This window comes from Anomaloglossus baeobatrachus, chromosome 1 (genome assembly GCF_048569485.1).
Source record: "Anomaloglossus baeobatrachus isolate aAnoBae1 chromosome 1, aAnoBae1.hap1, whole genome shotgun sequence".
NCBI classification, from domain to species: domain Eukaryota; kingdom Metazoa; phylum Chordata; class Amphibia; order Anura; family Aromobatidae; genus Anomaloglossus; species Anomaloglossus baeobatrachus.
The window spans coordinates 53,199,358-53,319,078 of NC_134353.1; the positions used below are offsets into that span (position 1 = coordinate 53,199,358).

Genomic DNA, 119,721 nt, shown 5'->3' on the forward strand with positions numbered 1-119,721 from the left:
TCTATGTCAATAAAGGACCAGGCTAGGCAAGGCTTAGAGGCCATGCGACCTGTTGATCCACCCCGAATAATGCTCATAGGCAGAGTGGTGGCTGAGGATGCAGTTGTAGACGTGCTACCAGTGCTCCGACTCTGTCCAGGAAGGCGCAAGGTAACTTCGTCGTCGGTTGCATCCTCCTCCACCGCCTCTGTTGACCTCCTCGAGTGCCTGACTGGGGGTTGACAGTAGGTGGGATCTAGAACTTCATCATCAATTGTGTTTGCACTCCCCTCCCCCTCAGACCGAGCCTCTTCTTGCCCTGACCGAATATTTAAGTTGTCATCCCAATCGGGTATCTGCGTCTCATCTTCATCAGTATGTTCCTCATTGTCTATAACCACAGGTGTTACAGTTTGTGACAAAGGGTCAACATTATGCTCAGAAACTTGGTCCTCACGGCCTGAATCAGAGTCACAAAGGTTCTGGGCATCACTGCAGACCATTTCCTGGTCTGTACTCACTGTAGCTTGGGAGCAGACCTCTGATTCCCAGGCTATAGTGTGACTGAACAGCTCTGCAGACTCAGCCATCTCAGTTCCACCATACTTGGCAGGGCTGATGGAGACTTCAGAGCTGGGAGAAAGCAAGTTTGATTGGGATGACAACTCAGAGGACTGGTGTTTTTTGGATGCGGTACTTGAAGTGGCTGAGAGGGCACTTGTTGGACCACTTGAGATCCATTCAAGCATTTTTCTTTTTTGGCCATCATCTACCTTTGTTCCTGTTGTTCGTGTCCGTAAAAAAGGGAGCACATCGGATTGTCCACGGTAAGTAGTAGACATCTTACTTTTGCTGGTAGATGGTCTATCTTCAGCAGATGATAATGGAGCTTTGCCACCTTCCCCACGGACAAACCCTTTTTTTCCTTTTCCACCACGCCTCTTCCCCTTTCCACCAGCATCTGTCATTTTGCCACTCATGTTGATTGCGACAAGATTGTGCACTGAAAATGTGGTAGTAAAAATTGAGAGGTGGTGTAGATTGCAGCGGTGGTCTAGCTTTATTAACAGCAGAATAATAAAGAATAATTATCCCTAACAATGCAACTACGGCCCTTAAACTGGCAGCATAAAGTGCTAGCATAATGGCTTAGTTATAATGAGTTGGAGTGTGCAATGCAGGCAGAGGTGCTGCAAATGTCTTTGCACTAGTGTGACTATAGCAAAGTCCAATAGCCACGTTTAGGATGCCACTAGGTACACTGAGTGTTTGCTAGTATAATGGCTTAGTTATAATGAGTTGGAGTGTGCAATGCAGGCAGACGTGCTGCAAATGTCTTTGCACTAGTGGGACTATAGCAAAGTCCAATAGCCACGTTTAGGATGCCACTAGGTACACTGAGTGTTTGCTAGTATAATGGCTTAGTTATAATGAGTTGGAGTGTGCAATGCAGGCAGAGGTGCTGCAAATGTCTTTGCACTAGTGGGACTATAGCAAAGTCCAATAGCCACGTTTAGGATGCCACTAGGTACACTGAGTGTTTGCTAGTATAATGGCTTAGTTATAATGAGTTGGAGTGTGCAGAGGACAGGAGGGTACAGTGCCAGGATTGTGGGGCTCTGGGTAGAGGAATGGAAGCCTGCCTTTCTATTCCCTCCTAATGGGGAAATGCAGCGACGAAATCCATGACCTTAGCTACACAGACGCTGTCTCTGTTTTCAGGACCTGTCACCTATGGCTCTGACCCTGCCGGTACGAGCCCTTAAAAGGACTGATAGATAGTGCTATCCCTATGCTGTCCAGCGTATCCAATATCGGCGATAGGACTCAGGACGGAGCTGCCCCAGTGATGTCTGACACCAAGGACGCAGAAGAGATAATGGCGTGCTGGAGGAAAATGTCCGGTTTTATAATGCAGGGACATGTGACATGGACATCCTATCACACATGCCGTTGCTTCTCTGGCTAAAAGTCCAATTAGCTGTGTGTGTGTCTGGGATTGGCTGACATGCTGGCCCGCCCCACAAGACGCGCGCGCTTAGGGAAGGAAGACAAGGAAAAAAAAAAAAATGGCGATCGCCATTATACAAACAGCAGTGATCTGAAGGTGCTGTTCACGCACACTATACACTGAAATGTCATAATAGTGTGAGTCACAGAGTGACTTACACTATTACAGCGGAAAGCCAGCTAGGAATTTGCTGGTTTTTTGCTGCTAGAACCGTTCTCGAATGTTTCTAGAACTATCGAGCTTTTGCAAAAAGCTCGAGTTCTAGTTCGATCTAGAACAGGCCCCAAAATCACTCGAGCCTAGAACTGGAGAACCACGAACCACGAACCGCGCTCAACTCTAGTTGTTATGCGCTGTGCTCGGCTTTTTTGGCAGCACTGTAAAGAATTAATGAAGCGGCGGTCAAGTATCTGACCTGCCACACCACTATTAGGGGAAGAAAGGTTATCCGTCTGGATAACGATTCCTTGTTATGTGGATGATCTTGAAATTATGCCTTCAAGAATTTTCTTCCTTTTCAAAAACAATTTTTCCCACCAAGTATTGTGCCATTAAGTTTTACACCGTGCTACATTCTATATAATACTATTACTATTTTTATTGTTACGGCATCCTCTGAATATAAAGCCATAATCCATGCATCACCTGGACACCCAAGCCCCGGTACAAAGGAGAAACTATTAATAGAACCAGCCCTAAGTGGAAATTGCAGAAGCCAAATTCTTACTTTATCTGCAGCTCAGCTCCACTCAAGTCCAGACCCCGAAACACAAATGTAATGTCTAAAAATATCTGACAATAGGCGTCTGTGCTTTTTGTAATCCAGAAACAGAAAACCTCTCTGGTGACAGGTGGTGAGAAGCCATTGCTGCATACTGTAATCATGAGATACCACGAGGAGTAGAAAACCAAACGCCAACAATATGCAGCAGGATCCAGGGCGCCTCCACAGACTACTATGTGTACAGACTCTGAAGAAGCGTCAAGTTGGCTAAGTCTCCAAAACAAAAAGCTGAACAAAATGTGACCATATATAAATTGAAATCTGGGGGCAGTAGGTTGAGCTGACACAGGAGTGTGTGTGTGTGCTTGCTACAAAATTCAAATGGCGCTCCTTCTCTTCCGAGCCCTGTTGTGCGCCCAAACAGTAGTTTTCCACCACATATGGAGGCAGGGCCGTATTTACCATTAGGCACCCGTGGTCCCATGCCTAGGCCGGCAGGATGCAGGGGGCGGCACCTTCTAGCAGTAAAAAAAAAAATAATTTTTTTTTACACATTCATTAAATCCGCTGCATTTTTGGAGGGGGTAGGGGGGAGAGGTGCACCTTTATTTATTTGTATCAGCGTCAATTAAGACGCGAATGCAGACAAACTGCGGCGGCCGGGCACAGAGAGCTGATTGACCCCGAAACTTCCGGCGCCTGCACTTCCGGGGTCACAGGCGCGCCAATCAGCTCCTTCCTCTGTGCTGCGTCTAATGCTGTGTGGATTTCACATGCAGAGCTCACAGCAGGACGCCGCAGAGGACGCCGCGATGGAAGCCGGTGTCAGAGGAGGATACTCACGTGAGCCAGGAAGATGACGGCGGGCCCTGGAGCAGGTAAGTGCTCGCAGAGCTGAAGATTCATAAGGAGCGTGGGGGTGTCTCTAATGCTGACTGATCTGCGTATGGGGTGGGAGGAGAGAGGCTGATACTGGGGGAGACTTGGGGGAAGAGAAGCTGATACTGGGGGAGGCTGGGAGGAGAGAGTATGATGCTGGGGGAGGCTGGGAGGGGGGAGGCTGATGTTGCGGAAGGCTGGGATGGGGGGAGGCTGACGCTGGGGGAGGCTGGGAGGAGGGAGGCTGATGCTGAGGGAGGCTGATGCTGGGGGAGGCTGGGAGGAGAGAGGCTGATGCTGGGGGAGGCTGGGAGGAAAGAGGCTGATGCTGGGGGAGGCTGATGCTGTGGGAGGCTGGGAGGAGGGAGGCTGATGCTGAGGGAGGCTGATGCTGGGGGGAGGCTGGGAGGAGAGAGGCTGATGCTGAGGGAGGCTGATGCTGGGAGGAGAGAGGGGGAGGCTGGGAGGAGAGAGGCTGATGCTGGGGGAGGCTGATGCTGGGAGAGTTTGGGAGGAGAGAGGCTGATGCTGGGGGAGGCTGGAAGGAGAGAGGCTGGTGCTGGGGGAGGCTGATGCTGGGGGAGGCTGGGAGGAGGGAGGCTGATGCTGGGGGAGGCTGGGAGGAGGGAGGCTGATGCTGAGGGAGGCTGGGAGGGGGGAGGCTGGGAGGAGAGAGGCTGATGCTGGGGGAGGCTGGGAGGAGGGAGGCTGATGCTGAGGGAGGCTGATGCTGGGGGAGGCTGGGAGGAGAGAGGCTGATGCTGGGAGAGGCTGGGAGGAGAGAGGCTGATGCTGCGGGAGGCTCGGAGGAGAGAGGCTGATGCTGAGGGAGGCTGATGCTGGGGGAGGCTGGAAGGAGAGAGGCTGATGCTGGGGGCGGCTAGGAGGGGGGAGGCTGATGCTGGGGGAGGCTGGGAGGAGGGAGGCTGATGCTGAGGGAGGCTGATGCTGGGGGAGGCTGGGAGGAGAGAGGCTGATGCTGGGGGAGGCTGGTGCTGGGGGAGGCTGATGCTGGGGGAGGCTGGGAGGAGGGAGGCTGATGCTGGGGGAGGCTGGGAGGAGGGAGGCTGATGCTGAGGGAGTCTGGGAGGGGGGAGGCTGGGAGGAGAGAGGCTGATGCTGGGGGAGGCTGGGAGGAAAGAGGCTGATGCTGAGGGAGGCTGATGCTGGGAGAGGCTGATGCTTCGGGAGGCTCGGAGGAGAGAGGCTGATGCTGAGGGAGGCTGATGCTGGGGGAGGCTGGGAGGAGAGAGGCTGATACTGGGGGAGGCTGGGAGGAAAGACGCTGATGCTGAGGGAGGCTGATGCTGGGAGAGGCTGATGCTTCGGGAGGCTCGGAGGAGAGAGGCTGATGCTGAGGGAGGCTGATGCTGGGGGAGACTGGGAGGGGAGAGGCTGATGCTGGGGGAGGCTAGGAGGGGGGAGGCTGATGCTGGGGGAGGCTGATGCTGGGGGAGGCTGGGAAGAGGGAGGCTGATGCTGAGGGAGGCTGATGCTGGGGGAGGCTGGGAGGAGGGAGGTTGATGCTGAGGGAGGCTGATGCTGGGGGAGGCTGGGAGGAGAGAGGCTGATGCTGAGCGAGGGGGAGGCTGGGAGGAGAGAGGGGGTGGCTGGGAGGAGAGAGGCTGATACTGGGGGAGGCTGATGCTGGGAGAGTTTGGGAGGAGAGAGGCTGATGCTGGGGGAGGCTGGGAGGAGAGAGGCTGGAGCTGGGGGAGGCTGATGCTGGGGGAGGCTGGGAGGAGGGAGGCTGATGCTGGGGGAGGCTGATGCTGGGAGAGTTTGGGAGGAGAGAGGCTGATGCTGGGGGAGGCTGGAAGGAGAGAGGCTGGTGCTGGGGGAGGCTGATGCTGGGGGAGGCTGGGAGGAGGGAGGCTGATGCTGGGGGAGGCTGGGTGGAGGGAGGCTGATGCTGAGGGAGGCTGGGAGGAGAGAGGCTGATGCTGGGGGAGGCTGGGAGGAGGGAGGCTGATGCTGAGGGAGGCTGATGCTGGGGGAGGCTGGGAGGAGAGAGGCTGATGCTGGGAGAGGCTGGGAGGAGAGAGGCTGATGCTGCGGGAGGCTCGGAGGAGAGAGGCTGATGCTGAGGGAGGCTGATGCTGGGGGAGGCTGGAAGGAGAGAGGCTGATGCTGGGGGCGGCTAGGAGGGGGGAGGCTGATGCTGGGGGAGGCTGGGAGGAGGGAGGCTGATGCTGAGGGAGGCTGATGCTGGGGGAGGCTGGGAGGAGAGAGGCTGATGCTGGGGGAGGCTGGTGCTGGGGGAGGCTGATGCTGGGGGAGGCTGGGAGGAGGGAGGCTGATGCTGGGGGAGGCTGGGAGGAGGGAGGCTGATGCTGAGGGAGTCTGGGAGGGGGGAGGCTGGGAGGAGAGAGGCTGATGCTGGGGGAGGCTGGGAGGAAAGAGGCTGATGCTGAAGGAGGCTGATGCTGGGAGAGGCTGATGCTTCGGGAGGCTCGGAGGAGAGAGGCTGATGCTGAGGGAGGCTGATGCTGGGGGAGGCTGGGAGGAGAGAGGCTGATACTGGGGGAGGCTGGGAGGAAAGACGCTGATGCTGAGGGAGGCTGATGCTGGGAGAGGCTGATGCTTCGGGAGGCTCGGAGGAGAGAGGCTGATGCTGAGGGAGGCTGATGATGGGGGAGACTGGGAGGGGAGAGGCTGATGCTGGGGGAGGCTAGGAGGGGGGAGGCTGATGCTGGGGGAGGCTGATGCTGGGGGAGGCTGGGAAGAGGGAGGCTGATGCTGAGGGAGGCTGATGCTGGGGGAGGCTGGGAGGAGAGAGGCTGATGCTGGGGGAGGCTGATGCTGGGAAAGGCTGATGCTGGGGGAGGCTGGGAGGAGGGAGGTTGATGCTGAGGGAGGCTGATGCTGGGGGAGGCTGGGAGGAGAGAGGCTGATGCTGAGCGAGGGGGAGGCTGGGAGGAGAGAGGGGGTGGCTGGGAGGAGAGAGGCTGATACTGGGGGAGGCTGATGCTGGGAGAGTTTGGGAGGAGAGAGGCTGATGCTGTGGGAGGCTGGGAGGAGAGAGGCTGGTGCTGGGGGAGGCTGATGCTGGGGGAGGCTGGGAGGAGGGAGGCTGATGCTGGGGGAGGCTGGGAGGAGGGAGGCTGATGCTGAGGGAGGCTGGGAGGGGGGAGGCTGGGAGGAGAGAGGCTGATGCTGGGGGAGGCTGGGAGGAGGGAGGCTGATGCTGAGGGAGGCTGATGCTGGGGGAGGCTGGGAGGAGAGAGGCTGATGCTGAGAGAGGCTGATGCTGCGGGAGGCTCGGAGGAGAGAGGCTGATGCTGAAGGAGGCTGATGCTGGGGGGGCTGGGGGGAGAGAGGCTGATGCTGGGGGAGAGGCTGCTGGTGAAGGCGGGGGAGAGCGGCTGCTGCTGGGGGAATGGGAGAGAGGGGCCAATCCTAGAGACAGAGGACAAGGGTTGAGGGATAGTGCAATGACAAAATCGATGGCGGGGGAGTGTAAGGACTCAGAATGAGAGGGGGGCAGCATTGGGAGCTCATTATGGAGAAGGGGCAGCATGTGTGGGCTCAGTATGGAGTGGAGCAATGTAGGGGAGTCAATATCAAGAGTGGGGTAGTGTGTGTGTGTGTGTGTGTGTGTGTGTGTGTGGGAGGGGTGTCTCAGCATAAGCGTTAGTGTGGTGGTCTTAGTATGATGAATGGGGCAGCATGGAGGTGTCATTATGAAAAAGAGGAAGGCAGCATTAGGAGCTCATGGAGAGGGGCAGCATGCATGGGACATTGTGGGGAGGGGGCAGCATGTATGGGACATTGTGAGGAGGGGGCAGCATGCATGGGACACTGTGAGGAGGGGGCAGCATGCATGGGACATTGTGAGGAGGGGGCAGCATGCATGGGACACTGTGAGGAGGGGGCAGCATGCATGTGACACTGTGAGGAGGGGGCAGCATGCATGGGAAACTGTGAGGAGGGGGCAGCATGCATGGGACATTGTGAGGAGGGAACAGCATGCATGGGAAACTGTGAGGAGGGAGCAGCATGCATGGGACATTGTGAGGAGGGGGCAGCACGCATGGGACATTGTGAGGAGGGGGCAGCATGCATGGGACATTGTGAGGAGGGGGCAGCATGCATGGGACATTGGGAGGAGGGGCAACATGCATGGGACATTGTGAGGGGGGACAGCATGCATGGGACATTGTGAGGAGGGAGCAGCATGCATGGGACACTGTGAGGAGTGGGCAGCATGCATGGGACATTGTGAGGAGGGGGCAGCATGCATGGGACATTGTGAAAAGGGAGCAGCATCCATGGGACACTGTGAGGAGGGGGCAGCATGCATGGGCCATTGTGAGGAGGGGGCAGCATGCATGGGACATTGGGAGGAGGGGCAACATGCATGGGACATTGTGAGGGGGGACAGCATGCATGGGACATTGTGAGGAGGGAGCAGCATGCATGGGACACTGTGAGGAGGGGGCAGCATGCATGGGACATTGTGAGGAGGGGGCAGCATGCATGGGACATTGTGAGAAGGGAGCAGCATCCATGGGACACTGTGAGGAGGGGGCAGCATGCATGGGACACTGTGAGGAGGGGGCAGCATGCATGGGACATTGGGAGGAGGGGGCAGAATGCATGGGACATTGTGAGGAGGGGGCAGCATGCATGGGACATTGTGAGGAGGGGGCAGCATGCATGGGACACTGTGAGGAGGGGGCAGCATGCATGGGACATTGTGAGGAGGGGGCAGCATGCATGGGAGATTGGGAGGAGGGGGCAGCATGGATGGGACATTGGGAGGAGGGGGCAGCATGCATGGGACATTGTGAGGAGGGGCAGCATGCATGGGACATTGTGAGGAGGGGCAGCATGCATGGGACATTGTGAGGAGGGGGCAGCATGATGTGAGGTCAATGTGCATATCATATTTCATAATTGAGGAAGGTGTGGTGGGTATAATTTATAAGGGAGGGCAGTGTGTAGTTTATTAGGGGCAGTGTGACAGTCACAGTATATAAGTGGGGACGGTGTGGTGGGAATATTTTATACTCATGCTATGTTTTGATGTGCCCGTGGTGATCCCCATTGGGGGGGGGTTAGTGCCCTTCGTTTCTCATTGATACTTTTTCAAGTGTTTTACAGAGTAGATCTGCCTGAGGCTTCTGCCACACTCACGTGAAATTCACGCACGTGCCGAGAGACACGTATTTTCCCTGCGTGTTGCGTGCAGGTAAGTACGTGTCTCTGGTACGTGCGGGACACGTGTGTTCTACGTGTGCTATCCGCGATAGCACACGTAGAACCGGTAATTATTATACTCACCTGGTCCTTCCTGATGTCCGCGCTGCTGTCCATGGTGCTGATCCTCGGTCTCCAGCCCTCACGTCTCCCCGCTGCTGCTGCTGCCAGGCAGTGAAGTGAATATTCAATGAGAATAATGAGCGGCGGTCGGCAGCAAGAGGCAGCAGCGGCAGAGACAGGAGGGCTGGAGAAGGTGAGTTAATGTTTTTTTATTTTTCACTGACATGTGTGGTTTCTCCGGTGCGTGTCACACGGGACCGCATCCACACTACACCCGTGTGGTGCGGGTGCGGGCCGTGTGACACCCGTGCTGCGGGAGAAAACACTGACATGTCAGCGCTTTCAAAAAAGCACACACGTACAAACGCACACGGACACACGTTCCGTGTGGTTTTACATGTGTGTGCCTGCTACAATAGGGTAGCATTGGTTAAAGTGTCTCCGTGCCGCCGGTAAGTGTAAAAAATGACAAACACGTGCCGGCAGCACGGATGTGTGGCGCTAGCCTCAAACAGATGTCGTGTGCGAAAACTCAGTGTTACGTTGTCACTAAGGGGCGCGACCACTTAAAGTGCCTAGGGCAGCACGAAGGCAAAATACAGCCCTGTATGGAGTATCCCTGTACTCAGGAGAATTTGCATAACTAATTTTATGGTCCATTTTCTAATGTTACCCTTGTGAAAATAAAAAAATTGGGGGTTAAATTAAAATATTTGTGTAAAAGTATGTTTTTTGATTTTGACGATTCAACGTTCTAAAATTCTGTGAAGCCTCCGGGGGTTCAAGTTGCTCCCCAAACATCTAGATGAATTCCTTAAAGGGTGTAGTTTCTAAAATGGGGTCACTTGTGGGGGGCTTTGCACTATTTAGGCACATCAACAGCTCTTTCCACTCAACATGTTGTCCACTATCAATTTTAGTCAATTTTCTCTTCTAAAGCCTGCTTTACACGCTGCAATTTCTCGTGCAATCGCACCCGCCCCTATCGTTTGTGCGGCACGGGCAATTTCTTGCCCATGTCGCACAAAGTCGTAACCCCCCCGTCACACATACTTACCTTCCAAATGACATCACTGTGGGCGGCGAACATCCACTTCCTGAAGTGTGGAGGGACGTTCGAGCGACGTCACACAGCAGCCGGACAATAGAAGCGGAGGGGCGGAGATAAGCGAGACATAACATCCCGCCCACCTCCTTCCTTCCGCATTGCCGGCGTGACGCAGGTAAGCTGCAGTTCATCGTTCCCGTGGTGCCACACGGAGCGATGTGTGCTGCCTCGGGAACAATAAACAACCGGCGTGGAGAAGGACGTTCGATTTTTAGAAAATGAGCGACGTGTCAAAGATTAACGATAAGGTGAGTATTTTTGCACGATCACACTTGCTCATAGCTGTCACACGCTACAATATGTCAAACGATGCCGGATGTGCGTCACTACTGACGTGACCCCTACGACATATCGTGACCCCTCCGTGCCGTGCACCCAAACAGTAGTTTTACGACCCATATTGAGTATCCCTGTATTTAGGAGAAATTGCACAACACATTTTTCTTCTATTAAGATTTAAAATTTGGGGCTATTGCAATTTTATTGTTGGAAAAAGAAAAATGTTCAAATTTTTCTTCCACATTTTTTCCTGTTAAACACCCAAAGGATTAATTATTGTTGAATGTGATTTTGTGCCATGTGAGGGGTGCAGTTTTTAGAATGGGGTCACTTTTGGGTATTTTCTGTCACTTCAAATGTGATGTGGTCCCTAACAAAAAAAGGTTTTGTAAATTTTGTTGGAAAAATGAGAAATTGCTGATAAACTTTTAATATCCTAACAAAAAAAGATATGTTTCAAAATATGGTGTTTATGTAAAGTAGACATTTGGGAAATGTTATTCATAAATGATTTTATGTGACAAAACACTCTGGTTTAAGGGCATAAAAATTCAAGGTTCAAATATTGCAAAATTAGGATACAATTTCTATATTTTCATAAACGCATTCATATCCACTAAAATGTACTACTGACATGAAATACAATATGTCACAAAAAAAATCCATGGGATCAGTTGAAGAGTTCCAGATTTATTACATTATAAAGTGACGCTGGTCAGAACTGTAAAATTTGGCGTGGTCACATGGATAGAAACAGCTGATGGGTGAAGGGGTTAATGCACTTTTTGTCGGTGGTGTGGTAACAGAAAGATTATTAGTTAGTGTTTCCAATTTTTATATTCCTTTAGAACATTTACCTTATGGGTTGAACTTTTTTTATTTTCATATATTGAGTTTTTATGGACATTGCATTTTATTATTATTTGTTTATTTTTAATTTGAAAATCAGGGTAATTCTAATTTTTATGGGGTTTTTTTTTACATTACATTTGATTTTTTTAGTCTCTTCAATGGACTTACAGCAGTGATCATTTGTTTGCTGGCTTTATATAGTACAATCATGTACTATTGCAATATATAGGACATGTCAGGGTCTCCTATGACGCCCAGCCGGTATCATGGGATGGGGAGGGGTAATTGACAAGCACCTTGAATGAAGCAATCAGTGATGAACAGCGGCATTTAAAGGGTTAAAAGCAGCGATCAGCACCCAGCTGATTTAGAGGCAGATGCTGGCTGTGTAACGCGGCTGACACTTGCCCTGTGTGCCGCATGCTCAGCGCTGTATGTATATATTGGTTATATCTGGATCTGCCGGCGCATTACAGCTAATCATTGGAGATGCTGGATATCAGACCCCCACCAATATGAGTATTGGTTGCAGTGGACAACCCCTTTAATTTTGTTTGAGGTGCAGTGGTCCTATAGGTGGCAGTCTGCGGTGGTGAAGCCTGTGCTTGAGGCGGGGGCCTAGATGGAAAAAAAAATGTACGTCTTTATCGGACAGCCGGACTTGTATCTGTAGCGCCCCTGAAGCAATGAGGGAGCTACAAGGTTCTGCATCCTCACCAGGATGCAGGGCCTACCCCCTAGGGCCCCAGAAAACCAGTGCCGGTGCCAGATGAGGAGTCTGTTGCCCCCCCCCCCCGAGCGATGTGCCACTACCGACTTACCATCGATGTAGTAAACAGGGACACTCTGCTTGTGTGAGTCCAACGGATTCGCAGAGCCCTGGGATTGAGGTTGGTTCCCAGATGCAACCCTATGTGCCAGCAGAGATCGTTGCAGAGGAACCCGCTCCCACTTCAGCATCCACTTCAGCACCAGTCCCCCAGGTGCCATCAGGAGGCAGTGCAGGTGCACGGGACCAGTGCATGCAGACTCTAAGTGCTGATCCCAGGAGGCCAAGTGAACCAGATGGCCCAACCCAGCACCCTGGTAGCCATGACCTGATATGCAACCCGTTATACTGTTTATTGTTTGTTGTTTGAACATTGGACTGTTCCAGATTGACAAAGTTGCCAGTTTAATGTGTTAATATAAAAATGGACTTGCAGCAGCCAACACAAACTTGTGTCCTTGTAAAACGTTGCACCAGTTGTGCCCCACCAGGGTACACCCATCCAGTGGACATTGCTGTAAGCACCACCACCAGGAGAGGTCGGTGCAGGAAAGGTCCGGGACAGAGATGGTCCGGACCTGGTCACTAATGAAACCGGTGACCTGCCTCCTTAGAAGGGTTCTGGGACCAGGATCTTTGGGTGATGGGTGCAGGGAGGGATACCCAGGTTTGAAATGTTTAAAGTGATGAACCTCCCCTGCGTGGGAAGACTTGTTATGCATTAATGTTTACCTGTTAAAAATAAAAAAAAATGTGCAACCAGTTTTATTTTGCAGCCCGAGGATGTGCTGGAATTAACCAAGGGGGAATGTACCGCCCCTGAACCCTTCAGGGTGCTACAAGGTTCTGCATCCCCACAAGAAAGCAGGGTCTACTCCCTTAGGAACCCAGAACCCCAGTGCCGGTACCACCAAGAACCCAGGTAATCCCAGTTTTTCCCCAACAATCCCTCATACAATGGTACCCAGCTAAGGAGGGACCAATGGATGGCCGCCTAGAGGTGGAGCCAATCCAGTCCACTAGTTGACCAGGTGGGAGGGGCGGACTGAGGAGAATCAGAAAACAGGAAGACAGTAATCAGAACTGCAGAGACTGTGAAGTGTAGTCAGTCAGTCTAGTGTCACACAGCAGGAGTGAGGAGGTGAAAGTGAAGCAACGACCTGACTCGGGTTAACGGTGACCTGGTACCTGGGAGAAGTGGTTGCTGGTGGACTACGGTGGAGTACTACTGGAACTACGCACCGACAGGGTACAGGACCTTAGGACAGGAAAGAGCTTCAAGCCGACCTGTTAACACCTGCACAGTAAAGGGGACCATGAAAGACCTTGCTGACCCTAAAGAATCTGAAGACTCAGTAGCAAAGGGAGAACCGGGGACAGGACCAGAGACTCCATCCCCACAGGGTTCACGCTACCGTCAGGCAGACAGAAGTGGACAAACCACAGAATGGGGACCCCCAGTGTTTTATACCACGGGAACCCACTTACCAGAGTACAAGTGCAGGGGAAGAAGGTACTAGAGAACCAAACTGGCACTGGGACGATGGGGACCTGGAGGCGAAACCAGCCGGCCTCGGGCAACCAGTCAACATCTACCAGCAGTGAGTAAACCAGTCGCACTGAATACCCGTGTGGACTACGTTCTTCCGATGCCCGTCATTACACCTACCCTCTAGAGCCCGGCCCTGCTTGCGGAGGGTCTAACATCCAGGCTGCCATTAACACCAGCCCCAGTAGTGGACATTGTGCAGCGGCGGCTCTATCCACCTAGCCGCAACACCGCAATTGGCGTCACGTGTGAACACTAATCTAATCCCCTGTAAATATACCCCCTTTACAAAAAGGGCCCAGGTCACGGAACCGGGCAACGGCCACAACCGTGACATTCCCAATATATATATACTGCCCGGGACCGAGTACTCCATATCCCTGGGCGCGACATATCTATCATCTGCTCTCTGCTCTGGCTAATGAGGAGCAAGCCATTGAATCCTGCTGTTTAACTTTGTGCAGTCTGTACAGAATGCTGCTTATCACACCTCATTCATTAGAACTGATTTATAGTAAAACAGTCTTGGTTGTCCATAACAACTAATCTCAGTTTAGCTTTCATTTTACCAGAGTAACCAATCAGAGCTCAGTTTTCACTTTACCAGATTAACCAATGAGAACTTATCTTTCATATTACTGTAGCAACCAGATCTGAGCTTTATTTTAAACAGAGCAACCAATCAGACCTAATATTTTTTAGTAGAGCCACCAATCAGAGCTCAGCTTTCATTTCACCAAATCAACCAATAAGATTTCAGCTTTCATGTTATCGTAACAACCAGAGCTCAACTTTCTTTTAACTAGAGCAACTGTGTCGCCCTGGGCAAGCCAGGGGTCACAGGTCACAACACCACCACACCCCACACTCCAGGTAGGCACATCACAGCTAACCAGAAATCCTTGTTGCCTTCCTCCAGAGGCTGATGATTCACACCAGGGGGTGGGCCAGGCGGTTGGCTCCGCCCACCAAGGAGATCACAGTTCTGGAGGCGGGAGAAACCAGGCAGTCAGCTCAGGGACGAGCTTGAGTAAACAACAGAGTAGCCCGGGTAGGGCAAGAGTAAACAAGTAGTGAAAGTAGAGAAGTGAAAAGGAGGAAAGCAAGTGAGGTGACAAGAAGGAAGGAAAGCCTGAAGGGTCCAGCTTTGTGTAGGGCCAGAACAGCAAGGTCAGCGACGGCGGTGACTGTCTGGAGGGGGACCGTTTGGAAGTTCCTGGAAGGACCCCGTTGGCTGTGTGCCCGGTGGTCTGGAGCGGTGTTCCGAAGGACAGTCAGCACCAGGGCAGGGGCCTCTCGGACCCCGGCAAGGCTAGGAGTCGCCAAATTTTCCGAATCCGTCAGTGAAGGGGACGTAGATCCCCCAGCAACCAAGTCCCGATTGAAGGCAACAGCCCAACCTGAAGCAGAGAGACACCGCCACCGCCAAGGCACCAGTTTCTCAGGGCCAGCGCCTGCGGGCAAAGTGTAGAGCTCCTCCGGCCCATATTGTAGTCGGGGAGCGGGTAACCGGAGGGAATCTACCGCTACCATCAGTCAAACATAGGTGCAAGGAAGAGGGACATCACCGTCACCAACCGGGAGTGCAGGTGCAGCCGTCTGTGGGACCATCCTACCAGCCGTTTGGTTTACCGTACAAACTGTGTCCGTGTCTCAGGCTGAGTGAGTACCACAGTGCCGCAAGGCACAGCGCTGCCCCCGCGTCCCTGCGCCCACAAGGCCCCGCACCTCCTTCTCCACCCCCGGGCCCCGGGATCACCAACCCCTACCCACGGAGGGGCAACACAACACCTGGCTGCTCCGCATCACCATCCCCGGGACCCCCGAATTGAGCAGCGGTGGTGAAATCACCACAACCGTGGGTGGCGTCACGAACTATAACAATCCCCCACACCCAACCACAAATCCCCTTTCACTCACGGGCGAGGAGTGTCGCTCGAGAAACCCTGGGATCCGGCCCACAGCTCGAGCCACCACTGAGCAGCTGCCGGACCCGAGCAGAAGAGGGTGAGCGCGGTGTGCTGACACCCTCCTCCCCGCCCGCGACAACTTGGCGTCACGAACAGGATCTTACCGCTCTGCCGTCTGGTAGAGGTGCGCCTTGTTACCGCCGGAGGTATCCGGCAGGAAAATTTCAGAAGCCGCCATCTTTGGCGCGAAAAGTTCCCGCTCGAGCGTCTTCTCGAGCAGTAGAGGCGCGAAGGCCAAAACCCCGCCCCGAGAGAGGAGGGGCCGGAAAGAGCTAAGGGGGACGCGATGGCGGCTGGCCGCATGTAGTCGCGGCTATAAAAGCAGGGACGCCAGGACCCTGCAAATATACCGTTCCTGGAAGAAAGAGAGAAAGTCACCATGTGGATGCCGTCCCGAAACACCGTGGCCCCCGCGCCGGGAACCGCAGCGTGGGTGGAAATCCGGACCGCGCAGCTCCACCTAAGGCTGCAGGTCAAGATGCAGCTCCTCTTGGAGGAGTGGGAGACCGACATGGCGGACGTTATAGCCACCGTGCGGAGACGCGAGGAGGAAGCGGAGGAAGGGAGGGTGAGTGACCCACGCCCCTATGTCCCGGAGGGACCGGTCGCTGCGGCTGAGGGACCCGGTCCAAGCCCTCTCCCCCCGTTGCCTCCCTCGCCACCCGTCTCGGGGGCCGTGACCCCGCCACTAGGCCCGCTACCACCGCAACCGGTAGCGATACCCAGCCCGTCCGCCCCAGCGGACCGACCTGTAGCCGGAGCCCGTAGCAAACCGGAGGTGTTGCCATGGAAGGCCCCGAAGATTGTGCCAGAGACAGTCCCCGAGCAGTTTCCTGAGCCGGAGCCGATGCCCCGCTCCGAGCCGAAGGCCCAGCTGCGGAAAGCCCCTGTGCCCATCCCCCACACCTCGGCTGAGGTGGCGCCGGGTTGTTGCTGCAAGGCAGCGCCCAAGGCCATGACACCGCGGGGTACGCCGCCCACCTTCCTGACAGTGGGTAACGTACTGGATGTCCCGCGGGGCCCGACCCGTGCGCCGGTGCTGGCAGCAGCGCCATACTGGGATAGGGAGCCGACAAAGCTGGGCCTGGAGATCGCGGAGAGGGAAAGAAGGAAAGCCGAGCTGGTGGCCCGAGCCATTCGGGAGAAGGAAAATCTTCGGCAGGCGACCTTCCGTGTCCGGGGCCCGTTGTATGAAGGGCAGGTGAGGCGGTTTGATGTCCGCCGGGGCTACGGATTCATATACGAACCGGGCCTGGAGGCCGAGGTGTTTGTGGCCCGGCGGGACGTGAATGCCCATCTGCCCGAGGAGCATCCTGGCCGTAACCTTATACCGGGAGACATGGTGCGGTATACCCGGCACTGCGGAGAGAGGGGGTGGTTTGCCCTGGATGTAAAGCTCAGGGGCAGCAACGAGAGCAGGGTGAGCTCTGCACCCCCTCCCTCGGATGACGCAGCAGAAGGACCGGAGTAGGGCAGCGGATGCCCGTTGCACCGTCCCCGTTGGGACCACCACTGAGTTGTTGTTTGTTTAAAAGTTTTGGAAAGAATGATAAGGAAAATGAAAATTAACCGAAGTTTATCTGATTGTCTGCTGTGATTTGCAACCGGCTGGAGCCGGCACCGTTGTCCCCGTGGGGACCGTTTAAAAATGCATGGGAACTATCCATGGACAAGCCCGTGAACTTTGCAGGGCAACCACAAATGTTAGTGGCTTGTAAATATGTTGGGTACCGTTACCGTTTCCGCAGTGCCGCCTCCGGAGAGGCAGGTTGGAGGGAGGGCCCTGAGCAGAGCAGGCCAGGGCCCAGCCACCAAAGGAACCGGTGGCTACCCTCTGGAGGGAAGGACAGATCCCGCTCGGGTACCGTGTGCTGGACTGTGGGTCAAGGGGTGCTGCCTGGGTTTTAGGGGCAGCATCAGGGCCAGGTTACTTGGGTGGGAGAGAGCGGAAACCGTGACCGTATACCGTTGCAACGTTAACAGTAAATGTGCCTCCCGTCTTGGGAAGAAGTTATTAAAAATGTTATTCATGTTTGCTTAACCTTGTTACCCCTTTTTCAGAAAAATAAAACCGGTGTAGGACGGCAGCCCGCGGACGGTCTGCATTTTGCTAAGGGGGAATGTGTCGCCCTGGGCAAGCCAGGGGTCACAGGTCACAACACCACCACACCCCACACTCCAGGTAGGCACATCACAGCTAACCAGAAATCCTTGTTGCCTTCCTCCAGAGGCTGATGATTCACACCAGGGGGTGGGCCAGGCGGTTGGCTCCGCCCACCAAGGAGATCACAGTTCTGGAGGCGGGAGAAACCAGGCAGTCAGCTCAGGGACGAGCTTGAGTAAACAACAGAGTAGCCCGGGTAGGGCAAGAGTAAACTAGTAGTGAAAGTAGAGAAGTGAAAAGGAGGAAAGCAAGTGAGGTGACAAGAAGGAAGGAAAGCCTGAAGGGTCCAGCTTTGTGTAGGGCCAGAACAGCAAGGTCAGCGACGGCGGTGACTGTCTGGAGGGGGACCGTTTGGAAGTTCCTGGAAGGACCCCGTTGGCTGTGTGCCCGGTGGTCTGGAGCGGTGTTCCGAAGGACAGTCAGCACCAGGGCAGGGGCCTCTCGGACCCCGGCAAGGCTAGGAGTCGCCAAATTTGCCGAATCCGTCAGTGAAGGGGACGTAGATCCCCCAGCAACCAAGTCCCGATTGAAGGCAACAGCCCAACCTGAAGCAGAGAGACACCGCCACCGCCAAGGCACCAGTTTCTCAGGGCCAGCGCCTGCGGGCAAAGTGTAGAGCTCCTCCGGCCCAGATTGTAGTCGGGGAGCGGGTAACCGGAGGGAATCCACCGCTACCATCAGTCAAACATAGGTGCAAGGAAGAGGGACATCACCGTCACCTACCGGGAGTGCAGGTGCAGCCGTCTGTGGGACCGTCCTACCAGCCGTTTGGTTTACCGTACAAACTGTGTCCGTGTCTCAGGCTGAGTGAGTACCACAGTGCCGCAAGGCACAGCGCTGCCCCCGCGTCCCTGCGCCCACAAGGCCCCGCACCTCCTTCTCCACCCCCGGGCCCCGGGATCACCAACCCCTACCCACGGAGGGGCAACACAACACCTGGCTGCTCCGCATCACCATCCCCGGGACCCCCGAATTGAGCAGCGGTGGTGAAATCACCACAACCGTGGGTGGCGTCACGAACTATAACAATCCCCCACACCCAACCACAAATCCCCTTTCACTCACGGGCGAGGAGTGTCGCTCGAGAAACCCTGGGATCCGGCCCACAGCTCGAGCCACCACTGAGCAGCTGCCGGACCCGAGCAGAAGAGGGTGAGCGCGGTGTGCTGACACCCTCCTCCCCGCCCGCGACACAACCAATCAGAGTTAATCTTTTTAGCAGAACATCCAATCAGAGATCAGCTTTGTTTTTAACAGAACCACCAATCAGAGCTCAGCTTTCATTTTGCCAGAGTAACCAATCAGAACTCAACTTTCATATTACCATAGCGACCAGAGCTCAGCTTTCTTTTAAACAGAGAAACCAATCAGAGCTAAACGTTTTAGCAGAGCATCCAATCACAGATCAGCTTTCATTTTACCAGAGCTACCAATCAGGACTCAACTTTCATTTTACCAGAGTAACCAGTCAGAACTCAACTTTCATATTACCATAGCAACCATAGCTCAGTTTTCTTTTAAACAGAGCAACCAATTAGAGCTAATCTTTTAGTGGAGCATCCAGTCAGAGATCAGCTTTCATTTTACCCGCCCACCAATCAGAATTCAACTTTCATATTACCAGAGCAACCAGAGCTCAGCTTTCTTTTAAATGAACCTGTTAGAAGAAATTTCGCAATAAACCTAAAAGATCCCCCCTCTGCAGCTCCTGGGCTGCATTCTAGAAAGGTCCCTGTTGCTATTCTGCCCCCTTTGAGACCTAAATAAACACTTTATAAAGTCTTACCTTTTTGTATGCAAATGTTTTTTTATGGTCACGGGGGCGGGCTGTCTGGCGTCCGTTATTCGCACCCCTGCCGCTGTACGCCGTCCCCCATTGCTAATTTCCATACATGAGGATGCCGCCCAGTGCTCCCGAGATCTCGCGCATGCGCAGTGGCACTATCGTGGGACAGCACTGTGCAAACCGTGAACGCTGGTGAGGTGATTGCGCAGGCGCGAGATTATGGGCAGCGCTGTGATTGTCATCAGCAGCATCATCTAAGTACCCGCCCATAATCTCGTGCCCGCGCTTTTCCCTATGCCTCCACCGTTATGCGTTTTTACGCCGCTTCTCGATCCCCATAAATAATCTGATCGCTGTGTTGTGCCCATCTTTACAATTACAAAGACACCAAATATGTCCATGTGATTTACTGAATTGTGATGTTTATCATTTTTTAAAAAAGCGCATTAAAAATGACATCATTGTAATTTTTTTAATACTTCTTAGTAATTCTATAGGAAAAAATCTCTCTTTAGTGATGGGCGAACCCAGCAGATATTCGGGATCACGGGTCCAATCGGATTTAAAAAAAAAGCCCACAATAATATCCCCACAGCCCTCTATACAGTATAGAAAAAAACAAAAAAGCCAGCTCAACTCAAAAATGGCATGTATTATAAGATGTGCACTGCCCTAAAAATTCCAAACTGTACTATTTTAAAACTGGAGATTTTTGGCAAAAAATTGCAATTTCTTGAGCTACCCCACCACATCTTGGCAAATCTCTTTGGGGCAGTCCTACTCTAAAATATTTTTATTTAAAATGTGCCATACAGCCTCACATATGAAAAAGTATGTAGCTCCCAGTATAATATCCCCCACAGCCCCCAGTATAATGTCCCCCACACCCCTCTATACAGTATGGTCAACACAGTCCCCAGTATAATGTACCCCTCAGCCCTCTATACAGTATGGTCACCACAGCCCCAGTATACTGTACCCCTCAACCCTCTATACGGTATGGTCAACACAGTCCCCAGTATAATGTACCCCTCAACCCTCTATACGGTATGGTCACCACAGTTCCCAGTATAATGTCCTTCTATCCACAGTCCTCTATACAGTATGGTCCCCACAGCCCTCAGGATAATGTCCCTCCACAGCCCTCTATACAGTATGGTCCCCACAGCCCTCAGTGTGATTGTGGTATATGGGGGGAGGTGCATCATGTTGTGCAGATTCCTATTTTAAGCTTGGTTCACTGTCCATTATTTGTACTGCTTGTGTGTACATTGTATTGTCTGTAGGTAATCACCCCCTGTAGCGCAAGGTTATAGCTTCTTGAAGCGCTTCTATCCATAGGTGTGGGGGGAGGTGGGCCTGGAATACACCTACTGCCTGGAAGAGGCAGTCTGTTTTTTGAGAACTAGAAGAAAGAAGGACGAAGATTGAACCTCTGGGCTGAAGGTGCGGCTCCTCATAATACAGACCTGGACATTTATCCATTACTGGACTATATTCGTGTTTTCTTTAGTATGTTTACCCTCCATATGGTGGATTATGTTGTGGACCATTTGATTTGTTGGAATAAATGCTCTTTGGATTGTACAGCCATATCTCCCTCTGTTGATTGTGACGTGGGAGAAGGACCCCGTCACATCCCTCCACAGTCCTCTATACAGTATGGTCCCCACAGCCCTCAGTATAATGTCCCTCCACAGCCCTCTATACAGTATAGTCCCCACAGCTCCCAGTATAATGTCCCTCCACAGCCCTGTATACAGTATGGTCACCACAGCTCTCAGAATAATGTCCCCCACAGCCCCCAGTATAATGTCCCCCACAGCTCCAAGTATAACATCCCCCACAGCTCTCTATACAGTATGGTCACCACAGCCCCAGTATAATGTCCCCCACAGCCCTCTATACTTTTCGGTCACCACAGCTCCCAGTATAATGTCCTCCACAGCCCTCTATACAGTATGGTCCCCACAGCCCTCAGTGTGATTGTGGTATATGGGGGGAGGTGCATCATGTTGTGCAGATTCCTATTTTAAGCTTGGCTCACTGTCCATTATTTGTACTGCTTGTGTGTACATTGTATTGTCTGTAGGTAATCACCCCCTGTAGCGCAAAGTTATAGCTTCTTGAAGCGCTTCTATCCCTAGGTGTGGGGGGAGGTGGGCCTGGAATACACCTACTGCCTGGAAGAAGCAGTCTGTTTTTTGAGAACTAGAAGAAATAAGGACGAAGATTGAACCTCTGGGCTGAAGGTGCGGCTCCTCATACAGACCTGGACATTTATCCATTACTGGACTATATTCGTGTTTTCTTTAGTATGTTTACCCTCCATATGGTGGATTATGTTGTGGACCATTTGATTTGTTGGAATAAATGCTCTTTGGATTGTACAGCCATATCTCCCTCTGTTGATTGTGACATGGGAGAAGGACCCCGTCGCATCCCTCCGCAGTCCTCTATACAGTATGGTCCCCACAGCACTCAGTATAATGTCCCTCCACAGCCCTCTATACAGTATAGTCCCCACAGCTCCCAGTATAATGTCCCCCCATAGCCCTCTATACAGTATGGTCACCACAGCTCTCAGAATAATGTCCCCCACAGCCCCCAGTATAATGTCCTCCACAGCTCCCAGTATAACATCCCCCACAGCCCTCTATACAGTATGGTCACCACAGCCCCAGTATAATGTCCCCCATAGTCCTCTATACAGTATGGTCACCACAGCCCCAATATAATGTCCCCCACAGTCCTCTATACAGTATGGTCACCACAGCCCCAGTATAATGGTGCCCACAGCCCTCTATACAGTATGGTCACCACAGCTCACAGTATAATGTCCCCCACAGCCCTCTATACTTTTCGGTCACTGCAGCTCCCAGTATAATGTCCCCCATAGTCCTCTATACAGTATGGTCACCACAGCCCCAGTATAATGGTGCCCACAGCCCTCTATACAGTATGGTCACCACAGCCCCAGTATAATGTCCCCCACAGCCCTCTATACAGTATGGTCACCACAGCCCCAGTATAATTGTGCCCACAGCCCTCTATACAGTATGGTCACCACAGCCCCAGTATAATGTCCCCCACAGCCCTCTATACAGTATGGTCACCACAGCTCCCAGTATAATGTCCTCCACAGCCCTCTATACAGTATGGTCACCACAGCTCCCAGTATAATGTCCCCCACAGCCCTCTATACAGTATGGTCACCACAGCTCCCAGTATAATGTCCTCCACAGCCCTCTATACAGTATGGTCACCACAGCTCCCAGTATAATGTCCCCACAGCCCTCTATACAGTATGGTCACCACAGCCCCAGTATAATGTCCCCCACAGCCCTCTATACAGTATGGTCACCACAGCTCCCAGTATAATGTCCCCCACAGCCCTCTATACAGTATGGTCACCACAGCTCCCAGTATAATGTCCCCCACAGCCCTCTATACAGTATGGTCACCACAGCTCCCAGTATAATGTCCCCCACAGCCCTCTATACCAGGGGTCTCAAACACGCGGCCCGCGGGCCGCATGCGGCCCCTGAGGCTGTTTGTTGCGGCCCGCAGACCCCGTGACAAATCGCGGCTCTATGCTGAGGGTCGGCGCCGGCAGGAACTTTACTGCATTTGAATCCATCTGCGGTGCCGCGCAAGGAGCTGTCAGTTCTATCCCAGTTGCTGCTGCTGTCTGCCAATCAGATGCAAGGAGGTGACGTCATACAGCGACGTCACTTCCTTGCATCTGATTGGCAGGCAGCAGCCATTGGTCCAGACACAGCTCCTCTGCGCTGCACCGCAAATGGATTCAAATACAGTGAAGTTCCTGCCGGCGCCGACCCTCAGCACAGAGCCGCGATCATCACGGGCCGCGACAAGCAGGTAAGGTACGTGCTCAAGTTCAGGACCCGCTGCGTGCTGGACACAGCGCGTCCTGATCGGCGGGGCCGCAAGTCTACTCCTTAGGAGATCGCAGCTGCCCGTGCCTGCGATCAGGGGTTCGGGCCGCTGCGGTCTCCTCGCTGTGCTCTGCCTAGGGAGGACGCTTCAGACGCCGCAGCATAAATTCACATGCTGCGGCCTCTGGAAGCTACACCGCAGTTCCGTTTTCACTGCGGGCCGTACACGCACAGTGGGCATGGGATTTTTAGAAATCCCATGCCCACTGTGCTTTTACCATACATAGCAGGGTTTTGGACGCAGCTGAAGCATGCTGCATCCAAAACTCTGCAAGTACTGATCTTGGGCACACAGGGAACGGAGGAAAGGTGAGGAGATTTTTTTTTTTGTTTGCGTATTACTAAAGGATGGGCAGAATACTACAGGGATGGCCACAATACTACAAGGGTGGGCAGAATACTACAGGGATGGCCACAATACTACAAGGGTGGTCAGAATACTACAGGGATGGCCACAATACTACAGGGATGGGCAGAATACTACAGGGATGGGCAGAATACTACAGGGATGGGCAGAATACTACAGGGATGGGCAAAATACTACAGGGATGGCCACAATACTACAAGGGTGGGCAGAATACTACAGGGATGGCCACAATACTACAAGGGTGGGCAGAATACTACAGGGATGGCCACAATACTACAAGGGTGGGCAGAATACTACAGGGATGGCCACAATACTACAGGGATGGCCACAATACTACAAGGGTGGGCAGAATACTACAGGGATGGCCACAATACTACAAGGGTGGGCAGAATATTACAGGGATGGCCACAATACTACAAGGGTGGGCAGAATATTACAGGGATGGCCACAATACTACAAGGGTGGGCAGAATACTACAGGGATGGCCACAATACTACAAGGATGGGCAGAATATTACAGGGATGGCCACAATACTACAACGGTGGGCACAATACTACAGGGATGGCCACAATACTACAGGGATGGCCACAATACTACAGGGATGGGCAGAATACTACAAGGATGGCCACAATACTACAGGGATGGCCACAATACTACAAGGATGGGCAGAATATTACAGGGATGGCCACAATACTACAAGGGTGGGCAGAATACTACAGGGATGGCCACAATACTACAGGGATGGCCACAATACTACAGGGATGGGCAGAATACTACAGGGATGGGCAGAATACTACAGGGATGGGCAAAATACTACAGGGATGGGCAGAATACTACAGGGATGGCCAGAATACTACAGGGATGGCCACAATACTACAGGGATGGGCTGAATACTACAGGGATGGGCTGAATACTACAGGGATGGGCACAATACTACGGGAATTGGCAGAATACTACAGAGCACAATACTACAAGGATGAGCACAATACTACAAGGATTGGAACAATATTACTGGGCACAATACTACAGGGCACAAGGATGGGCACTATACTACTGGGCAGAATACCACAAGGATGAGCACCTTACTACAGGGCACACGGATGGGCACATTACTACAAGATTTTGACTAAGATTACTATATGATGCTGCTAATTGTAAAACAATTACAAGAAGGTGATAAAATGTAAAAAAAAATAAAAATCCTAAAGCATGACTTTTTTTATTTACATTAAAAATGCTTTTCTGTATATAAACTTAACAAAAAAAGTGCACATTTGTTATAATAAACAAGCGAAAAATGTTTACAAAAGTGATCCAAGATGTATAGAAAAAAAAACATGGATTCATTAAAAATGTTCACTTTGTCCTGCAAATAATGCGGCCCCCCTCATTTTTTTTTTTCTATATGCGGCCCATACACCCAGCTGAGTTTGAGACCCCTGCTCTATACAGTATGGTCACCACAGCTCACAGTATAATGTCCCCACAGCCCTCTATACTTTTCGGTCACCACAGCTCCCAGTATAATGTCCTCCACAGTCCTCTATACAGTATGGTCACCACAGCTCCCAGTATAATGTCCCCCACAGCCCTCTATACAGTATGGTCACCACAGCTCCCAGTATAATGTCCCCACAGCCCTCTATACAGTATGGTCACCACAGCTCCCAGTATAATGTCCCCCACAGCCCTCTATACAGTATGGTCACTACAGCCCCAGTATAATGTCCCCACAGCCCTCTATACAGTATGGTCACCACAGCTCCCAGTATAATGTCCCCACAGCCCTCTATACAGTATGGTCACTACAGCTCCCAGTATAATGTCCCCACAGCCCTCTATACAGTATGGTCACCACAGCTCCCAGTATAATGTCCCCCACAGCCCTCTATACAGTATGGTCACCACAGCTCCCAGTATAATGTCCCCACAGCCCTCTATACAGTATGGTCACTACAGCCCCAGTATAATGTCCCCACAGCCCTCTATACAGTATGGTCACCACAGCTCCCAGTATAATGTCCCCACAGCCCTCTATACAGTATGGTCACTACAGCCCCAGTATAATGTCCCCACAGCCCTCTATACAGTATGGTCACCACAGCCCCAGTATAATGTCCCCACAGCCCTCTATACAGTATGGTCACCACAGCTCCCAGTATAATGTCCTCCACAGCCCTCTATACAGTATGGTCACCACAGCTCCCAGTATAATGTCCCCACAGCCCTCTATACAGTATGGTCACCACAGCCCCAGTATAATGTCCCCACAGCCCTCTATACAGTATGGTCACCACAGCCCCAGTATAATGTCCCCCACAGCCCTCTATACAGTATGGTCACCACAGCCCCAGTATAATGTCCCCCACAGCCCTCTATACAGTATGGTCACCACAGCCCCAGTATAATGTCCCCCATAGTCCTCTACACAGTATGGTCACTACAGCCCCAGTATAATGTCCCCCACAGCCCTCAATACAGTATGGTCACCACAGCCCCAGTATAATGTCCCCACAGCCCTCTATACAGTATGGTCACCACAGCCCCAGTATAATGTCCCCACAGCCCTCTATACAGTATGGTCACCACAGCCCCAGTATAATGTCCCCCACAGCCCTCAATACAGTATGGTCACCACAGCCCCAGTATAATGTCCTCCACAGCCCTCTATACAGTATGGTCACCACAGCCCCAGTATAATGCCCCCACAGCCCTCTATACAGTATGGTCACCACAGCCCCAGTATAATGCCCCCACAGCCCTCTATACAGTATGGTCACCACAGCCCCAGTATAATGTCCCCACAGCCCTCTATACAGTATGGTCACCACAGCCCCAGTATAATGCCCCCACAGCCCTCTATACAGTATGGTCACCACAGCCCCAGTATAATGTCCCCACAGCCCTCTATACAGTATGGTCACCACAGCCCCAGTATAATGTCCCCACAGCCCTCTATACAGTATGGTCACCACAGCTCCCAGTATAATGTCCCCACAGCCCTCTGCACAGTATGGTCACCACAGCTCCCAGTATAATGTCCCCCACAGCCCTCTATACAGTATGGTCACCACAGCCCCAGTATAATGTCCCCCACAGCCCTCTATACAGTATGGTCACCACAGCCCCAGTATAATGTCCCCTCAGCCCTCTATACAGTATGGTCACCACAGCCCCAGTATAATGTCCCCACAGCCCTCTATACAGTATGGTCACCACAGCCCCAGTATAATGTCCCCCATAGTCCTCTACACAGTATGGTCACCACAGCCCCAGTATAATGTCCCCCACAGCCCTCTATACAGTATCGTCACCACAGCCCCAGTATAATGTCCCCCACAGCCCTCTATACAGTATGGTCCCCACAGCCCCAGTATAATGTCCCCCACAGCCCTCTATACAGTATTGTCACCACAGCTCCCAGTATAATGTCCCCACAGCCCTCTATACAGTATGGTCACCACAGCCCCAGTATAATGTCCCCCATAGTCCTCTACACAGTATGGTCACCACAGCCCCAGTATAATGTCCCCCACAGCCCTCTATACAGTATGGTCCCCACAGCCCCAGTATAATGTCCCCACAGCCCTCTATACAGTATGGTCCCCACAGCCCCAGTATAATGTCCCCACAGCCCTCTATACAGTATGGCCACCACAGCCCCAGTATAATGTCCCCACAGCCCTCTATACAGTATGGCCACCACAGCCCCAGTATAATGTCCCCACAGCCCTCTATACAGTATGGCCACCACAGCCCCAGTATAATGTCCCCACAGCCCTCTATACAGTATGGCCACCACAGCCCCAGTATAATGTCCCCACAGCCCTCTATACGGTATGGTCACCACAGCCCCAGTATAATGTCCCCACAGCCCTCTATACAGTATGGTCACCGCAGCTCCCAGTATAATATCCCCCATAGTCCTCTATACAGTATGGTCACCACAGCCCCAGTATAATGTCCCCACAGCCCTCTATACAGTATGGCCACCACAGCCCCAGTATAATGTCCCCACAGCCCTCTATACAGTATGGCCACCACAGCCCCAGTATAATGTCCCCACAGCCCTCTATACAGTATGGTCACCACAGCCCCAGTATAATGTCCCCACAGCCCTCTATACAGTATGGTCACCACAGCCCCAGTATAATGTCCTCCACAGCCCTCTATACAGTATGGTCACCACAGCCCCAGTATAATGTCCCCACAGCCCCAGTATAATGTCCCCACAGCCCTCTATACAGTATGGTCACCACAGCCCCAGTATAATGTCCCCACAGCCCTCTATACAGTATGGTCACCACAGCCCCAGTATAATGTCCCCACAGCCCTCTATACAGTATGGTCACCACAGCCCCAGTATAATGTCCCCACAGCCCCAGTATAATGTCCCCACAGCCCTCTATACAGTATGGTCACCACAGCCCCAGTATAATGTCCCCACAGCCCTCTATACAGTTTGGTCACCACAGCCCCAGTATAATGTCCCCACAGCCCTCTATACAGTATGGCCACCACAGCCCCAGTATAATGTCCCCCACAGCCCTCTATAGAGTATGGTCACCACAGCCCCAGTATAATGTCCCCCACAGCCCTCTATAGAGTATGGCCACCACAGCCCCAGTATAATGTCCCCACAGCCCTCTATACAGTATGGTCACCACAGTCCCAGTATAATGTCCCCACAGCCCTCTATACAGTATGGCCACCACAGCCCCAGTATAATGTCCCCACAGCCCTCTATACAGTATGGCCACCACAGCCCCAGTATAATGTCCCCACAGCCCTCTATACAGTATGGCCACCACAGCCCCAGTATAATGTCCCCCACAGCCCTCTATAGAGTATTGTTGTGGCTTCAGCAAATAAAACTGAGCCCACCTGAACACATATTTAATATAGATCCACTTAGAATCCAAAAGAGCCGTCTCTTGTTGGTGAACGGAGCCATGGGATCACATTTTCACTCATTTCTCACATTATTTTAGTTAGATAATAAAAATGGCGTCATTCAAAGCTACAACTCGTCCCTCGAAAAAAAGTCCATATGACTATGTAGATAGAAAAATAAAAAAATAAAAGTTATGGTTCTTGATAAAAAAAAAAAAAGGAAAATAAAGAGGAAAAAAACGGAGCTGTAGAGGCCCCGCGCTGATTTGGGCACTAAGGGCAACAAATGTTTTCAGGCAGAAGTGAATTATGAAGTTTGCCAGTAAACAACATGGCCGCCGGCAACGTGTGACGTCCCGTCACGTGTCGCGTTCACTTCCGGTCACAGCTCGAAAGGGCTGCTGGGAAGTCCCCAGATAAGTGCCCGTGCGTGCGACTGCCTGCGTCATGCGTGACGTAGGTGCCCACACCCCGGTGCGGTCAGTCCCTGGGAGGGTGGGGGAGGCGGGAGCGCGCAGAGTGCCTGTAACATGGCGACGGAGGGTGCGATCATCCCGCAGCTAGTGGAGAGTATAACACAGAGCAGCAGCCCCTCTAGCGTGCCCATGGCGGGGGGGGACATTAGTAGTAGTGCCCACACCACCATCCCCTGCCAGACAGGTGAGTGTGAGTGACCCCGGCAGGGACAGGCCCCGGACACCGGGGAGGGTGGCGGGATGCAGGCCTCTGCCCTGACTGGTCTCCTCTGTGCTGGGCCGAGGCCTCCTGGGACGGGGAGTCCTGTCATGGCCGAGAGGCGGCTTCTCATAGGGGCTGATTAAAGGGAATGTCTGGGACGTTACAGAGACAGCAGGAAGCCAAAGAAACTGAGAAATCAGGAACTAAGGAGATCAGGTCACTGGTAATAATGACTGCAAGATGCCTCGTCTGGTAATATATACATCTGTACCCCGCGGTCACGTGACGCTCGCTACCGGTCATGTGACGCTGCTATGGCGGACACATCTGTAACGCCCAGATGTCTTCTGTTGACGTCACTGCGGCTTTACCTGGCGGCAAAAGGGCTTAAAGGGGTGGGCTGGGAGCCAGAGTTTATAAATCACTTTGAAGGGGTCATCCGGTGAAAAAACAGCTGTAACCTACTGATCGATGGGGTAAGACCCCCTTGAACCTGCGCCGATCAGTGGAGTCTGATCCCCTTAGACCCTCACTGATCGATGGGGTAAGACCCCCTTAGACCCTCACTGATCGATGGGGTAAGACCCCCTTAGACCCTCACTGATCGATGGGGTAAGACCCCCTTAGACCCTCACTGATCGATGGGGTAAGACCCCCTTAGACCCTCACTGATCGATGGGATAAGACCCCCTTAGACCCTCACTGATCGATGGGGTAAGACCCCCTTAGACCCTCACTGATCGATGGGGTAAGACCCCCTTAGACCCTCACTGAATGATGGGGTAAGACCCCCTTAGACCCTCACTGATCGATGGGGTAAGACCCCCTTAGACCCTCACTGATCGATGGGGTAAGACCCCCTTAGACCCTCACTGATCGATGGGGTAAGACCCCCTTAGACCCTCACTGATCGATGGGGTAAGACCCCCTTAGACCCTCACTGATCGATGGGGTAAGACCCTCTTTGGGCCCTTGATGATCGGGATCTGAGCCCCTTGGACCGGCGCCAATCGGTGGGGTCTGAGCCCCTTGGACCGGCGCTGATCGGTGGGGTCTGAGCCCCTTGGACCGGCGCTGATCGGTGGGGTCTGAGCCCCTTGGACCGGCGCCGATCGGTGGGGTCTGAGCCCCTTGGACCGGCGCCGATCGGTGGGGTCTGAGCCCCTTGGACCGGCGCCGATCGGTGGGGTCTGAGCCCCTTGGACCGGCGCCGATCGGTGGGGTCTGAGCCCCTTGGACCGGCGCCGATCGGTGGGGTCTGAGCCCCTTGGACCGGCGCCGATCGGTGGGGTCTGAGCCCCTTGGACCGGCGCCGATCGGTGGGGTCTGAGCCCCTTGGACCGGCGCTGATCGGTGGGGTCTGAGCCCCTTGGACCGGCGCCGATCGGTGGGGTCTGAGATCTGTGCTGATCAGTGGTGTTTGACCCACTGGGACCTGCTGATTGGTGGGGTCTGAATTCCCCAGACCCACCCTCCGGGACCCATGCTGATCAGTGGGTTTGACCCCTTGGAATGGCACGTTAGACACCCGACCACCGCGCCGTTCGTTCTCTATGGGTTTGCCGGAAAATGCTAAAGTCCAGAGGTCAGCAGCCCACACAGAATGGATGGAGTGGTGGTTGGTCATGTGAACTTCTGCTGATCGGTCGCAGCGGTTGGGCCTCCTCCGATCAGCAGGTCATACTTTATCCTGTGGACAGGTGACGAATTTTTCTCACTGTACAACCCCTTTTTAGAACCTAATTTTTTGCTAATATCCTCACAGGTCGTGTGATGCCCCCTCCTGGTGCCCAATCATATCTGGTACATGGAGCACATAAATCTACACACCTTCCTCCAGTGTATGTGTTTAAATAAGTGGTATCGCTTGCGGAGTCTGACGCCATGGGTTGAAGTCCCGGCCATGGCAGAATCATAGTGTGCAGCACATGACCGGCTCTGACCTATAATATAAGGGAGTAGAGAGCGCCTGTGCACTGTATTCGGCAGACATTGGTTAATAAACAATGGGGACAGATTGTTCTGTTATTGGCAGCACAGCCCCGATCACATGGGCTGATGCGCTGCCAATAACTATGTTTTGGGGGGTTTTATTCCAGATTATGAATCATTCTACAACTGAGGATGTTGCACCTTTGTGGTGTGATCAGTGGCAACCTTACTCCAGCAGATCATCATTAAAGGGAATCTGTCACCACCGTGACCTTTTTAAACTGTTAATATGGGCAGACAGGTGATAGATGCCTTGTTGTGGGAAAAATCCTCATCACTTTATGTAAATGAGGTCTTCCAGGCTATGGGGCGGATGCTGCCTGGAAAATGACTCCGCCTCCAGAGCTTATATATTAAATAAAAGGGCGTTACCGGTGTGGGACCGGTAAGGCTGCTTTCACACATCCGGCTTGAGCTCTGCGGCTCAATCTGGCTGTGCAAGCTATGCAACGGATGCGGTGAACACACCGCATCCTTTGCATACGTTTTTCCTTTGCGGCCAGTCCGGTTTTTGCCGCTTGCGGCATGCTACTGAGCATGCGCAGTGGCAAAAACCGCATGCGGCGGCCGGATGCGGTTATTGCCGCATCCGGCCTCCATAGGCATGCATTGAAAAATGCGCCGCATCGGCCGAATGCGGCGCGATGCGGGTTTTTTTGCCGCACGAAAAAACGTGCCAGGCAACGTTCCATCCGGCCGCCGCATCGGCTAAATCTGCCGCATGCGGCAAAACCGGACGGAACGCAAGGCCATGCGGCACTAATTAAAGTCTATGCAGGAAAATCGCAACCGGCAGCAAAAAAAACCGGTTGCGATTTTCCTGCAAAATGCCGGAGTGTGCCGCATTGCAAAAACCGGAGGTGTGAAAGCAGCCTAACTGATGCAGAACAGGAGAAATTAAATTTGTCTTTCAAACGCTGAGCTCTGCTGTTTTGCAACAATATTGCAACACTGTGCCTGTGAGATGAGGCTGAAGCTGAGAGGCACCTGCAGAAATGTCCACTTGCGATTTTCATGTGAGTGTGATCCGATAAAAAATCAGATTGTACTCACACCAATGATGATCTATGGTTCAGTGTCCTTCTGCTATTTTTTTTTTTGTTATCTCGAATCGTGCTCTCGGTGCAATTGCAGCATGCTGCGTTTTGCACGGAGTCTCCGCTCGTGCACCCCCAACATCGCACTGCACTCGCATGTTATGAGACAGCAGTGCGGTGCATGCAGAGACAGGCAGCAAAGGAGATGGGGAGAAAGTGTTCCCTCCCTCTTCTCCGCTCCTGTGATGCAATCTCAAGATCACATCACAGTCACATGACCCTCGGCTGACACCGCAGCAGAGGGTCATTAGCATATCGCTTCCGATGCTCTCGCATCAGAAGAGGTATGCAAGTGGACATGAGCCCATATATTCACATACAGCTCTGTAGTGAGAGCGACCATCACACTGGTAACCCTCGTGTTATTTAAAATAAGCTCTGGAGGCGGAGTTATCTTCTGGGAAGCATCAGCCCCATAAAGTGATAAAAGATGATATTTCAACAACAAGGCATCTGATATGAGATATAAAGGGATGACATTTTTCAGCATTCTGTTATCTGTATGCCCGTATTAACAGTATAAAGAGGTCAAAAATGGTGACCGATTCCCTTTAAAGGGAACCTGTCGCCAGATTTGGTGATTATAAGCTGCGGCCACCACCAGCGGGCTCTTATATACAGTATGTTAGATTGCTGTATACAAGAGCCCAGGCCGCTGTGTAGAACGTAAAAATCACTTTATAATACTCACCTAAACGGTTTGTGCGGTGCAGACTGGTCGGATGGGCGTCTCCCTTTTCCGGCTGCGGCGCCTCCTTCTTCGGCCATCTTTGACCTCCTTCTTCTGAAGCCTGGGTGCATGACGCGTCCTATGTCATACACTCGCGCTGGCATTCAGGTCCTGAGCAGGGCAGATCAAAGTATTGTAGTGCGCTTGCGCAGGACCTCAATGCTGGCGGTCATTTTTATGTTCTACACAGCGGCCTGGGCTCTTATATACAGGATGTTAGAATGCTGTATATAAGAACCCACTGGGGGTGGCCGCAGCTTATAGGCCCCAAATCTGGTCACCGGTTCCCTTTAACAAGAGTCTCTGTGAGGGCTGATGTAAAGGGTGACTGTCAGATCCATGAAGATGTGTGTGTGGTGGTAATATAACGGATTAATCCTAATATCAGGCATTAAAGGGTGATACCCACTAGAGCAAGTTCTCCCCTCTATGGGATAAGGGCTAACTGCTGATCGCTGGGGGGCTGACAACTGGGACCCTCTGAGATCGGAGGTTGTGGGACAGGATTGGGGTGCGCAGCCTCCACTTCATTCACTGCCTATGGACCTGCCGTGCACTGAACTCTGCAGTCCCCAAGATGAGGACAGGATGAGCATCCGCACAGTTTTCGGGATCACTGAGGGTCCCAGCGGTCGGACCTTCAGCAATGTTATATAACAGTTAGGGGATAAGCCCCCCCCTTCACACACTTGAGGCATTTGCAAACCACAACATTTTGAAGAACAAAACAGAATTTTTTTTGTGCAATTTTTCTATGGCCAAGCATTTTGGTAGTTTTTTTTGTTTTTGTTTTTGTTTTAGCCCTTTGATTTAGCAGTGCCCTGTTTGTAGTGGACTCCACTTCAAGGAAGTGACATATTCCTGTAGTAGTAATACGCCGGTTTCACAGCAGCCGGCCCGGCCATCGCAGTCCGCACTCGAGCCGGTGGCCCGGCCATCGCAGTCCGCACTCGAGCCGGTGGCCCGGCCATCGCAGTCCGCACTCGAGCCGGTAATGCCGGGTGTGTGACATTGGCCTTAAAGTGATGACAAATACATAAAAAAGAAAATTACTGCTCGGATGAAATCCGGAAAGCTGTGGAGTATTCTCTCTTGTACTGATTTCCAGGTAAAGATTCTCTCCTCCGGTCACATCTAAGGGTATGTGCGCACGTTGCTTTTTACCTGCTTTTTTGCTGCTTTTTCTTCTGCGCTGTTTAATGCCAAAATGGATGTGTTCTTCTATTCAAGCAAAGTCTATGGGAATTTGGGTTTCTTGTTCACACTATGTTGTTCAAAATGCTGCCTTTTTGTGGCAGAACTTTGGTCAAAAACTCAGCTTTGCAGTGCAAAACCCAAATGGCAAAAACAATTGACATGTTGCTTCTTTGAAAAGCAGAGTTTTTGACCAAAGTTCTGCCCCAAAAAGGCAGAATTTTGAACAACATAGTGTGAACAAGAAACCCAAATTCCCATAGACTTTGCTTGAATAGAAGAACACATCCATTTTGGCATTAAACAGCGCAGAAGAAAAAGCAGCAAAAAAGCAGGTAAAAAGCAACGTGCGCACATACCCTAAAGGTGAATATTCAGCGGACGCTGTGGTTTCTGTTCTCCGTAGTCAGTCCATTGCATTGGGGGTTTTCAGGTGCCCCATTGATGTTGGGCCATAAAATCGCAGATCCCCCTAGTGTTCAACTAGACCTAATTTTAATCAGTATGTTTTCTGATGTTTTTTTTCTTTTTTAGAGGTTTTCCATTTTCAGAAAACACCAAGCTGTAGTTTTTCTCCTCCCCAGAGACTCCCGGCACCCCCGCTGATCATCTGTTCTCGGTGTTGACCAGAACTGATCAGTTATCAGCCCTGTCTACTGTATAATGGCCGGGTACTGCACATCCACTATCTATTGATTCAAGTAAAGGGCGAAGGTGCAGTTCCCGGCCATTATCCAGTAGACAGAGCTGTCCCAGCTCCATAACGGATCAGTTCCGGCCAACACCGAGAACAGCTGATCATCGGTGCCTGGTGCCGCACCCCCACCGATCAGACATTGATGACCTATGCTAAGATAGTGGACAACCTCTTAAGTGTCAGACTTCATGAGCCAATTGCCCTTTAGGAAGCCAGGAGGCTGGGGTGCAGTGCACTCCTGAAAAACCCAAAATTAAACACCTATAAAGGGGATCTGTCACCTAATCTGAGAGCAGCATAACATGGGGCAAAGATCCTGATTCCAGCGATGTCACCTACTGGACTGCTTAGTGTAGATGGAATAAAATCACTGTTTAATTAGCAGTAGATTATCATTACAGGACTACTTGGCGTGCTGCCGGTAGTCCAGCACATTAATGATCTCTATAACTTCTAGATCTGCAGCAGAGAAAACATTGATTTTATTAAAATGACAGCAAAGAGCTCAGTAAGTGGCACATCGCTGCAATCGGGGTCTCTGTCTCTACATACCATTTTATATAGCAGTTTGCCTCCACTTCAGATTTGTGATGTGGCCCAAAGCCAATAACAGAGCTTCCAAAATGCACTGGAGAGTTAGAAAAACTGGTGCAAACGAGGGAGTGTCATAGTCAGACGCCATCATACAGAAGCCGGCTGCGCTTATCCTTTACCCCAGTAATGATACATCTCCCCTTTTGTGACCCAATCGGTACAAGATGAGGTATGCCACAACCTATTTAGATTTCTCCTGTGCCTTATTACTCTGACACATAGAAATGCTCCATAGATAAATGGGGTGCTTAGTCACCCCTGGGCTTTGTATATGGGGGGGGGGGGATTTCACAGCAGTTCCCTAAGGCCTCATGCGCACGCTGCGTTTTTTGCCCCATTTTCTTTTGTGACACAACACTGCATGCATTTGATTCCCCAGCAAAGTCTGAGATTTCAGTTTTGCTGTGCACATGTTGCTTATTTTTTTTCTTCCACAAAACTGCAGCATGTCAATTCTTTTTGCGTTTATTCCCTGCATTTTTCACTAATGATGGGAGGATTCATAGAAACCCAGGGTCAGAATCCAGCGCAAAGTGGTAGGAGCAAGCGCTTCATACTTACCGAGTCACTGACGCTGCTGTATGATCCCGCAGCCGCTCATTAGCCTTCATTCATATGCACTGATTCCCCCTCCCACCAGCGTCTGTGATTGGTTGCAGTCAGAGGCGCCCCCATACTGAGACAGCGCTTCCAGTCACAGACACCAGTTTGTATCGTGCAGTAAAATAAATTTAAAAAATAATTGTTGTAGAGTCCTCCCAATTTTGATACCCAGCCAAGATAAAGCAGACAGCTGGGGAATGGTATTCCCAGGCTGGAGAGACCCATAGTTATTGGGCCCTCCAGCCTAATAATGGCAGCCTGCAGACGCCCAGAATTGCTGTATCCAACAGATGCGACAATCCAAGCACTTTACCAGGCTTTTCCTCATGGCCCTGCTGTGGTGGCAATCAGGGTAATAAGGGATTAATGTCTGCTGACAGCTGCCAATAAGCCCTAGATTAGTAATGGGAGGCATCTGAGACCCCCCCCTGCCCCCCCCATTACTAATGTGTAAGTGAAAAGAAATAAACACAAACACCCAAACAATCCTTTATTTGAAATAAAATACAAAAAAAGCACCCACTTTCACCACTTTATTAACCCCAAAAAACACACCTGCAAGTTCGACGTAATCCACACGAGGTTCCACAACGATTCTAGCTCTGCTGTATCTAAAGTCACAGCACGCGATCATGGAACATGTCACAGGCTGCTATTTTTTAGGCTGCGGTGGCCCAATAAGCATAGGTCTCTCCATCCTGAGAATACCAGTCCCCAGCTGTCGGGCTTTAGCTTGGCTGGCTATCAAAATTGTGGGGGACCGCACACTTATTTATTTATTTTTGCTGCATGCGGTTCTTATTTTGATACACAGATAAGATAAGCGCACGGCTGGGGGCTGCAACCCTACGCCAATTTTTTTTTTTTATGTATTTATTTTTCCTGTATGATATAGACCAGCAGACCGCATCTGTGATTGGAAGCAGTGAGATATGCGGTCACTCAGGGTGGGGGCGCGTCTGACTGTAACCAATCACAGATGCCGGTGGGCTGGGAAAGCAGTGCCTATGCAATGAAGGTAATGAGCGGCCCTGGAAGTGAATGAGAGGCCGCGGTAGCAGTTACAGGCTCGCTGGTGACTCTAAGTAAAGCGCACTCGGTTTATTAAATTTTTCTTTATTTTTACTTATCAGAGCGTCTAGCCCGGCACTCGGGTACCTTTGAACCCGCGGGGGTCGGACTTACCAGTCCGGATCTGCCCATCACTTTTTCACCTATTGAATAATAAAAAAAAAAAATGCATTGTCAAAAACACATGGTAAACGCGCGTGTTTTTGGGTGCGTTTTGTGATCACAGGCCACGTTTTTTCTGACCACAGGGTGCAGTTTTGTGGTGAACGTAGCCTTGTTGTCTCACTTTCCCTATTCGTATGTCTCCGAAGTGTGGGCTAATACCAGAGAACCAAGAGAAAACCCACACAAACATGGGGAGAACATAGAAGCTCCTTGTAGATATTGTTAGGATTTGAACCCCAGACCCCAGCTCTGCAAGGCATCACTGCTAACCACTGAGCCACCAAGCTCCATGATTACAATCTAATTTCAGTACAAGCATCAGTTCCCCATAAACTTTCCAACAAATCTCAGGCAGCTAATTTTAAAGAGACTCTGTCATCAGGTTTTTGCTATTAAATTTTGAGAGCAGCATACTGTATGGACAGAGAGGCTGATTCCAGCTAGCTCTGCAGTTTGTAGTTTAAGTACAATCAGTGTTTTATGAGTAGTAGATTATCACTGCAGGACTAGGTGTTTTGTATCAGGCAGGCCATCTAATCTGTGTAACCCCACGCCCGAGCACTGATTGGCTGCTTGCAGATGATGTGTACAGTGGTGTAGGTGGGGTTATACACAGCTGACCATTCTGAGAACTGTGAAGAGATATATTTATCTCTGGAAAGGGACACCAGGCTCCTCCTGGAATAGTAATTAGATACTTTGTCATCAGAATTTGAACATTACATTACGTAACTAGTGATGAGTGGGCACTACCATGCTCGGGTGTTCGGTACTCGTAACTAGTGATGAGCGGGCGCTACCATGCTCGGGTGTTCGGTACTCGTAACTAGTGATGAGCGGGCACTACCATGCTCAACTGCTCTGTACTCGTAACTAGTGATGAGCGGGCACTACCATGCTCGGGTGCTCAGGACTCGTAACTAGTGATGAGTGAGCACTACCATGCTCGGGTGCTCAGTACTCGTATCTAGTGATGAGCGGGCGCTACCATGCTCGGGTGTTCGGTACTCGTAACTAGTGATGAGTGGGCACTACCATGCTCAACTGCTCTGTACTCGTAACTAGTGATGAGCGGGTACTACCATGCTCGGGTGCTCAGGACTCGTAACTAGTGATGAGTGAGCACTACCATGCTCGGGTGCTCAGGACTCATAACTAGTGACGAGCGGGCACTACCATGCTCGGGTGCTCAGTACCCGTAACTAGTGATGAGCGGACACTGCTATGCTCGGGTGCTCAGTACTGGTAACTAGTGATGAGCGGGCACTACCATGCTCGGGTGCTCAGGACTCGTAACTAGCGACGAGCGGGCACTACCATGCTCGGGTGCTCAGGACTCATAACTAGTGACGAGCGGGCACTACCATGCTCGGGTGCTCTGTACTCATAACTAGTGACGAGCGGGCACTACCATGCTCGGGTGCTCAGTACCCGTAACTAGTGATGAGTGAGCACTACCATGCTCGGGTGCTCTGTACTCGTATCTAGTGATGAGCGGACACTGCTATGCTCGGGTGCTCAGTACTCGTAACTAGTGATGAGTGGGCACTACCATGCTCGGGTGCTCAGTACTCGTAACTAGTGACGAGCGGGCACTACCATGCTCGGGTGCTCAGTACTCGTAACTAGTGACGAGCGGGCACTACCATGCTCGGGTGCTCAGTACTCGTAACTAGTGACGAGCGGGCACTACCATGCTCGGGTGCTCAGTACTCGTAACTAGTGATGAGCGGGCACTACCGTGCTCGGGTGCTCAGTACTTGTAACTAAAGTAATAAAGATTCCTATATTTCCTTTTAACCAGCTGAGTGTATACAGCAGATCTTCTTTGTGGGCTTTTGCTTTTCTTCCCTTGAAGATGGCCAACCATGATACGGCTGTATACACAGAAGTTTGGTGGTATACGCCCAGTCGGTTAAAGGAGAAATGGGCACATTTTTAGATCAGAGGGGCACAGAAGAATAGCGGTTTCAGAATGGGTGGAGCAGCGGCAGTTGGGGGAGGAGCTCAGTTTAAATTTAAAAATCCGGTGAAAGGTTCTTTTTAAAATCGAACTGCCGGATCTTTTTCTGCCTTGACATTTGACAGCGGAAAGTCAGGACATCCCATACACTGATGGTTCTACCGACATACAGTACGTATAATGTGGATATATGAGCAATGGATAACAGCGTGTGCAAACTGCCAAGAGATTCCTGATAAGGGCAACCACGGAGATTTCAGGTCCCTCTTGGCTTCCCTGTCGGCCCATTAGCTGAGGCAATTAGCAGTTACTTAATATGTCAGTGTTGATTCACCAGGAGACAACCGCAGACTACGACTTCAGCCGTCTCCTCCCCATGACGCATCCTGCTGGACCAAAATATGAGTGGAAGGGTGAGGGTCACTCCGGAGTATAGGTTGGATCAGGGCCAGATGTCCACATCTGCATTCCCAGTCCGCCATATTCTGGGGATTCCCGTATATTAATAAATGGTCCAGGTGGGAATGGGAATAGTGTGCCGTCTCTGTATAATACCTGTTCCACACCCCTCGTGTTCCTCTGAGAGATCTTCCACATGTAAGTAGGTTGATAATATAGAGATGACGTCACTGGAAATAGAAGTAAGTAAATGGGATGTTTCCGGATCTCCATTGCCTGTAAGGTAGAGCTATTTATAAGACGGTGGGAGATGTCCTCGCGGCACCACACGCCCGAAATGAGACCGGAGGTCAGGAATAGGATTTTACGGCTGGATTAAGACGACTCTGATAGAGAAATGCTGGTGCCGGATGTGACACTATGGTAGAGTTGCGGGTGGTGACATCTTGACGTCGTGGTTTGGCACATTGGCATTGAGTGTTGTCCTTTGGTGCGTGACGTCACTATGTGGTCGTCTCGCTCCAGCCTAAACCCCTACATTCTTGAAGATCTCATCCATTGACCTCAGAGAGTCTTCAGCCCACGTTTGCTCCGTCCTCAGTCATATATGATGTGATTAGGGAGCCCTTTGGATCCATGATTTGGGTCTGGGGAGCCCCCTCCGTCACATCGATATATGGTGTAATAAACCATTCCCTCCACTTTGACCTCTTTTTATTTTCTGGTATTTGTGATGTTTGATATCCATTGGTGTCTTACATAGGACGTGTCACAGCCCCGTGCCCCACATCGGACACGTCAGCTCATACGGAAGCGGTCTCAGCCTGACCTCTAATAAAAAGATAGATATTTGGTGTTTTTTTAAGATGTCTGATATTTTTGCCTTTTTTTCTGATGATGATGCAGACATTGGTCATGTTGCGTATCAAGACCCGTTTGTTAGAAGCATACATCATGGTGGTCTGCGTATCACATGGTATGAGAATGTGAATTCCCCTAAAGGGTCCATTCTTGATGTCTTAACAAAGCTCGGGGTCACTTGAATTGGAAAGCTTTTTTTGTTCCAGGTTCAGAGCTGAAAATTGATCAAATCCCAATTTGCCCCCATATAGCAATGGGGATTGTCTTGTGGGTTATACAATGCAAAATATAACCCTTTAAAGAGAATCGGTCAGCAGGTTTTTGTCACCTAATCTGAGAGTAGCATACTCTGATTCCAGTGATGTGTAACTTACTGGGCTGCTTAGTGTAGTTTTGATAAAATCACTGTTTAATCAGCAGTAGATTATCATTACAGGACTACTTAGCGTGCTGCAGGTAGTCCAGCATATTCATCAGCTCTGTATCATTGCTAAGTCTGCAGCATAGAAAACAGTGATTTTTATCAAAATGACAGTAAACAGATCAGTAAGTGACACACCACTGGAATCAGGGTCACTGTCTACATTATGCTGCTCTCAAATTAGGTGGCAAAAACCTGCTGACAGATTCTTTTCAAAGGGAATCTGTCAGCAGGTTTTTACAATGTCATCTGACAAGAGCATGATGTAGAGGGAGAGACCTTGATTCCAGCAATGCGTCACTTAGTGCAACATTTGTAAGAGAATCACAGTTTTCTCTGTTGCAGAGCTCAGAATGCTGAGCTGTGTATAACTCCGTCCACATCACTGATTGGCAGCTATCAGTGTAAACTCTATGTTGACAGAAAGCTGCTAATCATCAGTGTTGGTTGCGGGGCTGAACCAGGAGGTATGAGACACCTAGTCCTGTACTGATAATCTCCTGCTGAGAAAACACTGATCATATTGAAATGGCAAAATACAGCACATTGCTAGAATCAGAAAACACTGATCATATTGAAATGGCAAAATACAGCACATTGCTAGAATCAGGTTCTCAGCACCTACATCATGGAGCTCTCAGATTACATAGCAAAAACCTGCTGGCAGATTCCCTGTAAAGAGGATTTGTCAGTCGGTTCTTGCTACTTCATCTGAGAGCAGCTTGATGTAGGAAAAGAGACTCTGATTCCGGTGCTTGGTGCAGCTATTGTGACTCTATCTGTTCTTAGGCGTAACATGTAGCAGAGTTGAGAAAGCTAACCACAACCAAACCAGGTTCTCTGCATACAAGGTCTATTACCAGTGAGCTGCTTATCAGAGGAGGCAGTGTAGTCAGACAACTGATCACTAGTTCCAGCAATGATAGTCACCTGGTGATAAAACCTTCATTGTAAGTAAACAGCTCACAGCCTAATAAGTGACACATCCCTGGAATCTGTTTTTTAACCCCTACGTCATTCTGTCCTCAGATTACATAGCTAAAACCTGCAGACAAATTCAATTTACAAGAGTTTCTCCACTACTTTGATATTGACAACCTATCGTTTGGATAAGTCACCAGTATCATAATGTGGGCCCGATCAATCAGCTGCTGTCGTCGACAGCCGCAGTTAGATGTACATTGTGTATGGAGCAGAAACAGCATTGCTTTGGACACGCCTGGGTACCGCAGCTTGGCTCCTATTCACTTGAGTAGAAACTTATCCGCAGTACCCAGCAGTGGCTACTAAACGGTGAACGGAGCCGTGCTTTTTAGGCACATGGTTCACATCCCACTGTGGTGCTGAGGTTCAGACTCTACAGTCCCTGACAAGTTCTGTCGCTTATCCATGTTATGTAACTAAAAGCTTATAACCTGACTTTAAATTCATCCATTGGTTTTATAAATTACTCTTTTTGAAAGCTGAAACCCTCCCAAATTTGGTTTAGGTTATGAAAATAAAGTTGCTGTAAAGCTGAAATATTGATCATTTAATGAACACAGAAAGGTCAGATTTTGGCAAGACAAAAGTTTTGTCACCCACAGAAAGTAATGTGAAATTCAAGCAAGTAATTAACTTCTAATGCAAAGATATGCTGCATAACATTGGTGAATGAAGTTGTGGTGCTATTAGAGCCATATTTAATATTTTGTGTGACTTCCATGAGCTTGAAGGACTGCATCCATGCGGTTTAACAATGATTCATACAATTTATTGATGAAGTCATCAGGAATAGCAGAGAATGCATCTTACATGCCTCCCAGAGTTCATATAGACTCTTTGGTTTTGTCATCCAAGCTTCCTCTTTCATCCTACCCCAAACATGCTCAATGATGTTCATGTCTGGTGACTGGGCTGGCCAGTCCTTGATCTTCTTTGCCAGGAGGAACTTTGTTGTAGAGATGGATGTATGAGATGGAGCAGAATCCTGCTGCAGAATTTGATCCCTTTAAGGCTATGTGCGCACGTTGCGTATTAGCATGCAGTTACGCTGCGATCTGCACCGCAGAGTAACTGCATGCGTCCTGTGTCCCCAGCATAATCTATGAAGATTATGCAGGAGACGTGCGCACGTGGCGTATTAGAGCGCAGCGCTTCGGCTGCTGCCCGAAACGCGCGTTCTAAGAAGTGATGTCACTTATTCCGTGCGCTCTGCATGCATCCCCCGCTCTGTCTATGGGAGGGGCTGCACTCAGAGCTCATGAAATCGGCTTTTTTTTTCCATTACGGACTCTTTCTGCAGCGATATGAAGCGCACGTGTGCTGTTCAAATCGCTGCAGAAATTTCTGCAGGGACAGAATGCAACGTGCGCACATAGCCTTACAGCCTTACACCACTGCTCAAAATTACTGTTATTGTGAACAGTTAATCAGGTTGAAAATGAAATGATCTCTAAAAGGCATACAGTTAAAGATGACACATTTCCTTTAAATTTTAGGTAAGAACAAAAAAAAAAATTAAGCTTTAACATTTTAAAAACTACAAAAATGAAAATGGACCAATGCAAAAATTTGAACACCCTTGGAGATTTGTGTGCTCAGATAACTTTGACTATCATTTCAGACCTTAATTAGCCTGTTAGGTTTGTGGCTTGTTCATTATCATAGTTAGGAAAGGGCAGGTGATGCAAATTTCACAGCTTTATAAAAACCCAGCTTCCTCTAACCTTGTGCAAATAAAACAGCCATGGGTTTTTCAAAGCAGCTGCCTAGCACTCTGAAAATCAAAATGGTGAAGGCCCACAAAGCAGAAGAAAGCTAGAAGAAAATAGCAAAGCGTTTTCAAGTTTGCCCTTTCCTCAGTTCGAACAGTAATTCAGAAATGGCACTTACAGAAACAATGGAGGTCAGGATAAGCTCTGGAAAACCAAGCAAAATTTCTGTGAGGGCTGCCCGTAGGATTGCTAGAGAGGCAAATCAGAACCTTCACTTCACTGCAAAGGTCCTTCAGGAAGATTTAGCCGACTCTGGAGTTGTGGTACATTGTTCTACAGAAAAATGGCCTTCATGGAAGAGTCATCTGAAGAAAACCTCTCCTGCGTCCTAACCATAAAATTTAGCATCAGAAGTATGCAAAATAACATCTAAAAAAGACATGTATTTTGAAAACAAGTCGTGTTAACTGTTGAGGTTAAAATAGAACTCCTTGGCCACAATGATCAAACCAAATGTTTGGGGAAAAAAGGAGACAGAATGTCATGATAAGAACATCTCGCCAACCATTAAGCATGGCGGTGGATTAATCATGCTTTGGGTTGTGTTCTATCCAATGGCACTGGGAACTTTTCACGGGTAGAGGGAAGAATGGATTCAATTAAAGTTTAACAAATTCTTCAAGCAAACATAACACCATCTGTAAAAAAGCTGAAGTTGAAAAGAGGATGACTTCTACAAACGGATAAGGATCCTAAACACAATTCAAAATCCACATTAGCCTATGTCAAAAGGTACAAGCTGAAGGTTTTACAATGGCCCTCACAGTCCCCTGATCTGAACATCATTGAAAATCTGTGGCTAGACCGCAAAAGAGCAGTGCATGCAAGAGGACCCAGGAATCTTACAGAACAAGAAGACTTTTCCAATGAAGAAAGTATGACAATCCCTCAAACAAGGATTGAAAGACTGTTGGCTGGCTACAAGAAACATTTACAAGCTTTGATACTTGCCAAAGGGGGTGCTGCAGGGTACTAACCATGCAGGGTACCCAATATTTTGCATTGGACAACTTTATTTTTTGTTGTGAATTTAAAAATGTAAAAGATATATATATATATATATATATAGATATATATATATATATATAGATATATATATATATATATCTATATATATATATATATATATATATCTATATATATATATATATATCTATATATATATTTTGTCTAAAATGCAGAGGATATGTGTTATCCTTAACTTTATGGCTTTTACAGATAATTTCATCTTCAACTTGCTTAGTTGTTCAAAATATCAGTAAACTTGACCAGGGGTGCTCAAACTTTTGCATGCCACTGTATGATTGGGAATGTAAGAGGTAGCTAATACTTCTTGATATTTTAGGCTATTGATATTGCCTTCTACCTTGCAAATGTTTCGCACCCCCCATACTGAATGTAACCCCAGACCATGATCTTTCCACCACCAAACTTAACTGTTTCTGGGTGTATTTTGGATCCATACGGGCTCCAGTAGGTCTCCTGCAGTATTTGCGGCGGCTGTGGTGTAATTCAACTGAAGATTCATCAGTGAAGTCCACCTTCTGCCACTTTTCCAGCGTCCATCTGTTTAGCAGGCTGTGGGACCTGGCAAATGCCACACGTTTTTTTAATTACCTTTTGTTTAGTGCTGGCTTCTGGGCACTGATTCAACCATGGAGGCCATTTCGAGACAGAATCCTACAAACTGCTCTAGTTGACACAGGGACTTGAGGTGACCAGGCCTGTTGGAGCTCTGCTGCAGTGGAAGAGGGGCTGGCTTTGGATTTTCTAACCGACAAACGTTCCTCCTGAGCAGTTGTCTTGCGGGATCTGCCGGACCTGGGCTTGTCAAAAACATCTCCAGTCTCTTCAAATCTTTTTTTAATTCTTTGTACTTTACGCTGAGACACATTAGAGGTGCAGCCACCTCTGCAGTAGATCTGGTCTTCAGCCTCTTGATAATCAAGGCTTTGGTCGCAGGGTGGACTTTTGGCATGTTGTCAGAGGTCAAGTTGCAAGTTCAAGTGAAGGTCTGGGGTGCTGGGTTTCTTTTTATGCACATCCACTAATTAACCGATCATTTAGTGAGCACAGGTGAGGATGTAAACTAGGATTGGGTGCATTATATGACAAGGCGACAAAACTTTCGTCTTTCCAAAATCTGACCTTTCTGTGTTCATTAAAAGATCAATATTTCAGCTTTGCAGCAACTTTATTTTCATAACATAAACCAAATTTGGGAGGGTTTCAGCTTTCAAAAGAGTAATTTATAAAACCAATGGATGAATTTAAAGTCAGGTTATAAGCTTTTATTTACATAACAAGGATAAGCGACAGAACTTCTGTCAGGGACTGTGCTGAACTGATCTTGATGACCTATCCTAACTATATCCTAGGTATCTGATGCAAAAGGTTCCCATGCACAGTGTCTGGCCAGAGAATGTTTCCATACTCCTGATGCCACCACCGTGTATACACATTGCCTGTGCAAGAGCGTTCCCCAGAAGCCCATCTTCCAACAAATATGCACTAGTATGTGATTACGTTAATGCACAATGCTCTAGTACAGTTAATATACCCAGTAAAGGTGTCATTATAGCTTAAAGAGATGGGGTCTGACGGCTCATTTAGGAGACAGCCCTCCTGACCCTATGATATGCACACTTTCTGGCGAGTATACACGTGTTTCTAATAGAAAGGGGAATAAGTCCCTGCCAGACTCCTCTGGCAGCAGCTCATCTCCCATTAGAACAAAGTGATTGGATATTAATACAATCCCAAAACAGATAGTCCGGCATTTTTTCTTTCTAATACAGGATATACTGGGACCAAACCGGTGTCCGTGTTGCTCATATTTCAAGACATACAAGTTCAGATAAACACAAATTCACGCAAATTCCAAAAAAGTAGCACTCACCAACAATTAAGTAATTTTTTTGGAGATGCTCAAATTAAAACAATGCGGCACATCAGTCGTTTACTGACTGACCGTCAGAGCGGGCGGGAGGCAGAATGCAACGTTTTTTGTCGCTGCAAAAAAACGGACCCGTCTTGATTCCGACATCATCCGTTAGGAGGCATATAATGTATGTGTATGGTGCAGGATTCCGTCCCGTTCTACTGAACATGCCCAGTATGTCCAAATGTAGCTTTGAAATCATCTGACTTAATTCCTGGTCTCTCTCTCTGTCTCTCTTTTTCTCGCCCCGAAACAGTCGCTCTCTCTCGTCCTCGAACTGTCTCTCTCATATCCTGGAACACACTCTCTCTCTCGTCCCGAAACTTTCTCTCTCTCTCGTCCCAAAACTGTCTCTCTCTTGTCCTGAAACTGTCTCTCTCTATTGTCCTGAAACTCTCTTGTCCTGAAACTCTCTCGTCCCGAAACTGTCTCTCTCTCTCTCTCGTCCCGAAACTGTCTCTCTCTCTCGTCCCGAAACTCTCTCTCTCTCTTGTCCCGAAACTGTCTCTCTTGTCCCGAAGCTGTCTCTCTCTCTCGTCCCGAAACTGTCTCTCTCTCTCTCGTCCCGAAACTGTCTCTCTCTCTCTCGTCCCGAAACTGTCTCTCTCTCTCGTCCCGAAACTGTCTCTCTCTTGTCCCGAAACTGTCTCTCTCTCTTGTCCCGAAACTGTCTCTCTCTCTCGTCCCGAAACTGTCTCTCTCTCTCGTCCCGAAACTGTCTCTCTCTCTCGTCCCAAAACTGTCTCTCTCTTGTCCTGAAACTGTCTCTCTCTATTGTCCTGAAACTCTCTTGTCCTGAAACTCTCTCGTCCCGAAACTGTCTCTCTCTCTCTCTCGTCCCGAAACTGTCTCTCTCTCTCGTCCCGAAACTCTCTCTCTCTCTTGTCCCGAAACTGTCTCTCTTGTCCCGAAGCTGTCTCTCTCTCTCGTCCCGAAACTGTCTCTCTCTCTCTCGTCCCGAAACTGTCTCTCTCTCTCGTCCCGAAACTGTCTCTCTCTCTCGTCCCGAAACTGTCTCTCTCTTGTCCCGAAACTGTCTCTCTCTCTTGTCCCGAAACTGTCTCTCTCTCTTGTCCCGAAACTGTCTCTCTCTCTCGTCCCGAAACTGTCTCTCTCTCTCGTCCTGAAACTGTCTCTCTCTCTCGTCCCGAAACTGTCTCTCTCTCTCTCGTCCCGAAACTGTCTCTCTCTCTCGTCCCGAAACTGTCTCTCTCTCGTCCCGAAACTGTCTCTCTCTCTCGTCCCGAAACTGTCTCTCTCTCTCGTCCCGAAACTGTCTCTCTCTCTCGTCCCGAAACTGTCTCTCTCTCTCGTCCCGAAACTGTCTCTCTCTCTCTCGTCCCGAAACTGTCTCTCTCTCTCTCGTCCCGAAACTGTCTCTCTCTCTCTCGTCCCGAAACTGTCTCTCTCTCTCTCGTCCCGAAACTGTCTCTCTCTCTCTCGTCCCGAAACTGTCTCTCTCTCTCTCTCGTCCCGAAACTGTCTCTCTCTCTCTCGTCCCGAAACTGTCTCTCTCTCTCTCGTCCCGAAACTGTCTCTCTCTCTCGTCCCGAAACTGTCTCTCTCTCTCTCGTCCCGAAACTGTCTCTCTCTCTCTCGTCCCGAAACTGTCTCTCTTGTCCCGAAACTGTCTCTCTCTCTCTCTCGTCCCGAAACTGTCTCTCTCTCTCGTCCCGAAACTGTCTCTCTCTCTCGTCCCGAAACTGTCTCTCTCTCTCGTCCCGAAACTGTCTCTCTCTCTCGTCCCGAAACTGTCTCTCTCTCTCGTCCCGAAACTGTCTCTCTCTCTTGTCCCGAAACTGTCTCTCTCTCTCGTCCCGAAACTGTCTCTCTCTCTCGTCCCGAAACTGTCTCTCTCTCTCGTCCCGAAACTGTCTCTCTCTCTCGTCCCGAAACTGTCTCTCTCTCTCGTCCCGAAACTGTCTCTCTCTCTCGTCCCGAAACTGTCTCTCTCTCTCGTCCCGAAACTGTCTCTCTCTCTCGTCCCGAAACTGTCTCTCTCGTCCCGAAACTGTCTCTCTCTCTCTCGTCCCGAAACTGTCTCTCTCTCTCGTCCCGAAACTGTCTCTCTCTCTCTCGTCCCGAAACTGTCTCTCTCTCTCTCGTCCCGAAACTGTCTCTCTCTCGTCCCGAAACTGTCTCTCTCTCGTCCCGAAACTGTCTCTCTCTCGTCCCGAAACTGTCTCTCTCTCGTCCCGAAACTGTCTCTCTCTCTCGTCCCGAAACTGTCTCTCTCTCTCGTCCCGAAACTGTCTCTCTCTCGTCCCGAAACTGTCTCTCTCTCTCGTCCCGAAACTGTCTCTCTCTCTCGTCCCGAAACTGTCTCTCTCTCGTCCCGAAACTGTCTCTCTCTCTCGTCCCGAAACTGTCTCTCTCTCTCGTCCCGAAACTGTCTCTCTCTCTCGTCCCGAAACTGTCTCTCTCTCTCGTCCCGAAACTGTCTCTCTCTCTCGTCCCGAAACTGTCTCTCTCTCTCGTCCCGAAACTGTCTCTCTCTCTCGTCCCGAAACTGTCTCTCTCTCTCGTCCCGAAACTGTCTCTCTCTCTCTCTCGTCCCGAAACTGTCTCTCTCTCTCTCTCGTCCCGAAACTGTCTCTCTCTCTCTCGTCCCGAAACTGTCTCTCTCTCTCTCGTCCCGAAACTGTCTCTCTCTCTCTCTCTCGTCCCGAAACTGTCTCTCTCTCTATCGTCCCGAAACTGTCTCTCTCTCGTCCCGAAACTCTCTCTCTCTCGTCCCGAAACTGTCTCTCTCTCTCTCGTCCCGAAACTGTCTCTCTCTCTCTCGTCCCGAAACTGTCTCTCTCTCTCTCGTCCCGAAACTGTCTCTCTCTCTCTCTCGTCCCGAAACTGTCTCTCTCTCGTCCCGAAACTGTCTCTCTCTCTCTCTCGTCCCGAAACTGTCTCTCTCTCGTCCCGAAACTCTCTCTCGTCCCGAAACTGTCTCTCTCTCTCGTCCCGAAACTGTCTCTCTCTCTCTCTCGTCCCGAAACTGTCTCTCTCTCTCTCGTCCCGAAACTGTCTCTCTCGTCCCGAAACTGTCTCTCTCTCTCTCTCTCGTCCCGAAACTGTCTCTCTCTCTCGTCCCGAAACTCTCTCTCTCTCTCGTCCCGAAACTGTCTCTCTCTCTCTCGTCCCGAAACTGTCTCTCTCTCTCTCGTCCCGAAACTGTCTCTCTCTCTCTCGTCCCGAAACTGTCTCTCTCTCTCTCGTCCCGAAACTGTCTCTCTCTCTCTCGTCCCGAAACTGTCTCTCTCTCTCTCGTCCCGAAACTGTCTCTCTCTCTCTCGTCCCGAAACTGTCTCTCTCTCTCTCGTCCCGAAACTGTCTCTCTCTCTCGTCCCGAAACTGTCTCTCTCTCTCGTCCCGAAACTGTCTCTCTCTCTCGTCCCGAAACTGTCTCTCTCTCTCGTCCCGAAACTGTCTCTCTCTCTCGTCCCGAAACTGTCTCTCTCTCGTCCCGAAACTGTCTCTCTCTCTCTCTCGTCCCGAAACTGTCTCTCTCTCTCTCTCGTCCCGAAACTGTCTCTCTCTCTCTCGTCCCGAAACTGTCTCTCTCTCTCTCGTCCCGAAACTGTCTCTCTCTCTCTCTCTCGTCCCGAAACTGTCTCTCTCTCTATCGTCCCGAAACTGTCTCTCTCTCGTCCCGAAACTCTCTCTCTCTCGTCCCGAAACTGTCTCTCTCTCTCTCGTCCCGAAACTGTCTCTCTCTCTCTCGTCCCGAAACTGTCTCTCTCTCTCTCGTCCCGAAACTGTCTCTCTCTCTCTCTCGTCCCGAAACTGTCTCTCTCTCTCTCGTCCCGAAACTGTCTCTCTCTCTCTCGTCCCGAAACTGTCTCTCTCTCTCTCGTCCCGAAACTGTCTCTCTCTCTCTCGTCCCGAAACTGTCTCTCTCTCTCTCGTCCCGAAACTGTCTCTCTCTCTCTCGTCCCGAAACTGTCTCTCTCTCTCTCGTCCCGAAACTGTCTCTCTCTCTCTCGTCCCGAAACTGTCTCTCTCTCTCTCTCGTCCCGAAACTGTCTCTCTCTCTCTCTCGTCCCGAAACTGTCTCTCTCTCTCTCTCGTCCCGAAACTGTCTCTCTCTCTCGTCCCGAAACTGTCTCTCTCTCTCTCTCGTCCCGAAACTGTCTCTCTCTCTCTCGTCCCGAAACTGTCTCTCTCTCTCGTCCCGAAACTGTCTCTCTCTCTCTCTCTCGTCCCGAAACTGTCTCTCTCTCTCTCTCTCTCGTCCCGAAACTGTCTCTCTCTCTCTCGTCCCGAAACTGTCTCTCTCTCTCGTCCCGAAACTGTCTCTCTCTCTCTCTCTCTCGTCCCGAAACTGTCTCTCTCTCGTCCCGAAACTGTCTCTCTCTCTCGTCCCGAAACTGTCTCTCTCTCGTCCCGAAACTGTCTCTCTCTCTTGTCCCGAAACTGTCTCTCTCTCTCTCTTGTCCCGAAACTGTCTCTCTCTCTCTCTTGTCCCGAAACTGTCTCTCTCTCTCTCTCGTCCCGAAACTGTCTCTCTCTCTCGTCCCGAAACTGTCTCTCTCTCTCGTCCCGCAACTGTCTCTCTCTCTCGTCCCGAAACTGTCTCTCTCTCGTCCCGAAACTGTCTCTCTCTCTCTCTCGTCCCGAAACTGTCTCTCTCTCTCTCTCGTCCCGAAACTGTCTCTCTCTCTCTCTTGTCCCGAAACTGTCTCTCTCTCTCGTCCCGAAACTGTCTCTCTCTCTCGTCCCGAAACTGTCTCTCTCTCTCGTCCCGAAACTGTCTCTCTCTCTCGTCCCGAAACTGTCTCTCTCTCTCGTCCCGAAACTGTCTCTCTCTCTCGTCCCGAAACTGTCTCTCTCTCTCGTCCCGAAACTGTCTCTCTCTCGTCCCGAAACTGTCTCTCTCTCTCTCTCGTCCCGAAACTGTCTCTCTCTCTCGTCCCGAAACTGTCTCTCTCTCTCGTCCCGAAACTGTCTCTCTCTCTCGTCCCGAAACTGTCTCTCTCGTCCCGAAACTGTCTCTCTCTCTCGTCCCGAAACTGTCTCTCTCTCGTCCCGAAACTGTCTCTCTCTCTCTCTCGTCCCGAAACTGTCTCTCTCTCGTCCCGAAACTGTCTCTCTCGTCCCGAAACTGTCTCTCTCTCTCGTCCCGAAACTGTCTCTCTCTCTCTCTCGTCCCGAAACTGTCTCTCTCTCTCTCGTCCCGAAACTGTCTCTCTCGTCCCGAAACTGTCTCTCTCTCTCTCTCTCGTCCCGAAACTGTCTCTCTCTCTCGTCCCGAAACTCTCTCTCTCTCTCGTCCCGAAACTGTCTCTCTCTCTCTCGTCCCGAAACTGTCTCTCTCTCTCTCGTCCCGAAACTGTCTCTCTCTCTCTCGTCCCGAAACTGTCTCTCTCTCTCTCGTCCCGAAACTGTCTCTCTCTCTCTCGTCCCGAAACTGTCTCTCTCTCTCTCGTCCCGAAACTGTCTCTCTCTCTCTCGTCCCGAAACTGTCTCTCTCTCTCTCTCGTCCCGAAACTGTCTCTCTCTCTCTCGTCCCGAAACTGTCTCTCTCTCTCGTCCCGAAACTGTCTCTCTCTCTCTCTCGTCCCGAAACTGTCTCTTTCTCTCTCGTCCCGAAACTGTCTCTCTCTCGTCCCGAAACTGTCTCTTTCTCTCTCGTCCCGAAACTGTCTCTCTCTCTCTCGTCCCGAAACTGTCTCTCTCTCTCTCGTCCCGAAACTGTCTCTCTCTCTCTCGTCCCGAAACGGTCTCTCTCTCTCTCGTCCCGAAACGGTCTCTCTCTCTCTCGTCCCGAAACGGTCTCTCTCTCTCTCGTCCCGAAACGGTCTCTCTCTCTCTCGTCCCGAAACGGTCTCTCTCTCTCTCTCGTCCCGAAACGGTCTCTCTCTCTCTCTCGTCCCGAAACTGTCTCTCTCTCTCTCGTCCCGAAACTGTCTCTCTCTCTCTCGTCCCGAAACTGTCTCTCTCTCTCTCGTCCCGAAACTGTCTCTCTCTCTCTCGTCCCGAAACTGTCTCTCTCTCTCTCGTCCCGAAACTGTCTCTCTCTCTCTCGTCCCGAAACTGTCTCTCTCTCTCGTCCCGAAACTGTCTCTCTCTCTCTCTCGTCCCGAAACTGTCTCTCTCTCTCTCTCGTCCCGAAACTGTCTCTCTCTCTCTCTCTCGTCCCGAAACTGTCTCTCTCTCTCTCTCTCGTCCCGAAACTGTCTCTCTCTCTCTCTCGTCCCGAAACTGTCTCTCTCTCTCTCGTCCCGAAACTGTCTCTCTCTCTCTCGTCCCGAAACTGTCTCTCTCTCTCTCGTCCCGAAACTGTCTCTCTCTCTCTCTCTCGTCCCGAAACTGTCTCTCTCTCTCTCTCTCGTCCCGAAACTGTCTCTCTCTCTCTCGTCCCGAAACTGTCTCTCTCTCTCTCTCTCGTCCCGAAACTGTCTCTCTCTCTCTCTCGTCCCGAAACTGTCTCTCTCTCTCTCGTCCCGAAACTGTCTCTCTCTCTCTCGTCCCGAAACTGTCTCTCTCTCTCTCGTCCCGAAACTGTCTCTCTCTCTCTCTCTCGTCCCGAAACTGTCTCTCTCTCTCTCTCTCGTCCCGAAACTGTCTCTCTCTCTCTCTCTCGTCCCGAAACTGTCTCTCTCTCTCTCTCTCGTCCCGAAACTGTCTCTCTCTCTCTCTCTCTCGTCCCGAAACTCTCTCTCTCTCTCTCTCGTCCCGAAACTGTCTCTCTCTCTCTCTCGTCCCGAAACTGTCTCTCTCTCTCTCTCTCGTCCCGAAACTCTCTCTCTCTCTCGTCCCGAAACTGTCTCTCTCTCTCTCTCGTCCCGAAACTGTCTCTCTCTCTCTCTCGTCCCGAAACTGTCTCTCTCTCTCTCTCGTCCCGAAACTGTCTCTCTCTCGTCCCGAAACTGTCTTTCTCTCTCTATCGAACTGTTCGACTGCTGTTTTTATACTAAAATCATTTCACCAATGGAATCCGCTTTTTCATGACAATCCATTCCATTTCCTGTCACCCGTTGTACAACGCATCACTGCCATGCGTCAAGCAACGCAGGTGACTGATGCTAAACAACGGCAGTGTGAACATAGCCTAAGCCAAACTGAATATAATCCAAGGCCCCTTACTTTATCACAAAAACTGGGAAAACTTTATTGACTCGAGTATAAGCCTAGGATTATAAGATGCACCCCAAATTTAGAGAAGGAAAATTAAAATTATTTTTAATAGACTGTCTTATAATCCTAGTATTTGATAATAGCTCATCGGGGTGGTGATGGTGGTAGAGCTGCTCAGGAGACGCCAGCGGTTGACACCATAGACTTCAGGAAAACGGTTGCCGAAGCAGCGCATGCGCAGATTGAGATCTCGGAAAGCTGTCTATCATGTCAGCCGCCGGCGGGCTCAATGGAGAGCACAGCCCAGCAAGTTTAACGGGGCCCGATGCCTGCCGAGCCACAGTATTGCAGACCTTGCGTTTGTGACCCCACCGCACCGACCCGGTAAGTTTTACCCCTCAAAAAAGAAAAAAAGTGTGTCTTATAATGCAGAAGTGGGACCCTCACTCAAGTATAAGCCTAGGCGGGCTTTTTCAGCATAAAACAATGTTCTGAAAAAGTCAGCTTATACACGAATAAATACAGTACATAAGAAAGAATTATGCCAACCTCTCCACTGATAAGGATTCATCAAGACCCCATTATCAAAAAAAAATGTGGGTATTATTGGTGGGATCTGCTTCTACTATACAGTTATGTCATATGCATATCCAGTGGAGATGCCATACATTTCCATAGGATTGCCCTTTAAGGCAGTGGAGAACATTGTGACTTACCACTTAACGATCCTTTTATTACCACCCTCTGTTAATTGTATCTGTACCCCCAAGCTATTTACATGGGTATGTAGCTCTTTCACAAGTCCAGTAATTCCTTTATATGGCCAGTCTGCTCCTCCGTCACTGAGAAATCAGCGTTAGAATTGATGGATCTGAAGCCTCAGTCACTGCAGCTCTATTCCTCACCTACGATCACCTCATCCTGCTTGACTCATGGCCCCTTTTCCTGAAGTCATATAACAGGTTGTCAATCACGCAGGAGGAGGCGTCACTGGGTGGAGACTAGAGCTGGAGTGACGGAGACTTCAGCTCTACCATAGCTCTTCAGCCTCATTTACATATCAAGTCAAACGCTGATTTCTCAGTGATTGAGGAACGGATTGTCCATGTTCCCAGCCCACTGGACCTCATCAGAACTGTCTAATAGAAAAACTTCTTTATGAGGTCAATATCAAATTCCCCAATTTTATCGGACCCCGGTACGTATTGCGTGGCCACTGGAGGCCTCCTGCCTGCTAACATTTGTGGTTCCTGTTTGGAATAGACCACTGTGGCACGATATCGTATTTGCGTCATGCCACGACTAGTCTGGCTAATCTAAAGAGCTGTAAATATCGGTGGGTAAGGGGCGCTGACTTGGTCTCTGGACCAGGACCCTTCTTATTAATTCACTCAACTTGCAAATGACTAATTAAAAATTATCAGGATGTTGCAGAATTTTCGCGCAATGGTACTCCAGTACTTAGGGGAGTACAAGGTGTCTAATTCTTTTATGTGATATTTTAAAGATAGTCGAAAGGACTAGAGTTGAGCAAAAAGTTATTCAGGACACAGGTCCATTGGCCTCGTCCGTAGTCCAGTGGCTATGTCGGAGCCTCTTCTGATTAGTAGGCCTCGTATGTCGTCATGAGTGTGGTCCTTTGTGCTACCAGTTTTTATCTCATGGTGCGATCTGTCAAATAGCCTGTGTATGTTGCTGTTCTTGCTTAGATGCACCGTATTTCGGGGGGAGCATAGTCTGGGATATATGGCACTGGTCACGTTTTTTGTAGACTGCAATTCTACACGCATTGGGTAAGAGAGAAGATGTCTCTAAAAGATCGGAGAGTTGCCCGTGCATGGCTCTTTTGATGTGGCGGACCACCGTGTCATGTAATGCACAGGTCTCAGATGACTATTTCATAAAGACTGGAGGACAGCCCATGCATGGCTCGTGTGGCGGGTTACCATGTCATGTAACGCACATGTCTCAGATGACTGGTTCTAAAAGACCGGAGAGTTGCCCGTGCATGGCTCTTGTGATGTGACAGGCCACCATGTGATGTAACGCACAAGTCTCAGAAAACTGGTTCTAAAAGACCAGAGAATTGCCCGTGCATGGCTCGTGTGGCGGGTTACCATGCCATGTAACGCACAGGTCTCATATAACTGGTTCAAAAGACCAGAGGATTGCTCGGGCATGGCTCTTATAACGTGGTGGGCAACCATGTCATGTAACGCACAGGTCTCAGCTGACTGGTTCTAAAAGACCGGAGGATTGCCCCATGCATGGCTCTTATAACGTGGTGGGCCACCATGCCATGTAACTGTCACAGGTGACAGAAAGTCATGTGGTTTCTGGCAATAGAAGGTCACAGCGTTTGGCTGCTCAAAATGCTCCCTGACTTTCTATTGTTCCTGCTGTCAGTATTCATTGCTTTCCTGCTGGGTTTTAATCTCTTCCCCTTTAGGACCCAATGGAACTCTCCTTCCATCCAGCTGCTGATTATCAGTGTTACCCTTGTGCTTAAATGCTCCCATCTTCCCTGGACTGGTGCTTGTGATATTATTCAGTTCATTCAAGCTCTGGTTGCAAGCAGGCGGCTTGTACTCCTCTGTGGTATTGTTGTTGAAACTCTGCTGAACTTCTACCGGAGTCATCTGTAGAGAAGTAGATCATGCATTTTCCCCCGGTGTTTCCTCCTTGTGTCTTCTCTAGTGATTAGTGGGGTTGATGAAGAGCTCAGCCTATCCGTTCCCCATTTAGGGCCCAGCACTAGGGATATCTAGGGTTAGGTATCCAGCTTGGAGCGTAGGTGCGTAGGGTGGTGAGGGATCGAAGGGACCAGTAGTAGGTTTGGTCAGGGGTCACCATCTGCCTAGACACAGGGTTTCTCTTCCCTTTCACCGTTTGGTTGGTACTTCCCCGTACCTAGTGTGACAGTAATGCACAGGTCTCAGATGACTGGTTCTAAAATGCCGGAGGATTGCCCATACTCTTGTGTTGTAGCAGGCTACCGTGCCATGTAACGCATAGTTCTCAGATGACTATCAGACATTATGTGCACGTAGTTGTAGCGCAGCTCATCTCCAGGCTCGTGCCGGCATGAAATACAATCTCTTCACAGTCTATCGTACCTGGGGAACCGGGAACCTCTCGTGGGAGCAGACTGCAAACATAAAAAGGCTACAGCAGCTGTGTACAGATGGCACCTGAGACTGCGGATAACCCCCGCCTGCCTCGTACATCGTGCAGAGCTGTAATCTGTGTGTCTCTATGGAGGACACACAATAAAACCTTCATTGCTGCCTTATTTTAGAAAATAATTAAAATTAAAAAAAAAAAAGTTCCTCTTCCAACACTCGTATGACATCTTTTTTGAAACCCTAAACCGCGCTGTTCCTCTGATATTCCTCCTGAAATTGTAAAGATGAACTGACAACTGGGCGTTGCCTTTGTCAAGAGGGAGTGTCCCTACGCAGTCCAACAACGTGAGTACTGATTGGTCAGAAAATGCAAGGCATTCACCCCTACACACCAAGGGAAATAATGACACTTAATTGTCAGCTTTATACTTTACCAAGCGTTCTTACAATTTTGTCCCAGTACTGTTAGATACTTGGCAATATTTCTATACCAGACATTTCGTCCGTTCATTCATTTTTAGTCTCCCTGATTTGGAGTCTGTAGCCTGATCCACATTTCAGATTTTTCTCTTGTGGGAGCGTCTCTCCCAGTAATACAGGCTGGAAGTGATCTCTGTGTGTATCCAGGGTGCTGATGTCTTTACAGCACAGCTTCTATCCTGCTCGTATTTCCTATGCATGTGTTTTCCTCCATTTCTACAGCTGTATACTTTCCCTCTCCAGACTGTAGAAATCGGAGTACTGCCCCATTCCTGCTGCGATTTCTAAAGCCATGTGCACACTGAGCTTTTTTGAGGCTGACAAAATTGAGTGTGGAAACTGCTTCATACACTCCTTTTTTTTTTTTTGTTTTTTTTTTTTTGTTTTGTTTTGTTCCAATACACACATAGGAAATAAACATGTGTATAACAAAGTGTAATAGCAATAATTTTCTGGGATAAATATCATATTTTTCGGGTTATAAGACGCACTTTTACTTCCAAAACTTTGAGTGGATAATGATGGATGGGTCTTATAATCCGAATGTAGCTTACTGGGGGATGGTGCAGAATGGTCACCAGGAGGCAGGGGCGATGCTGCGGGGGTGCTGTGCTGGTGCTCGCTGCGGGCGGTGAGGCAGGGGCCATCCTGAAAAGGACCAAATCTTAAGAACTTCCCCCACACAGCTTGCATGACTTCATTGTTTTCCTTCCGCTTTGGATTGGCTCCTTCGTGGGGAGGTGGGACAGGGCCAAGACTATTCCAAAACTCGAAATTGATCAAATCTGGCGGTATTTAATACACCAATCCCTGACTAGGTAGAAATTTTGGCGCAGCTCCCCGATGTGCATTCCACTTACTAGAGGCACCAGATTCATTAAGTGACGTGTTCCTCTTAATAAATCCAGCGCAGTGTATGCCAGTTTGGATCATTCGGTTCCTTTAGCTCCTATTTTCAGTTGTCCCTGAGCTGGTGGGTGGAGACTGTCTGCTATGATGTCTCCCATACACAGCACACACAGAGACGTGAGGGATTCCTGCTCTCCTGTCTATATGAAGCACACGATCAGAAGCCGCATGGAGGATCCTATAAAGCAATGCTGAGGTGGCCCCTTTACCTCCTATTTTTAGTTGTGGGTGGAGAATATCTGCTATGATGTCTCCCATACACAGCACACACAAAGACATGAGGGATTCCTGCTCTCCTGTCTATAAAAAGCACATTATCAGAAGCCGCATGGAGGATCCTATAAAGCAATGCTGAGGCGGCCCCTTTAACTCCTATTTTCAGTCGTCTCTGAGCTGGTGGGTGGAGAATATCTGCTATGATGTCTCCCATAGACAGCACACACAGAAATGTGAGGGATTCCTGCTCTCCTGTCTATATGAAGCACACGATCAGAAGCCGCATGGAGGATCCTATAAAGCGCAATACTGAGGTGGCCCCTTTAACTCCTATTTTCAGTCGTCTTTGAGCTGGTGGGTGGAGACTCTATGATGCCTCCCATAGACAGCGCACACAGAAATGTGAGGGATTCCTGCTCTCCTGTCTATATGAAGCACATGATCAGAAGCCACATGGAGGATCCTATAACGCAATGCTGAGGTGGCCCCTTTAACTCCTATTTTCAGTCGTCTCTGAGCTGGTGGGTGGAGAATATCTGCTATGATGTCTCCCATACACAGCACACACAAAGACGTGAGGGGTTCCCGCTCTCGTGTCTATATGAAACACATGATCAGAAGCCGAAGGGAGGATCTTATAAAGCAATACTGAGGTGGCCCCTTTACCTCCTATTTTCAGTCGTCTCTGAGCTGGTGGGTGGAGAATATCTGCTATGATGTCTCCCATACACAGCACACACAAAGACGTGAGGGGTTCCCGCTCTTGTGTCTATATGAAACACATGATCAGAAGCCGAAGGGAGGATCTTATAAAGCAATACTGAGGTGGCCCCTTTACCCCTATTTTTAGTAGTCTCCACCCACCAGCTCAGAGACAATCTGCTATGATGTCTCCCATACACAGCACACACAAAGACGTGAGGGATTCCTGCTCTCCTGTCTATATGAAGCAGCATGGAGGACACTAAACAGCAGTACTGAGGTGTAAAGCTGAGATATAACCCTTACTAGAAAGATGCAGCACTGTCTGAGTCTCTGCTTTTGACCCTCGCTACAGCCACAGCTCCATAGTCTTATATGACCAACATGTAACCTGCTCCCTCAGTAGGATAAGATCAATCTGATCTCTCAAGGATTTTAGCTGGGTTTTAGAGAGTACGAGGAGTTCAGAGCGGAGGAAAAGAAGTGGCTCATAAGTGGAGAAAGAAGTGGACTTCTCTGAGACATATCGCGGTTTAGTGACAGTGATAATTTGAGGCCTTGATCACACAATGCAGCTTCTTTGTGCAGACATAAATTCCAAAGCGGCATAAATATTGTCCAAGCTTATGTTTTTTGTCTTGGTTTTCAGGGTGCAGCGCATTGTGGGAACTCACATTACCTGTATGGAAATCTGCATAGACGTGATACATACATGAGTGGGTGGGGGAATATTGTTATTTTGTGATTTTTACGATACTTTGGTAATTTACTAATATATTTTTTTTATTCTTTTTCACAGAAATAGAACTGGATGAAAAAACTAAAAAGGAGCTCTTCACAGACACCTTCTGCCGGGTGTGTGGGGCGGTCTTACAGTTTGAAGCCCACAGGAACGCACATTACGTGGTACGGCCGCTATATCTGATGCTTCTGCAGATAAATGGCTTTCTGGGTGGTTTTTCATTCTATAACAATAAATCAAGCTCGCCACATTGGTATCAGCTCTATATTATAATGCATACCGAACAGTCGGCACAGCTGGCTTCCCCACCCCCTTCTCACAATAGTCACAGCAGTCCTCCACCCTGCTTACCCTCTAGTCACAGCAGTCCTCCACCCTGCTTACCCTCTAGTCACAGCAGTCCTCCACCCTGCTTACCCTCTAGTCACAGCAGTCCTCCACCCTACTTTCCTTGTATGCACAGCAGTCCTCCCTCCACAGACTTTACCAGTAGCCACAGCAGTTTTCCAGCCCACTTTCTCTGTAGTCACAGCAGTCCTCCACCCCACTTTCCCTGTAGTCACAGCAGTCTTCTATCCCACTTTACGAGTAATCTCAGCAGTCCTCGATCCTACTTTATTAGTAGCCACAGCAGTCCTCCATCCCGTTTTACCAGTAGTCACAGCAGTCCTCCACCCCACTTTTCCAGTAGTCACAGCAGTCCTCCACCCTACTTTACCAATAGTCACAGCAGTCCTCCACCCTACTTTACCAGTAGTCACAGCAGTCCTCCACCCCAGTTTACCAGTAGTCACAGCAGTCCTCCACTCTAGTTTACCAGTAGTCACCGCAGTCCTCCACCCTAGTTTACCAGTAGTCACAGCAGTCCTCCACCCTAGTTTACCAGTAGTCACAGCAGTCCTCCACCCTAGTTTACCAGTAGTCACAGCAGTCCTCCACCCTAGTTTACCAGTAGTCACAGCAGTCCTCCACCCTAGTTTACCAGTAGTCACAGCAGTCCTCCACCCTAGTTTACCAGTAGTCACAGCAGTCCTCCACCCCAGTTTACCAGTAGTCACAGCAGTCCTCCACCCCAGTTTACCAGTAGTCACAGCAGTCCTCCACCCTAGTTTACCAGTAGTCACAGCAGTCCTCCACCCTAGTTTACCAGTAGTCACAGCAGTCCTCCACCCTAGTTTACCAGTAGTCACAGCAGTCCTCCACCCTAGTTTACCAGTAGTCACAGCAGTCCTCCACCCCAGTTTACCAGTAGTCACAGCAGTCCTCCACCCCAGTTTACCAGTAGTCACAGCAGTCCTCCACCCCACTTTGCGCCCTTTATGAAAATCTAGTACTTTTTAGTCAAAGAGGTGTGATTTTTTTAAATTCTTTCCTGATTGATATCTTCTTGAGGATCACGCCCTCTTGGCTATCAATACTAGGTTTACATACAGCGCATAAAAAAGGAAGGGGGAGGCCATATTGGAGGAACGTAGAGGAACAGTAAAAAGTAAGAACAATGCCAGATTCACGCAAACATTGAGCAGAGCTCAGCAGCACAGCCCCGCTCACTGCATAGTCCCTGCTCCTGGGGACTTCAACTCACCCCCTATTCACTTCACTAGGAACTGAGCTTCACCACTGACTGATGAGGGGGCAGGTGTTGGACCCCCACCTATCTGATATAAGTATATAGCAAGTCTGGAAAACCCCTTTAACATGGGACTGAAATCTCATTTATTCCCTTCTGGATGTGCATAATATGATGCCTTCCCTCCTCTGCAGGGTAAAAGGCACGCTCAAAAAGTGCGCCTGTATTTCCTGAAACAGGAGCTGGACGAACTGACCTATAAGAAGAAACACAAAGTGGATCATGTGGAGTTTCATGTGAGTTTTTTTTTCTTTCAGGCCTTTTGATAACTTAGAGAATTCACTTTTTGTATACACATTTATATGTATAAATACATGTGTGGTCAATATAAAGGACTGGCACATGACTTATTTCTTCCAAAGACAGTACTAAGGACCAGGGGGCACTCACTGCGAGTGGAAGAAAAGCGATTCTGACAGCTAAATAGGAAAGGGTTCTTTACAGTTAGAGCAGTCACACTGTGGAATGCCCTACCACAAGAGGTAGTAATGGCAGATACTATAACAGCTTTTATATCAGGGCTGGATGATTTCCTCACTACACACAACATTGTTGTTTATAAGTGACTTAGGGACAAAATATATAATTGGTGGAGGAAGGGGGAACTAGATGGACCTGGACGGGGTGAGAAAAACCAGCAGGAGCCGTGACTGGAGTCCTCTGAATTAAAGCTCAGGTCCTGGTCTGCGGCGTGACCCGTGGCTGGAGTCATCTGAATGTAATGCAGGTGCTTCAGAGTCCTCAATATTCGTGAGCTGCAAAGCAATGCAGGAGCTTTTCTTCATGGTAGAACTCCCCTACTAATCATATGTGCTAGATTATGTGCTCTTTAAATAGACAAGATGATCATTTACTCACCCCTGCCCCTAACTGTGGCATGAATTTGTTCATGCAAACAATGAGAGTCCCTGCAGTTAGACTGCAACCTATCTACGAGGATAAGTGATAAATATGAGAATCTAGTGAATTCTATATCCAGTGCACAGCGGCCATGTTTGTTTTTATCATTGGTACCTTGGTCATGTTTTCTCCTTTTGTGTGTATATTTATATAATAGTATATAGTATACCGGTAGTTATTTAGTGTATATATATATATATATATATATATATATATATATATAAAATATAAATATACTAAATAATGCATATTTTTATATAATTTATTCTATAAAATATAAATATACTAAATAATGTATATATAGATATATATATATATATATATATATATATATATATATATATATTATAATATTATTTAGTATATTTATATTTTATATAATAAATATATATATATATATATATATATATATATATATATATATATATATATATATATATATATATACTATATATATATATATACTATATTTTTTTTTTTACAGCAGAACTGTCACCAGTTTCCACAATTCAACTGCATCTAATATTAAATAGATCATTCACACTTGATGAAGCTGGTGTACTTGCAGTAAAAAATTTAGGTCAGAACTGCTGTATTCAGAGCTGCATTCATAAAATGCTATTTGGAATTGTCAGGCAGAAAGACCTTTTAAAATGTATCCACCAGCCTCATCAGGACTAAAGGGTGCTTTACACGCTGCGACATTGTTAGCGATCTCGTTAGCGACGTGACACGCCAGATCGCACAAATCGTATCTGCGATCTGGTGTGTCACATCGCTAACGAGATCGCTAGCAATGTCGCAGCGTGTAAAGCACCCTTAAGAGATCGGTATAATAACGTATGGAGCTTGTAGAACGGGATCCGGTGACCTATCCGCCGGAATGATAGTAACGGCACTGTTATGATCCTGTTATGTCCTTTTAGGTGGAAAAAGACTCCTCTCAGGACAAGAACAAGTTCTGCAGCCTGTGCAACATGGTGTTCAGCTCTCCAGTCGTTGCCCAGTCGCATTACATAGGGAAGATTCATGCCAAGAAGCTGAAGCAGGTGAACGGGGAATCCAATGAATTGTGTACGGGCTCCGAGGAGAACGCCCTGGCAGAAACAGGTGAGGAGATGAAGGCGGCACGGTCATCTGCCAAGGAAAAATCTCCCAGGGGGGACAAGCATGTGACCGCAAGATGTACAGCCGCACTGCGGACAGTGAGTGGCCTAACCTCTGTGAGACTGGCCCTTTATTACCGTACAGGACCCATTGCTTGTGTGTGTGTGTGTATATATATGTGTGTGTGTGTGTATATGTGTGTGTGTGTATATATGTATGTGTGTATATATATATATATATATATATATATATATATATATATATATATATAACATACCGTATTTTCCGGATTATAAGACGTACTTTTTTACCCCCAGAACTGAGAGTAAAATGGGGGTGCGTCTTTTATTCTGGATATGGCTTACCGGGGTGGCGGTGGTGGCGCAGGGTCGGCGATATTGAGGGCACAAAGAAGGGTATGTGACCGCAGTGAAGCAGGTCAGGAGGGTCAGTGGACGGAGGGTCGGCGATACTGTGGGCTCATGGGGTGTCGCGGCGGGCACCATTGATCTGCCTGCAAGCTGCTTTGAATCGTCGGCGGTTGACGCAATGGACTTTAAGAAAATGGTCGCGGAGGCCAATCTGCGTGTGCGTCGTCTCCACAGCCATTTTCTTGAATGCCATCGCGTCAACTGCCGGCAATTCAGTGGAGCCCGCAGCGCGCCGGTAGATCAATGGCGCCTGCCGCAACGAGCCCACAGTATCACCGACCCTTCGTTCCCTGAGTCTGCAGCATCGCTGACCCTGCCTCCTGTGACCCTCCTGAGCTGCTCTACCACCGCCGTGCCCCCCTGGCGAGCTAATATAAGACACACTAGGATTATAAGACGGACAGTCATTTTACAAATAAAAATTATTTTTCCCTATTTTCCTCCTCCAAATTTGGGGTGCGCCTTATAATCCAGTGCATTTTATAAAACGAAAAATGCTGTAAAAACAATCTTTCATGTTTCTGGCAACAGCTGCACCGATCAGAGCCAACTTTTGATGTAGTTTTCCGGTTTTATGTAGGCAAGGGTTAACCATTAACAAATTCATGACCATTGTTCAGATCTATTAATGTTTACACCCGGAAACATAAAATCGGCGCAGACTTCACGCAGCCGGGAATTTACTACAATATAGTCCAGTCTAAGATATCTCTTATGAACTAAACAGCCTCTACTTCATTTTTCCTGTACTAATAAATTGTAGCAGGATAAAGTAGATTTGAGAAAAATAATTTACAAGACCCCCAGTCCAGTGGCCATGTTGGTAATCCATGGCCGCCGGACCAGAGCCTTCTACTAATTGCCAGCATCTCAGGCCCTACTATAATTATTTGGCCATCGTAACACCTACTTGATCAGAAAAGGCAGCAGGGATGCCATTGCTTTGGATGTGGTGAACAGGGTCTACCGACGTGGGCGCCGGGGCAGGACCTACCGACGTGGGCGCCGGGGCAGGGCCTACCGACGGGGGCGCCGGGGCAGGGCCTACCGACGTGGGCGCCGGGGCAGGGCCTACCGACGTGGGCGCCGGGTCAGGGCCTTCCGACGTGGGCGCCGGGTCAGGGCCTTCCGACGTGGGCGCCAGGGCAGGGCCTACCGACGTGGGCGCCGGGTCAGGGCCTACCGACGTGGGCGCCGGGTCAGGGCCTACCGACGCGGAAACTGGAGGGCATTCTCAAGGCCACAGTTTGGACCCACCGATAAGACGATTATATCTGGAGGTTGTCCAATAGTATAAAAAAATGGAATCGGAAAGAAAGTGGAAAACTTAAATCCCACTTCACTTCAGTTCTTATTCTCGTAGGGGAAGACCTGCCACTGACCCCAATGGCTGCTTAGTCCACAAATTAGACCCAGACAGAAGCTTAAAGGGAATTTTTTTGTTGGGGAGTGTGATAACTTTGTGATGTGGGTATTTTTATGTTAGAAGTAATCCCGGATACAATGCTGGTGCAGTCCTGGTTGTGGGGGTCTTGTGTGTGCGGCTGTGGTGCCATATGTTGTCTCAGCTGTTGCTCTTTCCCGTTTGCAGCTGTCGACGAGTCCAATCCCTCATTGTCTCCTGCGGGAGAGAAATTTAACCAGCAGGACGCGAGCGCAGATCCTTCCTGCGGGGACAACGCCATTGACCTGAGTGACCCGAACAAGTACTGCAAGCTGTGTTGTGCCTCCTTCAACAAGCCGCTGGTGGCCCAACAGCACTACAACGGCAAAAAGCATGCCCGCAACGAATCACGCCAGAGGATGATGGAAGAGATGGGCGAGACTGGGGTCCCTATGGACTCTGGGGGTAAGAACAAATGACGCACGGGTAGTGCACCACAACTGAGTCGTCTTACTCTATACAGAGAATGACCCAAACACCGAGCCACGGGGGACGGAGACGCAGGTGGTTTTGGGTCATCCAGTCGTCTGTGGTGGAAATAAAGCATCACATGCTGTGAAATGGGAGGTCTGTAAGACGCCAGACCCTCTTAGAGAGCCAGACAATACTGATACTGTGTTATATATAGTGCGGCACCCCTTTGTTCTGCACGAGGTGTTACACATAGTTACATAGGATGAAAAAAGCCCCCGGTCCATCTAGTTCCCCCTTCCTCCACCAGTTCTACATTTGGTCACTAAATCATTTATAACCTACAATGTTGTGTGTAGTGAGGAAATCATCCAGCCCTGATATAAAAGCTGTTATAGTATCTGCCATTACTACCTCTTGTGGTCGGCATTCCACAGTCTGACTGCTCTAACTGTAAAGATCTCTTTCCTGTTTAGGTGCCAAAATATCTCTGTTCTACACGAGCGGTTACACCTTGTATCCGATTAAGCTGGAGTCTTACTTTGTATCTGTCCCATGGCTCCAAATATCCACTTGAGGGTTTTTAAGGGGGATAACGGGAAATTAGATATAAATAAAGCCTACCATTACTTGGACACAATACCATTATACTGTAGGATGCTGTGCAATGCTGAATACCCCCATGATGGATGATCGGTGTGCGAGCGGTTGTTCATCAGTATGTTGCATCTCTGCATGTTCACACGTTGCTTTTTTTGCTGCTTTTTTTTTTTTTCTGCAGCAAAATCTGCTTTTTTGGCAGTAAAAAAAAAAATTTGCTTCCAGAACATGCAAAAAAAAAACCCAACATGTGAACAAAGTTTTATCCTGGAGTCTGTCTGCATGCTGCCATACATTGGTATAACGCTAAATTGTGGATAACTGGAAATATTACCTCCTGTAGAGTTAAGAAATGCCAACATGTTTCTTAAGGAACTGAAATCCTTTGCTCTTTCTCACCGACAGGCGAAGGAATATTTGTGTGTCCGATCTGCAGCATTACCCTCACCTCCATAGAGATGTACCAGTCCCACATGCAAGGAAACAAGCACCAAATCAAGTAGGTAGTAGCCTCCAGGCGTCACCTCCTGATAAGACTCCATGGATAAGATTTATATATTTTTTTTTGTCCTTTTTTTCCATGTCTCTATACTATGCAGCTCACCTTCTCCCCTTCCTGCGCAGTCACCCCTGCACAGATGACAGAGCATGCCTGGAACCTTCCCCATAGAAGTCAATTAGTTATTTTCAGACTTTGTGACACAATCAGATTAGAAAAACTAATGTGTTCTGTTGTTTGGTTTTATTATCTAAGTGATGGGATAATATAATATTTATATTAATATTTATTCATTTATATAGCACTATTAATTCCACAGCGCTTTACATACAATGGTAACTGTCACAGGGTCCTTTTCCTATATCACACAATCAACAGAGCGAGATGGCTGTACAATCCAAAGAGCATTTATTCCATGCAATACAGAATGTCCATCAAATAATCCACAAAACAGAGGGTAAAATTAATCCAGTAACACAAATATAGTCCGGTAAGCGATAAATAAATGTCCAGGTCTCCCTGAGAAGCCGCAGCTTCCCTCAGAGGTTCAATCTTCTTCCTTCTCTCTTCAAGTTCCCAACAGACTGACTCTTCCCCCCCAGGTAAGCAGAGAAGTTAGGTGAATTCCACGCCCCCTCCCCCGACTTAGGAACAAAAGCCTGGCAGGGGAGGGATTAAACCTGCAAAGAGAACAATGTACACACAAGGAACACAGAATGGACAGTGAACCACGCCCAAACATTAACCTACACAAAATGGTACACAATCCACTATATTCCACCATCACAGTAACACTGTCCCCATTGGGGCTCGCAATCTAGAGTCCCTATCTGTATGTTTTTGGAGTGTGGGAGGAAACCAGAGAACCCGGAGGAAACCCACCCAAACACTGGGAGAACATATAAACTCCTTGCAGATGTTGTCCTCAGTGGGATTCGAACCCAGGACCCCAGCGCTGCAAGACTGCAGTGCTAACCACTGAGCCACCGTGCCGTGGTGTGGAGGTCTCCTTAGCTACAGTTTGTTTGTTTAAACGTAATAAGAATATCTGTGTATATAAACAAAATATAGATGTAGTTGCATAATAATCTGTCTGTCTATGTAGCCATCGCATAGACCCATAATATAATTCTAAGCTGTATAGTCATGAAGGCGTTAACCAAAGATAATGAAGCCAGAATGTGAAGCTGCAAAGTCTTATCAGTAATGTTTACACAGAATTGTGAGGTAAATCCGGAGATATGACGATAAATCATGATATTCAAGTATGTCAGGAAGCCCTCTCCTGGTGTCACCCCCCTTTCCTTCACACAACTGGTTTAGCAACAAACTCCATGGCCATGTCCTGTGATATGGAAATGAGGTGGTGTGGGAACAATGGACACAGGATGACTCCCTGCCGTCACCCTGTAACAAGAGCTGTATCTCATTAGCAAGGCTATGGAAATAGCCAGACAGAACGACTCCAGTAAAAAATGGTTCATATCTCGCAAGCCATATTTCCGATAAATATGGCAACCATAAAAATGGTGTCTCCGCATGTGGACGATGCCGGCACCCCCTTTTTATGGGAGCAGGACATTGGGAAATGCCCCAGGCGTGATATCAGCCAATGGGGAACTGGCAGACAGGTCATGAGTCCCCTCGTTCTGTAGCTAAATTCATAACTGTCACAATGAGAGCATTGGCGTCCGCCTACGACGCTCCCAGGCAAAGTTATGGCCAATATCCCCTTTGCTGGATAATTCTGATCCATGCAGGGGGAGTGGCAGTGCTTCCCTGTGAGGTCACTAAGGTAGGAGGGGACCTGGATTTGGCCAGGTTGATAACCCTACTTCGGCCATTTTCCAGGGTTCTTCTGCTCGGGGGCCTGGTTGGGAAAGACCTGTGAGGGAGTTCCTGGAAACCTGGTCTACAGCGCCCCCCTGTGGCCAGACGCAACAAGGTAACTGCTGGAACTGTGTATGCCTGTTTGTAACCCATGCTTTGATTGTAACTGTACTCTGACATATGTATATTCTGTAGATTCCCTATTGTATATATTGTAGTTCTAGTGTGCTTTAGGCTGATTAAATTATATAATTAATCTTGGGCTGTTCTGTTATCTCGATCTTGAATCCCACGTCTGTGTGTTCGGCTAATAGTTACCGTAAATCGGTTGGTGGCAGCGAATTGTGCCAAGGATTATTGTGGGGAGGCCAGTGAGATTCGGGGAGATTTTATATATTCCGCCCGCGGAGGTCGGGGGAATATATACCTTACTCTCACCGGGGACCCTTCAATAATCGGCATAAGTAGTATAGCGGCCTCCTTGCTTAGTGTCGGGCAATTCCATAATTGGCCTGACTATAAGAGGGGCGCTAGAGAGCGCGTCACGTGCTCTGTCTGTCGGTCGGGAGGTATAAAGGAGGGGTGACCCCCACTTGTTACCCCCCGATTGTGACGTACTGGTAGCCAGCGCGGGGGATTTCTGAGTGACCCCCCCGGTGGGTTGTGACATATTGGTGGCATAGCGGTGGGATCGAGATAATAGTGTGTGTGAGTGTGAGACCCATACTCCCAGACACTAAAGACTGCCTGCAGCAGCTGTGGCTGCTGGGGTCTTCAGACTAGCTCAACACTAGAGTGTCAGAGTGCAGATACTGTAAGGTGTGTGGAGGCATCAGGTGTCAGTTCTGTGTCAGTGACCAAAAGTCTGCAAGAATGGCTGATGGCACCAGGAGCAGAGCTATGCAACTGGCCAATGCTAAGGCAGGAGCCGAAGAGAGGGAGGACGGTGCTGTGGACAGCAATGAGGAGGTTGCCCACGAGTCCTCCAGGAGCTCGACGCCAGAAAACCGTTCTGCCGAGGACATTGCGCAACCTGGCACTGCTGGACAAGATGAGGAGGAGCTCACCCAAGGTTCCTCAACGAGCCAGATGCCAGCCCTCCGCTCTGAAAGGGACAGTGAATCGCCTAGCTCCGCAGCGTGCCGCAGATCACCACGTGCCATTCCACCGAGCCTGGGAGGCTCGGATAGCCTTCTTCAAATGGCTATGGCCCTTCTCCAGGCTGGAGACCAGAAGGGCTACAAGGAACTCCTGGCAGAGCGCAGGGCAGAGCGGCACGCAGAGCGTGAGGCTGCGGAGCGAGAGCGGCAGGCAGCGCGTGAAGAGCGAGAGCGAGAGCGACAGGCAGACCGTGACTACCAGCTGCAGCTAGCTCAGCTCCGGCCCTCATCAGCCACATGTGACCTTCAAAACACCAAACTTCCAAAGGTCCGTGTTGAGGACTTCCCAGTGCTGGAGAAGGATGGAGACTTGGACTCTTTCCTGACTGCTTTTGAACGGACTTGCTTGCAGCACCATCTGAACAAGGACCAGTGGGCCAAATACCTGACCCCCCGTTTAAGGGGTAAGGCCCTGGATGTCCTTGGGGACTTGCCTGCTGAGGCAGATCAGGGCTACGACACCATCAAGCGGGCCCTGATCCAACAGTACAACCTCACTCCAGAGTCCTACCGCAAGAAGTTCCGGAGCCTACAGAAGGGACCAAAGGACTCCTGGGCTGACCACCGGCGGGCACTTGCACGAGCTGCCGACCACTGGACCCAAGGCCTGCAGCTTTCCACCGGACCGGAGATCCTGGACTTGTTCATCACGGAGCAACTCTTGTGGAACTGCCCTGAGGATCTCCGCCAGTTCATCCGAGACCAGAAGCCAAAGGGGTCCACGGCTACAGCTGCCCTTGCCGATGACTACACCAACAACCGGGCCCCTGAGGCCAGGAGAGCGGCCACCAGCAGCACCTGGAGAGGGGGTAAGATGAATTCTGCGACTGCCCCACCTGCCCCTAGACTGCAGGGGGTGTCCCCCTCAACTCCCCTCTCCAGGCCCGAGGCGGAACCAAGACGGTGCCACCAGTGCAACCTACCTGGACACTTCAAGGCCATGTGCCCTCAGCGTCCCAAGGCCCCGGCTCCGTCCCCGTCCCAAGGGCCGCCCAAGGTGTATTGTGTGGGTGGGGGTGGTGGTAGGTCCCTGGACAGCTTCCAACCTGTCACCGTCGGCCGGTCTGTGACCATAGGACTGCGAGACAGCGCCTCGGAGGTGACTCTGGTGCGGCCTGAGATGGTGTCCCCCCAAGACTTGATCCCTGGAAAAACCCTCGCTGTCTCCGGGATTGGAGGCACTGACCCGGCGCTGCCTGTTGCTGACATTTATGTGGACTGGGGCGCAGGGCGAGGGGTGAGGGAGGTGGGGGTAACTGATCGGATCCCTGCAAACGTGCTACTTGGGACAGATTTGGGGCAGATAACCTCCCAGTTTGGGCCCCCCCCAAGGGCTGAACCTTCAGCCCGTACTGACATGACTCCTAACAATGTTAATGTGTTATCTATGAATGATGTAAGGGAGGAGGGAGTTAACTCTGATATTTCTGCTTGCATAGACACCATAGACACACACTCAGCTGCAGCTGTGACAGGGGAGGGGGTCAGAGAAAGGTGTGACAATGCCTCTACAAGTAATCAGCCTGTGAGCTGGGATCTGTTGCCCTCTGCAGGGATAAGCAGAGAGCAGGGTGCTCAAGGGGGAGGACCAGTGTGTGGGGTGGGGGCTACCACAGCAAATGTGGGGTCCCCAGAGATTTCACAGCGGGGTTCTGTTGCTGCAGGAGGGGAACAGGCAGGTGAGATTGGGGCCGGTCCAGGAGCGGAAGTGCTCCCAGGTAAGATCTCGGTGCATGGTTCCCCCACAACCGGGGTGTCAGGAAGCCAGGTAGGTCTGCCTGAACCGGCGACTTGGTCAGGAACGGAGGAGGAGCAGGCACGACCCACGGTCGCAGCGGCTGTGGCCGCTGTCACCCGCAGTGGGAGTGCTGGGAGCCAAGGGGCCTCCCGGAGGTCCGATAGCTCTTCCCCTTCTGACCAAGTGGCAGCCGAGTCAGGTGGAGGCCAGGACACAGGTCCCGGGGTACTGACTGAAGATGTGACAGTCTCGTCGATTCTGGCCACATCTAGTCAGGGGTTTCAGGCAGCGTTAGAAGCTGACGACAGCCTGAAAGCTCTTAAGGAGCAGGCGGCACAGCCTCCCTCGGACTCGGACCCGGAGCGAGTGGTCTGGGACCAAGGACGGCTGTACCGGGCCACGGTCCAGCAGGGTTCACCGGAGGCGTGGCCCAGGGACCGACAGTTGGTGGTACCCTATCCGTTCCGGACGGAGTTGTTGCGGATCGCACATGAGATTCCGATGGCCGGACACCTAGGGATCGCTAAGACCAAGGCCAGGTTAAACCAGCATTTCTACTGGCCAAAAATGGGGGCCGATGTGGCTGCCTACTGCCGTTCGTGTGAAACCTGTCAGAGAGTGGGGAAGGCGGGGCCACACCCCAAAGCCCCACTAGTATCTCTGCCAATCATCGATGAGCCTTTCAGGAGGGTGGCTGTGGATCTGGTCGGCCCGCTGGCCATCCCCAGCAGCTCCGGGAAACGCTTCATACTGACGGTAGTGGACTATGCCACCCGGTACCCAGAAGCAGTGGCCTTGTCGTCCATTCGGGCTGACAAGGTGGCCACCGCATTGCTGGAGATTTTCTCCCGAGTGGGTTTTCCCCAGGAAATGCTCACTGACCGGGGGACCCAATTCATGTCCCAGCTGATGGAGGCCCTCTGTAAGCAGGTCCAGGTGCGACATCTGGTGGCCAGCCCGTACCATCCACAGACTAATGGCCTGTGCGAGCGGTTTAATGGCACCTTAAAGCAGATGCTTAAGATGTTGGTCGACTCCCATGGGCGTGACTGGGAGCGGTATCTCCCACACCTGTTATTTGCTTACCGGGAGGTTCCACAGGCCTCAACAGGATTCTCACCGTTTGAGCTCCTGTACGGGCGACGTGTGCGGGGCCCCCTGGCTCTGGTGAAAGAGGCTTGGGAAGGGGATTTGGCCACCCCTGGAGTGTCGGTTATCGAGTATGTCATGCGCTTCCGGGACAAAATGCAGGCCTTGACGCAACTGGTACACGACAATATGGCTCAAGCCCAGGCCGATCAGAAGCGTTGGTACGACCAGAACGCTTGTGAGAGGACCTACCAAGTGGGTCAAAAGGTGTGGGTACTGGTCCCCGTACCACAGGACAAGCTTCAGGCAGCCTGGGAAGGCCCATACCTCGTGTACCAGCAGCTCAACCCTGTAACGTACCTGGTCACCCTGGACCCTGCCCGTGGAAGGCGGAAGCCCTTCCATGTGAACATGATGAAGGCACATCATGAGCGGGAGGCATGTGCGCTCCCCGTGTGCAACCTGCCCGAGGAGGGAGAAGCGGAAACCCTCTTGGATATGCTAGCCCAGGTTAGGGCAGGCGGATCCATTGAGGATGTGGAGGTTGGCCACCAGCTCTTGGAAGACCAACGGTCCCAGCTGTGGGCCACCCTCCTCCCCTTCCGGGGGTTGTTTACCAACCAGCCCGGAAGGACTGACTTGGCTGTCCATCACGTGGACACTGGGGATCATCCCCCGATCCGGCGTTCAGCATATCGGGTCTCCCTGGAGGTGCAGCAACACATGCGCCAGGAGATTGACGAGATGCTGAAGCTGGGGGTGATCCAGGCATCCAACAGCGCTTGGGCCTCGCCTGTAGTCCTCGTCCCTAAGAAGGACCGAACCACTCGGTTCTGCGTGGACTACAGGGGGCTCAATGCGGTCACGGTCGCCGATGCGTACCCAATGCCACGCATCGATGACCTGCTCGATCAGTTGGCCGGGGCTCAGTACCTGACCATCATGGATCTGAGCCGGGGATATTGGCAGATCCCCCTGACTCGCAAGGCCAGGGAACGCTCTGCCTTTATTACCCCATTTGGACTGTACGAGTCCACGGTGATGCCATTCGGGATGAGGAATGCCCCTGCCACTTTCCAGCGGATGGTCAACACCCTGCTCAAGGGACTTGAAGGGTACGCGGCCGCGTACCTGGATGACATTGCCGTCTTCAGTCCCACCTGGGAGGACCACCTAGAGCATCTAGCACAGGTGCTCAGGCGGATCCACCGGGCAGGTTTGACCATCAAGCCGGGAAAGTGTCAGCTGGCCATGAGCGAGGTCCAGTACCTCGGTCACCGGGTAGGTGGGAGAACACTGAAGCCCGAGCCTGAGAAAGTGGAGGCCATCGCATCCTGGCCCACCCCCAGGACCAAGAAGCAGGTGATGTCCTTCTTGGGGACCGCCGGGTACTATAGGAGGTTTGTTCCACGCTATAGTAGCCTGGCAAAGCCCTTGACGGACCTCACCAAGAAGAAGCTGCCCTCTGCAGTCGATTGGACAATGGACTGCGAGACAGCCTTCCGGGCCCTAAAGGACGCCCTGTCCAGCCCGCCCGTGCTACAGGCAGCCGACTTCACGCGGCCGTTTGTAGTACAGACCGACGCCAGTGACTTCGGCCTCGGTGCGGTGCTCAGCCAGGTGGACTCTGCGAGCCAAGAGCACCCAGTCTTGTACCTGAGCAGGAAGCTGTTACCAAGGGAAGTTGCCTATTCCACGATGGAGAAGGAGTGCCTGGCCATAGTGTGGGCCCTGCAGCGTCTGCAACCCTATCTATACGGGCGCCACTTCATCGTGGAGACGGACCACAATCCCCTCAGCTGGTTGCACACCGTCTCTGGGACGAATGGGCGATTGTTGCGATGGAGCCTTGCGCTCCAGCAATACAACTTCACCATTCGCCACAAAAGGGGCCGTGACCACGGTAACGCAGACGGGCTGTCCCGACAAGGAGAGGTCGCGGACGGGCGCACGGGGGAACACCGGAGTGTGCTGCCCCCTAGCGCCCTCAAAAGGGGGGAGGTGTGAGGTAAATCCGGAGATATGACGATAAATCATGATATTCAAGTATGTCAGGAAGCCCTCTCCTGGTGTCACCCCCCTTTCCTTCACACAACTGGTTTAGCAACAAACTCCATGGCCATGTCCTGTGATATGGAAATGAGGTGGTGTGGGAACAATGGACACAGGATGACTCCCTGCCGTCACCCTGTCACAAGAGCTGTATCTCATTAGCAAGGCTATGGAAATAGCCAGACAGAACGACTCCAGTAAAAAATGGTTCATATCTCGCAAGCCATATTTCCGATAAATATGGCAACCATAAAAATGGTGTCTCCGCATGTGGACGATGCCGGCACCCCCTTTTTATGGGAGCAGGACATTGGGAAATGCCCCAGGCGTGATATCAGCCAATGGGGAACTGGCAGACAGGTCATGAGTCCCCTCGTTCTGTAGCTAAATTCATAACTGTCACAATGAGAGCATTGGCGTCCGCCTACGACGCTCCCAGGCAAAGTTATGGCCAATATCCCCTTTGCTGGATAATTCTGATCCATGCAGGGGGAGTGGCAGTGCTTCCCTGTGAGGTCACTAAGGTAGGAGGGGACCTGGATTTGGCCAGGTTGATAACCCTACTTCGGCCATTTTCCAGGGTTCTTCTGCTCGGGGGCCTGGTTGGGAAAGACCTGTGAGGGAGTTCCTGGAAACCTGGTCTACAGCGCCCCCCTGTGGCCAGACGCAACAAGATAACTGCTGGAACTGTGTATGCCTGTTTGTAACCCATGCTTTGATTGTAACTGTACTCTGACATATGTATATTCTGTAGATTCCCTATTGTATATATTGTAGTTCTAGTGTGCTTTAGGCTGATTAAATTATATAATTAATCTTGGGCTGTTCTGTTATCTCGATCTTGAATCCCACGTCTGTGTGTTCGGCTAATAGTTACCGTAAATCGGTTGGTGGCAGCGAATTGTGCCAAGGATTATTGTGGGGAGGCCAGTGAGATTCGGGGAGATTTTATATATTCCGCCCGCGGAGGTCGGGGGAATATATACCTTACTCTCACCGGGGACCCTTCAATAATCGGCATAAGTAGTATAGCGGCCTCCTTGCTTAGTGTCGGGCAATTCCATAATTGGCCTGACTATAAGAGGGGCGCTAGAGAGCGCGTCACGTGCTCTGTCTGTCGGTCGGGAGGTATAAAGGAGGGGTGACCCCCACTTGTTACCCCCCGATTGTGACGTACTGGTAGCCAGCGCGGGGGATTTCTGAGTGACCCCCCCGGTGGGTTGTGACAAGAATGTTTTAAGGAACAAAGATATGTTGGGAGAAAATAGGGAGTGAAATACTCCTTACTCCCTTGTTCTAGCTTCAAGGTTAGATATGTAAACTGTATAATTGGGTTTTTTTTTATACACGAGCTCAGTGGATGACGCTGGCTGAAAGAGAGAACATGTCTGTGTTCATTGTCTTATACATTGATATATCGGCACTGATATACAGCTAATACGGCACCATCTCTTGATATCCCGAACGAAGACTCCATTAGCAGTCTTCACTCAAATTCCTCCCTTGACAGTGGGATAGGTGATAAAGATATGACAATCCTTGAGACCCCCACCGATTTCCAGAATAGGGGTCTCTTGTGCCTCATTTGAACAGAGGGATGGTCCCGCTACTGATTTCTTCCACTCAGCAATGTACACCACTATTTCTATCAGTCCCATAGACATCGATTGGAAACGAGTATGCACATCCGGGCCGCTCTATACAATTTCTGACCGCCGCGAGAAAGAAAAACAGGTGCTCGGAGGTCACTGAGGGTCCCATTGATGGGGAATTTGTTGCTCATCATTTTAATAAAAGCTAACGACTTGAACCAAATCTTTTTACAGAGAGTAAGTGGCACAGCAATTCATTCACATTGGTGCCGATCCGTCAAGACACGTCTTGAAAGAGTAAATGAGGCGCCAAGTTCATTAAGAGGCGCTCACCATCTGACTGGTGTGCGCCTCCAGAGTAGCATTTTTGGGTAAATCATGCTGACACTTGTCATCAATCACCGTCATGGTCACACCCTGTCCCACCGCGGCCCCCCCCCCCAGCTCCACGGTGCTGATCCAAAGTGCTGTGAGAACTGCAAAAGTAGGCACATTTTGCAACTTTTTCAAAGCTTTTAGACCATCAGCTATGATTATCTGGCCCCAATAGCTTTTCAACATGGTCATCAACGATTATAGCTGGAGAGTTGGGCCTGCGGGCTCCATTTGGCTCCCAAGGTTGTCTCCCCGGCTGCAGACCTCTCACATTGTGCGTGCTCCATAGCAGACCACTAGGGGGAGTAGGAAACCTGACGAAGACTTCATACTATACACAGGGGGATTAGTGAGTTCCTCTGCTTCTTGTATAAAGGGTAACAGCAGTGATTATCAGCACACGGGGTTCAGGCCCAGACAGTCACTGCTCGGAGCCATGTACATATGAAGCCGGCCTCCTGCTTGGTGTCTGATCGTGACATTGTCCGGTGTAGAGACCAGCGCTGTATACATGGCCGGCCATCATTATAGCTCAATTGAGGAATAATCTTTCCAAAAACAGATTTTGATTTATCTTTATATTAACCCTCTAAGGCGGCTGTAGAAAAAAAAACCATGTCTGTAGAGATCATTCTGATTTAATAAAGGGGACTCTGTTTAGGATCCTCATCTATAGGCCATAGGGAAAAGTGGTTACAAAAAGTGTATCTGGTGGCCAGCCTAAGGCAGACCTGTGCAATAATCATTGCAATAATCATGCTGCCTAGGGCGCACCTGTGCAATAATCATGCTGCCTAGGGCGCACCTGTGCAATAATCATGCTGCCTAGGGCGCACCTGTGCAATAATCATGCTGCCTAGGGCGCACCTGTGCAATAATCATGCTGGCCAGCCTATGGCGCACCTGTGCAATAATCATGATGCCTAGGGCGCACCTGTGCAATAATCATGCTGCCTAGAGCGCACCTGTACAATAATCATGCTGCCTAGGGCGCACCTGTGCAATAATCATGCTTCCTAACGCGCACCTGTGCAATAATCATGTTGGCCAGCCTAAGGCACACCTGTGCAATAATCATGCTGTCTAATCAGCATCTTGATAAACCTGTGAGGTGGATGGATTATCTCAGAGAAGAAGCGCTCACTATCACAGATGTAGACAAATTTGTGAATATTAGATAATGATCATCAAACCATCATTAAATGAAGCAGGGGACAGCTGTGTATGAGGCTTTAAACTAGGTGAGGAACTTCCAAACTTTGCTACCAGTGTGAGGTTGGGGATGACCTTTTTATGTTACTGGTCAAACACCATGGTGAGACCGAGCACAGAATACAAGACACAAGGTAGTTATACTCCATCAGCCAGGTCTCTCCCAGAAAAAGATTACAAAGCACACTGGGGTTTCATAAATGCTGATCAAGAGTTTTTGAAGAAGCGCCAAGATTTGGGCAACGATGAGGATCATAAACACAGTGGTCGGCGAAGGAAACTAAGCACAACAAATAAAAGACACATCATGGTTACTTCCCTTCAAAATCGGAAGATGTCCAGCAGTGCCAGCACCTCAGAACTGTGAGCAACAAGTGGGACCCAGCTACACCCATCTACTATTCGGAGAAGTCTGACCAGAAGTGATAGTCATTGAAGAACTGCGGCCAAAACCTAGACCTTCTACATTGAAACTAGCCAATGTGTCCCGCCTAGACGTGAAAATAGAGGAACCAGGGTGAAGTACTATGACAGTAATTCTGGACTGATAAGTTAAAATGTGAAATATCTGTATGTAACAGAACACAGCTTGTTCTTGGGAGGCTGGGGAGTGGTACAATAATGAGGGTCTGCAGGAACAGTGAAGAATAGTGGAGGGTCCTGCAAGTTTGAGGCTACTGTTGTGAATGTCATCTGAGGAGGTGATAGTTTGGAGCTCCCTTTGGTGGTCAGGACTGGGGGTAAAGCTGACTGTGACTCAACAGTTGTAGGAGTTAACCCTTTAGTGACGGAGCTAATTTTCACCTTAATGACCAGACCAAATTTTGCAATTCTGACCAGTGTCACTTCATGAGGTTATAACTCTAGAACGCTTCAACGGATCCCGGTGATTCTGAGGTTGTTTTTTTCATGTTAGTACCAAATTTAGGACAATATTTTTTGCGTTTATTTATGAAAAAAATTGAATATTGGCAAAAATTTAGAAAATTTAGCAATTTTCAACTTTTGAATTTCTTTTTCGCTCCTAATTGGGAGACCCAGACAATTGGGTGTATAGCTATTGCCTCCGGAGGCCACACAAAGTATTACACTTAAAAGTGTAAGGCCCCTCCCCTTCTGGCTATACACCCCCAGTGGGATCACTGGCTCACCAGTTTTGTGCTTTGTGCGAAGGAGGCAACACATCCACGCATAGCTCCACTGTTTAGTCAGCAGCAGCTGCTGACTATGTCGGATGGAAGAAAAGAGGGCCCATACAGGGCTCCCAGCATGCTCCCTTCTCACCCCACTTCATGTCGGAGGTGTTTGTTAAGGTTGAGGTACCCATTGCGGGTACGGAGGCTGGAGCCCACATGCTGCTTCCTTCCCCATCCCTTTTTACAGGGCTCTGGGTGAAGTGGGATTCTATCGGTCTCCAGGCACTGAGACCGTGCTCCATCCACAGCCCCTGGTATCTGCTGGACATGGAGCGGAGTATCTTCAGGGACATGGCCCTGCTACATGGAGGTACTCTGTGTCCCTGTGGGAACCGCGCAGACACACGGCAGCACTGCTGGGTGTGTTAGTGCGCCAGGGACAGCGGCGCTGTCCGCACTAGTGCCATCGCACACCACAGCGTTGCTGGGTGTGTTAGTGTATTGGGTGACTACTGCGCTAACCGCCGCTGCCATTTTTATTTAAGGCGCCGCTGGAATTTGTGGTGCGCCGGGGACTTCCGCGCCGGCCAGCACTGATATGCCGGCCGCGCTTATTAACTCGAGTCCCCGGCTTCTGGGCCTAGTCTCCCTTCGTTACCGCCCACAGGCCTGACAGTCAGGGTAGGGGCGTGACGCTGCATAGCACAGCAGCGCTGAGAGCTGGAGTATGTTTTGCATACTCCACCCCTCTCACTGTGTGCACTGTGAAACCGGATTCCCGCACTTTCTCAGGCACGCCCACGGCTTCCTTCTCTACAAGGACGCCGGCAGCCATTAGTGTCAGTTTCTGTACGATACAGAGACAAGTGTGGAAGACCCTGGCATTCTGATAGTCACACAATCGCTGCAACAGGCGTTAAGCAGCACCTGTGGTGCTAACCCCACTAGTGCAGAAGTGCACTTATAGATATGCTTGTACTATATACATTGCACTGTTTGGTCGCACGTTGTATATACCCTCCTGGATTGTGCGGAGGAGTTATCAGCATATTCTCTGTGTAAAACAAAGGTGCAGAACCACATGTTTTTCTATGCAGCCGGTACAGCATGTACGGCTATACGGCCGGCAGGTTACATAGACCCCCATTATATCCAACTCAGCCGGAGTCTCTGCTAATGGCCAGAGGATGAGGACGGTGTCTGCAGTATTTACTGACAGATTTTCTGAGACTATGGCTATGATACTAGAAGCCTAGCAGTCCGGACATGTCTCTCACAACATGGGCACTGTTGAATCATTGATCCATGGCCCCCCTCAGTGTGAACAACTAACAGCTCCGGGAATGTCACACGCATCCCAGAGTCACGGCTCTGCACAGACGTCAGTCCCAGACAGCCTAAGCGGGCTCACTATGAGCGGCCCTCGGTTTCATCAGGGTCCTAGCAGAAGGACTCTCTGTGTAATGAGGCGGAAGTAGCGGCTCAGGATTCTGATCCTGAGCCCGCTCTCAATCTGGATACACCTAATGGTGACGCCATAGTGAATAATCTTATAGCGTCCATCAATAGAATGTTGGTTATTTCTCACCCAGCTCCTCCAGTGGAGGAGTCAGCTTCACGTATTTTTCTGGACCACTCTGCCTTCAGAGAGGCAGTCCAGGAACACCACACTTATCCAGATATGCGCTTCTCCAAACGGCTTAGGATACACGTTATCCCTGCCCCCTGACGTGGTCAAGGACTGGACCCAGTGTCCCAAGCGGCATCCTCCAATCTCCAGGCTTGTAGCTAGATCCATAGTTGCAGTGGGAGATGGAGCTGCACTTAAAGATGCCACTGACAGACAGATGGATCTCTGGTCTAAATCCATCTATGAGACTGTCGGCGCACCGTTGTCTCCAGCATTCTCACCCTTGGGGCACTCCAAGCTATTTCAGCTTGTCTTACACAGATTGACACGGTTACACGTACATCTGTGCCGCAGGTGGCATCCTTAACCTCTCAAATGTCTGCATTTGTTTCTTACGCGATTCAGGTTGCCCTAGACTCTGCGAACCGTACGGCAGTAGCCTCCGCTGCTCCGTGTTTTTAAGCAGAGCCTGGTCTGCTCGTTAAGTGAATGGAAGGCAGATTCTGCTTCCAAAAAAGGTTGCTTAACCAGTTGCCTTTTTCTGCTGACCGACTGTTTGGTGAGCGTTTGGATGTAACCATTAAACAGTCCAGGGGTAAGGATTCATCCTTTCCTCAGCCCGGACACAACAAACCCCAACAGAGCAGGAGGCAGTCGTGGTTTCGGTCTTTTCGAGGCTCGGGCAGGTTCCATTTTTCCTCGTCCAATGTGGACTCAAAAGGATCAGAGGAGCTCAGATTCTTGGCGGGCTCAGTCACGCCCAAAAAAGAGACAGTCTGAAAACCCGCTTCCAAGGCGGCTTCCTCATGACTTGCGGCCTCCTCTCTCCGCATCCTCGGTCGGTAGCAGGCTCACCCGCCTTGGCGATATTTAGCTGCCATAGGTCAATGACCGTTGGGTGTGAGACATTCTGTCTCACGGGTACAGGATAGAGCTCACTTCTCGTCCTCCAACTCGATTCTTCAGAACTTCTCCACCTCCCGGCCGAGCCGCTGCTCTTCTGCAAACAGGGTGCACTCTATAGGCAGAAAGAGTGATGACCCCCGTTCCTCTTCAGGAACAAGGTCACGGTTTTTACCCCAAATTATTTGCGGTGCCTATAAGAACGGGCCGTTCCATCCCGTTCTGGATCTAAAACTGCTCAGCAAGCTCGTGGACACCAGGCGGTTCCGGATGGAATCCCTCCGCCATGTCATCGCCTCAATGTCCCAAGGAGATTTCCTAGCATCATTAGGCATCAAGGATGCTTATCCACACGTGCCGATTGATCCAGAGCACTAGCGTTTCTACGCTTCGTTATAGGAGACGAACACCTTCTGTTCGTAGCTCTACCTTCCGGCTAGCGACAGTCCCACTGGTCTTCGCCAAGGTCAGGGCAGCAGTAGTCACAGTCCTGCACTCTCAGGGTCACTCTGTGATCCCATATTTAGACGATCTACTTGTCAAGGCACTCTCTTAGGAAACATGCCGACACTGCCCGAACGTTGCGCTGGAGACTCTCTAGAGTTTTGGGTGGATCATCATCTTTTTGAAGTCAGATCCGACCCCGACCCTATCGCTAACATATCTAGGCATGGAGTTTCATACTCTCTCAGCGATAGTGAAGCTTCCGCTAGACAAACAGCATTCACTACGGGCTGCAATCTCTTCTTTAAGAACCAGTCGCACACATTGAGACGCCTCATGCACTTCCTACGTAAGATGGTAGCAATGGAGGCAGTTCTTTTCGCGCAGTTTCATCTGCGTCCACTACAATGTGACATTCTCCGCCAATGGGACGGGGAGTCGACCTCCCTCAACAGAGTCGTCTTTCTTTCTCAGGCGGCCAAGGAATCTCTACGGTGGTGGCTTCTTCCCACCTCATGGTCAAAAAGAAGGTCCTTCCTATCCCCATCCTGGGCGATAGTTACGACAGACGCGAGTCTATCAGGGTGGGGAGCAGTTTTTCTCCACCACAGCGCTCAGGGTACGTGGACTCAGCAAGAGTCCACCCTTCAGATCAATGTTCTTGAACACAGAGCAGTGTATCTTGCCCTACAAACCTTCCAACAGCAGCTGGACAGCAAGCAAATCCGACTTCAGTCGGACAACTCCACAGCGGTGGCATACATCAACCACCAAGGAAGAACGCGCAACCGGCAAGCCTTCCAGGAAGTCCGGCAGGTTCTGATGTGGGTGGAAGACACGGCATCCACCATATCCACAGTTCACATCCCAGGCGTGGAAAACTAGGAAGCTGACTTCCTAAGTCGCCGGGGTGTGGCCGAAAGGGTATGGTCTCTTCACCCGGACGGGTTTCAGGAGATCTGGCGCCGCTGACAGAGGCCGGACGTCGATCTAATGGCGTCACGGCACAACATCAATGTGCCAGCTTCATGGCACGGTTTCACAATCATCGAGCTCTGGCGGCAGACGCCTTAGTTCAGCATTGGTCGCAGTTCCAGCTACCTTATGTGCCACCTCTGGCATTGTTGCCCAGAGTGCTGCGCTAGATCAGGACCGACTGCGGCCGCGCCATCCTCGTCGCTACAGATTGGCCGAGGATGTTGTGGTTCCCGGTTCTGTGGTGCCTCACGGTAGGCTAACCGGGGGCACTACCAGACCAATCAGACTGGCTGTCTCAAGGGCCATTCTTCCATTTGAATTCTACGGCCCTCAACCTGATGGTGTGGCATTGAGTCCTGGAACCTAGTGTCGTCAGGATTACCTCAGGACGTGGTTGCCACCATGAGACAGGCTAGCATACCAACGTCCGCCAAGATTGACCACAGGACGTGGAAGATATTCTTATCTCGGTGCTCGGCGCAGGGTGTTTCTCCCTGGCCGGTTGCATCGTCTATGTTTCCTTCCTTCCTGCAATCTAGGTTGGAAAAAGGGTTGTCGCTCAGTTCCCTTTAGGGACAAGTCTCAGCGCTATCTGTATTTTTTCAGAAACGACTTCCTCAGGTACGCACGTTCCTACGGGGAGTTTGTCGTCTCAGCACTCCGTACAAGCGGCCGTTAGAGCCCTGGGATCTGAACAAGGTTCTAATTGCTCTCCAGATGCCGCCTTTCGAGCCTTTGAAAGAGGTCTCCCTTCCCGCTTTTCTCGGGAAGTGGCCTTCTAGTAACGGTCTCGTCTCTTAGGAGAGTTTCCGAGCTAGCAACGCTCTCATACAAATCTCCCTTCCTGGTCCTTCACCAGGACAGGGTAGTTCTGCGTCCGATTCCGGAATTTCTCCCTAAGGTGGTATCCCACTTTCATATCAATCAGGATATCACCTCACCTTCTTTGTGTCCTCGTCCAGTCCATCAATTTCAGAATGATTTGCATCTGTTGGTTCTGGTGAGAGCACTCAGGTTCTACTTCCCGCATGGCGCTCCTGCGCCACCCGGATGCACTCTTTGTCCTTGTCGCTGGTCGGCGTAAACAGTCGCAAGCTTCTGAATCCACCCTGGCTCGGGGGATCGAGGAACCAATTCTTGAAACCTACAGTTCTACTGGGCTTCTGGTTCTCTCAAGGCTGAAGGCCCATTCTACCAGAGCCGTGGGTGCATCCTGGGCATTACGGCACCAGGCTACGGCTCAGCAGGTGTGTCAGGCACCTACCTGATTGAGTCTGCATACTTTTACCAAGCATTTTCAGGTGCATACCTACGCTTCGGCAGACGCCAGCCTAGGTAGATAAGTCCTTCAGGCGGCGATTGCCCACCTGTAGGAAAGGGCTGTTTGACGGCCCTATCACGAGGTATTCTTTTACCCACCCAGGGACTGCTTTTGGACGTCCCAATTGTCTGGGTCTCCCAATTAGGAGCGAAAAAGAAGAAGGGAATTTTGTTTACTTACCGTAAATTCCTTTTCTTCTAGCTCCAATTGGGAGACCCAGCACCCGCCCTGTTTTCTCGGGGTTTTTCTGTTTTTTCGGATACACATGTTGTTCATGTGGTATGGTTCAGTTCTCCGATGTTTCCTCGGATTGAATTGGTCTTTAAACCAGTTATTGGCTTTCCTCCTTCTTGCTTTGGCACTAAAACTGGTGAGCCAGTGATCCCACTGGGGGTGTATAGCCAGAAGGGGAGGGGCCTTACACTTTTGAGTGTAATACTTTGTGTGGCCTCCGGAGGCAATAGCTATACACCCAATTGTCTGGGTCTCCCAATTGGAGCTAGAAGAAAAGGAATTTACGGTAAGTAAACAAAATTCCCTTCTTTTATACCGTTAAACCAGAGATTTCTGTGACACAAAATAGTTAATAAATAACATTTCCCACTTATCTACTTTACATCAGCACAATTTTGGAAACAAATTTTTTTTTCGTTAGGAAGTTAGAGGGGTTCAAAGTTTATCAGCGATTTCTCATTTTTACATCAAAATTTACAAAACCATTTTTTTAGGGACCACATCACATTTGAAGTGACTTTGAGAGGCCTAGATGACAGAAAATACCCAAAAGTGACACCATTATAAAAACTGCACCCCCCAAAGTACTCAAAACCACATTCAAGAAGTTTATTGACCCTTCAGGTGCTTCACATGAACAAAAGCAATGTGGAATGAAAAAAAGCAAAAATTAAATTTTACCTAAAAATGTTGCTCTAACCCAAATTTATTCACTTTTAGAAGAAATAACACAACAAAATGGACCCCAAAACTTGTTCCCCACTTTCTTATGAGCGCGCCGATACCCTACATGTGGTCAGAAACCTCTGTTTGGACAAATGGGAGGGCTCGGAACAGAAGGAGCAATATTTGAATTTTGGAAAGCAAATTTGGCTGAAATAGATTGCGGGCACCATGTTGCATTTACAGGTCCGCTAAGGTACCTAAACAGAAGAAATCCCTCACAAGTGACACCATTTTGGAAACTAGACCCCTCAAGGCTTCTATCTAGGGGTATAGTGAGCATTTTAGATCCACAGGTACTTCACAGATTTTGTTAACGTTACGTTGTCATATTGAAAATTTTAATAATTTTCTCAAAAATGTTGCTTTAGCATCAATTTTCTCACTTTTTCAAGAGGTAATTCCAAAAATTTGACCTCAAGGTTTGTTAACCACTTTTTTATGAGCGCGGTGATACCTCACATGTGGTCTGAAACCTTTGTTTGGACAAATGGGAGGGCTTGGAACGAAAGGAGCAATATTTGAATTTTGGAAAGGAAATTTGGCTGAAAAAGATTGCGGGCACCATGTCACATTTGGAGGACCCCTAAGGTACCTAAACAGCAGAAACCCCGCACAAGTGACCCCATTTTGGAAACTAGGCCCCTCAAGGAATTTATCTAGATGTTTGGTGAGTACCCTGAACCCCCAGGTGCTTCACAGAATTTTATAACGTTGAGCCATGAAAAAAAAAAAATAAAATTTTACCACAAAATTGTTATTTCAACCAGGTAGCTTTTTTTTTAACAAGAGTAAAAGGAAAAAATTCAGCATAACATTTATTGTGCAATTTCTCCTGAGTTTGGCGATACCTTATATGTGGTGGAAATCAACTGTTTGGGCGCATGGCAGGGCTCGGAAGGGAAGGAGTGCCATTTGACTGCAAAATTGGCTGGAATCAATAGCGGACGCCAGGTTGCATTTGGAGAGCCCCTGAGGTGCCTAAACAGTGGCGGTCCCCCACAAGTGACCCCATTCTGGAAACAAGACACCTCAAGGCTTTTATCTAGGTGTATAGTGAGCAGTTTGAATCCACGAATACTTCACAGAATTTGATAAGCTTAGGTTGCCATATTGAAAATTTTCATTTTTTTCACAAAAATGTTGCTTCAGCATCAAATTTCTCACTTTTTCAAGAGACAACAACAAACCGTGGACCCAACAGGTTGTTATCCAATGTCTTATGAGCACAGGGATACCCCACATGTGGCCAAAAACCTCTGTTTGGATAAATGGGAGGGCTTGGAATGGAAGGAGTACCATTTGAATTCTGGAAAAGTTGAGATAAATTGCGGGCACCATGTCACATTAGCAGGGCCCCTTGGGTACCTATACAGCAGAAACCCCCCACAAGTGACCCCATTTTGGAAACTGGATTTTATTCAGGAGTATAGTAAGCATTTTGAATCCACAGGTACTTCACAAAAATGTTGCTGTAGCAACAAATGTCTCACTTTTAGGCTATGTGGCCATGATCCAGCGACACGGCGTCTAGTACACAGTGTCAGCCTTCCTGCAGAGATGTGAGTGTTGTCCACGGGAGAACGCAGCTGCCCATGCCCAGGATTTGGGTTCAGGCTGCTGTGGAGCTCTATGCTACCTGCAGAGAACACTCATCTCCGCAGCATAAATTGACATGCTGAGGCTCGGGAAGCTGCGCCACACGTCAGTTTATGCTGCGGAGAAAAGAAGCACAGTGGGCACGGGATTTCTAAAAATCCTTCCACTGTGCTTCTACTGCACAACGCAGCGCTATGGACGCAGGGAAAACACTCTGCGCCCAAAACGCTGCAAATCCCGATTGTGGGCGCACAGCCTAAAATGCTACAATGGATGAATGGATAGATGTCAAACAAATATAACGTCCCACCCCCCTTCATATTCTAAGCTGGCGCCCTTTAGTGCCTTTCATGTGGCACTAAAGGGTGCCTAGCCTTGTATTTAGCCCCCCAAAAAATAAATAATTAAAATAAACGACGTGGGGTCCCCCCTATTTTTGATAGCCAGCTAGGGTAAAGCAGACAGCTGTAGCCTGCAAACCACAGCTGACAGCTTCACCTTGGCTGGTGATCAATTTGGAGGGCTCCCCAGGCGTTTTTTAAAAAAAAAAAAAAAAAACGTGGGGTCCCCCCCAAATTAGATCACCAGCCAAGGTGAAGCGGACAGCTGGGGTCTGGTATTCTCAGGGTGGGAAGAGCCATGGTTATTGGACTCTTCCCAGCCTAAAAATAGCAGGCCGCAGCCGCCCCAGAAGTGGCGCATCCATTAGATGCGCCAATCCTGGCGCTTCGCTCCAGCTCATCCCGCGCCCTGGTGCGGTGGCAGACGGGGTAATATATGGGGTTGATACCAGCTGTAATGTCACCTGGCATCAAGCCCTGGGGTTAGTGATGTCACGGCATCTGAACAGATATCCGACATTACTAACCCAGTCAAGTAATAGAAAAAAATAAAGACAAAAAAAAATTTTATTTGAAAAAAAAACTCCCCGAAACATTCCTCTTTTACCAATTTATTGAAAATAAATAAATTTCGGTCGCTGTAATCCATTTTGGAGGTCCCACGCCGACTCTGGATCTTCTAGAATATGGGGGGCACGTTCAGGGAACGTATCCCCCATTTTCTGGAAGAGCAAGCTCTCCATGAGCAGTGTGGGTGCAGTAATCTGAGAATACTGCACTCACACTGCCCCGGTCCAACCTAGGGCAGAGTGACCTGCAGTAACCTTATTCTAGAATATGAGGGGCACGCTCACAGAACGTACCCCCCATTTTCTAGAACAGCAGTCTCTCCATGTGAGGAGTGTGGCTGCAGATTACCATACTCACCCTCCCCCGGTCCACAGTGCAGCAGCCTGTGTAGCAGCGACGTCAGAGTCCCTGCATGCAGGGATCCAGCTGACAGCCGCTGTCTGCGCATGCGCCGCCAGCTTTCAAGAAGCAGGCGGCGTGATCGCAGGGACGGATCACCAACAGACAGGTAACGTAAGACCGGGGGCTGGGGGGGGCTGGGCTGGGTGACGGGGGTGACGGGGGGTGACGGCGGGACAACTTTCTACCGCATGTGACGTGTCACATGCGGCAGAAAGAGCAGGATGGATGCGGCCGCCATCTTCCACGCTCCGGAGGGGGGAGGGGGGAGGCGGCTCTGGAGACCGGAGGGGGCTCCGGGGACCAGAGATCTCCGGTGGCCCGGAGGAGGGGTCAGGGGGAGGACATTTCCCTCCGATCTGAAATGTTTGATCATTTCAGATCGGAGGGAAATGAATGCAGAGCCGGCGGCGGCTGCAGTTTTCAGCGCGCGTCGGTGCCATCTTGGATTTTCCGGAGGGGGGGTAGGGGTGGTGGGGGGACTCTCCGGTACCGGGGGCTTTGGGTGCACTAAGGGCTCATATTTATTTCTCATCTGACATGTTTGATCACGTCAGATGAGAAATAAATCAATTTTACCGGCCAGTTTTTTTTTTTTTTAATGTTGTCGCCGGTATACGGTGTATATCGGCGATCGCATTAACGGGGTCCAAAAAAAACACCCCGATTCATAATCTTGGGGGTCTCAGCTACCTCCGGTAGCTGAAACCCCCGAGATTTTTCGTCACTGGGGGGCGCTACAAGCTTTTTCCGGCCTGACGTCTCAAGACGTCGGAACAGAATAAGTACCCTGTTTTTCCGACGTCTTGAGACGTTAGGCCGTCGCTATGGGGTTAATTGGGAGTTTGGGAAGCCCAATTGTAGATCAGCCTGGGCTATGTAGAAGAGCAGTGTCTGCTGGGTGGGGCCGGTGATAGATGTTTTTCCTCAGTCTCTGAATTGGCTTGGAGTTGTCCTTCCATTTATCCTGTGTCTGTAACATTCCAGATAAGTTGCAAGTTCTTTGTTTTATTGCCTGATCCACCCCTAAGGGTGTTTTTGTTTTTATTTTTATTTTGCTTAAAGTCTGTTTCCTTGCAGGAGAGGAATTGTTTTTCTGTTTTGATGAGCATGGGGTTCCCCCTCTGCAGGCCTCAGTGCAAGAAAAGGGAGATTTCCCCCTGTTCTATTTGATTATTTGCACTTTCGTATTTTTTTGTGCTCTTTTTGGTATTTTGTTTCTCCCATTATTTACACGAGTACCTGATATAGTGGGGGAGAGTCCGTGTGGTCTCAGTATTTTTATCATCAGGAGATTGGTATTTTTGCAGGATTTTTTGCTGGCCGCAATCCGTTATATGTCCTGTCCTATCTAGGAAGTCGGGCCTCACCTTTGCTAATCTATATTTCCTATATGTGTATTGTGTTTTCTTACATCACCGTTGGCTTTACATGCTGGAGGCTTGCTATTTCTTTGGGGACTACTCTGAGGCAACATAGGTTTCCTCATTTCTATCTGTGAGGTGTAGTAAGTTTATCTGGCCGTGATGAGGCGTCTAGGTGTGTTTAGGAACGCTCCACGGCTTCTTCTAGTGTGGTCTGACAGGGGATTGCGGTCAGCTCAGGTTCCAACTACTCTTGTGTTTTTCTGCTGTTGGTATTTTTGTGATCGTCCACGGTGACCAGATCATAACAGGCTACATTTTAGCAAATGGAGTTGGGGAATTGGTCAGGATAAATGTTGTCCTCAATGCTGAGAAATAGACAGATATTTATCCATCATGTAATACCATCAGGGAGTCATCTAGCTCTATATTTATTCTGCATAAAGAACAAGGAGACCTGGAAGTGATGGTCCGGCCCCCACAGAGCCCTGATCTTATATCATCCAGTCTGTGAGGGATCAGATTAAGAGACAGAAGGATCCGCACAGGCCTCATACACAGAAGATCTGTGCTCAGTAATCCAAGCTGTTTGACACAATCTCCTTGCAGAGTTCCTTCAGAAACTGTGTACCTAGAAGAAAGATGAAGTCAAAGGGCGTTCACCAGATACTGAAGGGATTTAATTACTTTTTTGTTCATTCACTTTGCATTTGACCCACGGTGACTAACGGGGTTTTTACTAGGTATCAGGAAAACCCCCAGAAGGTGCCACACTCAGGATATACAGGGGCCACAGTACAAAAAAGGGCCCTGTCGCGAGGGAGAGAGGAGCAGGGTAACCACCTGGATTCACCTGTGGCTGTACACTGCACTCCCTGACCTCCCTATACGGGTTCTTTCATCCCGTCACGAACCACATTCCTAAGCCATTGCTTGCTTTAAACTCACCCTTACTAGTGAGCAGGCCGATGAGAACACTAGTCTCACCTCTACAATACAGAAACACAATGGTAGGAAAACGGACAGGGGAAATAGAGATGAAAAGAAAAAACACTCCAAGCAGCTTCAATGTATCCAATAACACAGCAGCACATGACACAAAAAGACTTCTTCCAGGGCAGGTGCCTTCCAAAGTAGACCACATAGAAATTAGGATTTAGTTTGTCACTGGCATCAACTGATCAGGCATATGACTTTAAATAGTGAAGGGGAGTGATAGTGTCAAGGGAGAAATTTAGGTAAGAGTAATTAGCTATCTGCGTAGATATATTAAATAACTCAGACAATGATCACAACGAGACATGTTCACTGTTGGAGCCAATACAGGTGACTGACTCGTGTATTAAAAAGACTCGTAATTATACCATACAACATTCGACTTCGACCTTGAAGCAAGAACAGGGAGAGATCATCCCACATATAACATCCCTTATTTAAGTTGTGAGAAAATCATAATTATAAAATTCTTTCAGTAGATTATGAAATACCTCTCTGTTCATTATTTATTCTGGCTTGATTATCTAGTTAGAACATTCTTTCTTTGTGTGAAATCACTGATAAGACTTTCACTAAAGGTACCGTCACACATAACGAGATCGCTAGCGAGATCGCAGCTGAGTCACGGTTTCTGTGACGCAGTAGCGATCCCGTTAGCGATCTTGTTATGTGTGACACTTACCAGCGATCAGGCCCCTGCTGTGAGATCTCTGGTCGTTGCCGAATGATCCAGGCCATTTTCTTCAAAGGCGATGTCCTGCTGGGCAGGACACATCGCTGTGTGACACTGTGTGACAGGGTCACAGTGACTGCTGAGATCGCTATACAGGTCGCAACTGCGACCTGTATTGTTCTGCATCGTTGGTAAGGTCTGACTCTGTGACATCTCACCTGCGACCTCCCAGCGACTTACCAGCGATCCCTATCAGGTCTCATCGTTTTTGGGATCGCTGGTAAGTCGTTGTGTGTGACTGGGCCTTAAGAAGGGCTTCTCTGTTCATTATTTATACCTCTGTTCACTCGTCCTTGGTTAACTCTTTCTTGAACATACAGCTTAGAATCATATTATGGCGTCTGTGCGATTGTCATATAGACATGCATTGACATCTATATTTTGATTATTTGCATACACAGATAATCTTATTACATCTGAACAAACAATCTATAGCCCAGGCTACCTTCACAATAGCAAAGACAGACAGCAGCCAGGCAGGTAAGAGTGCTTAAGCCTTACAGCACCACTAGTAAGAAGATGTCACCTGGCATGTGGCTCTGCAAGCAATAAGGCGTTGTGACCTTCTGATTCCAGACTTGCCTGAGGTCTTCCCCGGGTGGGACACGCTCATGGGCAGCATTGAGTAAATTCAATAAAATATGTTAACACTTCTAGCTATGAAAGCATTTTTACTTTGCTGCATTTTTTCTATCCACACCTGCCTAAAACTAATGTGGTACATACAGTCACCTAATCATACCATGATTTATCATTCTGTTTCCTCAGAGAGAATCTTGTGGCCAACGTAATGAAGACTACTAAGAAATCATACGAGTCTTTTCAAGACGAATTAGCAGATTATATAAAGGTGCAGAAAGCAAGAGGACTGGAGCCGAAAACACAGTTCAGGCAAGATGACAGCGGTGAGGAGGCAGCAGAGGCCGTTCCTGCACCAATTCATCCCAAAATTAGTGCCGCTGCCCCTTACAAGTATCCCCCTCTTACTCACCCCAAGGCATACCCTCCATACAATCCCCATCCCCCACCTGACTCTCGTTTGCCCAGCTGGGATAAGCATTACTGGCATACAAAGCCAATGCCAAAATTACCCAACAAACCCGTCCCGCACAGAAAACACCCTCGTTCCAGCCCAGACTCCAGCGACGATTCCTCCTCCTCCTCAGACGAAAGCAACGATTCCCACAGGAAGGAGAAAAAGCACAAAAGAGAACACAGAAGCAAAGACCGGAAACCCCACCACAGCAAAGGCAGACGAGAAAACGGCAGCAGCGACAGAAAGAAACGGAAAATAGAAGATTCCGACTCGGGGAAAGAAGACGGCGAGCGGGAAAAGAAAGCGGAAGAGTGGTCAACGGATAAGTCTAAACACCGGAAAGACAAGAAGAAGAAAGAGGAGCAGCCCGCCGACAAAGAGGGCAAGAAACACAAAAAGACTAAAAAGATCGAGGACCAAAGAACGGAAGAGGAGATGTTGTGGGACGAGTCCATACTGGGGTTCTGAGAACACACGGAATAGCAGGTGAAAGAGGTTACAAAAAATCATGGGTCCAGGAAGATGGGGTGCGATCGGGGCGTACCGCCTCATTGTGCCCTTAAAGTGTTGAGGAGGCCACTGAGAAGACGTAGCATCTAGAGACGATTTCTCACATAGGGTTACTGTTCTAATTTATTTTTTAATTTTTTGTTAATTTTTTTCTTTTATCTAGTTTAGTCCAGATTTAAGGGCTCAATTCTTTTCCTTTCGAGATACACTTTGTTTAGGCTCACCCTATCTTCTGCTGCTGCTGCTACAAAAGGTGGATTTATACATTTGTGATGACAGAAGTGACTTTTTTCTATGAGTAAACCCAGAGCCGTCTGCAGTTTGTACTTGTCACTTTATTGAATTGAATTTCGTTGTTTTTGTTTTTCAACGTTTCTCGTCTTTTTGGTTTTTGCTTTTATAAATTCAAAGTGCATTATGAAAAATTGATACCTGTGAAATAATTACTGGAAAAAAAAGTAGGGAAAATTTTCCTAAACTATATAAAGTGGTTATTTTATTTCCTTACTTGGCTTTTCTTTCCTCTTTTTTTTGTTTTTGCTTTTTTTTTTTTATTTTTTTCCCTCAATGATCCACACTTTTTTGGTTTGTGTTCTTTTTATGTGTGCTCCTCAGTAAAATCTCGGCCAATCTTTCACTTTTTAAAGACGTCTGGTTTGAAAAGACCCTTTTCCAATGTCCTGGCAGAGTATGAGCATGCCGCGATTTGGGGTTTTTTTCAGACAAATTCCGCTGTCACGGGGTATGAATCGATGGAACAGGGGCTCCCAGGCTGACCCTAAAGGTACAGTTCCACTTACGTTTTGCACGGACGAGTGCAATCTGATAAAACATCGGACTGTACTTGCTCCAGTGCAAAACTATGGGGCATTATCCATCTGTGATTGAGTGCTCATGCCATATCGGCCTGAGAAATGAATCTCAGCATGTTGGTCCTTGCTCACGCACACCCATGCAAGTCTTTGAGAGCGTGTGAAACATTGCATTGGACCCGCATGTCGTTCGACTGCAGTGCTTTGTACGCAGAGACAGACAGCGGAGGAGATGGGGAGAAAGTGCTCCCTCTTCTTCGCAGCTGTGATCCGATCACAAGATCGCATCACAGTCGCATGACCCGCAGCAGAGAGTCATTAGCATATCGCTTCCAAAGCTATGAGCAAGTGGAACTGAACCCTAAGACTGAGGCCCCTGCGCTGTCCCTTATCTAGAAGGTAGGCTTGATGGTAGCCAGGATTGAGCCCCCAGTGTGACTCTGTCTCCTGTCCGACCCCTGATAATACTCCTCCCCTACCCAGGGAGCAGGCTGAAAGCTCAGTAACGAAAAGCCCACAAATAAGAACTGACAAGGGTAAACGAAAACTCGTGCACACAACACTCACACACAAAGAAGGGAACAATAAGTAAACTGGGGAGGAAAGCCAAAGGGGTAGAAAATAAATGCACAACTGGGGGACTCGCACACCACGCAGAACTGCAACTTGTAGATCACCAAAGGACAGTATAACCACAAGAACCGAGTAAGCAGAAGCTATATCTGGCACTCAGCCCCAGGATCCAGAACCTTATAAATAGTGAAGGCAGCTGAGGATGGTAATCAGCAGGCTGACCTCCCAACAGATGACCACAAGCCAGCAAGAATTAACTCTTGCTGTACTGGAGAGCAGTGAAGCCAGACCCAGCCAATGCCCAAAACAGGCTGTGCAACTAAGGAATTCCAGGTTGCTTGCTGGACTCTACAGCGTGAACAGAGTCTGCCGATGCCACCATGACACCCAGCTAGTGCAAAACTGAACACCGCACGACATCCGCCTGAAAAAAAAAGTTGTACGAATGTACTGCAAAAAAAAAATGAACATGGTGCACAGCAATATTAAGATGTTTCGTTGAGACGCCGGCCACACTTATTCTTGAAAGTATGGAGCAAAGTCACTGAGGCAGAGCCGACGTAAAACTGCCAGCGAGGCCACAACAAGGAAGAGACCGCTATTTTTTTCTTGAAGTAGCTTCTTTTTGGAAAGTTGGACGTTTCCACCGGCCTCTGTGCACATGCCCTTACAGTTTTTAATTTCAAGAATATCATCCATTATCCAAAGTAAAAAGCACTTTACATGCTGCGATATCGCTAGCGAGTGTACCCGCCCCCGTCGGTTGTACGTCAAGGGCAAATCGCTGCCCGTGGCGCACAACATTGCTTACACCCGTCACACGGACTTACCTTCCCTGCGACGTCGCTCTGGCCGGCGATCCGCCTCCTTTCTAAGGGGGCAGTTCGTGCGGCGTCACAGCGACGTGACACGGCAGGCGTCCAATAGAAGCGGAGGGGCGGAGATGAGCGGCCGGAACATGCCGCCCACCTTCTTCCTCTCTGCGGCAAGCCGCAGGTAAGGAGATGTTCATCGTTCCTGCGGTGTCACTCACAGCGATGTGTGCTGCCTCAGGAACAATGAACAACCTGGGGCATGCACCACCAATGATATTATGAAAAGGAGCGACGTGTCAACGATCAACGATTTTTGATGTTTTCTTTGTCGCTCCATTGGGAGACCCAGACAATTGGTGTATAGCTTCTGCCTCCGGAGGCCACACAAAGTATTACACTCAAAAGTGTAACCCCTCCCCTCTGCCTATACACTCTCCCGTGCATCACGGGCTCCTCAGTTTTATGCTTTGTGTGGAAGGAGGCACACATCCACTCACACATCTCCATTTTAGTCAGCAGCAGCTGCTGATTGTATCGGTTGGAAGAAAAGAGGGCCCCCACGGGGCCCCCGGCATGCTTCCTTCTCACCCCACTAAGTCGGCGGTGCTGTTAAGGTTGAGGTATCCATTGCGGGTACGACGGCCGGAGCCTCATGCCGTGTTTCCTTCTCCATCCCTGAGGGCTCTGGTAGAAGTGGGATCCGAAGCGGTCATCCAGGTTCTGGGACCGTGCTCCCTCCGCAGCCCCTGAGGGAATCTGCTGGACAGGAGCTTATCCATCCTCAGGGACAGGGCCCTGCATCCACGAGGTACTCTGTGTCCCCATGGGGACTGTGTACGGAGCGCCTGGTTTCCGGACGCCGCAACTGACTGCTGAATTGTGAAGACCGGGGACTACCGCGCCGACCGCGCCTGCTTGTCGGCCGCGGTATTAAATTTAGTCCCCGGCTTCATCGCGGCCTAGTGGCAAAACTCCCGCCCCCGGGCCTGTCTATCAGAGATAGGGGCGGGACAGCCGACCTGACGTCGGATGTGAGGGCCGGGGCATCCTGTATGCTCCCTCCCCCCTCACTGATCACTGTGGGGACCCCAGATTCCCGCACTTTTCCTAACGCCGCCCATGGCTTCACTCCTCCCCTGAGAGCTCCGGCAGCCATCTTTAGGACATTCTGCCGGTGGAGAATCACAGAGAACAGCTCTGCAGCTCTGGGAGACCAAGGCAGGGAATCTGGAGCACACACACCCCGCTGTTTAGCGGTCGGTAAGCCGCACCGGTCACTCGGTGTTGGTCCCCTTGGGTGCCGGTATAGATACGTATATATATATACTTATTTCTGTTCGGCCGGGCTGTATACCCTTTTTTCTATATACCCTCAGTGATCACGCTCCTAGGACACAACAGCATGTCGGCCACAAGGAGCAAGGGCACTAAAGCACAGGGTTTTTTTGCGACATGTACCTCTTGTAGGGCCATGTTACCTGCGGGTTCCACCTACCCTCACTGTGAGCAATGCTCGACCCCTGTTACGCTTGCTCAGCCGGAGCCTCGGTCACTAGTGGGCCCCTCGGCTCAGGCAGACCCCCCTGCTTCCACTGTCCAGGTGGCAGCGACAGAGTTTGCAGTTTTTGCTGAAAAGCTCTCAGAGTCACTCTCACAATCCATGGCTCACTCTATGGACAAATGGTCTGCCAAGTTGCTGGAAGCCCTGCAGTCCAGACCGGTCCTTACACAGGCCCCTGACCCTGATAGATCGGCACCTCCAGGTCCCTCTCGGTACACCCCGGCCGGGGTGGACCCTAGGTCTCACGTGGAGGACTCCTCCACGGACCACAGTCCCAGACCAGCTAAGCGGGCTCGCTTGGAATCTTCCCCGACTTCCTCACGCTGCTCGGGGTCTCAGCTTGAGGACTCTCTGGAGGACGAGGCGGAGGTTGCAGCTCAGGGCTCGGACCCTGATGTTGCTCTCAATCTTGATACACCTGAAGGGGACGCCATAGTAAATGATCTTATCTCGTCCATCAATCAGGTGTTGGATCTATCTCCCCCGCCTCCACCTATAGAGGACTCGGCCTCTCAGCAGGAGAAACACCAGTTTAGGTTTCCCAAACGTACACGGAGTGCATTTTTTGATCACTCTAACTTCAGGGATGCCATCCAGAAGCCCAGAGCGGTTCAGGACAAGCGCTTTACTAAGCGCCTTACTGACACACGTTACCCCTTCCCCGCTGACGTAGTTAAGGGTTGGGCTCAATGTCCTAAGGTGGATCCCCCAGTCTCCAGATTGGCGGCTAGATCGGTGGTTGCGGTTGCAGATGGCTCATCACTAAAAGATGCCACTGACAGGCAGATAGAACTCCTGGTGAAATCCATCTATGAGGCCACGGGAGCGTCTTTTGCCCCGGCTTTTGCAGCCGTGTGGGCACTCCAAGCTATCTCAGCTTGTCTGGCTGAGATTAATGCGGTCACATGTACGTCTGCCCCGCAGGTTGCATCTTTAACCTCTCAGGCGTCGGCGTTTTCTTCCTACGCCATGAACGCAGTCCTAGACTCTGCTAGCCGTACAGCGGTGGCATCCGCTAATTCGGTTGCAGTCCGCAGGGCCATGTGGCTGCGCGAATGGAAGGCAGACTCGGCTTCCAAGAGGTTCTTAACCGGTTTGCCGTTTTCTGGCGAGAGATTGTTTGGCGAACGATTGGATGAGATTATTAAGGAATCCAAGGGAAAGGACTCCTCCTTACCCCAGTCCAAACCTAAGAGACCTCAGCAACGAAAAATACAATCGAGGTTTCGGTCCTTTCGTCCCTCCGCCAAGCCACAGTCCTCTTCGTCCAATAGACAGGACAAAGGCCAGAGGAACTCCTATGCGTGGCGGTCTAAGTCACGCCCCCAAAAGACCGCCGGAGGCACTGCTTCCAAGGCGGCCTCCTCATGACTCACGGCATCCCCGAACCGCATCCTCGGTCGGTGGCAGGCTCTCCCGCTTTCGCGACGCCTGGTGGCCACATGTTCAAGACCGATGGGTGAGAGACATCCTGTCTCACGGTTACAGGATAGAGTTCAGCTCTCGTCCTCCGACTCGTTTCTTCAGAACCTCCCCGCGCGAGCAGACGCACTTTTTCAAGCAGTGAACACTCTGAAAAAAGAAGGAGTCGTGACCCCCGTTCCCACTCAGGAACAGGGTCGCGGTTTTTACTCCAACTTATTCGTGGTGCCAAAGAAAGACGGATCATTCCGTCCCGTTCTGGACCTCAAATTGCTCAACAAACACGTGAGCACCAGACGATTCCGGATGGAATCTCTCCGCTCGGTCATCGCCTCGATGTCACAAGGAGACTTCCTCGCATCGATCGACATCAAGGATGCCTATCTCCATGTGCCGATCGCACCAGAACATCAACGCTTTTTGCGTTTCGCCATCGGGGACGAACACCTTCAGTTCGTGGCATTGCCTTTCGGCCTGGCGACAGCCCCACGGGTTTTCACCAAGGTCATGGCATCCGTTGTGGCGGTCCTGCATTCTCAGGGGCACTCGGTGATTCCCTACTTAGACGATCTCCTAGTCAGGGCACCTTCTCGGGCGGCGTGTCAACACAGCCTTACCGTCGCTCTGGAGACCCTCCAGCAGTTCGGGTGGCTCATCAACTTCCCAAAATCCAAGTTGACACCGACCCAATCTCTGACCTATCTAGGGATGGAGTTTCATACACAGTCAGCGGTAGTCAAGCTACCACTAGACAAACAGCTGTCACTGCAGGCAGGGGTGCAGTCTCTGATTCAGACTCAGTCGCACCCCTTGAGACGCCTCATGCACTTCCTGGGGAAGATGGTGGCAGCGATGGAAGCAGTGCCCTTCGCGCAATTCCATCTGCGCCCGCTCCAGTGGGACATTCTCCACAAATGGGACAGGAGGTCGAACTCTCTCGACAGGAACGTCTCTCTTTCCCTTGCAACAAAGACGTCTCTTCAGTGGTGGCTTCTTCCCACTTCTCTATCACAGGGAAAATCCTTCCTGCCCCCAACCTCGGCTGTGGTCACCACGGACGCGAGCCTGTCAGGGTGGGGAGCGGTGTTCCTCCATCACAGGGCTCAGGGAACCTGGACTCCGATAGAGTCTTCCCTTCAGATCAATGTCCTGGAAATAAGGGCAGTGTATCTGGCCCTATTGGCTTTCCAGCAGTTGCTGGAGGGCAGGCAGATCCGTATCCAGTTGGACAACGCCACTGCCGTCGCATACATCAACCACCAAGGCGGCATGCGGAGTCGTCAAGCCTTCCAGGAAGTCCAGCGAATTCTGCAGTGGGTGGAAGCCACAGCATCCACCATCTCCGCAGTTCACATACCGGGCGTAGAAAACTGGGAAGCAGATTTTCTCAGTCGTCAGGGCATGGATGCGGGGGAATTGTCCCTGCACCCAGAAGTGTTTCGAGAGATCTGTCGCCGCTGGGGAACGCCGGACGTCGATCTCATGGCATCACGGCACAACAACAAGGTCCCGGCCTTCATGGCACGATCTCAAGATCACAGAGCTCTGGCGGCGGACGCATTAGTTCAGGATTGGTCGCAGTTTCAACTGTCTTATGTATTTCCTCCTCTGGCAATGCTGCCCAGAGTACTACGCAAGATCAGGTCCGACTGCCGTCGCGCCATTCTCGTCGCTCCAGACTGGCTGAGGCGGTCATGGTACCCGGATCTGTGGCATCTCACGGTGGGTCAGCCGTGGGCGCTGCCAGACCGCCCAGACTTGCTGTCGCAAGGGCCGTTTTTCCATCTGAATTCTGCGGCCCTCAACCTGACTGTGTGGCCATTGAGTCCTGGCTCCTAGCGGCTTCAGGGCTGTCTCAGGATGTCATTGCCACTATGAGACAGGCCAGGAAACCGACGTCCGCCAAGATCTATCACAGGACTTGGCGGATTTTCTTGTCCTGGTGTTCTGATAAAGGTTTTACTCCCTGGCCTTTTGCCTTACCCACTTTTCTTTCCTTCCTTCAATCCGGAATGGATAAGGGGTTGTCACTTAGTTCTCTCAAAGGGCAAGTCTCGGCACTCTCAATATTCTTTCAAAAGCGCCTGGCCAAGCTTCCGCAGGTCCGCACGTTCCTGCAGGGAGTTTGCCACATAGTCCCACCTTCAAGCGTCCGCTGGAACCCTGGGACCTTAACAGGGTGCTAACGGTTCTTCAGAAACCGCCTTTTGAGCCGCTGCGGGATGTCTCCTTATCGCGTCTTTCGCAGAAAGTGGCATTTCTAGTAGCAGTTACTTCACTCCGTAGAGTGTCGGAGCTTGCAGCACTGTCATGCAAAGCCCCCTTCCTGGTTTTTCACCAGGATAAGGTGGTTCTCCGTCCTGTTCCGGAATTTCTCCCTAAGGTGGTATCGCCTTTTCATCTCAATCAGGATATCACCTTACCTTCATTTTGCCCTAATCCAATTCATCGCTTTGAAAAGGATTTGCACTCATTAGATCTAGTGAGAGCACTCCGTTTCTACGTGTCTCGCACAGCGCCCCTGCGCCGTTCAGATGCGCTTTTTGTCCTTGTGGCTGGTCAGCGTAAGGGTTCGCAAGCTTCCAGGTCAACCTTGGCTCGGTGGATCAAGGAACCGATTCTTGAAGCTTACCGTTCTTCGGGGCTTCCGATTCCTTCGGGGCTGAAAGCCCATTCTACCAGAGCCATGGGGGCGTCCTGGGCATTGCGGCACCAGGCAACGGCTCTACAAGTGTGTCATGCAGCTACGTGGTCTAGTATGCACACTTTCACAAAGCACTATCAAGTGCATGCCTATGCTTCGGCAGATGCCAGTCTAGGTAGGCAAGTCCTTCAGGCGGCGGTGGCCCACCTGTAAGAGGGAGTCGTGTCGGCTCTTGTTATCGAGGTATTCTTTTACCCACCCAGGGACTGCTTTTGGACGTCCCAATTGTCTGGGTCTCCCAATGGAGCGACAAAGAAGAAGGGAATTTTGTTTACTTACCGTAAATTCCTTTTCTTCTAGCTCCTATTGGGAGACCCAGCACCCGCCCCTGTTCCCTTCGGGCTGTTGTTCTTTTGTGTACACATGTTGTTCATGTTCAATTGTTTCATGGTTTTCAGTTCTCCGAACATCCTTCGGATTGAATTTACCTTAAACCAATTTATAAGTTTCCTCCTTCCTGCTTTTGCACCAAAACTGAGGAGCCCGTGATGCACGGGAGGGTGTATAGGCAGAGGGGAGGGGTTACACTTTTGAGTGTAATACTTTGTGTGGCCTCCGGAGGCAGAAGCTATACACCAATTGTCTGGGTCTCCCAATAGGAGCTAGAAGAAAAGGAATTTACGGTAAGTAAACAAAATTCCCTTCTTTGCGCTCGTTGATCGTCGCTCCTTGCTGTCACACGCTGCGATGTCGCTATTGACGCCGGATGTGCGTCCCTAACGACGTGACCCCGACGATATATCGTTAGCGATGTCGCAGCGTGTAAAGCACCCTTAAGAAGCAGGAACCAACATTACACACACAACCCATTTATTTACATGGATACCATGTAATCCTACATTTCACCCTCTGGTGGCGCTGCAGAAAAGGTAAATACATGGTTTCCCCCAGATGTTATTTCACCTGATCATTGAGGAGCTGAACCTCAAGAAACACTAGGATCCGGGAATGAGCGCACACTTCAGTTTTTAGGGCAAACATTTTCTGCACCAAAGTGTGCAACTTGTGGAAGAAAAATGAACTAAAAAACGCCTGAATTTTTTTAGTGAAATCAATGGCTGCAAGGGATAGAAAAAAAAAAAAAAAACAGGAAAAATTGCACCAAAAGTTGCTTTTTTTTTCTGGACCTAAAACTACATGGAAAAAAGAAGCACGGTGCGCACAGGACTTCAGAATTCTCATTGACTTTGCTGGCATAAGGATAGACCTGCAGATTTGGCCCATAAACTGCACCAAAAATACACCGTGTGCACAGAATGCTTAAAGGGAACCTGTCACCAGTTTTTTGGCCTATAAGCTGCGGCCACCACCAGTGGGCTCTTATATACAGCATTCTAACATGCTGTATATAAGAGCCCAGGCCGCTGTGTACAACATAAAAAACACTTTAAAATACTCACCTAAACCAGTCGCTGCAGTGGATGTGGCTCAGATGGGCGTCTTCGTCCTCCGTTGCCTGCGCCGCCTCTTTTGGCCATCTTTGTTGCCGCCTCTGTTGTACTTCTGAAGCCGCGGTGCATGACGCGTCCAACTCGCCAGCATTCAGGTCCTGAGCAGGGCAGATCAAAGTATTGTAGTGCGCCTGCGCAGGACTGGCGAGTGTGTATGACGTAGACGCGTCATGCACACAGGCTTCAGAAAGAGGACGAAGATGGCCGAAAGAGGCGGTGCCGGCACCGGAGGACGTAAACGCCCATTTGAGCCATATCCACCGCACCACCCCTTCAGGTGAGTATTATAAATAATATATATTATTTATTTTTTATTTACTATTTATTATTATAAATAATATATTTGTTTAATTTAATCTAATTTAATTTAATATAAATAATATGTATTTAATTTATTTTAATTTAAATTAATTAATTTAATATTAATGTATTATATATATATATATATATATATATATATAAGTGGTGGTGGCTGCAGCTTATAGGCCATAAAACTGGTGACAGATTCCCTTTAGGGAAGTCTACAAACAAACTGATACAAAAATAAAGTTCCCCATAGACACCCCCTAACGGGTATTTCCATATTAATTAATAGGGTGTAGGCAAAATAAGCAATCTACCTGCCCTTTGTGCCCGTCGCATCTGCCTCTATTCTCCTGCTAGCTCTTCTTTTGGGTTTTATTGTTTGCTGCACTTTGCCACGGGACCCGGCCACCGCTGCTGACTTGGAGAGGTGGCCGACATGCGCAGTTTACACTGGAACCCTCCAGCTCCTGATACAGCGCATCTCCACGGCCCCATTCACTTCAATGGAATTGTCGCTGGACATGCACACAGGTCAGGAGCGGTGCAACACCCCCGACACGTTCCAGCACAATGCGAGAGGTATTCAGTGCTTCTAGGAAATAATCTAGTGCCACAACAATATGGCGCAGAAGCTCATAATTAGTGTAAACTGGGGCTTATTTATCAGTGCGGTGTAATACTTAAACGGTGCAGACCTAATGTGCATTTACACTGAAGGTTTATGGTGTAACAAGCGTTTCTACAGTGTAAACAGGCTGCCGACCATCCAACAAACGAGCAGCATGGTGTAGGCAGAGACCCTGAATCCAACGATGTATCACTTGGATTACTGGATGAAGTGGTCCTGACGCAATCAGAGTTTTTAGATTTAGCAATACAGCAGAGCTGACCTAGCCCACACCTGGCTCTGTATGTACAATGTCTATAGACAGTGAGCTGCTAATAATTAGAGGTGGCGGAGTTGGACAACATGGCACGATCCAGCTAGTCACAGCAATGATAATGTCCTAGTGATAAAACAATCAGTTTAAGTAGACAACAGCACAGGAGATAGCCACATGCTATCTTATGCTGTCCTCAGATTACATAGCAAAAACCTGCTGACAGATTCCCTTTAAGTCCCTAAGTGGGTGTAACCAGGGAGATTTCACTGAAGGTGTGTACTACTTCCACTTTCCCATGCTGACCAATCATAAACAAGCTGTAACACATCCGTTGTATCATCATTGTTTGGTTCACAGTCTCTTCTCCATGTTATACACTGCAGCATTGCTTGCTCAAGCTTTGAATCAATACAAACTCACCCAGAAGCCAGTGCAGGAATACCTGATTTACATTATAAAAAGACTTATTATATACTTATGTGCCTATGGTTAGAGAGTATTCAACTAAATGACTGTTTGCCAATTCCCTGCACATCATCATGAAAAAGTTCTATTTACATACAGCTTCCACTAGAGGGAGCTCACTGCACATACATGTATACAGTAGCACAGTGAGCTCCCCCTAGTGGTGGTAGCAGGCACCCAGAATCTAATCAATCAACCCAAGTTATTACAAGATATTTTCTGTTATTTTTTCCTTATTTATTGTGACTTGGGCTTGTTATAATTTATTTGCACAAGAAGCAAAGTGCTACATACTATAAGCAAATGCATTGTTAATTAAATAAAAATTATCCCGTATGTCCATACGCCTCAGTACAGAAAAGAGGGAAGTGTAATTAGACATTAAATGTGGAAGCTTCATATTATTTTCTAGTAACTGGATATAATTGTACAGACCGAGACACTTTACTACTCGCACTTTGTACGTGGTTTAGCTGAGGCTGTGTAGTTCATGTATCCTAGATAGGATGTTAATGTGGTGAATTCTGTGGTTAGGATGATAAGCAGGTTGGGTTATCATCATTCTGCATCTCCTGCCATGTACACAGCTCCTATACAACCTATCTGAAGCTAGTAGAGTTATAATCTTTCTGTAAAATATGACTGTCCTCTATTTATTACAAATATTTTTTTTTATATCTCAAGCATATTTACTTTTTACCTATGTTCATTGTATTTTTTGGATTTACTTAATATATAGAGATATCTATGAAATAAATATATATTTTTTTAATATATATAATTTTTTATATATATATATATATATATATATGAGTGTGTATGTAATATATTATTTTATATATATATATATATATATATATATATATATATACAGTATATATAAAAATTTTTACTGTTTTTTAAATATATATGTATATATGCTGAATATATATGTAATATTTTATTTTTATACATATATATCTATATTTGTGTGTGTGTGTGTGTGTGTGTGTATATTATATATATATATATATATATATATATATATATATATATATATATAAACACTAATATAGATATGGGTATACAAATAAAATAATATATTACATATTTATACAGTGTGTGTGTGTGTGTATATATATATATATATATATATATATATATATATATATATATATATATGTATATGTATATATAAAGCTGAATGTGTGTGTGTGTCTGTGTCCGGGATAGGCATCTGCACCGTCGCAGCTACAGCCACAAAATTGTGCACACTCACACGTCTGGACCCTGAGAGCGTCATAGGCTATGTTGTGAGGCGAAATTGTAACCCCTTGCGTTCCAATTTGCCAATCAATTTTGCCCCTATCTACATAATGGGGAAAAAGTGAAACGAAAAGTGTATCCGCACCATCGCATTTACAATCACGAAATTTTGCACAGACACCTCATGTGACCCAGGGAACGTCGTAGACTGTTTTGACAGGAAAATGAAACCCCGCGCTTTACAGTTACTCTCCAAAAAACATGCCTCCATTAAAGTAAATGGAGCCTGGAACTACAGGTTATTAGTAGGAGCTGTGATTGGTTGCTATAGGAACAAAAGACATTCATAGTATAAGAAGCTTATATGTGAGGTAATAAGATGTCAGTGGGGAGACGGATAGAGAGAGACAGACAGACAGAGAGAGAGAGACAGACAGGGAAAGAGACAGATAGAGACAGACAGGGAAAGAGACAGACAGACAGACCGAGACTGACCTGGAAAGAGACAGATGGGGAAAGAGACAGACAGACATGCAGACAGGAACAGAGACAGGCAGGGGAAGGAGGAGACAGCCAGAGAGACAGACAAAGATAGATGGGGAAAGACCTGTGTCTTTCCCCATCTATCTTTGTCTGTCTCTCTGGCTGTGTGTCTTGATAGAGACAGACTGGGAAAGGGACAGAGAAATAGAGACAGACAAGGAAAGAGACAAGCAGACAAGGAAAGACACAGACAAAGAGACGGGGAGACAGACAGGCAAAGAGACAGACCTGGGAAAGAGACAGACCTAGAAAGAGACAGGTGGGGAAAGAAACAGAGAGATAGAGACAGACAAAAAAAGAGACAGACAGAGACAGGCAGACAGGGAAAGAGACAGACGGGGAAAGAGACAAACTGGGATCGAGACAGACCTGGAAAGAGACAGATCTGGAAAGAGACAGACGGGGCACATTACTTGGCCAATTTAGTTAAATCTGTGTGGAATATCTGTGGTGTTGAAATATATGTTGTGAAATGCTTCTATTAGCTTAGTTTTTGCCTTTTAATAATTACATTTCTATATATTTGTTTTCTGGTGTTTGTGTGCAGAATTCATTTTTGTTAATACATTCTATTTTGTTAACAACAGTTATTAACCCGGGTGACGCTGGGTAGTACAGCTAGTATATATATATTTAAAAAACGCTAATATAGATTATATAATATATATATAGCTGTACTACCCAGCTTCGCCCGGGTTAATAACTGTTGTTAACAAAATAGAATGTATTAACAAAAATGTATTCTGCACACAAAAACCACAAAACAAATAGATATAAATGTAATTATTAAAAGGCAAAAACTAAGCTAATAGAAGCATTTCACAACATATATTTCAACACCACAGATATTCCACACAGATTTAACTAAATTGGCCAAGTAATGTGCTCCGTCTGTCTCTTTCCTTGTTTGTCTCTTTCCTTGTCTGCCTCTTTCCAGGTCTGCCTCTTTCCCCGTCTGTCTGTCTCTTTCCCCGTCTGTCTGTCTCTTTCCCCGTCTGTCTGTCTCTTTCCCAGTCTGTCTCTTTCCCCATTTGTCTGTCTGTCTCTTTCCCCATCTGTCTCTTTCCCCATCTGTCTCTTTCCCCATCTGTCTCTTTCCCCATCTGTCTCTTTCCCCGTGTGCCTGTCTCTGTCTGTCTCTTTCCTTGTCTGTCTCTATCTCTCTGTTTCTTTCGCCATCTGTCTCTTTCCAGGTCTGTCTCTTTGCCCGTCTGTCTCCCCGTCTCTTTGTTTGTGTCTTTTCCTGTCTATCTCTTTCCCTGTCTGCCTGTCTTTGTCTGTCTCTTTTCTTGTCTGTCTCTATTTCTCTGTCTCTTAGCCCGTCTTTCTCTATCAAGGTCTGTGTCTTTCCCCATCTATCTTTGTCTGTCTCTCTGGCTGTCTCCTCCTTCCCTGTCTGCCTGTCTCTGTCTGCATGTGTGTCTGTCTCTTTCCCCGTCTGTCTCTTTCCCCGTCTCTCTCTGTCTGTCTCTTTCCTGTCTGTCTCTCTCTATCTGTCTTCCCACTGACATCTTATTACCTTACATATAAGCTTCTTATAATATGAATGTCTTTTGTTCCTATAGCAACCAATCACAGCTCCTACTAATAACCTGTAGTTCCAGGCTCCATTTACTTTAATGGAGGCATGCTTTTTGGAACGTAACTGTAAAACACAGGGTTAAATTTTACTGTCAAAACATAGACTACGATGTTCCCTGGGTCACATGAGGTGTCTGTGCAAAATTTCGTGATTGTAAATGCGACGGTGCGGATACACTTTTCGTTTCACTTTTTCCCCATTATGTAGATAGGGGCAAAATTGATTGGTAAATTGGAACACGCGGGATTAAAATTTCACTTCACAACATAGCCTATGACGCTCTCAGGGTCCAGTTGTGTGTGTGTGTGCAAAATTTTGTGGCTGTAGCTGCGACGGTGCAGATGCCAATCCCGGACATAAACACACACACACACACACACACACTTACATACATACACACATACATACATACATACATACATACACACATACACACATACACACATACATACATACATACATACATACATACATACACACACACATATACATGCATACACACATACACACACACATATACATGCATACACACATACATACACACATTCAGCTTTATATATTAGATATATATATATATATCTATCTATATTAGTGTTTTTTAAATATATATACGGTATATATATATGTAATATTTTATTTTTATACACATATATCTATATTAGTGTTATATATATAATTTATTTTATTTTTTTTTTTTTAATATTACTTTTGGGGTTGGTTTTCCAGGAGCTCAACCTAGTCTAACAGGAAATGTAATAAATAACCAATACTCACCTTTTGAACCCCCTGCCGCCCCAGCACCCATGCTCTTGTAGATTTCATATTTTTGATGTATTTTGTGTGACATCTTTTATATAAATGGAACCACTGCAGCCGATGACCTTAGAGGTTCTGCCAGCGCGTACAGCACAAGAACGCTTTCACAAAATGTTTTATTTTGAACTGGTTACATAATGTAAGTGTCTGCAGAATGGAATATAACTTTCATTTTTCGTTTCGCCTCTCCGATTGCAGGAATATTAGCAATCAAAGTATTAGGCACCTAATGAGTTAGAGGAAATAAGTCACCAGGTTTTTGCTCCCCCATCTGAAAGCAGCATAATGTAGAAGCAGAGACCCTTATTCCAGTGATATGTCACTTACTGAAATGTTTGCTGTCATTTTGATAAAATTGTTCTTTTCTCTGCTGCAGATCTAGCAGTTATACGAATATGCTGGACTATCTGAAGCATGCCAGGTAGTCCTGTAATGATAATCTACTGCTGATTAAACTGTGATTATATCAAAACTGCACTAAGCAGTCCAGTAAGTGAAACACCGCTGGAATCAGGATCTCTGCCCCTATGTAATACTGCTCTCAGATTAGGTGGCAAAAACCTGGTGACAGATTCTCTGTAACACCCTCTTGGACTTAAAAAAAAAAAAAAAAAAAAAAAGTATCATTTTTCACTGGGGTGTGTACTTTTCCCCCTGAATGATGTTGTCCAATCCTAAGCAGGCAGTAACACAGAGGAAAAAGAACACGCCTCCACCATAGCTTAAAGCCGGTCTCTGTCTGTGATATGTAATCACATATATCTGCTGTGATCAAGCAACTTGTACTCACTCTGCCGTGAGATCAGGGCTGTCGCTACATCTCATACAGAGATATAAGGAGAGCATGATCTGATCGCACTGCAGAGCGATTACATGTGAACACAACACACAAAAGTGCGGTTATGGACACATCATCGGAGGGGCAGTACAGCAGAGACAACAGTGCTATGAGAGGAGGAGAGCTGATAGAAGGGTTGTCATCTGATAGCTAAACTCAGTTGTGCTGCCCCTCTTGTCCCAGGAGCCTTATCCAAAATGTGTATTATCTGTGCTCTGCTCTTAAGGTGGCTTTACACACTGCAACATCGCAAACGACATCGCTGTAACGTCACCGGTTTTGTGACGTAATAGCGACCTCCCCAGCGACATTGCAGTGTGTGAAACGCATCAGCGACCTGGCCCCTGCTGTGAAGTTGCTGATCGCTACAAATCGTTCAGGACCATTCCTAGGTTCTTTGTTTCCCGCTGTGCAGCAAAGTCTCAGTGTGTAAAGGGGACTTAAAACACTGGAAACGAGTGATGTGTCACAATGTCTGTCAATCACTATTCTCTGTCAGTCGGTCTCTCCCTCTCGGTCTCTATTCTCTCTCTGTCGGTCCGTCACTATCTCTGTCCCTCTCTCACAGTCTGTCGGTCATTTTCCCCTCCTCTCTCATACTCACCGATCCCCGGCGCTGCACGGCATTCACACTGCTGCGGCGGCTTCTCCTCTTTTGAAAAAGCCAGCCGCTCATTAAACAATTTCGTATTCCCTACTTTCCCCGCCCACAGGCACCTATGATTGGTTGCAGTGAGACACGCCCCCACGCTGAGTGACAGGTGTCTCACTGCACCCAATCACAGCAGCCGGTGGGCGTGTCACTATGGAGTATAGAAATAAATAAATAATTAAATAAAATGGCGTGCGGTTCCCCCAAATTTAATACCAGCCAGATAAAGCCATACGGCTGAAGGCTGGTATTCTCAGGATGGGGAGCTCCACGTTATGGGGAGCCCCACAGCCTAACAATATCAGCCAACAGCCGCCCAGAATTGCCGCATACATTATATGCAACAGTTCTGGGACTGTACCCGGCTCTTCCCGATTTGCCCTGGTGCGTTGGCAAATCGGGGTAATAAGGAGTTATTGGCAGCCCATAGCTGCCAATAAGTCCTAGATTAATCATGTCAGGCGTCTCCCCGAGAAACCTTCCATGATTAATCTGTAAGTGACAGTAAATAAACACACACACCCAAAAAAAATCCTTTATTAGAAATAAAAAACACAAACAAATTCCCTCATCACCAATTTAATAAGCCCCAAAAAGCCCTCCATGTCCGGCGTAATCCACGGACCTCCAGCGTCGCTTCCAGCTCTGCTGCATGCAGGTGACAGGAGCTGCAGAGGACACCGCCGCTCCTGTCAGCTCCACGCAGCTAATGAAGACAGCCGCGCGATCAGCTGAGCTGTCACTGAGGTTACCCGCTGTCACTGGATCCAGCGGTGGATGCAGCAGTGGCCTCGGGTAACCTCAGTGACAGCTCAGCTGATCGCGCTACTCACCGCCGCTCCGGTCAGCTCCAGGCAGCAACTGAGGTGAGTAGCGCAATCAGCTGAGCTGTCACTGAGGTTACCCGCGGCCACCGCTGCATCCACCGCTGGATTCAGTGACAGCAGGTAACCTCAGTAACAGCTCAGCCGATCGCGCGGCTGTCTTCATTAGCTGCGTGGAGCTGACAGCATTGTCTAATCACGCAGGAGGTTAGACCAGGAGATCAGCTCTGCATTCTTACATCTCACACACTGAGAAACTTGCTTGTAGTTATGGTGGGGATGTGGTCTTCTTTCTTCTGAATGTTGCTGCCTGCTTATGATTGGTCAGCACTAGGGATGATCGAATATCACAAATATTCAGCAATATTCGGCTTCGCGAATATCCGACAAATAGGTCGGCGCTATGCGAATATTCGATGCGCAATGTAAGTCTATGGGAAGCCTGAATAATTGCTATTCGGCAACTATTCGGGTTTCCCATAGACTTACATTGCGCATCAAATAGTCGAATAGCGGCGGCCTATTTGGCGACTATGGGCGTTGCCGAATATTTGCGGTATTCGATCATCCCTAGTCAGCATCATACACGGAGCAGACTTACACGCCCCAGTGAAAACTGTCTGGTAACACCCACCTGGACTTATCAAAAATTAACTCATTAGAGACTAAATACTTTTATTTTTGATATCTCTGAATTAGAGAGGTGAAATAAAAAAAATGTATGTGTATATACAAGGGTGTGCTGATAAGTCTTTGGCCTTGTGATCTTTTTTTTTGTTTCTATGGTAATGAATGTTACATCACATGAAAGCCTTATGTTATATATATGTTTTCAAAATTTTGTGTTTTTTGCTTATGGCAACAGTGTTCTACGCACGCGGGAAAATAATATGGCGGAGTCTAATGTGATATTCACAACAACTGAGAGCAGAGGAGTGATAAAATTCTTGTTTCTGCAAGGAAAGTCCACGAAGGATATTCATGGTGATATGTCGCAGACATTGGGGGATCAATGCCCTTCATATTCCACAGTTAAGAACTGGGTTTCCAAATTGAAATCGGACCACTTCAGCCCCAATGATGAGGAACGTCCTGGACGACCGAGAGTGGTTGTTGCTCCGGAGATCATCGATGCTGTGCACAACCTCGTACTGGAGAATCCACGAATTTCAGCTAAAGCAATAGCGGACATCATGAGGATTTCCCGTGAACGTGTTTGTGTTGTTATCCATGAACATTTGGACATGAGGAAGCTTCTGCAAAGTGGGATGTGACAACAGATCAGAGAAGCGTGCGGTCTAAGTGGTGAAACAGCAACGATGGGAGCAAGCTCTGGTTGCTGCTGTCAGTCATGGTTATTACTCATGCACAGGAGCGTCCATGACCCCTCGAAGTCCAACTGGAACCTGGACCGATCACGAGAGCAGGGGTATATCTATTTTAAATTACGGTCCATGATTTCTACCAACGACATTATCTCATATCAACTTTGCTCAAAACTGATTTTATTTTTTAATTAAAAAAATATTCAATTTAGATTTATGGGGATTCCTGCAATTTTAGGTTTATTGTTTTTTTTTGAGTCAGAAAGCTTAAGTCATAACATAAGGAGGTTACTGATTACTAATAGCAAGATTGCAGACAGTCAGCGGGGGAGGACGGTGCTTGTAAGATGCTGCTTTTGAATAGGAGTCCTCATACTCCGCATCATGCATGATTTTAACACATGAAGGCGTTTGGGGCGTCATTTTGCACCTGTTCACATTGCATTTTGCGGTTTGTCTCCTACTGAAACAAGGATCAAATGAAAGACCTAAACGCAACTCAAAATGCAATGTGAACAGGCTCTTACTTTATGAATACATCTTTTTACACTAAATTGTGCACGGAAGACTCAAGCATTCTGGGTCCCTCATCTGTTGTGTGCGCAGCGGTGGAATTTCAATACGAGGGGATCCATCTAAACAGACATCAGAGATCGAAAATGACAGATGAGACCGGCCCAATCCGCAGAGGATCGCTTTACGCTGTACATCTACCCCCAGAGGGAGCAATACGTGCAGATAGATATAAAGATATAGGGAGACGGTAACCAAAAGGATCCACAGCGCCAGGACGTGAAAAATTGATTCATTGTTCAGCTGCTCAACAGTTAGTAGGACCATTTCCATAGATAGATCTTATGTTGGGAACAATTACGAGACAGCGATAATCTATAAGCTGTGGACTGGGCTCTTATTTTGAGGTTTATTTGGTTAATGTTAGAACAATACAATTTATTGAAATTTCTTGAGTTTCTTCAATTCTGTACATTATACTGTATATATATATATATATATATATATATATGAGTATATATACATTATATATATATATATATATATATATACCTGTATGTATGTATATATATATATATATATGTGTAAATATATATGTGTATATGTGTGTGAGTATATATACATTTTATTTATATATGTATACCTGTATGTATGTATATGTGTATATATATATATATATTTATATATGCAGTATGTATGTGTATACATAGATATATATATATATATATGTCTATCTATCACAAACGTAAACAGAGAGACCGCTCACCGTCTAGCTGGAATGCCGGTACAAACCATAAATATATACATTCAATATGTGTGCATATATCTATATATCTATATCTATATAAAGTGCCTTGCGAAAGTATTCGCCCCCCTTGAATTTTTAAACCTTTCCCCACATTTCAGGCTTCAAACATAAAGATAAAAAATTTAAATTTTATGGTGAAGAATCAACAACAAGTGGGACACAATTGTGAAGGTGAACAAAATTTATTGCTTATTTTAAACTTTTATAAAAATAATAAACTGAAAATTGGGGCGTGCAATATTATTCATCCCCTGTAAGTTAATACTTTGTAGCGCTACCTTTTGCTGCGATTACAGCACAAGTCGCTTGGGGTATGTGTCTATCAGTTTTGCACATGGAGAGACTGAAGTCCTCACCAGATCTCAACCCAATCAAGGTGAATTTCACAGGATTAAGACAAAACTTAAAGGTGGTAATTACATCTCCAAGATCCTATCCCAATATGCAGAAGGTATAGTAATAATAGCAATAATAATAATAATAATATTAGCAAATATAGTGCCTTGTGAAAGTATTCAGCCCCCTTGAATTTTTCAACCTTTTCCCACATTTCAGGCTTTAAACATAAAGATAAAAATGTTAATGTTCTGGTGAAGAATCAACAACAAGTGGACACAATTGTAAAGTTGAATGAAATTTATTGCTTATTTTAAACTTTTTAAAAATATAGATAACTGAAAATTGGGGCGTGCAATATTATTCATCCCCTTTAAGTTAATACTTTGTAGCGCCACCTTTTGCTGCAATTACAGCTGCAGTCGCTTGGGGTATGTGTCTATCAGCTTTGCACATCGAGAGACTGAAATTCTTGCCCATTCTTTCTTTGTAAACAGCTGGAGCTGAGTGAGGTTGGATGGAGGCGTTTGTGATCAGCAGTTTTCAGCTCTTTCCACAGATTCTCGATTGGGTTCAGGTCTGGACTGTGACTTGGCCATTCTAACACCTGGATACGTTTATTTGTGAAACATTCCATTGTAGATTTTGCTTTATGTTGGGGATCATTGCCTTGTGGAAACACAAATCTCTGTCCCAGTCTCAGGTCTTTTGCAGACTCCAACAGGTTTTCCCTCAAGAATGGTCCTGTATTTGGCTCCATCCATCTTCCATCAATTTTAACCATCTTCCCTGTCCCTGCTGAAGAAAAGCAGACCCAAACCATTATCTGCCACCACCATGTCTGACAGTGGGGATGGTGTGTTCAAGGTGATGAGCTGTGTTCCTTTTACGCCAAACATATCGTTTGGCATTGTGCCCAAAACGTTTGATTTTGGTTTCATCTGACCAGAGCACCTTCTTCCACATGTTTGGTGTCTCCCAGGTGGCTTGTGGCAAGCTTTCAACAACACTTTTTATGTATATCTTTGAGAAATGGCTTTCTTCTTGCCACTCTTCCATAAAGGCCAGATTTGTGCAGTGTATGACTGATTGTTGTCCTATGGACAGACTCTCCCACCTCAGCTGTAGATCTCTGCAGTTCATCCAGAGTGATCATGGGCCTCTTGGCTGCATCTGTGATCAGTCTTCTCCTTGTTTGAGATGAAAGTTTGGATGGACGGCCGGGTCTTGGTAGGTTTGCAGTGGTATGATTCTCCTTCCATATCAATATGATCGCTTGCACAATGCTTCTTGGAATGTTTAAAGTTTTGGAAATCTTTTTGTAACCAAATCCGGCTTTAAACTTCTCCACAACAGTATCACGGACCTGCCTGTTGTGTTCCTTGGTCTTCATGATGATCTCTGTGCTTTAAACAGAACACTGAGACTATCACAGAGCAGGGGAATTATACGGAGACTTCATTACACACAGGGGCTTATATTTATCATCATCAGTCATTTAGGACAACATTGGATCATTCAGAGATCCTCAATGAACTTCTGGAGTGAGTTTGCTGCACTGAAAGTAAAGGGGATGAATAATATTGCACGCCCCAATTTTCAGTTATTTAAAAAAGTTTAAAATAAGCAATAAATTTCGTTCAACTTCACAATTGTGTCCCACTTGTTGTTGATTCTTCACCATAAAATTTTAATTTTTAACTTCATGTTTGAAGCCTGAAATGTGGGAAAAGGTTGAAAAATTCAAAGGGGCTGAGAATACTTTCGCAAAGTACTATATATATATATATATATATATATATATATATATATATATACACAGAGACATATATATACATTGTACATATGTATGGGTGTGTGTATATACTGTATATATATATATATATATATATATATACAGCATATATATGTGTATGTGCATGTGTGTGTATATATATATATACTGCTCAAAAAGATAAAGGGGACACTTAAACACGGATTTTGTATTTTGGTGTTCCCTTTATTTTTTTGAGCAGGTTATATATATATATATATATACATTTATACATGTGCGTGTGTGTGTGTGTGTGTATATATATACTGCTCGGAAAAATAAAGGGAACACTAAAATACCATTCTGTTGTTTAAGTGTTCCCTCTGTTTTTTTGAGCAGTATATATATATATATATATATATCAGCTCGGCTACATCCGTACATATATATTATATCTATATTATATGGATGTAGCAGAGATGAGATTGTCAGCTACCTATATTGCATTTTTATATGGGACTAATGTAATAAGGCCCTAATAAAGATTTCCTCATAACAGATTATCTAAAAATAGCTGAAGACAACATTTCTATCCTTTTTTTTTTATAGAATAATTTACTTTTATTTGTTTTTATTATTATTTATTTATTTTTATTATTATTTCTTTTATTTTTAACCCCTAATCTGTATGTCAGTAGGTGATGGTTACTTTGAGGACATGAACAGAATGTTTATTACATTGTTTGTTACATTCGTTATTGTGCAAATAATAAAGATCCTCATTTAGGTTACAGTCTGTAAGTCACGAAAACTCTTTTAGAAACTACAAAAATCCTTGTGTTTGTTGCAAAAGAAAAAAGCAAAACGCCGTCGGCCGAGGTGAATTATCAGAAATAATGTGTATGTTACAAAAAGAAAAGTGGAACGTGAAACTCGGGGCCAAAATTGAAAATATATAACAGGGCCCCTCGGCTACCGAATGTCATTTATACTATTGGTGTCTTATTTAGAGGCAGGGGGACTTCTGAGCCCCTTTGAGCCCCCGGTGCCTCTGCTGTCGCTGCACCCCCTACACCCCAGATAGTACAAAAATCCTCGAGTAACTTACAAGGATCCCTGTGTAAATGTTGAATTATATTTCTTTTCATTTTATCTTTTAGAGTTTTTGGGGGTTTTTTTTCTATATTGTTTGTGTGAGTAAATGAAAGGTTTCCAGGTGTGGAGCGATAAGTGTGTATATTGTGTCCCAGATATTGTACAGAAATATATCATTTACATCTAGAAATGCAAAATGAGCCTAGACCCATTATATAAAGCTTCAGCGGTTTTTTATCATGTATTTTGTTGTTATTGTTATGGATGTTACAAGGTATTATATGCATTATAATTATTAATATGAATATCATAGACAGCGCGTACATGAAGCAGAAAGTGTGATACTACAAACCCCACAATTATTAAAGCCGGACCTCAATACATAACATAAAAAATATAACATTTTGCATTGAAACGATTTAGTGATATTGTCGGTGACATCTGAAATATGGGCCATATGGACGCTCTGTAGGCAAGGGATTGCCTCATTCATCACACCGCACATATAACATGATGCCGATCTATAATCCATTAGACATGAGAGACTTTAATAAATTCAATGAAAACTCCCAAGCACGGCACCAAAAATGGCAATAAAAGTATAGTTTTCTAGACAGACGGTCCATTTAACGTAGATCAAGATACATAGAATATTAGAAAATTTGGTATATATTAGGGGTGGTTTTGTCAAATTAATGGCTTATTGAAGAGGTTTTACTTTTTTGCCAAATACCAAATTGACTTTGTTCAAGATATAATGAAAAGATAAAGGTGGATATATTATCAGGTCGTTAGATCAGTGGATAAATAGATGGATAGATATATAGATGATGGATGGATGGATAGATAGAGGGATAGATAGATAGATAGATAGAGGGATAGATAGAGGGATAGATAGATAGATAGATAGATAGAGGGATAGATAGATAGAGGGATAGATAGATAGATAGATAGATAGAGGGATAGATAGAGGGATAGATAGATAGATAGAGGGATAGATAGATAGATAGATAGATAGATAGATAGATAGAGGGATAGATAGATAGATAGATAGAGGGATAGATAGATAGATAGATAGATAGATAGATAGATAGATAGAGGGATAGATAGAGGGATAGATAGATAGATAGAGGGATAGATAGATATACACCACTGCGCAACCAGCTCTGTCCTCACCTATTGTACCATCACCCATTCCCTGTAGACTGTGAGCCCTCGCGGGCAGGGTCCTCTCCTCCTATACCAGCCTGTTTTGTACTGTTAATGATTGTTGTACGTATACCCTCTTTCACTTGTAAAGCGCCATGGAATAAATGGCGCTATAATAATAAATAATAATAATAAATAATAATATATAGATGATGCACAGATAGAGGGATAGATGGAGGATAGATAGATAGATAGAGGGATAGATAGAGAGATAGATAGATAGAAAGATAGATAGATAGAGGGATAGATAGATAGATAGATAGATAGATAGAGGGATAGATAGATAGATAATGGATAGAGGGATACATAGAGGTATATATAGATAGAGGGATAGATGGATAGATAGATGGGTAGAGGGATAGATAGATAGAGGGATAGATAGATAGAGGGACAGATAGATAGATAGATAGATAGATAGAGGGATAGATAGATAGATAGATAGATAGATAGAGGGATAGATAGATAGATAGATAGATAGATAGAGGGATAGATAGATAGATAGATAGATAGATAGATAGATAGATAGATAGATATTAGATGATGCATAGATAGAGGGATAGATAGAGCGATAGATCGAGGATAGATAGATAGATAGAGGGATAGATAGATAGATAGATAGAAGGATAGATAGAAGGATAGATAGATAGATAGAGGGATAGAGGGATAGATAGAGGGATAGATAGATGGATAGATAGATAGATAGATAGATAGATGGATAGATAGAGGGATAGATAGAGGGATAGATAGATAGATAGATAGATAGATAGATAGATAGATAGAGGGATAGATAGATGGATAGATAGATGGATAGATAGATAGATAGAGAGAGGGATAGATAGAGGGATAGATAGATAGAGGGATAGATAGAGGGATAGATAGATAGAGGGATAGATAGATAGATAGACAGATATATAGATGATGGCTAGACAGATATATAAAGGATTGATAGATATATTGACGATGGATAGATAGATAAATAGACAGATATATAGATAATGGATAGATAGATTTATAGATGATGGATAGATAGATGATAGATGATATATAGATAGATAGAAAGATGAATAGATAGAGGGATAGATAGATAGTGGATAGATGGATAGATATATAGATGATGGATAGATGAATGGATAGATAGATAAATGGATATAGATATATAGATGATGGAATGGATAGATAGACGTTGGATAAATGATAGACAGATATATGACAGATAGTATAAAAAAAATTATTAGATGACAGATACAGATATTATTTATGGACAGATAGATAAAAGATATTACGTTGACTGACCGATACATAGAATCCAATAATAGCCCGCCAGAAAAGATTTTTAAAAATATCAATCTTTAATTAGCTCACTTGTGTTTAATAAAATTCACTATTATTGTAAATCTTGTCCTTAGTGCTGTAATTTCTTGGATTCGGTATATTGGAGCCAGTGGTTTGGTGATTGCAGACGTTCCCCGTGTGCTGCTTTAGTTGCTGGTCTAGATAGATATGAGTTAGAAGAACTGGGGAACTTTTGTTTGTTTTCTTCCCATATTGTGCTCTGAATTGTTCCCTTCTTAATCTGTAGATAAATATATTTTTTTGCTATGTTTACAATGTTTGTTTTACATATACCTGCAAATGAAAAACACAAACACAAAACATGATTTGAAAAAACAGCCCAATGACCACCCTTGGGATAAAAAAAACAACAACGTATTGTTAGAAAAGGCGGTATATATTGGAAAAAAAAAAGTTTAAAAAACAATTACATATAAAACTATTTATATATCTGCACAATTGATGGCTAACAACAATAAAAAAAAATAATAAAGGATCCGTAATGGAGAATTGTGTGAATAAGACCTCTATATATATATATATGTATAGTCTTCCTATTGGGATTGAGAAGAGGTATCTTTAAAAAATGTAAAAAAAAATAAAAATATATGGGGCAAATGTTTTTTGTAAAAATGGACAAAACGTTGGGGTTAGAGAAACCAGATCTGCAGCTATCAGCTGGTTATTGCGGTGGTTTCAGTCTTAAAAAAGAGGTATCCATATGGGTTGACCATTTTTAGTCTTCCATGAGTATAATGAGGCACTGGGGCAATTACATAGATGTCCGTAGTTGCACGCTATTGGTAGTGCAGAGGTTGTCGTCTCGGGCCGCCATTTTTCAAGACCCAAGAGTCTACGAGTAAAAGATATTATAGAATAGGATAAATCCTATAAGGAGTAATGTTATAA

General features: G+C 48.3%; 1 protein-coding gene across 1 annotated transcript; it reads left to right on the top strand.

Annotated features, from left to right (window-relative positions):
• The first annotated feature begins 29,038 nt into the window (after positions 1 to 29,038).
• Positions 29,039 to 93,455, top strand: KRCC1 (lysine rich coiled-coil 1). Its single transcript, XM_075346705.1, has 7 exons — positions 29,039 to 29,214; positions 60,019 to 60,125; positions 61,726 to 61,827; positions 63,418 to 63,601; positions 65,621 to 65,878; positions 66,890 to 66,983; positions 92,171 to 93,455. The coding sequence occupies exons 1-7, from the start codon at positions 29,085 to 29,087 to the stop codon at positions 92,904 to 92,906; spliced, it is 1,611 nt and encodes a 536-aa protein (XP_075202820.1). The 5' UTR covers positions 29,039 to 29,084; the 3' UTR covers positions 92,907 to 93,455.
• Positions 93,456 to 119,721: the final 26,266 nt, after the last annotated feature.

What these genes read in the sequence shown, in the direction of transcription:
- KRCC1 (XM_075346705.1), top strand. Translation starts at nt 29,085, where the DNA reads ATGGCGACGGAGGGTGCGATCATCCCGCAGCTAGTGGAGAGTATAACA. An exon ending in GGTCCCTATGGACTCTGGGG is followed by an intron (nt 65,879 to 66,889) that starts GTAAGAACAAAT and finishes TCTCACCGACAG; the next exon opens with GCGAAGGAATATTTGTGTGT. An exon ending in GGAAACAAGCACCAAATCAA is followed by an intron (nt 66,984 to 92,170) that starts GTAGGTAGTAGC and finishes CTGTTTCCTCAG; the next exon opens with AGAGAATCTTGTGGCCAACG.